At 39.9% G+C, this 144,179-nt stretch overlaps 6 protein-coding genes, 3 long non-coding RNA genes and 1 pseudogene across 19 annotated transcripts; 6 read left to right on the top strand and 4 right to left on the bottom strand.

The window, feature by feature from the left end:
- The first annotated feature begins 1,458 nt into the window (after positions 1-1,458).
- Positions 1,459-7,430, top strand: LOC133559076 (uncharacterized). Its single transcript, XR_009808086.1, has 3 exons — positions 1,459-2,172; positions 5,705-5,827; positions 6,253-7,430. It is a non-coding gene; the product is annotated as an uncharacterized LOC133559076 (long non-coding RNA).
- Positions 7,431-10,123: 2,693 nt separating this feature from the next.
- Positions 10,124-17,330, top strand: LOC133558770 (transcription factor 7-like 2). Of its 2 annotated transcripts, none has more exons than XM_061909931.1 (12): positions 10,124-10,389; positions 10,472-10,537; positions 12,441-12,526; positions 12,659-12,815; positions 13,119-13,223; positions 13,321-13,443; positions 14,769-15,030; positions 15,113-15,178; positions 15,525-15,613; positions 15,748-15,833; positions 16,237-16,445; positions 16,529-17,330. In XM_061909931.1, exons 1-6 carry the CDS (start codon positions 10,138-10,140, stop codon positions 13,396-13,398), a joined length of 744 nt encoding a protein of 247 aa, XP_061765915.1. In that variant the 5' UTR covers positions 10,124-10,137; the 3' UTR covers positions 13,399-13,443; positions 14,769-15,030; positions 15,113-15,178; positions 15,525-15,613; positions 15,748-15,833; positions 16,237-16,445; positions 16,529-17,330. The 2 variants fall into 2 exon arrangements, with proteins under 2 accessions (XP_061765915.1, XP_061765914.1); XM_061909930.1 differs by having other exon boundaries at positions 15,522-15,613.
- Positions 17,331-18,393: 1,063 nt separating this feature from the next.
- Positions 18,394-21,990, bottom strand: LOC133559764 (cysteine-rich protein 2-like; annotated as a pseudogene).
- Positions 21,991-41,252: 19,262 nt separating this feature from the next.
- On the top strand, positions 41,253-41,978 carry LOC133558769 (transcription factor 7-like). Its single transcript, XM_061909929.1, has 3 exons — positions 41,253-41,358; positions 41,662-41,769; positions 41,866-41,978. Exons 1-3 carry the CDS (start codon positions 41,269-41,271, stop codon positions 41,941-41,943), a joined length of 276 nt encoding a protein of 91 aa, XP_061765913.1. The 5' UTR covers positions 41,253-41,268; the 3' UTR covers positions 41,944-41,978.
- An 8,896-nt stretch (positions 41,979-50,874) lies between these two features.
- LOC133558768 (transcription factor 7-like) lies at positions 50,875-51,580 on the top strand. The gene is made up of 3 exons (XM_061909927.1): positions 50,875-50,980; positions 51,282-51,389; positions 51,487-51,580. The coding sequence occupies exons 1-3, from the start codon at positions 50,891-50,893 to the stop codon at positions 51,562-51,564; spliced, it is 276 nt and encodes a 91-aa protein (XP_061765911.1). The 5' UTR covers positions 50,875-50,890; the 3' UTR covers positions 51,565-51,580.
- Positions 51,581-60,838: 9,258 nt separating this feature from the next.
- On the top strand, positions 60,839-70,687 carry LOC133559073 (uncharacterized). 3 transcript variants are annotated; one of them, XR_009808083.1, is made up of 7 exons: positions 60,839-61,194; positions 65,732-65,966; positions 66,049-66,114; positions 66,464-66,544; positions 69,253-69,458; positions 69,572-69,658; positions 69,789-70,687. It is a non-coding gene; the product is annotated as an uncharacterized LOC133559073 (long non-coding RNA). The 3 variants fall into 3 exon arrangements; XR_009808084.1 differs by having other exon boundaries at positions 66,461-66,544; positions 69,575-69,658; XR_009808082.1 differs by having other exon boundaries at positions 66,461-66,544.
- Positions 61,392-62,602, bottom strand: LOC133559072 (cysteine-rich protein 2-like). Its single transcript, XM_061910421.1, has one exon. The coding sequence runs from the start codon at positions 62,347-62,349 to the stop codon at positions 61,753-61,755; it is 597 nt and encodes a 198-aa protein (XP_061766405.1). The 5' UTR covers positions 62,350-62,602; the 3' UTR covers positions 61,392-61,752.
- Positions 64,449-71,428, bottom strand: LOC133559074 (uncharacterized). The gene is made up of 3 exons (XR_009808085.1): positions 71,292-71,428; positions 71,012-71,216; positions 64,449-64,551 (listed from the first exon to the last, which is right to left on the bottom strand). It is a non-coding gene; the product is annotated as an uncharacterized LOC133559074 (long non-coding RNA).
- On the top strand, positions 71,041-83,359 carry LOC133559070 (transcription factor 7-like 2). Of its 6 annotated transcripts, none has more exons than XM_061910418.1 (7): positions 71,041-71,111; positions 75,265-75,361; positions 76,287-76,536; positions 76,626-76,735; positions 77,995-78,151; positions 80,311-80,418; positions 80,637-83,359. In XM_061910418.1, the coding sequence occupies exons 3-7, from the start codon at positions 76,288-76,290 to the stop codon at positions 80,697-80,699; spliced, it is 687 nt and encodes a 228-aa protein (XP_061766402.1). In that variant the 5' UTR covers positions 71,041-71,111; positions 75,265-75,361; position 76,287; the 3' UTR covers positions 80,700-83,359. The 6 variants fall into 6 exon arrangements, with proteins under 6 accessions (XP_061766402.1, XP_061766401.1, XP_061766403.1 ...); XM_061910417.1 differs by lacking the exon at positions 71,041-71,111 and adding an exon at positions 71,444-71,945; XM_061910419.1 differs by lacking the exons at positions 71,041-71,111; positions 75,265-75,361 and adding an exon at positions 71,444-71,945.
- map3k4 (mitogen-activated protein kinase kinase kinase 4) lies at positions 82,487-136,233 on the bottom strand. 3 transcript variants are annotated; one of them, XM_061910412.1, is made up of 27 exons: positions 135,956-136,233; positions 122,620-122,813; positions 121,108-122,528; positions 120,208-120,468; positions 118,468-118,620; positions 118,236-118,393; positions 118,034-118,150; positions 114,513-114,612; positions 114,312-114,395; positions 113,965-114,234; positions 112,802-112,951; positions 111,154-111,315; positions 110,837-110,970; positions 108,055-108,133; positions 107,882-107,960; positions 106,162-106,255; positions 105,806-105,928; positions 102,380-102,462; positions 102,233-102,313; positions 101,975-102,166; positions 101,825-101,895; positions 98,755-98,871; positions 93,355-93,514; positions 93,163-93,285; positions 90,404-90,510; positions 90,135-90,314; positions 82,487-83,217 (listed from the first exon to the last, which is right to left on the bottom strand). In XM_061910412.1, exons 1-27 carry the CDS (start codon positions 135,985-135,987, stop codon positions 83,197-83,199), a joined length of 4,746 nt encoding a protein of 1,581 aa, XP_061766396.1. In that variant the 5' UTR covers positions 135,988-136,233; the 3' UTR covers positions 82,487-83,196. The 3 variants fall into 3 exon arrangements, with proteins under 3 accessions (XP_061766396.1, XP_061766397.1, XP_061766398.1); XM_061910413.1 differs by lacking the exon at positions 135,956-136,233 and adding an exon at positions 135,689-135,842; XM_061910414.1 differs by lacking the exon at positions 105,806-105,928.
- Positions 136,234-144,179: the final 7,946 nt, after the last annotated feature.

Below are 144,179 nucleotides of genomic sequence, written 5' to 3'. Positions count from 1 at the left end.
TAAATATATCGAAAAATACCAAAGAAAATAAAAATATATTGACTGTGCTTGTAATATTAATGACCACTGGTTAGGAGTTGATGATGTAAATCCGTAACCATAGAAACTTTACTCAAAGACTTGGTGACATTTGATTGATTGATTGATTTATTGATTGGAACTTTTATTAGTAGATAGTACAGTACAGTACAATTGCCATTAAATGGTCACACCCGAATAAGTTTTTCGACTTGTTCAAGTTGGGGTCCACGTATATCAATTCATGGTAATGAATTCATGGTAAGAGCTTCACAGTGGAAGAGGGGTTAGTGTGTCTGCCTCACAATACAAAGGTCCTGAGTAGTCGGGGTTCAATCCCAGGCTCGGGATCTTTCTGTGTGGAGTTTGCATGTCCTCCCCGTGAATGTGTGGGTTCCCTCCGGGTTCTCCGGCTTCCTCCCACTTCCAAAGACATGCACCTGGGGATAGGTTGATTGGCAACACTAAATTGGCCCTAGTGTGTGAATGTGAGTGTGAATGTTGTCTGTCTATCTGTGTTGGCCCTGCGATGAGGTGGCGACTTGTCCAGGGTGCCCCCTGCCTTCCGCCCGGTTGTAGCTGAGATAGGCACCAGCGACCCCAAAGGGGAATAATCGGTAGAAAATGGATGGAATTCATGGTAATTGACACGTGATCTGTCCTGGACAGTATAAATCCCACCCATCAGGAAATTTTGGTTAATTGAGTTACTATTTTGTGGTCCAAGCATGTCACCTCTGAAGCAGAACTAAACCTTACCTTGATTCCCAGACATTTGTATACATTTGTTGGTGAGCTTGTTTTATCATTTTGGCTGTTCAAATGTTTAAAAAAGTTACCTTAGTCACTGAGATACAGATGACTCAAATTACTCAACGAACGTTATTAAAACATTTGAAAAACTGACTGATTGTGTTATTTGTAATTGTATGAACTGTTACGATGGTTACACGTTGATGTACTTTTGTGTCTATGACAGCAATCTCCATCTTTGCATCAGCATGGAGCTGACACCAAAAGAGGTTACTGGGGAGGAGGCAGATTGGTCCGAGCTCCTGATGTCGCTGCTCGAACCCATGGTGGAGATGGGCGTCCTGGACAATGATTCACCACCGCCTCCTCTGGTTGACCCAGACGACCTACCCATGTTAACAATGTTAACAGAAAATGATATTGGTTACCTTGGTGACCAGTTAACTTACTCCAGTTGCATGCAGCCATCTTAGCTGGACATGAACCCACTAGGTGATGTTACCAAGCAGGTAAGGGTGGGGAAACCAAACATTAAATTAAAAAAGAAAACTCTTTTTGAGGGAATGTATCAAATTCTTCCTTCTTCTCCACAGTACATGACCCATCAGCACCCAGTCTCTGCGTGGCCTGTTCATCACCTGCATGCTCCCACAGCACCGGTAAGAACTTTCACACACACACCTACTTGATACTCTGCAAATAATTGAATAGGGGATTTAATTGGAGTGTTCATTAAGAAGTACATAGTATATCAGATTTGAGTATGTTTTACTTACAAAAAGCAAATTAACTAGCATGGTAAGTGTCTGACAATAAAAAAATATATTGTTAAGCATGTTTCATGGTGGAAATTCAAGTTCACTCAGATCGGTTCACCCACAAAATTGACCAGAAGTTCTCAGGTTTAAGGATACTATTTTTATTTTGGGTCTTTTCTAGCGATTGTCACGCTTATGGTTCATGTTTTGTTTTGGTCATGCTATGTTTAGTGTTTTGGACATTTAGTTCTGTTTTGCATTTCCTTGTTTGTCTTGTTACCATGCCAACTGATTTAGTTTTCATCTGTCATGTCTGATCATGAGTTTTGATTGGCCATACTAACCTGAATATCCCCATCTCATCTGTTCTCAAAACTAAGCAGTGTCTGGCCTGGTTAGTACTTGGATGGGAGACTGCCTAGGAATACCAGGTGCTTTGGACTCCAAGTTCCTTTTTTTTTTTTCACTCCCTGTTGTGTTACCATGACGACCAATCAGTTCACCTGTCTTGTCTCACACCTGTTTTCACTTATCATGTTGATTATTTAAGCCACAGTTACCAAGTAGTCAGTCTGGCAACTTCACCTCCTTCACAACCTCGATTATCTGCTTCATGCCTTGCTATGCTGTTCATTTTGTCCACGTAAGTTTTTGTCATTCATGCCATAGCACAAGTGTTTTGTTTCATGTTTATAGTTTATAGCCTTTGTGGTAGTATTTTGTTTCATAGCCCAAGTTTTGTACTTCCATTGTGAGCGCTTTTTGTTTGTTCCTGTTTTTAGTTTATGAGTAAATAAATTAAATATGTACCTACCTTCACGCCGTTTCCACTCCATTCGCTTCGCACCTCGGGAAAACAACCCTAGACCAAGTCCAAGTCGACAGCGATCAAGTATAGGCTGACCATATTCTTAAATCCCAAAAAGAGGAGACATATATGCGTGCCAAGGCCGGGACTAGGTAAAAATTTGCCAATGACATTTGAACTTGCTTTATAAATACATTTATTTAAATAAAGCATTTTTTTCTCCCCTGTTGACAGCAGTGTTGGCGCTAGGAATTTTGTAGATGGGGTCCCATCAAGTCATATAAATGGGGTGCCACAATAAATTTTTGGGGTCACACTTTTTTGTAAGCGTTTTGAAAACAAATGATAAACGTGCAATGTCCTGTATACTGTGTTTTTGAAAAAGGTTGTCATAAACGTTACTTAATTCATTAAAAGAAATAATATAAAATGAAGACAAATTTGTATGCATATTCAAATGTATTCAGTTATAAACATTTATTCACTTTCTTCTTTCCTCCATGGATCTAAAATTTACCGCTGCTGGTATTTTTTTCTGTTTTTATTTAATAAGTTCAGTGTTAAAGTGTAAAAAGTGTTTTGCTTCGGTCATGAAATGATAATGGTGAAGTGAAGTTTAGTGAATTATATTTATATAGCGCTTTTCTCAAGTGACTCCAAGCACTTTACATTGTGAAACCCAATATCTAAGTTACATTTAAAACCAGTGTGGGTTGCACTGGGAGCAGGTGGGTAAAGTGTCTTGCCCAAGGACACAACGGCAGTGACCAGGATGGTGCAAGCGGGGATCGAACCTGCAACCTTCAAGTTGCTGGCACAGCCGCTCTACCAACCGAGCTATATTTAATGCTTAAATCTCTGGAGTCTACATCAACTTCAGATCTATTCCTCATTTCACAATGTTTTATTTATTTTTTTTGATTAGTTTTTTTGTGTTTGTTTTCCACCCTTTTTTGTCAAACAAAACGGTTTTTTATGGCAAACACACAAAATATGCAAAATATTCCACCAAGAATATTTTTTTTAAGTGGAATATTTGATGTGAGGTAGGGGGGGGTAGAAGGGGGGTGTATATTTTGGCATTCCGAAAGAGTCAGTGTTGCAAAGGGTTCTGGGTATTTGTTCTATTGTTTTTATGTTGTGTTACGCTTCATTTCACTTCTTGGAGATGTTTACAGTTAAGGTGGACGTGTGGAGAGTTTTTTTTTAACCATTCAATGATTTATCCTTCATTCTTTTGTTTGTTTGTTTTTGTAAAAAGAGGAAACGTGACGTCCTGGAGGGTGGAGAGAAGGCCTATATGAAAAAAACACAAAACGCCTTCATGATCTTCAGGAAGGAGGAAATGTCCAAAGTCAAAGCTCAGCTCAAATGGTTGGCGGAATAAAACCATCTTTTCAGAGGTTACACCCATTGAGGAGTTACATGGACGACGTCACCAGCCTCCTCCAGACAGCAGCATGCACATCTCGGCCGCCAACACCAAGGTTTTCACTGGCCGAAGGTGGAACGCCCAAGCTGAGGTGAACCAAGCCGTCAGCAGGCTGCAACATCGAGAGATCATGGGCAGAGTCCAGGCAGGAAGAGCAGGGCTAGGATGGGGAGAAGAGCCGCGGTACTGGTCCATGGCTAACCACAAGTATAGGAAGGAGATGGTGGTGGCAGAGGTGTCGAGAATAGAGGAAGAGCGCTACAAGATCAAGGCTGTGTCGCAGTGCCGACAAGTAAGTTGGACAACCGGGGAGGGAGTTCTCAACTCCAAGATCAGTTGGTCTGACCTGTGAAAGAACCCACAGGCAAGGATCCGTTTCCTCATATGTGTTACACTTACGACACGCTTCCCTGTCATCGTAACCTTCATCAATGGTTTGGGAATGAGGAAAACTGTGCACTCTGCAATGCTCCCAACACAATCCTCCAGCATATCTTGTCAGGCTGCAAGATCGTACTCTCCTAGGGCGCTATAGAAGGCGTCACGACCAGTTCCTGGAAAAACTGGCTGAGGTGCTGGAGTGGTGTTGACTGGACAGCTAAGAACCAGCAGAGAACCACACAATCTTTGTCATGGAAGGGGGTGGACAAAGACACACCAGGCCAAGAGAGACATCAAGGCCCTTCTCCCCCGACCAGGAGTGGGACATGAAGGTTGATCTCAACAAGCAGCTCCGGTTCCCCATGGAGATCACAGCAACATCTCTCCATCCTGACATCGGAGTGTTGTCCAACAGGGCAAGAGCGGTGCACCTCATTGAGCTGACACTGCCAGCAGGAGAGGGGATTGAAGCCGCCTTTGAGCCCAAGAAGGTCAAGTATGCAGAGCTCACTGCAGAGTGCTGGAAGGCTGGCTGGAAGGCTACAATCTACCCAGTGGAGGCTGTCAGCCACACGGCTTTTGAGGGATGCAGGACTGACTGGAGGGAAGTTGAGGAAAGCCATAAAAGATTTGGCAGAGGAGGCCGAGAAAGGCAGCTTTTGGGTCTGGCTGAGGAGAAAGGACAGAAGCTGGGGAAAGAAAAACAAACTCAGACAGCGGCCGCAGGGGGTAACATTTATCAGCTGCAGGGAGTGACGAGAAGACGTCTCTGTCACTGTTTCGCCACCAGGAGACATTCTAGTGATTTAAAGGAGCGAAACGTCGAGGAATGGTGGTTCCAAGCTGATGACCCTGCAGCTGACCCGTGGATACCAGAGGAGGTGCAACATGCAGCAATGCCAAGCAGGAAAGACCTCCTATCTGTACATCAACATGAACAATGCTGAGGCCAATAAAGTTGTGGGTCACATGGTTCGTGTTCACACTATGAATGTGTATGTGTACACCAAGTAAACTAATGTATTCCCTCATATACAGTAGTTTCTAGAGGTGTTTTGTTTACTTAAGTATCTGGCATTCATTTCAAGAACAGTCAACCTTTATTTGTCCAAATGCTTGTGGAACTAGACTCTGCTGTATGTTGATTGTTGAGTAGAAAATTGTTACTTTCTTGTTAAGATAGGAATGTAATGTGTATTTTCCTCACATTAGCAGTAGTTTGTATTTAATAATATAGTAAAGTTGGAGGCAGGACTAATTTGACTGGCTTGCCAGTCATAAAGCAGACAAGAGTTATTGCTCTGTTTAAGTGCCATCTATTGAAGTTTCCACTTGCTGCTCGGCCGTAAGAACATGCTGATGTTGTCTTCTCTTTGGTTGAATTCACTGGCAAGTTATGCCAGTATGTTGTCACAGCAGCTTCAACCAAGTAGTAGTGATGTTTTTTTTCATCTGAGTTTAGTGGTAATCCACCTTTGTGTGACCCAATCTCACAAAACAGCCCCATGTAAAATTCTGCAGACAAATACAAATTTAAATATTTTTCTTTTGTAGACACCGGAGCAGGTGGGAGAGCATGAGTTAAGAAGAAATGACACGGGAGGCTGCAGTCAAAAGTCTTGGCACATCAAAGGAGGAGGAGATTGGTGGACAGCATATAATAGAATCCCTACAAAGGTACGTTCGTCAATCTGTGATGTCACAAATGGTCCACTGTTAACAAAATACTACAAAACATTGTTCAGAGGCATCCAAAACTGTGTGCAAGCTTACGCCCAAATGCATGAACCTCATGAGTTTACGCTTTGACATTGTTTAGCCCGAGTATCTAACATTGTAACATTTATAAGTCAGTAAAGAGAAAAATCATCACAGATAGCTTTAACATTCTGATAATGTGTCACAATGAAAGTGCAACACTGAAAACTAATTTCCTCTTTATTGGGCCCGCGCTTCTGACCTGATCCTGATCTTTGAAAATAAATTATATTTAAATAAATATAAAGAAGTAATTTCACTTCATATACAGCAGTGAATACAAAATTAGATACAGCATTAAGACATAAATACTGTAAACTTACGATGACAATGAATGTTCACAGTTGTCTTGAGAGTTTGTTGGATGATTGGCCAGACTGAGAACAACAGAGCGTCAAACAAGCAAGGTGACGAATCAACACAACTAAAGAAGCCAGATGTGCTTGGAGATGAGTCTTTGCACAGCTGCTAGTTCCCAGCTTTGTGACTGCACTGCTGCTGCTGCAACATGTGCAACCTGAAGACCCAAAGCACAATGCTGGGAGTTTGCTTTCCAAAATAAAGTGGACCTTGCATTAAACAATAACATTGTCAGATCTGGACAAGCAGACATAAAATATAAGTCATGCCTCGCAATTACTGTTTTGTATGTAACACAAAAATAATACTTAAACGTGTGAATGTGAGTGTGAATGTTGTCTATCTGTGTTGGCCCTTCGATGAGGTGGCGACTTGTCCAGGGTGTACCCCGCCTTCCGCCCGAATGCAGCTGAGATAGGCTCCAGCACCACCTCGAGACCCCAAGAGGGACAAGGGGTAGAATATGGATGTATGGATAGTGTCTTTTATTGACAATTTCATAAAATACATGAAATGTTTTATACTATTGCACAATACTGTTTATATATATATATATATGGCCTTTTACAGTTAACTCTATTGATTTCATTTTTAAAACAGTTTATGTTTAACACCCTCACAATTTCAATAAATGCCTGATGTATGGAAAAGGTGAACAGTTTTTAGTCACACCTGTTTTTTAACAGAGAAGGTGCATACTACCACCTTGTGGAAAATGATCTAAATTACATTTGCTAACCAGTTGTCCACACCAAAGGTTCTCAAACTGGAGTCATGGAAGCCCCAGTAGTGTTTGAACCATAGGTTAAAGTTAAAGTACCCATGATTATCACACACACACACTAGGTGGGGCGAAATTATTCTCTGCATTTGACCCATCACCCTTGATTGTTGGAGGTCTAAATGTTTTTACAATAATTGAAAGTATGACATAATTGTTAAAGTGTGTTAATATTTATAGGAAGCACTTGTCCAATAAAGCAAATATTGTGGGCCAATTACTTACTTGAAATTGCGGTCAATGAATTTAAAAGTGATGTTAATGTAATGCAGCAGAGAAATCACTATTTGCTCCAAACTCAATAAGTGTGTAACTGCTGCGGAATGAAAAACACATGAGATAAATAATTTAAGCTATCCATTTCAATAAGGGATGCAAAGACAAACTGGCTGAATTTATAAAATATGACAAGTTTGGTTTTATTGACCATAATGACAGAAGGTCAGAATGTTTTGTGTCTCTTTGTTATTATATAGTGTTGACCCTGCGATGAGGTGGCGACTTGTCCAGGGTGTACCCCGCCTTCCGCCCAATTTTAGCTGAGATAGGCGCCAGCGCCCCCCGCGACCCCAAAAGGGAATAAGCGGTAGAAAATGGATGGTTTTATATATATATATATATATATATATATATATATATATATATATATATATATATATATATATATAATGTTTGCATGTTCTCCACTTGAATTTGTGGGTTCCCTCCGGGTACTCCGGCATGCACCTGGGGATAGGTTGATTGGCAACACTAAATTGGCCCTAGTGTGTGAATGTGAGTGTGAATGTTGTCTGTCTATCTGTGTTGGCCCTGCGATGAGGTGGCGACTTGTCCAGGGTGTACCCCGCCTTCCGCCCCATTGTAGCTGAGATAGGCACAAGCGCCCCCCGCGGCCCCAAAAGGAATAAGTGGTAGAAATGGATGGATGGATGTTTGTATTTAAGAGGTGAACAAAGGTGTTCGCAATTGCTAATTAATGGAAAAAGGCTAGGATTAAATCAACTCTGCTTCTTCCCACTCCTTTTCGAACATGTTGAAAAGAGAAAAGAGAAAATTATCTAAATTACATTTGTTAACCAGTTGTCCAGGGCTTCACGGTGGCAGAGGGGTTAGTGCGTCTACCTCACAATACGAAGGTCCTGAGTAGTCAGGGTTCAATCCCGGGCTCGGGATTGAAGGAAATTTACACCCTGGACAAGTCGCCACTCATTGCAGGGCCAACACTATATAATAACAAAAAGACACACAACACATCTTTCTGTGTGGAGTTTGCATGTTCTCCCCGTGAATGCGTGGGTTCCCTCCGGGTACTGCGGCTTCCTCCCACTTCCAAAGACATGCACCTGGGGATAGGTTGATTGGCAACACTAAATTGGCCCCAGTGTGTGAATGTGAGTGTGAATGTTGTCTGTCTGTGTTGGAACTGCGATTAAGTAGCGACTTGTCCAGGGTGTACTCCGCCTTCTGCCCGATTGTAGCTGAGATAGGCACCAGCGCCCCCCGCGACCCCAAAGGGAATAAGCGGTTTATAAAATATGACAAGTTTGGTTTTATTGACCATAATGACAGAAGGTCAAAATGTTTTGTGTGTCTTTTTGTTATTATATAGTGTTTGCCCTGCAATGAGGTGGCGACTTGTCCAGGGTGTACACCGCCTTCCGCCCAATTGTAACTGAGATAGGCACCAGCGACCCCAAAGGGAATAATCAATAGAAAATGTATATGTATATATATATATATATATGTATGTATGTATGTATATGTATGTTTGGATTTAATTTTGTATGGAGTAAAATGTGAGCAAATCGAGAACAAGAGGTGAACAAAGGGGTTACTAATTGCTAATTAATGGGAAAAGGCTAGGATTAAATCAACTCTGCTTCTTCCTACTCCTTTTCGAACATGTTGAAAAGAGAAAATGGAAATTGTGATGTATCATGTTTTAATTGTATGCATGTTCAAAATAAACGCAGACCATAACCACGTGCTTGTCAATAAAACCAAGGCCTAACACCCTTTTTAATGTTTTCTATAGGTAGGTAATACAAATATTATTGCTCTTTACCAGTTCCAGTCTTGTTATTGTTTAATTTGTCAGTTTTAAGATGTGTACTTGAATGAATTTGATGTTGTTTTTTTAATCAGCATGTGTAATAAGGTTTTTGGAAAAAGTTTTTTCTCCTATAGGATTCCCTGGTGGTCTTGAAAAGCTTGAGAGACCTGTCAACTCTACTAAATCACTTTATATTTTCTACTAAGTGTAACGTATTTTTTTAATACTATTAACTTTTCCGAGTGTGTAGTTGGTTTTATTCTGTTTGTACGTGAAGTCATTTTGGACAATACACTCAGTGTTCATTATACTTTTGTGACACTTAACTGCTCATTAATGTGGATATTACTGCTTCTATATCGGGTTCCCGACGTCCTGGAGGCCAATATGAACCCAAGAGATTTAGAGGTAAGTTTATGTAAGCTTAAAAGCAATTTAGTTCGATGAATAAAGTTTACTTTTGCTAACATGAGCAGCTAAAGCTAGCGCGCTAGCTATAGGTCTGTGTAAGTTGCTATGAACAAATACTATTTATTTCTTTTAAATACATCTACGTTTACTTTTAAATACATCGGATTAAAGCGTCTATCGTTTTTTTGTAATCGAAAAATTGGAATAATACAATATTACTGTAAATGTATCATTAATGACCGTTGGTTAGGAGATGATGATGCAATTTTTTTTATATCAACTTGACCGTTGATCAAAGATGTGTTTGGTGACACGTGACCTGTCCTGGACAGTATAAATCACACCCATCATAAGTTTTTGGTTCATTTAGTCACTGTTTTGTGGTCAGAACATCTCACCTCTGAAGCAGAACTAAACATTAGCTTGATTTCCAGACATTTGGATACACTTCTTGGTGAGTATTTTTAATCATTTGGGTTTTCAAAACATTTGAAATCTTAGTTGATTGTGTTATTTGTAATTGTAAGAACAGTGAAGATGGTTGGACATTTTATGAACTTTTGGAGGTTTATATTTAGGAAGGTTTTTTGTGTCTGTGACAGCAATCTCCATCTTTGCACCGGCATGGCGCTGACACCAAGAGAGGTTAATGGAGAGGAGGCAGATTGGTACGAGCTCCTGATGCCACTGCTCGAACCCATGGTGGAGATGGGCGTCCTGGACAATGATTCACCACCGCCTCCACTGGTTGACCCAGACGACCTACCCATGTTAACAGAAAATGATATAGGTTACCTGGGTGACCAGTTAACTTACTCCAGTTGCATGCAGCCATCTTACCTGGACATGAACCCACTAGGTGATGTTACCAAGCAGGTAAGGGTGGGAAAACCAAACATTAAATTAAAAAAGAAAACTATCTGACGGAATATATCAAATTCCTCTTTCTTCTCCACAGTACATGAACCATCAGTACCCGGTGTCTGATTGGCCTGTTCATCACCTGTATGCTCCCACACCACCGGTAAGAACTTTCACACATGCACACACGTGTGCTTTACACTTGGCAGTTAAGTGAACAGAGGATTTAATTGGAGTGTTCATTAAGAAGTAAAAAGTCTATCAGATTTTAGTATCATCAATCCATTTTCTACCGCTTATCCATACAATGAATTGATTAACGTGGACCCTAACTTAAACAAGTTGAAAAAATTATTTGGGTGTTACCATTTAGTGGTTAACTGTACGGAATATGTACTGTACTGTGCAATCTACTAATAAATGTTTCAATCAATTCGGGGTCGCGGGGGGTGCTGGAGCCTATCTCAGCTGCATTGACCCTGGACAAGTTGCTACTTACAATAAACAAATTGGTTGGGCATAGAAAGTGGTTGATAATATGGGGTTCTGGGTATTTTTTCTGTTGTGTTTATGTTGTGTTACGGTGCGGATGTTCTCCTGATGTGTTTGTCATTCTTGTTTGGTGTGGGTTCACAGTGTGGCACATACTTGTGACAGTGTCAAAGGCCTACTGAAACCCACTACTACCGACCACGCAGTCTGGTAGTTTATATATCAATGATGAAATATTAACATTGCAACATATGCCAATATGTCCTTTTTTGTCTACTATATTGCAATTTTAAATTTTGCGCGAAGTATCCTGTTGAAAACGTTGCGCTATGATGACGCGTGTAGCGGACATTTCGTTCCAGCCCCGATCCCAGCTACAAGTCGTCTGCTTTAATCGCATAATTACACAGTATTCTGGACATCTGTGTTGCTGAATCTTTTGCAATTTGTTCAATTAATAATGGAGACGTCAAAGAAGAAAGATGTAGGGGGGAAGGGGTGTATTGCGGCTGCCTTTAGCAACACAAACACAGCCGGTGTTTCCTTGTTTGCATTCCCGAAAGATGACGGTGAAGCTTTACTATGAAACAGAGTGGTCAAGCGAACATGGTTCCCTACCACATGTCAACCGGCAGGTTTCGGTGAGAAAATTGTGGTAATAAGTCGGCTCTTACCGTAGACATGAGCGAACAGCTTGCGTCGTTCCTCGTGCACCTGTCAAAGATGCAGCTGCGGACTCTGTTGCCTCCTCCGACCGGCCGCCCCCGAACGTGGGATGCTTCCACCGTGGAGGAGGGTGAAAAAAAATCTCAGCCCGGCCCCAACGGCTGCTTTCGCTTCGCCTTGTCGAGAAACGTGGCTTTCCAGGATTATACTAGTAAATGTGTTTAATAACATCTGAATCGCTCCCTCTGCCGTCTTTTTTTTTTCATCCTCGCTCAAATTAATGGGGAAATCGTCGCTTTCTCGGTCCGAATGGCTCTTGCTGCTGGTGGCCATGATTGTAAACAATGTGAGGAGTTCCACAACCCGTGACGTCACGCGCACATCTTCTGCTACTTCCGGTACAGGCAAGGCCTTTTTATTAGCGACCAAAAGTTGCGAAGTTTATCGTCGATGTTCTCTAATAAATCCTTTCAGCAAAAATATGGCAATATCGCAAGTATGACACATAGAATGGACCTGCTATCCCCGTTTAAATTAGTAAATCTCATTTCAGTAGGCCTTTAAAGCTGTTTAAACGGCCACCCTCAGTGTGACCTGTTTGGCTGTTGACCAAGTATGCCTTGCTTGTCAATCAGTCCACTACCTCGCTCTCTCTGTCTCTGTCCCTCCCTCAAGAATGTTGCTGCGTACACACACCTTCACAATTTATGTTTTAATCCTCTTTTAAACCTGTACATACATTGAAAATACACGCAACCTTGACACAAAACGCCGGACATTTGAGGCATTTAAGAAACCCTGTCTGGACAGTCCCGCAAAAGAGGACATTTCCTTACTTGGACATGAACCCACTAGTATGTCTCATCAATGGACACAGTTTGACTCCATACATGTTTTTGTGTGCTCAGCAGTGTCTTGAAGTACCCCCAAAGTTTCTGCCGGAGCATGCAACTCAAAAGGACATTCCTACCGCCATAAAAGTCTCTGCATCAAAGTAAGAGTTTGATATTAAATATTTTTCATTTCACTTTTAATAGATATATACAGTTTAGGTGGATATTTGGAGGTTTTTTTCTTAACCATTCAATTATTTATACATCTTTCTTTTTTTGGTTTGTTTATGTAGAAAAAGGAAATGTGAGCTCCTGGAGGGTGGAGAGAAGGCCTATATTAAAAAGCCGCCAAATGCCTTCATGATCTTCAGGAAAGAGCAAATGTCAACAGTCAAAGCTCAGCTGAATATCAGTAACAATGCTGAGGCTAATAAAGTCCTGGGTAACATGGTTAGTATATTCAAACTATGAACTTGCATGTATATGTGTTCAGAAAGTAAATTGCTGTATTTCCTCCTATTATACTGTAGTTTATATGGCTTGCAGACAAGAGGTATTGCTCTGTCAAAGTTTCACCTATTGAAGTTTGCACTTGCTGCTCAGCCGTAAGAACAGGCTCATGTTGTTCTCTATTTTGTTGAATCCACTGGCAAATTATGGCAGTATGATGTCACAGCAGCTTCATATTTATTCAAGGTGAAAAATACTGAAACTGTAGTTGTGTGTGAAAAATGTATGTTTATGTGTCCCCAGTGGAAGTCGCTCTCAGCGTCGCAGCAGGAAAATTATCGGCTTGCTGACGTAGAGAACAGAATCCACCGGGAGTTGTACCCAAACTGGTCCTGCACAGACAACTACGTAAGTCCACCATAGTCATGTTCATCAATGAACATGCTTTCTATCAGTTCATGTGAAGTGTTCTTCATATAAATGTGTGTGTGTGTGCCTGTTACAGGGCAAAAGAAAGAGGAAGCAGAGAGCAACAGTCTCAACAAGGATCAATCAATGTGTTTGTCACTGTGTGACAGAATAAAATGCAGACCTGCAAACATGAATGCACTTTGATGCTCCCTAGTAGGTATGCATTTTTACATTCAGGAATACCTTTTCCTCCAATTGAGCCTTAACATTTGACTTTTGTCATGTATTGACTAGGACCAGCTACATAACTATTCCCCTTCACTCTTTAATTACCATCATTAGCTCGAGACAAACAAAAACTAACAAGCTAATTAGTCGATGAGAATGGAGTTTGCTCTCAGACGTCATGTCACGCAGTTAACGCTGACAAAAAGCCATGAAAGCAGGGTTTTTCAAAGGGCGGTATAGCAGCCGATTTGTAGAAATAAAATTAAACTGCAAACTTTGGAAAATAAAGCTAAAGTCTTAATGTAACGAGAAAACAGACAGACTTCATATTTTGTTGGATCTTCCGGGGTAAGACATCATCAACCATACAACTTAATGCATATAAATATATAAATATATTTAGCCCTCATTAATGCATAAAGACATTAATCACAGCTGGGATCTCGCCTTGCCCCACTCAGATATAAACACTTTAAACGTTATTTTATAGCTGATGGTTGTTATCTTGTGAGATAGGATAAGATAAAATACAAATGTGTTGACAAAAGGTTGAGCACGTTACTGTGTACCACATTCTTGTTTACGCGACAAATATCCTTGAGTGGTTTTTATGGTAGTTAAACTAATAACAAATGTGTGCCTGCCAGGATTAGACTAAAATAATAATTATTCATCCCACCTTTTCTTGTGGTCCCTCAAACCAAGTAGTACTGATTTGTTTTATGTCTGAGTTTAGTGGTAATCAACTTTGTGTGACCCAATTTGACAAATTAGTAAAATGTTGCAGACAAATAAAAACGTAAATATTTTTCTCTTGTTGACATCAGAACAGGTGGGAAGGCATGAGACGAGCATATATTAAAATCCCTACAAAGGTGCGTTTGTCAATCAGTGATGTCACAAATAGTCCACTGTTAACTAAATACTATCAAACAACATTCAGAGGGAAAATAACTGTAAATGTATCATTAATGACCACTGGTTAGCAGAGGATGATTTAAATTTGTAACCGTATCAACTTGACCGTTACTCAAATAGGTATTTGGTGACATGTGACCTGTCCTGGACAGTATAAATCACACCTATCATAAGTTTTTGGTTAATTGTTTTGTGTTCAGAAAATCTCACCTCTGAAGCAGAACTAAACGTTAGCTTGATTTCCAGACATTTCTTGGTGAATATTTTAATCATTTTGGTTTTCAAAACATTTAAAATGTTAGGTGATTGTGCTTATAAGAACTGTGAAGACGGATAGACATTTTATGAACTTATGGAGTTCTATACTTAAGGATGTTTTTTTTGTGTCTGTTACAGCAATCTGGGGATTGCTGTAACTATTTACTGGAGAGGAGGCAGATTGGTACGAGCTCCTGATGTCGCTGCTTGAACTCATGGTGGAGATGGGCGTCCTGGACAAGATTCACCACCGCCTGCAGTGATTGACACAGACGAACTACCCATGTTAACGCTGTTAACAGAAAATTACATAGGTTATCTGGGTGACTAGTTAACTAATTCCAGTTGCATGCAGCCATCTTACCTAAACATGAACCCACTAGGTGATGTTACCAAGCAGGTAAGGGTGGGAAAACCAAACATTCAATTGAAAAAGAAAACTATTTGAGAGAATATATGAAATTCCTCCTTCTTGTCCACAGTACATGAACCATCAGTACCCAGTCTCTGAGTGGCCTGTTCATCACCTGCATGTTCCCACACCACCGGTAAAAATTTTGACACAAACACATACACACTTTACACTCAGCAGTTATATGAATAGAGGATTTAATTGAAATGTTTAGTATGAACTACATAGCATATCAGATTTTAGAATGTATTAGTTACGAGAAGCAAATTGGCCTAGCATAGAATGTGTCTGACAATAAAAAAATAGATTGTCAACCAAGTTTCATGGTGGAAATTCAAGTTTACTAAGATCAGTTTACCCACAAAATTGACCAGAAGTTCTCAGGTTAGATTACAATGTTTTTTCGGGGTCTTTTTTGTGATCAAGTACATCTCACCAATGGACACAGTTTGATTCCATACATGTTTGTATGTCCTCAGCAGTGTCTTGAAGTACCCCCAAAGAGGTTGCCGTAGTGTGCAACTATAACTCATGAACACATTCCTGCCTCCACAAAGGTCTCTACATCCAAGTAAGAGCTGGGTATTAAATGTTTTAAATTTCACTTTTAGTAAATGTTTACAATTTAAGTGGATTTTTGTAGGGTGCTTTCTTAATCATTCAATGATTTATACTTCTTTATTTTGTTTGTTTGTGTCAAAATAGGAAATATGATGTCCAGGAAGGCATGCTTAATCATCTTCAGGAAAGCACAAATGTCCAAAGTCAAAGCTCAGCTGAATATCCGCAAGGTGACGAATCAACACAACAACTAAACAAGTCAGGTGTGATTGGAGATGAGTCTTTGCACAGCTGCTAGTTCCCAGCTTTGTGAATGCACTGCTGCTGCTGCAACATGTGCTACCTGAAGACTCAATGGACAATGCTGGGAGTTTGATTTCCACAATAAAGTGGACTTTGCTTAGAAGATGGCATTTCACTATAACATTATCACATTTGGACAAGCAAACATGAAACATGACTCTCAAGTCATGCCTCGCAATTACTGTTTCATATGTAACATGTAAACATGTTGTCTTTTAATGACAATTTCATAGAATACATTTAATTTTGTATACAATTGCATAATGATGTTTATTTATATCTATGTCCTGTTACAGTTAATACTCTTAACACTTTTATGTTTTCTATTAGTGCCAGTCATCTAAACAAGAGGCCCCATCTCTCCTACTCCCGCACACTCAGCATTGGCTCTCCACAGGGCTGTGTGCTGAGCCCTTTGCTGTCTTCTCTCTACACCCATGACTGTAGTCCAGCCCATCCGGAGAACACCATCATCTGCCGATGACACAACTGTGGTTGGACCCATTACAGGGGTGGATGAGTCTGCATATAGAGATGAGGTACTGAAACTATCAGCGTGATATTCAGTGAATAACCTGGCACTGAACACCACAAATACCAAGGAACTCATCTTTGACTTCAGGAAAATCACTGCAGAACCCGCACCCCTCTACATCAACGGCAATGAGGTGAAGAGAGTAAGCTCTTTTAAGTTCCGCGACACCCTCATATCTGCTGACCTCTCCTGGACCCCAAATACAACTATGGTCATCCGGAAGGCCCAGCGGACACTCAACTTCCTGAGGGGTGCTGAGGAAGAACAGACTGGAGATGCAGCTGATGGTGACCTTCTATCGCTCGTCTTTCTAGAGCCTGCTGACGTACTGCATAACAGTGTGGTACGCCAGCTGCACTGAAGCAGACAAAAAGGCGATTCAGAGGGTCATAAACTCTGCACAAAAAAATCATCTGCTGCCCCCTCCCCTTCCTGAAAGATTCACACAACTCCCGTTGCCTCAACAGAGCAAAAAACATCACCAAGGACAGCACACACCCTGGCTTCCACCTGTTCGACCTGCTACCATTGGTCAGGTGCAGCTTTTTTCCCAAGCCGTCACCATCTTGAACTCAGACTTATAAGTATGTCACCCCTATACAATATCCTATTCTAATACCCTACTGTGCAATATTACCCTTCAAGTACAATACATCCGACAATGATTGTAATTACTCCGGTACTCTTGTCTTGTTCTTTATATCGTACAGTATTTTGTATATTGTACAAGATTGCTTATTTTTATTGGCTCATAGTCTGTTTTTTTCAATACTTATTTTTTTATCTTTATTACTTTTGTGTAATTTATTTTTATCCCATATTTGTTTCCATTACCGCACCTTAAGTTGGAGTCTTTTTTATCCCGTTATATGCAAACATAATGACAATAAAGTCCATTCTACTCTATTCTTCTATTCAATAGGTAATACAAATATTATTGCTTGTTATTGTTTAATTTATACCAGTTTTAAGATGTGTACTTGAATTATTTTGAAGTTAGTTATTTTCAAAACAGTTGTATTGTGTTTACGTTGAAATGTTTCAAATACAAAAAACTTCTGTGGCAGAATTTGTATTTATTTATTTTAATCAACATGTGTATTACTATGAGGGTTTTTTGGGGGGGAAAAAATTCTCCTATAGGATTCCTAAAAAGTTTGGGCCACCTGTAGTTCAACTCTACTAAATAATCTTATATGATCTACTATGTGGGCTTCACGGTGGGAAAGGGGACAGTGCGTCTGCCTCACAATACAAAGTCCTGGGTTCAATCCCGGGCTCGGGATTTTTCTGTGTGCTTCCTCCCACCTCCGAAGACATGCACCTGGGGATAGGTTGATTGGCAACACTAAATTGACCCTAGTGTGTGAATGTGAGCGTGAAAGTTGTCTATCTCTGTTGGCCCTGCGATTAGGTGGCAACTTGTACAGGGTGTACCCGCCTTCCGCCCAATTGTAGCTGAGATAGGCGCCAGCTCCCCCCGCGACCCCAAAAGGGAATAAGCGGTAGAAAATGGAGGGATGTTCTACTAAGTGTAACACATTTTATTTTAGTACTATTAACTTTTCGGAGTGTGTAGTTGGTTTTAGTCTGTACGTGACGCCATTTTGGACAGCATACTTAGTTTTCATTACATTTTTGTGACCCTTACTGCTCATTAATGTGGTTTTTACTGCTTTTATATCGAGTTCCCGACATCCTGGAGGCCAATATGAACCCAAGAGATTTAGAGGTAAGTTTATGTAAACTTAGAATCAATTTTAGTTCGATGAATCAAGTTTACTTTTGCTAACATTATAGCAGCTATTGCTAACGCGCTAGCTAGGTCTGTGTAACTTGCTTTGAACAAATATTTCTTTTAAATACATCGAGAATTTAAAGCGTCAGTCGTTTTTATGTCATTGAAAAATTGGACAAATGCAGTATAACTAAATGTATCATTTTTTGTGGATTTATTGTTAATACAAGATATCAATCTGTTGAGAAAATATACACTTTAAAATGAATATTTATATGAGTTACAATGTGTCTTAAGATAAAGCAACAGATAATGATAATAAACAAAAGACAGTAAAAGTCGTTAGCAGCTAACGGAACACAAACGAGATTGTTACGATCAATAACAAGAGAAAAATGTTACAGCTTATTTTCAAGGTGTTGAAATGACAGGAATCATAAATGACGTTGCAGTTATACACAACACACCACAGCTAATACTCTCCACATTTTGGGACGTAAAACAAGCACTTTAGTCTTTGCTCGCCAAAAATAGCGCGGGCAATTACTGCGCAGGCTCGTAGATGTAGCTGCCCTCGCCGCCCGTGTTGACGCCTTTGGGCCCGAAGAGCACGGCGTAGCACGGCTTGTGGCAGTACGGCTGGCCATCATGCTGTGCATGGCTGCCGGCGGACAAAGTCTTGCCGCACCTCTCACAGCGCAGGCAGGGGCGATGCCAGTCTTTGCCCAGTGATGCCACCTTCTCAGCAAAGTACACTTTCTTGTTACATCTGGCACATAGGTTGGAGAAGGTGGTGATGCTGCCAGGCTTAGAGAGAGGCTTGCCTGAAAAGGTCTTCTCCTCCGCTCTGGAGGACGAGGAGTCCCCGCCAGTTGTTGGGATGTTGTTGTTGTTGGCCGGGGTGTCGTACACGTAGGAGCCGGCGCCGCCGATGTTCACGCCTTTTGGCCCGAAGAGGGCAGCGTAGCACGGCTTGTGGCAGTAAGGCGTTCAGATGCTGGTTGCAGCGGTCGCACTTGAGACACAATTTGTGCCAGTCTTTGCCTAGCGATGACACTTTCTCAGCAAAGTAGACCACCTTGTCACACTTGGGGCATTTCGAGTGTTTCAGCTTGATCTGACTTAAATGACTATACAAACTGGACGGTTGAGCTTTACCCTACTCACTGGGAACTTTATTCAACAGTTGCCATTCAACATACACGGCACACTTCTCCCGGTGCATCACTCTAAAACCTCTGAGTAGGAACAACACACGTACAAGCAATTCCTATTGCTACATCCCTTTTCTTTAAAAAAAAAAAAAAAGAAAGTGTTATTTTCAAATTTTAAATCCAACAAAATTAACTTTTAAGTTGCTACTATAGAAACTCAAAATAGTATGCATTTTCAAATTGCTACTTAATTGAAACATTCTTAGTGCAAAACAAATTTTACATTCAGTTTCGCAGTGCATAACTTTTCTATTTTTCTTTTCCTTTTAGTTACCACACAATGTATCTTAGCTTTAGCTTATTTTTAGAACATAACCATAACAGCCTTTACTCATCATACATCAACCTCAGTTCACATTTCTTTCTTTTTTTTTCTCTGAAGGTAAATACTCACAAAGTCATTCAAAAGTCTTGGACGCTGTACCACACGTCCTGACCGTGTAGTGGTTTGTAAGCTCTCAGTGTTTTGAGACACTGGGTCGAATCTTGTCTCAGTTTGTGATTGTTCTGACCTGTCCGGTTGCGTATCCACAGCTTTTCTCAAATGGCGACGATTTCTTCTGAGAACACTGCCTGTGTCCAGCTCCACTGCATCGGATTTGTTACCAAGTGGAGTGCCCACTGTAGCCTTTCTCCATAAGGTGTTCGTATCAAAAGGCTGCACTCTCACAACATCACCTGGTTTCAAAGAGTCCATGTCCTTGGCAGTTTGGTTGTAGTATTTTGATTGTCTCTGTCGGTTCTTCACGACTCCTGACCCATTGTTGGTCACTTTTGGCTCTAGTAGGCTGTCTCTAATCGGCAGAAGGGTCCTTGTTCTTCTGCTTAAGAGTCTTTGTGCAGGGCTTGTATCCAAACCTTGAGTTGGGGTGTTGCGATGGTCCAAAATTGCTAGATATGGGTCCTGTCCAGCTAGTTTTGCCTTCCTCATCAGTCGTTTGGCAGTTTTAACAGCTGATTCCGCTTTGCCATTACTTTGCTGATAGCCAAGAGAGGAAGTTTTGTGCATAAATTCCCATTTGCGACTGAAATTTGCAAACTCTGCAGAACTAAATTGGGGTCCGTTGTCTGAAAAAATAACGTCCGGAATGCCTTGTCGTGCCAAGTGAGCTTTCAGCTTTTGAATGACTGTGCTTTACTCTGTATCTGGCAAGTAGTCCACCTCCCAGAAATTGGAGTAGTAGTCTACAGTCACTAGATACTCTTTGTTGTCAAAAGTGAACAAGTCTGTTCCCACTTTAGCCCATGGTCTGGTAGTGATCTCATGGGGCTGTAGTGTCTCTCTTTGTTGTTTTGTGTCCATAGATCGACATGTGTCACATTTAGCAACATGCTTTTTGATATGGTCGTTCATACACGCAGTCTCTTGCCCTCCTGAGGCATCCCTCTGTTCCCAGGTGAGAAGAGTGAATCCTCTGAGTGATGTCCTTTTGGAGCGAGTATAGAATCACGACTCTCTGTCCCCTGAAAACCAGTCCATTTTGGGTGCTCAGTTCATCCTGTAACGAGTAAAAGTTAGTTATTTCAACAGGTACACCTTTTTTATCTTCTGGCCACCTTTGTTGGATAGTGTTGATTAATTTTTGTAGTTCTGGATCTGATCCTGTCGCTGTGCGTATATTGTCCATTCTTTCAGCTTAGATCTGCACATAATCAACCATGTTGACACATTCGACCTCCAACTCAGTCTGACTTTTGTTGGCGTTTTGCAGGTATGCCCTACTCAAAGTGTCAGCGAGTAGCATGTCACGTCCAGGCATATACATGATGTTCAGATCATACTTATGTAGTCTGAGAAGCAGTTGCAGTCTTATAGGAGCGTTTAACAGTGTTTTTTTGATGATAGTCTCTAGAAGCTTGTGGTCCGATTGCACTCTGACTAGACGACCATATGTGTATTGGTGAAACTTTTCCATGCCGAACACGATAGCCAAACATTCTTTTTTAATTTGTGCATAGCCTCTTTCTGTCATCGTCAAAGCAGGACTTGCATATGCCACTGGTTTATCTCCTTGTGTTGCGCTGCTCCTAGTCCTGTTTCACTTGCATCGCACTGTAACATCAACTCTTGTTCCGGGCTGTAGTATTTCAATACTGGAACTTGTGTTATCTTGTCTTTGATTCTTCTGAATGCATTTTCCTGCACGTCTGTCCATTCCCATAGACACTCTGTGTGTGAGTTGTCTTAGTATTTCACAATCGTCTGACAGACGCTCATAAAACTTGGATAAAGAGTTGACGTTTCTTACCAGTCTCTGAACACCTTTCACATTTGTCGGTGCAGGCATTTCAGTGAGGGCGCGCACTTTTTCTGGGTCAACTTTGAGTCCTTCCGCCGTGAGCAGATGACCAATATAGGAGACTTCCTGTTTCCTGAGCTTGAATTTGTCCGTGTTCAGCTTGATGTTTCTTTCTGTGCACCTTTCTAGAAAAAGTCTCAAGTTCTTGTCATGGTTCTTTACTGCATCCTCTTTTGTGTCTCCTTCTCCTGTAATCAGGATGTCATCTACGATGATGTAGTTGCCTGGCAAATTCTCTAACGCCTGTGTTACTTTACGTTGAAACACTTCAGGCGCTGGACTGATGCCCATTGGCATTCTCAGCCACCGAAATCGACCAAAAGGAGTTGCAAATGTCGTCAGATAGGTCGACTCTCCATCTAGATTCACGTGCCAAAAACCGTGCTTCACATCACACACAGTGAAAACGTTTGCTTTTGCTAGGTCTGGTAAAATGTCATCTATTGTTGGAAGTGGAAAATGGCTTCTCTTCAGAGCTTTGTTGAGTGGTCTTGGGTCGATACAAATTTTGGGCCTGCCATTGGGTTTCTGTACCGACACCATGCCACTGATCCATTCGGTGTTTCTTTCTGTCTACAAGACTTGTGATTTCCTCTTTAAGTGGTTTCATCATTGCCACTGGAACTCTTCGTTTTGGAAGTTTGACGGGCTGCACAATTGTGTCAATTTCCAGTTTATATTCACCTTGTAAGCAGCCGTCACCTGTAAACACGTCGTGAAACTCAGTCTTTATGTCGTCCAGCTGCCAAGTGTCTCCTGTCACTGGCTGTTTTGTCACAATACTATCCAGTGCATAAATGTTGTCGTATTGGATCTGAATGAGTTTCATTGCTTCACTTGCGCTGTGGCCAAGAAGTGCAGTTTTACAGTCTGCTCCAACAACTTGAAACTCAACTTTGTACTTCTTTCTTGGATTTGTCATCTTAACTTTGCATTTTCCTAACGGACACAACTTAGACTTATTGTACATTACCAACACCTTGTCAGTGTGCTCCAATCCACATCTGGATTCAGCAGTTTGATTGGAATGACGTTGCAAGTTGCCCCGCAGTCAATCTGGAAATTCACAGTGTTTTCCTTAATCTTCATCCCAGCAAACATTTGCTCTGTTTTGCCGTTTTGTTTCTCTATTTGGTTCACTTCTGCTGCTTTTGTTGTTACTACTGTGACTGTCATTATCTCTTCACATGAATCTGAATCAGTCTCTGCTATTGTGTGAACTTTTTTCTTGTAGTATTCTTTCATACCTGTACAACTTCTGCATGCCACTGCAAATTGATTGTCCTTGCCACATTTCTTACATTTTTTTCCAAAAGCTGGGCACTTTTTGCATGAGCCTTTCATGTGTTTTTCCACAGTATTTGCAAGATATTTAATTAATCTTGACTTTTCTTGTTGCATGTTTCACTACATGTACCGGTACATCCTCTGCACCATGTCCTTCTATTGCTTTGCTTTACTCACCTGAAATATCCAGTAGCTTGCAAATTAGTAAACATTTGTCCAAATCTAACTTGTCCTCTCTGAGTAGTCTTTCTCTCCAACTTGAGCTGTGCATGTCGCAAACAATCCCGTCTCTTACTAGTGAATCTTTTAATTGCCCAAAGTTGCAGGAACTTGCCAGCGATCTCAAGTCGGTCACATACGTGTCCATTGCTTCTCCCGCAGCTTGGTTACGTGCAAAAAATCTGTATCTTTCCACGGTTTCATTCATTTTGGGGTTGCAATGTCCATCTAGCTTAGTGATCAAACTGGAAACAGTCACTCTTATGTCTGAGCCCATTAACGTTCCACATAGCTCTCTGCCACGTTCTCCAATGAGGTAGTAAAAAAGTTTTACCAGCGCTGTTTCTTCTGCATCCGGCATTGCTACCTCGATATACAGCATAGATATTTTTTTCCAGGTCTTCCATGACTTGCCAATATTTACAGAGTCCATACACCATTGTTGAGGGGTTTTTAATCCATCCATCCTTGTACCTCTTGAGCTTGTATTTATTTCCTGTTCAGTGGTCATGTCACGGAGCTCACTGTTATGCTAACAGCACTTAGCTTCCTTTAGCTTCGTTCGAAATAAAAATCTCCGTTTTCCGGTTCATGCGCTGTCCTCACCGTTCAAAACGCTCCGCTGCCACCATGTTTCAACTTGGTCTGTCGTCAATGACTATACAAACTGGACGGTTGAGCTTTACCCTACTCACAGGGAACTTTATTCAACAGTTGCCATTCAACATAAACGGCACACTTCTCCCGGTGCATCACTCTAAAACCTCCAGGTAGAAACAACACACGTACAAGCAATTCCTATAGCTACATCGAGGACATGTTCGGTGCAGGTTGATGGAGCTAAAAGTGGATGTTTGGTGTTTTTTTGAGCGTCAAATACGTGCACCTTGTGCCCAATGAGTGCTATGTAAATGTATCATTAATGACCGTTGGTTTGGAGATGATGACGTAATTCTGTAACCGTATTAAACTCGACCGTTACTCAAAGAGGTATTTCGTGACACGTGACCTTTTTCTTTCTTCTTTTGTTTAATGGTGGTTGGCAAGCAACCTTCTGGTGTGCATTACCGCCACCTACTGAATTGGAGTGTGAACGGAGGTGGATCCCTACTCTATTTAGCCCAGTGTTTTTTAAATATGTGTACAATGCTTTATAACCTATGTGTTCCGAGTGCAAACCTAAAATATCTTCCACCGCTACCCTAATCTTCCTTTTTGCTAACTTACTATGCGGTATTTCTCTTTGTATTTCCTAAATTGTATTAAAACATGTCCTACACTTTCTATCTGATGGCAACAGTCACACAGCCCTGTATTATGTTTCCCTATCAATTTCAATGAAGTATTTAAATATGTATGTCCTAATCTCATTCTAGTAATTCTTCCTTCCTATTTCTACCCCCTACTCTCATTACACCTACTCTCCTTTGGACATTGTAATACTCCCTACCTTTTTCTTTATTTCAATTATCCTGCCACTTTTTATTGTGTTCTATCTTAATTATGTTCTTCATTTCTTCTTTACTGTGCTTAATATCCATGTTCACTTTTCTTTTAGTGGTTGCTTGTTTTGCGTATCTAACTGATCATTAATTCCTCACAACTCCTACATGAGCAGTAACCCAAAGAAATGTTACCACACCTCCCGCTTTATTTATTCTGTAGGTTGCCTGAACTATTTCATTAACTAAATCTTGTCTTGTTTCTGATCCTGTTTTTTTCTGCTAATCAATGCACAGTCCAAGCACACGACTGCTTTCCTTGCTTTACTTTCCTCTATCCAGTTAACTGCCATATAAATTGCAACCAATTCCCCTGTACAAACAGATAACTTATCACTGATTGTTTTATTTAATACTATGTTTCCTTGTGGGATAACTGCTGCAGCTCATACTTTATTATTTATAGTTTTTGATGCATCTGTGTATACCATGATGTTGTCTAAAATGTTTCCTTAATCCATTGTTTTACCTGGTAAATATTTGAATTTCTATTTTTTAATAATTGCATGTTTACCTTTGGGTTTTCATACATCCACGGTGGAATTGCAGGGATGGGTACTGTAGGGCTAACTGTAATATTTTAAATTTGAGCTTTATTACATATATCTCCTATTATCCACCCGAAACTATTAATTTTTTTTCTTCTCTTTTTCTTGGCAGTTTAGTAGCACTTGATGAGTTGGATGTCCTTGCTGGACCCTTTAAAATTTGCCCAATAAACTGCTGACAGTTTCTCTCTCCTCATGTCTAACAGTTTTACATTAATTTCTATTTGTAATGCTGCAACTGGGGTTGATTTTGTAGCTCCACAACATAACCTTAAAGCCTGTGATTTGTCAAAGTCATGTGTTACACACCGCAACTTGGTATTGAATTCCATCATTTTATGTAACAAAGCTACTTTAAAAGGCTTTCCTTGTCATCCTTTCTTATGTGCAATCCAAAGTGTACCAGCAATCTTAATTAATAAAGGTGGGATGGTCTAAGATAGCGTATTGATATTATGTTGTTATTTTTATCCTATTGCAACTTGTGATGTTTATGCTGATTACACTTTTCAAGACAAATTCTGAAGAAAAATTGAAATTCATTCCTATTGGGTGAAATTGGCACCTTGTGTACACTGTAAATAAAAACAGAATACAATGATTTGCAAATCCTTTTCAACCTATATTCAATTGAATATACTGCAAAGACAAGATACATAAAGTTAGAACAAAGAAACTTTATTTTTTGCAAATACTACCTCATTAGGAATTTGATGCCTGCAACATATTTCAAAAAAGCTGGCACAAGTGTCAAAAAAGATTGAGAAAGTTGAGGAATGCTCATCAAACACTTATTTAGAACATCCCAGAGGTGAACAGGCCAATTGGGAAGAGGTGGGTGCCATGCTTGGGTATAATAGCAGTTTCCATGAAATGCTCAGTCATTCACAAACAAGGATGGAGCACGGGTCACCACTTTGTGTGCAAATGTGTGAGCAAATCGTCGGAACACTTTAAGAACATTTCTCAACAAACTAGTTGTTGCAAGGAATTTAGGGATTTCACCATCTACTTCGTAGGATCATCAAAAGTTTCAGACAATCTAGAGAAATCACTGCACGTAAGCGGCAAGCCCGTGATTTTCAATCCCTCAGACGGCACTGCATCAAAAATCAACATCAGTGGGTAAAGGATATCACCACATGGGCTGAGGAACATTTCAGAAAAAAACTGTCAGTAACTACAGTTTGTTGATAAATCTGTAAGTGCAAGCTAAAACTCTACTATGTAAAGCGAAAGCCATTTATCAACAACACCCAGAAATGCCGACCCGAGCTCATCTAAGATGGATTGATGCAAAGTTGAAAAGTGTTCTGTGGTTTGACGAGTCCACATTTCACACTTTTTTGGGTAACGGTAGCAGTTGTGTCCTCTGGACCAAAGATGTAAAGAACCATCCGGATTGCTCCAGGCGCAAAGTTCAAAAGCCAGCATCTGTGATGGTATGGGAGTGTATTAGTGCCCAAGGCATGGGTAGCTTACACATCCATGAAGGCACCATTAATGCTGAAAGTTACATACAGGTTTTGGAGCTACACATATGTTGCCATCCAAGCAACGTCTTTTTCATGGATGCTCCTGCTTATTTCAGCAAGACAAGACGTTCTGCACGTGTTAAAACAGCGTGGCTTTGTGGTATAAGAGTGCGGCTACTAGACTGGCCTGCCTGTAGTCCAGACCTTTCTCCTATTGAAAATGTGTGGCGCATATTGAAGCGTCAAATACCACAACGGAGACCCCGGACCGTTGAGCAACTTAAGCTGTACATTAAGCAAGAATGGGAAATAATTCCAACTGAAAAGCTTCAAAATTTGGACGAGTACAATTTTCATCACATTTTGGTCAATACAGCTGCTCCTTAATGTGGATATTACAACTTCCAAAGTCGGATCATCAACTTCCTGAAGACCAGGGATGAACCCAAGGGATTCAGAGGTAAGTTATTTGTTTTGTTTTTTAATTTAAAAGCAATTTTAGTTTGATTTACTTTTAGCTAACATGAGCAGCTCTTGCTAACAAGCTAGCAAGGACGACTTGTCAAGTGTATAATTAAACTTCATCTCTTTTTTGGTCACTTTACCTGCTCATTAATGTGGATATTACAGCTTTCAATATTGAATTATCGACCTCCCGAACAACAGAGATGAACTTAAGGGATTCAGAGGTAAGTTGTATGTTTTTTAACTTAAACACAATTTTAGTATGATTTACTTTTTGGTAACATGAGCACGCTAGCAAGGGTGACTTGTAAAGTTTATGATTGAACTAGCTAACTAAAAAAGTACTTTAACACTTTTAAATATATCGAAATATACTTTTAACACTTTTAAATATATCGAAAAATACCAAAGAAAATAAAAATATGTTGACTGTGCTTGTAATATTAATGCCCACTGGTTAGGAGTTGTTTACGTAAATCCGTAACCATAGAAACATGTACTTTACTCAAAGACTTTGTGACATTTGATTGATTGATTGATTGATTGATTGATTGATTGGAACTTTTATTAGTAGATTGTACAGTACAGTACAATTGCCACTAAATGGTAACGCCAAAATAAGTTTTTCAACTTGTTTAAGTTGGGGTCCACATAAATCAATTCATGGTAATCAAGACGTGACCTGTCCTGGACAGTATAAATCAAGCTCATCAGGAATTTTTGGTTAATTTAGTTACTATTTTGGTGGTCCAAGCATGTCACCTCTGAAGCAGAACTAAACCTTACCTTGATTCCCAGACATTTGTATACATTTGTTAGTGAGCTTGTTTTAACATTTCGGCTGTTCAAATGTTTAAAAAAGTTACCTTAGTCACTGGGATACAGATGACTCAAATTACTCAACAAACGGTTATTAAAACATTTGAAAAACTGACTGATTGTGTTATTTATAGTTGTATGAACTGTTACGATGGTTAGACGTTGATGTACGTTTGTGTCTATGACAACAATCTCCATCTTTGCATCAGCATGGAGCTGACACCAAGAGAGGTTAATGGGGAGGAGGCAGATTGGTCCGAGCTCCTGATGTCGCTGCTCGAACTCATGGTGGAGATGGGCGTCCTGGACAATGATTCACCACCACCTCCACTTGTTGACCTAGACGACCTACCCATGTTAACAATGTTAACAGAAAATTATATAGGTTACCTTGGTGACCAGTTAACTTACTCCAGTTGCATGCAGCCATCTTACCTGGACATGAACCCACTAGGTGATGTTACCAAGCAGGTAAGGGTGGGGAAACCAAACATTAAATACAATTTTAAAAAACTCTTTTTGAGGGAATATATCAAATTCCTCCTTCTTGTCCACAGTACATGAACCATCAGCACCCAGTCTCTGAGTGGCCTGTTCATCACCTGCATGTTCCCACACCACCGGTAAGAACTTCCACACACACACCTACTTGATATTCTGCAAATAATTGAATAGGGGATTTAATTGGAGTGTTCATTAAGAAGTACACAGTATATCAGAGTTTAGTATGTATTACTTACAAAAAACAAATTAACTAGCATAGTAAGTGTCTTGACAATAAAACATATATTGTTAAGCATGTTTCATAGTGGAAGTTCAAGTTCACTCAGATCAATTTACCCACAAAATTGACCAGAATTTTTCAGGTTTAATGACACTATTTTTATTTCGGGTCATTTCTTGCGATCAAGTATAGGCTGACCATATTCTGAAATCCCCAAAAGAGGACACATACATGCGTGCCGAGGCGGGCAGCACGCCAAGGGACTAGGTGAAAATTGCCAATGAGACTTGAACTTGCTTTATAAATAATATTGTATATTTATTTGGTGACAGCAGTGTTGGCGCTAGGAATTTTCAAAATGGGGTCCCATCAAGTCATAAAAATGGGGTCCCACAATATATTCTTGGGGTCCCACTTTTTTGTAAGCGTTTTGAAAACAAATGATAAACGTACATTGTCCTACAATATCTCACATTGTATACTGTGTTTTGGAAAAACGTTGTCATAAATGTTACTTAATTCATTAAAACAAATAATATAAAAAGACGACAAATTCGTATGCATATTCAAATGTATTCAGTTTTAAACTTTCATTTACTTTCTTCTTTCCTTCATGGATCTAAAATTTACCGCTGCTGGTAGTTTTTTCTGTTTTTATTTAATAAGTTGTAGGTGTATTTATTTCAGTATTAAAGTGTAAAAAGTGTTTTTGAATGTTGCTGCGTATGCACACCTTCACAATTTGTTTTGTGTTTGACCCCTCTTAAACCTGTACATACATTGAAAATACACGCAACCTTGACACCCCGCCCGGACACCCCGGACAGTCCCGCAAAAGAGGACGTATGGTCAGTGTAATCAAGTATGTCTCACCAATGGACACAGTTTGACTCCATACATGTATGTGTGTCCTCAGCAGTGTCTTGAAGTACCCCCAAAGATGCTGCCGGAGCGTGCAACTCTAACTCATAAACACATTAATGCCTCTACAAAAGACTCTACATCAACGTAAATTTTTGTAAAAACTGCATAAAAACAAATGTGAACCATAAATTGAAAAATGTATTTAATTTCACTTCTTGGAGATGTTTACAATTAAGGTGGACGTTTGGAGAGTTTTTTTTAACCATTCAATGATTTATCCTTCATTCTTTTGTTTGTTTGTTTTTGTAAAAAGAGGAAACGTGACGTCCTGGAGGGTGGAGAGACGGCCTATATGAAAAAAACACAAAATGCCTTAATATCTTCAGGAAGGAAGAAATGTCCAAAGTTAAAGCTCAGCTCAAATGGTTGGCGGAATAAAACTACCATCTTTTCAGAGGTTACACCCATTGAGGAGTTAAATGGACGACGTCACCAGCCTCCTCCAGACAGAAGCATGCACATCTCGGCCGCTGAGAAGGATGAATGAGATAATGTCATTGGCCAGAATGAAGATCAAACCCTCCAAATCTCGTAGACTGTCACTCAGAAGGGGAGTCAGAAACGACGACACCACCTTTGTCGTCAGAGAAGGGAAAATCTCCTTCCTGTCGGAGCAACCTGTCGAAAGCATCGGGAGACGCTACACCGCCAAACTGTCTGACAAACAGATGCCAAGGACAGTCATGAAACAGCTCGCGGATGGCCTGGCAATGATTGACCAAAGCCAAGGTAAGGTCTGTTGCTACCAGCACATACTCTACAGGAGAGTGATGTGGCCCCTGAAAATGAGTGAGATCCCGTCCTCCGTTGTAAGTTAGATGGATGGAAAAGCCAAGGCATTCATTAGCGAGTGGCTGGGACTGCCACGGTACTTTTCTGAAACAGGCCTCTTTGGGACGAATGTACTACATCTTCTATTGCAGTCCGTCAGGCAGGGGCTCCAGCTAAGGGAGTCCACAGACCAGTCAGTGCGGAACGCCAACACCAAGGTTCCCACTGGCCGAAGGTGGAACGCCCAAGCTCAGGTTGACCAAGCCGTCAGCAGGCTGCAACATCGAGAGATCATGGGCAGAGTCCAGGCAGGACGAGCAGGGCTAGGATGGGGAGAAGAGCCGCGGTTCTGGTGCAAGGCTAACCGCAAGGAGAGGAAGGAGATGGTGGTGGCAGAGGTGTCAAGGATAGAGGAAGATCGCTATAAGATCAAGGCTGTGTCGCAGTGCCGACAAGGAAGTTGGACAACCTGGGAGGGAGTTCTCAACACCAAGATCAGTTGATCTGACCTGTGGAAGATCCCACATCCTCATATGTGCTACTTACGACATGCTTCCCTTTCATCGTAACCTTCATCAATGGTTTGGGAATGAGGAAAACTACACACTCTGCAATGCTCCCAACACAAGCCTCCAGCATATCTTGTCAGGCTGCAAGATCGTACTCTTCTAGGGCGCTATAGATGGCGTCACGACCAGTTCCTGGAGAAACTGTCTGAGGTGCTGGAGTGGTGTTGACTGGACAGCTAAGAACCAGCAGAGAACCACACCATCTTTGTCATGGAAGGGGGTGGACAAAGACACACCAGGCCAAGAGAGACATCAAGGCCCTTCTCCCCCGACCAGGAGTGGGACATGAAGGTTGATCTCAACAAGCAGCTCCGGTTCCCCATGCAGATCACAGCTACATCTCTCTGTCCTGACCTCGTGGTGTTGTCCAGCAGGGCAAGAGCGGTGCACCTCATTGAGCTGACACTGCCAGCAGGAGAGGGGATTGAAGCCGCCTTTGAGCCCAAGAAGGTCAAGTATGCAGAGCTGGCTGCAGAGTGCTGGAAGGCTGGCTGGAAGGCTACGATCTACCCAGTGGAGGTTGGCCGCCGAGGCTACGTGGGGCTGTCAGTCACACGGCTTTTGAGGGATGCAGGACTGACTAGAGTGAAGCTGAGGAAAGCCATAAAAGATTTGGCAGAGGAGGCCGAGACAAGCAGCTTTTGGGTCTGGCTGAGGAGGAAGGACAGAAGCTGGGGAAAGAATAACAAACTCCGACAGCAGCCGCAGGGGGTAACATCTATCAACTGCAGGGGGTGACAAGGAGACGTCTCTGTCACTGTTTCACCACCGGGAGACATTCTATTGATTAATGGAGCGAAACATCAAGGAATGGTGGTTCCAAGCTGATGACCCTGCAGCTGACCCGTGGATACCAGAGGAGGTGCGACATGCAGCAATGCCAAGCAGGAAAGACCACCTATCTGTACATCAACACAAACAATGCTGAGGCCAATAAAGTTGTGGGTCACATGGTTTGTGTTCACACTATGAATGTGTACGTATATGTGTACACCAAGTAAACTAATGTATTCCCTCATATACAGTAGTTTCTAGAGGTGTTTTGTTTACTTAAGTATCTGGCATTCATTTCAAGAACAGTCAACCTTTATTTTTTCAAATGCTTGTGGAACTAGACTCTGCTGTATGTTGATTGTTGAGTAGAAAATTGTTACTTTCTTGTTAAGATAGGAGTGTAATGTGTATTTTCCTCACATTAGCAGTAGTTTGTATTTAATAATTTAATAATTTGACTGGCTTGCCAGTCATAAAGCAGACAAGAGTTATTACTCTGTTAAAGTGCCATCTATTGAAGTTTCCACTTTCTGCTCGGCCGTAAGACCATGCTATTGTTGTCCTCTCTTTGGTTGAACTCACTGGCAAGTTATGCCAGTATGTTGTCACAGCAGCTTCATATAAAAGGCTGACAGTGGTATTGTGTTGTGGTGTGACAAACATTTATGTTTATGTGTCCACAGTGGAGGTCTCTCTGAGCATCGCAGCAAGAAAATTATTATCAGCTTGCCAACATTGAAAACAGAATTCACTAGGGGTTGTACCCAAACTGGTCCTACACAGACAACTATGTAAGTCCACCATAGTCATGTTCATCAGTGAACATGCTTCTGTCAGTTCCTGTGAAAAAGTCTTCCTCATATAAATGAACTTTCAGAAGTAGCGGAGAAAGTTCGCCACTGGCTCTGGCTGAAACGACGCGACAAGTCTTGGGGAGCAACATCCAAGTAGGTTTGCTGCAGGGGGTGTCAGGGAGACGTCCCTGTTCACTGTCCCGCCACTAGGAGATGTTCTGGTCTAAGGGGCGAAACATCAATGAGAAGTGGTCCCCAGCTAAAGACCCTGCAGCAAAACCTTTTCTGGTATGCGGTCAGGTTTAGGCATGCCGCAGGGAAGAGGACGTCCCTGCCATGCACAGTCCACCACAGGCACCGGTGGAGGTGCGACAGGCCTAAGGCCCAGCGGCAAGACCACCTTGCTGTAATTAAAATGTGTGTGTGTGTGTGTGTGTGTGTGTGTGTGTGTGTGTGTGTGTGCCTGTTACAGGGCAAAAGAAACAGGAAGCAGAGAGCAACAGTCTCAACAAGGATCAACCAATGTGTTTGTCACTGTGTTACAGACTAAAATGCAGACATGCCAACATGAATGCACTTTGCTGCTCCCTAGTAGGTATGCATTTTTACATTCAGGAGTGCCTTTTCCTCCAATTTGGGCTCAACATTTGACTGTTGTAATGTATTGACTAGGACCAAGTACATAACTACTCCCCTTCACTCTTTGATAACCATCATTAGCTTGGGACAAAAATAGCTAACAAGTTAAATAGTCGATGAGGAATGAGTTTGCTCTCTTACGTCACATCCCACACTCAATGCTGACAAATAGCCATACAAGCAAGGGCGTTCAAAGTTATGTACAGGAGCCATTTGCGGACCGTAACTCGTTCTTTATTGGTTCACGGCAAATTGTAGGAATGAAATTAAACTGCGATACTTTGAAAAATAAAGCTAAAGTCTTTCTGTAACGAGAAAAAAACCGACGGACTTCATATTTTGTTGGATCTTCTGGGGTAAGACATCATCGACCATACAACCAAATGCATACAGTAGATTTAGCCTTTTAGCCTTCATTATTGCATAAATACATTAATCACAGCTGGGATCTCGTCCTTGCCCCACTCAGATATAAACACTTTAAATGTTATTTTATAGTTGTTTGTTGTCATTGTGTGAGATTAGATAAGATACAAATTTGTTGACAAAAGGTTGAGGATGTTACTGTGTACCACATTTTTGTTTACATGACAAATATCCTGTAGTGTTGTATGTTATTTAATCTAATAACAAAAGTGTGCATGCCAGGATTAGACTAAAATAATAAATATTTGTCCCACCTTTTCTTGTGGTACTCAAACCAAGTAGTAGTGATGTGTTTTTCATCTGAGTTTAGTGTAATCCACCTTTGTGTGACCCAATCTCACAAAACAGCCCCATGTAAAATTCTGCGGACAAATACAAATTTAAATATTTTTCTTTTGTAGACACCAGAGCAGGTGGGAGAGCATGAGTTAAGAAGAAATGACATGGGAGGCTGCAGTCAAATGTCTTGGCACATCAAAGGAGGAGGAGATTGGTGGACAGCATATAATAGAATCCCTACAAAGGTACGTTCGTCAATCTGTGATGTCACAAATGGTCCACTGTTAACAAAATACTACAAAACATTGTTCAGAGGCATCCAAAACTGTGCGCAAGCTTACGCCCAAATGCATGAACCTCATGAGTTTAAGCTTTGACATTATTTAGCCCGAGTATCTAACATTGTAACAACATTTATAAGTCAGTAAAGAGGAAAATCATCACAGATAGCTTTTACATTCTGATAATGTGTCACAGTGGAAGTGCAACACTGAAAACTAATTTCCTCTTTATTGGGCCCGCTCATCTGACCTGATCCTGATCTTTGAAAATAAATCATTTATTTTAATAAATACAAAGAAGTGATTTCACTTCATATACAGCAGTGAATACAAATATAGATTCAGCATTAAGACATACATACTGTAAACTTACGATGACAATGAATGTTCACAGTTGTCTTGAGAGTTTGTTGGATGATTGGCCAGACTGAGAACCACAGAGCCTCAAACAAGCAAGGTGACGAATCAACACAACAACTAAAGAAGCCAGATGTGCTTGGAGATGAGTTTTTGCACAGCTGCTCGTTCCCAGCTTTGTGATTGCACTGCTGCTGCTGCAACCTGAAGACCCAAAGCACAATGCTGGGAGTTTGCTTTCCAAAATAAAGTGGACCTTGCATTAAACTATAACATTGTCAGATATGGACAAGCAGACATAAAATATAAGTCATGCCTCGCAATTACTGTTTTGTATGTAACACAAAAATCATACTTAAACATGTGTGAATGTGAGTGTGAATGTTGTCTATCTGTGTTGGCCCTTTGATGAGGTGGCGACTTGTCCAGGGTGTACCCCGCCTTCCGCCCGAATGCAGCTGAGATAGGCTCCAGCACCACCTCGCGACCCCAAGAGGGACAAGGGGTAGAATATGGATGTATGGATAGTGTCTTTTATTGACAATTTCATAAAATACATGAAATGTTTTATACTATTGCACAATACTGTTTATATATATATATATATATATATATATATATATATATATGGCCTGTTACAGTTAACTCTATTGATTTCATTTTTAAAACAGTTTATGTTTAACACCCTCACAATTTCAATAAATGCCTGATGTATGGAAAAGGTGAACAGTTTTTAGTCACACCTGTTTTTTAACTGAGAAGGTGCATACTACCACCTTGTGGAAAATGATCTAAATTACATTTGTTAACCAGTTGTCCACACCAAAGGTTCTCAAACTGGAGTCATGGAAGCCCCAGTAGTGTTTGAACCATATGTTAAAGTTAAAGTACCCATGATTATCACACACACACTAGGTGGGGCGAAATTATTCTCTGCATTTGACCCATCACCCTTGATTGTTGGAGGTCTAAATGTTTTTACAATAATTGAAAGTATGACATAATTGTTAAAAAAGTGTGTTAATATGTATAGGAAGCACTTGTCCAATAAAGCAAATATTGTGGGCCAATTATTTACTTGAAATTGCGGTCAATGAATTTAAAAGTGATGTTAATGTAATGCAGCAGAGAAATCACTATTTGCTCCAAACTCAATAAGTGTGTAACTGCTGCGGAATGAAAAACACATGAGATAAATAATTTAAGCCATCCATTTCAATAAGGGATGCAAAGACAAACTGGCTGAATTTATAAAATATGACAAGTTTGGTTTTATTGACCATAATGACAGAAGGTCAGAATGTTTTGTGTCTCTTTGTTATTATATAGTGTTGACCCTGCGATGAGGTGGCGACTTGTCCAGGGTGTACCCCGCCTTCCGCCCAATTGTAGCTGAGATAGGCGCCAGCGCCCCCCGCGACCCCAAAAGGGAATAAGCGGTAGAAAATGGATGGTTTGATGGATATATATATATATATATGTTTGCATGTTCTCCACTTGAATTTGTGGGTTCCCTCCGGGTACTCCGGCATGCACCTGGGGATAGGTTGATTGGCAACACTAAATTGGCCCTAGTGTGTGAATGTGAGTGTGAATGTTGTCTGTCTATCTGTGTTGGCCCTGCGATGAGGTGGCGACTTGTCCAGGGTGTACCCCGCCTTCCGCCCCATTGTAGCTGAGATAGGCACAAGCGCCCCCCGCGGCCCCAAAAGGAATAAGTGGTAGAAAATGGATGGATGGATGTTTGTATTTAAGAGGTGAACAAAGGTGTTCGCAATTGCTAATTAATGGAAAAAGGCTAGGATTAAATCAACTCTGCTTCTTCCCACTCCTTTTCGAACATGTTGAAAAGAGAAAAGAGAAAATTATCTAAATTACATTTGTTAACCAGTTGTCCAGGGCTTCACGGGGGCAGAGGGGTTAGTGCGTCTACCTCACAATACGAAGGTCCTGAGTAGTCAGGGTTCAATCCCGGGCTCGGGATTGAAGGCAATTTACACCCTGGACAAGTCGCCACCTCATTGCAGGGCCAACACTATATAATAACAAAAAGACACAAAACATCTTTCTGTGTGGAGTTTGCATGTTCTCCCCGTGAATGCGTGGGTTCCCTCCGGGTACTTCGGCTTCCTCCCACTTCCAAAGACATGCACCTGGGGATAGGTTGATTGGTGACACTAAATTGGCCCTAGTGTGTGAATGTGAGTGTGAATGTTGTCTATCTGTGTTGGCCCTGCGATTAAGTGGCGTCTTGTCCAGGGTGTACGCCGCCTTCTGCCCGATTGTAGCTGAGATAGGCACCAGCGCCCCCCCCCCCCCCTCCCGCGACCCCAAAGGGAATAAGCGGTTTATAAAATATGACAAGTTTGGTTTTATTGACCATAATGACAGAAGGTCAAAATGTTTTGTGTGTCTTTTTGTTATTATATAGCGTTGGCCCTGCGATGAGGTGGCGACTTGTCCAGGGTGTACACCGCCTTCCGCCCAATTGTAACTGAGATAGGCACCAGCGACCCCAAAGGGAATAAGCAGTAGAAAATGGATATATATATTTATATATAATATATATATATATGTATATATATATATATGTTTGTGTGTATATGTATGTATGTATGTATGTATATATGTATGTGTGTGTGTTTGGATTTAATTTTGTATGGAGAATAATGTGAGCAAATCGAGAACAAGAGGTGAACAAAGGGGTTACTAATTGCTAATTAATGGAAAAAAGCTAGGATTAAATCAACTCTGCTTCTTCCTACTCCTTTTCGAACATGTTGAAAAGAGAAAATGGAAATTGTGATGTATCATGTTTTAATTGTATGCATGTTCAAAATAAACGCAGACCAGAACCATAACCATGTGCTTGTCAATAAAACAAGCCTAAGTAACACCCTTTTAATGTTTTCTATAGGTAGGTAATACAAATATTACTGCTATTTACCTGTTCCAGTCTTGTTATTGTTTAATTTATGTCAGTTTTAAGATGTGTACTTGAATTTATTTGATGTTGTTTTTTTAATCAGCATTTGTAATAAGGTTTTTGGAAAATGCTTTTTCTCCTATAGGATTCCCTGGTGGTCCTGAAAAGCTTGAGAGACCTGTCAACTCTACTAAATCACTTTATATTTTCTACTAAGTGTAACATATATTTTTTAATACTATTAACATTTCGGAGTGTGTAGTTTGGTTTTATTCTGTTTGTACATGAAGTCATTTTGGACAGCATACTCAGTTTTCATTATACTTTTGTGACCCTTAACTGCTCATTAATGTGGATATTACTGCTTCTATATCGGGTTCCCGACGTCCTGGAGGCCATTATGAACCCAACAGATTTAGAGGTAAGTTTATGTAAACTTAAAAGCAATTTAGTTCGATGAATAAAGTTTACTTTTGCTAACATGAGCAGCTAATGCTAGCGCGCTAGCTATTGGTCTGTGTAAGTTGCTATGAACAAATACTATTTATTACTTTTAAATACATCGACGTTTACTTTTAAATACATCGACGGATTAAAGCGTCTATCGTTTTTTTGTAATCGAAAAATTGGAATAATACAATATTACTGTAAATGTATCATTAATGACCGTTGGTTAGGAGATGATGATGCAATTTTTTTTATATCAACTTGACCGTTGATCAAAGATGTGTTTGGTGACACGTGACCTGTCCTGGACAGTATAAATCACACCCATCATAAGTTTTTGGTTCATTTAGTCACTGTTTTGTGGTCAGAAAATCTCACCTCTGAAGCAGAACTAAACATTAGCTTGATTTCCAGACATTTGGATACACTTCTTGGTGAGTATTTTTAATAATTTTGGTTTTCAAAACATTGTAAATCTTAGTTGATTGTGTTATTTTTAATTGTAAGAACAGTGAAGATGGTTGGACATTTTATGAACTTTTGGAGGTTTATATTTAGGAATGTTTTTTTGTGTCTGTGACAGCAATCTCCATCTTTGCACCGGCATGGAGCTGACACCGAGAGAGGTTACTGGAGAGGAGGCAGATTGGTACGAGCTCCTGATGCCACTGCTCGAACCCATGGTGGAGATGGGCGTCCTGGACAATGATTCACCACCGCCTCCTCTGGTTGACCCAGACGACCTACCCATGTTAACAATGTTAACAGAAAATGATATAGGTTACCTGGGTGACCAGTTAACTTACTCCAGTTGCATGCAGCCATCTTACCTGGACATGAACCCACTAGGTGATGTTACCAAGCAGGTAAGGGTGGGAAAACCAAACATTAAATTAAAAAAGAAAACTATCTGAGGGAATATATCAAATTCCTCTTTCTTCTCCACAGTACATGAACCATCAGTACCCGGTGTCTGAGTGGCCTGTTCATCACCTGCATGCTCCCACACCACTGGTAAGAACTTTCACACATGCACACACGTGTGCTCTACACTTGGCAGTTAAGTGAACAGAGGATTTAATTGGAGTGTTCATTAAGAAGTAAAAAGTATATCAGATTTTAGTATGTATTACTATCATCAATCCATTTTCTACCGCTTATCCCTACCATGAATTGATTAACGTGGACCCAACTTAAACAAGTTGAAAAAATTATTTGGGTGTTACCATTTAGTGGTTAACTGTACGGAATATGTACTGTACTGTGCAATCTACTAATAAATGTTTCAATCAATTCGGGGTCGCGGGGGGTGCTGGAGCCTATCTCAGCTGCATTGACCCTGGACAAGTTGCTACTTACAATAAACAAATTGGTTGGGCATAGAAAGTGGTTGATAATATGGGGTTCTGGGTATTTTTTCTGTTGTGTTTATGTTGTGTTACGGTGCGGATGTTCTCCTGAAATGTGTTTGTCATTTTTGTTTGGTGTGGGTTCACAGTGTGGCACATACTTGTGACAGTGTCAAAGGCCTACTGAAACCCACTACTACCGACCACGCAGTCTGGTAGTTTATATATCAATGATGAAATATTAACATTGCAACACATGCCAATACGTCCTTTTTTGTCTACTACATTGCAATTTTAAATTTCGCGCGAAGTATCCTGTTGAAAACGTTGCGCTATGATGACGCGTGTAGCGGACATTTTGTTCCAGCCCCGATCCCAGCTACAAGTCGTCTGCTTTAATCGCATAATTACACAGTATTCTGGACATCTGTGTTGCTGAATCTTTTGCAATTTGTTCAATTAATAATGGAGACGTCAAAGAAGAAAGATGTAGGGGGGAAGCGGTGTATTGCGGCTGCCTTTAGCAACACAAACACAGCCGGTGTTTCCTTGTTTACATTCCCAAAAGATGACGGTGAAGCTTTACTATGAAACAGAGTGGTCAAGCGAACATGGTTCCCTACCACATGTCAACCGGCAGGTTTCGGTGAGAAAATTGTGGTAATAAGTCGGCTCTTACCGTAGACATGAGCGGACAGCTTGCGTCGTTCCTAGTGCACCAGTCAAAGAAGCAGCTGCGGACTCTGTTGCCGCCCCCGAACGTGGGGTGCTTCCACCGTGGAGGAGGGGGAAAAAAAATCCCAGCCCGGCCCCAACGGCTGCTTTCGCTTCGCCTCGTCAAGAAACGTGGCTTTCCTCAGAGACACTGGCGGTCACCACACCCGTGGCCACACTCCTCCGACTTTCAGGTACAACCATATCCTCTCACTAAAACACTAGTAACACAATAAGCAGATAAGGGATTTTCCAGAATTATACTAGTAAATGTGTTTAATAACATCTGAATCGCTCCCACTGCCGTCTTTTTTTTTTTTTCTAGTCCTTCACTCTCACTTTCCACATCCACGAATCTTTCATCCTCGCTCAAATTAATGGGGAAATCGTCACTTTCTCGGTCCGAATGGCTCTTGCTGCTGGTGGCCATGATTGTAAACAATGTGAGGAGTTCCACAACCCGTGACGTCACGCGCACATCTTCTGCTACTTCCGGTACAGGCAAAGCTTTTTTATTAGCGACCAAAAGTTGCGAACTTTATCGTCGATGTTCTCTAATAAATCCTTTCAGCAAAAGTATGGCAATATCGCAAGTATGACACATAGAATGGACCTGCTATCCCCGTTTAAATTAGTAAATCTCATTTCAGTAGGCCTTTAAAGCTGTTTAAACGGCCACCCTCAGTGTGACCTGTTTGGCTGTTGACCAAGTATGCCTTGATTGTCAATCAGTCCACTACCTCGCTCTCTGTCTCTGTCCCTCCCTCAAGAATGTTGCTGCGTACACACACCTTCACAATTTATGTTTTTATCCCCTTTTAAACCTGTACATACATTGAAAATACACGCAACCTTGACACAAAACGCCGGACATTTGAGGCATTTAAGAAACCCTGTCTGGACAGTCCCGCAAAAGAGGACATTTCCTTACTTGGACATGAACCCACTAGTACGTCTCACCAATGGACAGTTTGACTCCATACATGTTTTTGTGTGCTCCGCAGTGTTTTGAAGTACCCCCAAAGTTTCTGCCGGAGCATGCAACTCAAAAGGACATTCCTACCGCCATAAAAGTCTCTGCATCAACGTAAGAGTTGGATATTAAATATTTTTCATTTCACTTTTAGTAGATGTATACAGTTTAGGTGGATATTTGGAGGTTTTTTTCTTAACCATTCAATTATTTATACATCTTTCTTTTGTTTGTTTGTTTATGTAGAAAAAGGAAATGTGAGCTCCTGGAGGGTGGAGAGAAGGCCTATATTAAAAAGCCGCCAAATGCCTTCATGATCTTCAGGAAAGAGCAAATGTCAACAGTCAAAGCTCAGCTGAATATCAGTAACAATGCTGAGGCTAATAAAGTCCTGGGTAACATGGTTAGTATATTCACACTATGAACTTGCATGTATATGTGTACAGAAAGTAAATTGCTGTATTTCCCCCTCATATACTGTAGTTTATATGGCTTGCAGACAAGAGGTATTGCTCTGTCAAAGTTTCACCTATTGAAGTTTGCACTTGCTGCTCGGCCGTAAGAACAGGCTCATGTTGTTCTCTATTTTGTTGAATCCACTGGCAAGTTATGGCAGTATGATGTCACAGCAGCTTCATATTTATTCGAAGTGAAAAATACTGAAACTGTAGTTGTGTGTGAAAAATCTATGTTTATGTGTCCCCAGTGGAAGTCGCTCTCAGCGTCGCAGCAGGAAAATTATTATCGGCTTGCTGACGTAGAGAACAGAATCCACCGGGAGTTGTACCCAAACTGGTCCTGCACAGACAACTATGTAAGTCCACCATAGTCATGTTCAGCAATGAACATGCTTTTATCAGTTCATGTGAAGTGTTCTTCATATAAATGTGTGTGTGTGTGCCTGTTACAGGGCAAAAGAAAGAGGAAGCAGAGAGCAACAGTCTCAACAAGGATCAATCAATGTGTTTGTCACTGTGTGACAGAATAAAATGCAGACCTGCCAACATGAATGCACTTTGATGCTCACTAGTAGGTATGCATTTTTACATTCAGGAATACCTTTTCCTCCAATTGAGCCTTAACATTTGACTTTTGTCATGTATTGACTAGGACCAGCTACATAACTATTCCCCTTCACACTTTAATTACCATCATTAGCTCGGGACAAAACAAACTAACAAGCTAAATAGTCTGAGGATGGAGTTTGCTCTCAGACGTCATGTCACGCAGTCAACGCTGACAAAAAGCCATGAAAGCAGGGTTTTTCACAGGGCGGTACGGCAGCCGATTTGTAGAGATAAAATTAAACTGCAAACTTTGGAAAATAAAGCTAAAGTCTTAATGTAACGAGAAAACAGACAGACTTCATATTTTGTTGGATCTTCCGGGGTAAGACGTCATCAACCATACAACTTAATGCATATAAATATATTTAGCCCTCATTAATGCAGAAAGACATTAATCACAGCTGGGATCTCGCCTTGCCCCACTCAGATATAAACACTTTAAATGTTATTTTATAGCTGATGGTTGTTATCTTGTGAGATAGGATAAGATAAAATACAAATTTGTTGACAAAAGGTTGAGCACGTTACTGTGTACCACATTCTTGTTTACATGACAAATATCCTTGAGTGTTTTTTATGGTAGTTAAACTAATAACAAATGTGTGCCTGCCAGGATTAGACTAAAATAATAATTATTCATCCCACCTTTTCTTGTGGTCCCTCAAACCAAGTAGTACTGATTTGTTTTACGTCTGAGTTTAGTGGTAATCAACTTTGTGTGACCCAATTTGACAAATTAGTCCCATGTAAAATGTTGCGGGCAAATGAAAACGTAAATATTTTTCTCTTGTTGACATCAGAACAGGTGTGAGAGCATGAGACGAGTATATATTAAAATCCCTACACAGGAATTGCGTTTGTCAATCAGTGATGTCACAAATAGTCCACTGTTAACTAAATACTATAAAACAACATTCAGAGGGAAAATAACTGTAAATGTATCATTAATGACCGCTGGTTAGGAGAGGATGATTTAAATTTGTAACCGTATCAAATTGACCGTTACTCAAATAGGTATTTGGTGACACGTGACCTGTCCTGGACAGTATAAATCACACCCATCATAAGTTTTTGGTTAATTGTTTTGTGGTCAGAAAATCTCACCTCTGAAGCAGAACTAAACGTTAGCTTGATTTCCAGACATTTAGATACACTTCTTGGTGAATATTTTAATCATTTTGGTTTTCAAAACATTTAAAATGTTAGGTGATTGTGCTTATAAGAACTGTGAAGACGGATAGACATTTTATGAACTTATGGAGTTCTATACTTAAGGATGTTTTTTTTGTGTCTGTTACAGCAATCTGGGGATTGCTGTAACTATTTACTGGAGAGGAGGTGGATTGGTACGAACTCCTGATGTCACTGCTTGAACTCATGGTGGAGATGGGCGTCCTGGACAAGGATTCACCACCGCCTGCAGTGATTGACACAGACGAACTACCCATGTTAACGCTGTTAACAGAAAATTACATAGGTTATCTGGGTGACCAGTTAACTAATTCCAGTTGCATGCAGCCATCTTACCTGGACATGAACCCACTAGGTGATGTTGCCAAGCAGGTAAGGGTGGGAAAACCAAACATTCAATTGAAAAAGAAAACTATTTGAGAGAATATATGAAATTCCTCCTTCTTGTGCACAGTACATGAACCATCAGTACCCAGTCTCTGAGTGGCCTGTTCATCACCTGCATGTTCCCACACCACCGGTAAGAACTTTGACATACACACTTTACACTCAGCAGTTAAGTGAATAGAGGATTTAATTGAAGTGTTTAGTATGAACTACATAGCATATCAGATTTTAGTATGTATTGGTTACGAAAAGCATATTGGCCTAGTATAGAATGTGTCTGACAATAAAAAAAAATAGATTGTCAACCAAGTTTCATGGTGGAAATTCAAGTTTACTAAGATCAGATTACCCACAAAATTGACCAGAAGTTCTCAGGTTAGATGACAATGTTTTTTCGGGGTCTTTTTTGTGATCAAGTACATCTCACCAATGGACACAGTTTGATTCCATACATATTTGTATGTCCTCAGCAGTGTCTTGAAGTAACCCCAAAGAGGAGTGTGCAACTATAACTCATAAACACATTCTTGCCTCCACAAAGGTCTCTACGTCCAAGTAAGAGCTGGGTATTAAATATTTTTAATTTCTCTTTTAGTAAATGTTTACAATTGAAGTGGATTTTTGTAGGGTGTTTTCTTAATCATTCAATGATTTATACTTCTTTATTTTGTTTGTTTGTTTATTTGTTTCGAAATAGGAAATATGATGTCCAGGAAGGCAGAGAGAAGGCCTATATTAAAAAAACACTAAATGCTTCATCATCTTCAGAAAAGAACAAATGTCCAAAGTCAAAGCTCAGCTGAATATCAGCAAGGTGACGAATCAACACAACAACTAAACAAGTCAGATGTGCTTGGAGATGAGTCTTTGCACAGCTGCTAGTTCCCAGCTTTGTGAATGCACTGCTGCTGCTGCAATATGTGCTACCTGAAGACTCAATGGACAATGCTGGGAGTTTGATTTCCACAATAAAGTGGACTTTGCTTAGAAGATGGCATTTCACTATAACATTATCACATTTGGACAAGCAAACATGAAACATGACTCTCAAATAAGTCATGCCTCGCAATTACTGTTTCATATGTAACATGTAAACGTGTCTTTTAATGACAATTTCATAGAATACATTTAATTTTGTATACAATTGCATAATGATGTTTATTTATATCTATAGCCTGTTACAGTTAATACTCTCAATTAACACTTATGTTTTCTATTCCTGCCAGTCATCTAAACAAGAGGCCCCATCTCTCCTACTCCCGCACACTCAGCCTTGGCTCTCCACAGGGCTGTGTGCTGAGCCCTTTGCTGTCTTCTCTCTACACCCATGACTGTAGTCCAGCCCATCCGGAGAACACCATCATCAAATTTGCCGATGACACAACTGTGGTTGGACCCATTACAGGGGTGGATGAGTCTGCATACAGAGATGAGGTACTGAAACTATCAGCGTGATATTCATTGAATAACCTGGCACTGAACACCACAAATACCAAGGAACTCATCTTTGACTTCAGGAAAATCACTGCAGAACCCGCAAACCTCTACATCAACGGCAAGGAGGTGAAGAGAGTAAGCTCTTTTAAGTTCCGCGACACCCTCATATCTGCTGACCTCTCCTGGACCCCAAATACAACTGTGGTCATCCGGAAGGCCCAGCGGACACTCCACTTCCTGAGGGGTGCTGAGGAAGAACAGACTGGAGATGCAGCTGATGGTGACCTTCTATCGCTCGGCTTTCCAGAGCCTGCTGACGTTCTGCATAACAGTGTGGTACGCCAGCTGCACTGAAGGAGACAAAAAGGGGATTCAGAGGGTCATAAACTCTGCACAAAAAATCATCTGCTGCCCCCTCCCCTTCCTGAAAGATTCACACAACTCCCGTTGCCTCAACAGAGCAAAAAACATCACCAAGGACAGCACACACCCTGGCTTCCACCTGTTCGACCTGCTACCATTGGGCAGGTGCATCAGAGCCAGAACAAACAGGCTCAGAGACAGCTTTTTTCCCAAGCCGTCACCATCTTGAACTCAGACTTATAAGTAGTTCACCCCTATATAATATCCTACCCTAATACCCTACTGTGCAATATTACCCTTCAAGTACAATACATTCGACAATGATTGTAATTACTCCGGTACTCTTGTCTTGTTCTTTATATTGTACAGTATTTTGTATATTGTACAAGATTGCTTATTTTTATTGGCTCATAGTCTGTTTTTTTCAATACTTATTTTTTTATCTTTATTACTTCATGTGTAATTTATTTTTATCCCATATTTGTTTCCATTACCGCACCTTAAGTTGGAGTCTTTTTTTATCCCGTTATATGCAAATATAATGACAATAAAGTCCATTCTACTCTATTCTTCTATTCAAAAGGTAATACAAATATTATTGCTTGTTATTGTTTAATTTATACCAGTTTTAAGATGTGTACTTGAATTATTTTGAAGTTAGTTATTTTCAAAACAGTTGTATTGTGTTTACGTTGAAATGTTTCAAATACAAAAAACTTCTGTGGCAGAGTTTGTAATTATTTATTTTAATCAACATGTGTAGTACTATGGGGTTTTTTTGGGGGGGGGGGTGAATTCTATAGGATTCATAAAAAGCTTGGGCCACATGTTGGTCAATTCTACTATATAATCTTATATGTTCTACTAAGTGGGCTTCACGGTGGAGAGGGGACAGTGCGTCTGCCTCACAATACAAAGTCCTGGGTTCAATCCCGGGCTCGGGATTTTTCTGTGTGCTTCCTCCCACCTCCAAAGACATGCACCTGGGGATAGGTTGATTGGCAACACTAAATTGACCCTAGTGTGTGAATGTGAGTGTGAACGTTGTCTATCTGTGTTGGCCCTGCGATGAGGTGGCGACTTGTACAGGGTGTACGCCGCCTTCCGCCCGATTGTAGCTGATATAGGCACCAGCGACCCCAAAGGGAATAAGCGGTTTATAAAATATGACAAGTTTAGTTTTATTGACCATAATGACAGAAGGTCAAAATGTTTTGTGTCTTTTTGTTATTATATAGTGTTGGCCCTGCGATGAGGTGGTGACTTGTCCAGGGTGTACACTGCCTTGCCGCCCAATTGTAACTGAATGGAGTATAATGTGAGCAAATCGAGAACAAGAGGTGAACAAAGGTGTTAGTAATTGTAATTAATGGAAAAAGGGTAGGATTAAATCAACTCTGCTTCTTCCTACTCCTTTTCGAACATGTTGAAAAGAGAAAATGGAAATTGTGATGTATCATGTTTTAATTGTATGCATGCTCAAAATAAACGCAGACTATAACCATGTGCTTGTCAATAAAACAAGCCTAACTAACACCCTTTTAATGTTTTCTATAGGTAGGTAACACAAATATTATTGCTCTTTACCTGTTCCAGTCTTGTTATTGTTTAATTTATGTCAGTTTTAAGATGTGTACTTGAATTAATTTGATGTTGCTTTTTTAATCAGCATTTGTAATAATATTAAGAAGATTTTTGGAAAATGCTTTTTCTCCTATAGGATTCGCTGGTGGTCCTGAAAAGCTTAAGAGACCTGACAACTCTACTAAATCACTTTATATTTTCTACTAAGTGTAACGTATATATTTTTTTATACTATTAACATTTCGGAGTGTGTAGTTGGTTTAATTCTGTTTGTACGTGAAGTCATTTTGGACAGCATACTTTTGTGACCCTTAACTGCTCATTAATGTGGATATTATTGCTTCTATATCGGGTTCCCGACGTCCTGGAGGCCAATATGAACCCAAGAGATTTAGAGGTAAGTTTATGTAAACTTAAAAGCAATTTAGTTCGATGAATCAAGTTTACTTTTGCTAACATGAGCAGCTAATGCTAGCGCGCTAGCTATTGGTCTGTGTAAGTTGCTATGAACAAATACTATGTATTACTTTTAAATACATCAACGTTTACTTTGAAATACATCGACAGATTAAAGCGTCTATCGTTTTTTTGTAATCGAAAAATTGGAATAATACAATATTACTGTAAATGTATCATTAATGTCCGTTGGTTAGGAGATGATGATGCAATTTTTTTTATATCAACTTGACCGTTGATCAAAGATGTGTTTGGTGACACGTGACCTGTCCTGGACAGTATAAATCACACCCATCATAAGTTTTTGGTTCATTTAGTCACTGTTTTGTGGTCAGAAAATCTCACCTCTGAAGCAGAACTAAACATTAGCTTGATTTCCAGACATTTGGATACACTTCTTGGTGAGTATTTTTAATCATTTTGGTTTTCAAAACATTTGAAATCTTAGTTGATTCTGTTATTTGTAATTGTAAGAACAGTGAAGATGGTTGGACATTTTATGAACTTTTGGAGGTTTATATTTAGGAATGTTTTTTTGTTCCTGTGACAGCAATCTCCATCTTTGCACCAGCATGGAGCTGACACCGAGAGAGGTTACTGGAGAGGAGGCAGATTGGTACGAGCTCCTGATGCCACTGCTCGAACCCATGGTGGAGATGGGCGTCCTGGACAATGATTCACCACCGCCTCCACTGGTTGACCCAGACGACCTACCCATGTTAACAATGTTAACAGAAAATGACATAGGTTACCTGGGTGACTAGTTAACTTACTCCAGTTGCATGCAGCCATCTTACCTGGACATCAACCGACTAGGTGATGTTGCCAAGCAGGTAAGGGTGGGAAAACCAAACATTAAATTAAAAAAGAAAACTATCTGAGGGAATATATCAAATTCCTCTTTCTTCTCCACAGTACATGAACCATCAGTACCCGGTGTCTGAGTGGCCTGTTCATCACCTGCATGCTCCCACACCTCTGGTAAGAACCTTCACACACGCACACACGTGTGCTTTACACTTGGCAGTTAAGAGAACAGAGGATTTAATTGGAGTGTTCATTAAGAAGTACAAAGTATATCAGATTTTAGTATGTATTACTACCATCAATCCATTTTCTACCGCTTATCCGTACCATGAATTGATTGAAGTTGAAAAAATTATTTGGGTGTTACCATTTAGTGGTTAACTGTACGGAATATGTACTGTACTGTGAAATCTACTAATAAATGTTTCAATCAATCAATTCGGGGTCGTGGGGGGTGCTGGAGCCTATCTCAGCTGCACTGACCCTGGACAAGTCGCTACTTACAATAAACAAATTGGTTGGGCATAGAAAGTGTTTGACATTATGGGGTTCTGGGTAATTTTTCTGTTGTGTTTATGTTGTGTTACGGTGCGGATGTTCTCCTGAAATATGTTTGTCATTCTTGTTTGGTGTGGGTTCACAGTGTGGCACATACTTGTGACAGTGTTAAAGGCCTACTGAAACCCACTACTACCGACCACGCAGTCTGGTAGTTTATATATCAATGATGAACTATTAACATTGCAACACATGCCAATACGTCCTTTTTTGTCTACTATATTGCAATTTTAATTTTCTCGCGAAGTATCCTGTTGAAAATGTTGCGCTATGATGACGCGTGCAGCGGACATTTTGTTCCAGCCCCGATCCCAGCTACAAGTCGTCTGCTTTAATCGCATAATTACACAGTATTCTGGACATCTGTGTTGCTGAATCTTTTGCAATTTGTTCAATTAATAATGGAGATGTCAAAGAAGAAAGATGTAGGTGGGAAGCGGTGTATTGCGGCTGCCTTTAGCAACACAAACACAGCCGGTGTTTCCTTGTTTACATTCCCGAAAGATGACGGTGAAGCTTTACTATGAAACAGAGTGGTCAAGCGAACATGGTTCCCTACCACATGTCAACCGGCAGGTTTCGGTGAGAAAATTGTGGTAATAAGTCGGCTCTTACCGTAGACTTGAGTGGACAGCTTGCGTCGTTCCTCGTGCACCTGTCAAAGAAGCAGCTGCAGACTCTGTTGCCTCCTCCGACCGGCCGCCCCCGAACGTGGGATGCTTCCACCGTGGAGGAGGGGGGAAAAAAAATCTCAGCCCGGCCCCAACGGCTGCTTTCGCTTCACCTCGTCGAGAAACATGGCTTTCCTTAGAGACACTGGCGGTCACCACACCCGTGGCCACACCCCTCCGACTTTCAGGTACGACCATATAATCTCACTAAAACACTAGTAACACAATAAGCAGATAAGGGATTTTCCAGAATTATACTAGTAAATGTGTTTAATAACATCTGAATCGCTCCCACTGCCGTCTTTTTTTTTTTTTTTCTAGTCCTTCACTCTCACTTTCCACATCCACGAATATTTCATCCTCGCTCAAATTAATGGGGAAATCGTCGCTTTCTCGGTCCGAATGGCTCTTGCTGCTGGTGGCCATGATTGTAAACAATGTGAGGATGTGAGGAGTTCCACAACCCGTGACGTCACGCGCACATCTTCTGCTACTTCCGGTACAGGCAAAGCTTTTTTATTAGCGACCAAAAGTTGCGAACGTTATCGTCGATGTTCTCTAATAAATCCTTTCAGAAAAATATGGCAATATCGCAAGTATGACACATAGAATGGACCTGCTATCCCCGTTTAAATTAGTAAATCTAATTTCAGTAGGCCTTTAAACATCTGGAGAGAAGATGGAAAGAACCATGACTGACTTATCATTAAGCCTCTCTTTTGTCACCCTTTCGAGGGTGCACAGAAAACCTTTTATTCAGAGACTCATTTCAGTAGGCCTTTAAAGCTGTTTAAACGGCCACCCTCAGTGTGATCTGTTTGGCTGTTGACCAAGTATGCCTTGATTGTCAATCAGTCCACTACCTCGCTCGCTCTGTCTCTGTCCCTCCCTCAAGAATGTTGCTTCGTACACACACCTTCACAATTTATGTTTTTAACCCTTTTTAAACCTGTACATACATTGAAAATACATGCAACCTTGACACAAAACGCCGGAAATTTGAGACATTTAAGAAACCCTGTCTGGACAGTCCCGCAAAAGAGGACATTTCCTTACTTGGACATGAACCCACTAGTACGTCTCAACAATGACGACAGTTTGACTCCATACATGTTTTTGTGTGCTCAGCAGTGTCTTGAAGTACCCCCAAAGTTTTTGCCGGAGCATGCAACTCAAAAGGACATTCCTACCGCCATAAAAGTCTCTGCATCAAAGTAAGAGTTGGATATTAAATATTTTTCATTTCACTTTTAGTAGATATATACAGTTTAGGTGGATATTTGGAGTTTTTTATCTTAACCATTCAATTATTTATAGTTCTTTCTTTTGTTTGTTTGTTTATGTAGAAAAAGGAAATGTGACCTCCTGGAGGCTGGAGAGAAGGCCCTATATTAAAAAGCCGCCAAATGCCTTCATGATCTTCAGGAAAGAGCAAATGTCAACAGTCAAAGCTCAGCTGAATATCAGTAACAATGCTGAGGCTAATAAAGTCCTGGGTAACATGGTTAGTATATTCACACTATGAACTTGCATGTATATGTGTACAGAAAGTAAATTGCTGTATTTCCTCCTCATATACTGTAGTTTATATGGCTTGCAGACAAGAGGTATTGCTCTGTCAAAGTTTCACCTATTGAAGTTTGCACTTGCTGCTCGGCCGTAAGAACAGGCTCATGTTGTTCTCTATTTTGTTAAATCCACTGGCAAGTTATGGCAGTATGATGTCACAGCAGCTTCATATTTATTCAAGGTGAAAAATACTGAAACTAGTTGTGTGTGAAAAATGTATGTTTATGTGTCCCCAGTGGAAGTCGCTCTCAGCGTCGCAGCAGGAAAATTATTATCGGCTTGCTGACGTAGAGAACAGAATCCACCGGGAGTTGTACCCAAACTGGTCCTGCACAGACAACTATGTAAGTCCACCATAGTCATGTTCATCAATGAACATGCTTTCTATCAGTTCATGTGAAGTGTTCTTCATATAAATGTGTGTGTGTGTGCCTGTTACAGGGCAAAAGAAAGAGGAAGCAGAGAGCAACAGTCTCAACAAGGATCAATCAATGTGTTTGTCACTGTGTGACAGAATAAAATGCAGACCTGCCAACATGAATGCACTTTGATGCTCCCTAGTAGGTATGCATTTTTACATTCAGGAATACCTTTTCCTCCAATTGAGCCTTAACATTTGACTTTTGTCATGTATTGACTAGGACCAGCTACATAACTATTCCCCTTCACTCTTTAATTACCATCATTAGCTCGGGACAAAACAAACTAACAAGCTAAATAGTCTGAGGATGGAGTTTGCTCTCAGACGTCATGTCACGCAGTCAACGCTGACAAAAAGCCATGAAAGCAGGGTTTTTCAAAGGGTGGTACACCAGCCGAATTGTAGAGATAAAATTAAACTGCAAACCTTTGGAAAATAAAGCTAAAGTCTTAATGTAACGAGAAAACAGACAGACTTCATATTTTGTTGGATCTTCCGGGGTAAGACATCATCAACCATACAACTTAATGCATATAAATATAAATATATTTAGCCCTCATTAATGCATAAAGACATTAATCACAGCTGTGATCTCGCCTTGCCCCACTAAGATATAAACACTTTAAACGTTATTTTATAGTTGATGGTTGTTATCTTGTGAGATAGGATAAGATAAAATACAAATTTGTTGACAAAAGGTTGAGCACGTTACTGTGTACCACATTCTTGTTTACGTGACAAATATCCTTGAGTGTTTTTTATGGTAGTTAAACTAATAACAAAGGTGTGCCTGCCAGGATTAGACTAAAATAATAATTATTCATCCCACCTTTTCTTGTGGTCCCTCAAACCAAGTAGTAGTGATTTGTTTTTCGTCTGAGTTTCAATCAATCAATCAATGTTTATTTATATAGCCCCAAATCACAAATGTCTCAAAGGACTGCACAAATCATTACGACTACAACATCCTCGGAAGAACCCACAAAAGGGCAAGGAAAACTCACACCCAGTGGGCAGGGAGAATTCACATTCAGTGGGACGCCAGCGACAATGCTGACTATGAGAAACCTTGGAGAGGACCTCAGATGTGGGCAACCCCCCCCCTCTAGGGGACCGAAGCAATGGATGTCGAGCGGGTCCAACATGATACTGTGAAAGTTCAATCCATAGTGGCTCCAAGACAGCAGCGAGAGTCCCGTCCACAGGAAACCATCTGAAGCGGATCAGCAGCGTAGAGATGTCCCCAACCGATACAGGCGAGCGGTCCATCCTGGGTCCCGACGAGCGGTCCATCCTGGGTCTCGACTCTGGACAGTCAGTACTTCACCCATGGTCATCGGACCGGACCCCCTCCACAAGGGAGGGGGGGACATAGGAGAAAGAAAAGAAGCGGCAGATCAACTGGTCTAAAAAGGAGGTCTATTTAAAGGCTAGAGTATACAAATGAGTTTTAAGATGAGACTTAAATGCTTCTACTGAGGTAGCATCTCGAACTGTTACCGGGAGGGCATTCCAGAGTACTGGAGCCCGAACGGAAAACGCTCTATAGCCCGCAGACTTTTTTTGAGCTCTAGGAATCACTAATAAGCCGGAGTCTTTTGAACGCAGATTTCTTGCCGGGACATACGGTACAATACAATCGGCAAGATAGGCTGGAGCTAGACCGTGTAGTATTTTATACGTAAGTAATAAAACCTTAAAGTCACATCTTAAGTGCACAGGAAGCCAGTGCAGGTGAGCCAGTACAGGCGTAATATGATCAAACTTTCTTGTTCTTGTCAAAAGTCTAGCAGCCGCATTTTGTACCAACTGCAATCTTTTAATGCTAGACATGGGGAGACCCGAAAATAATACGTTACAGTAATCGAGACGAGACGTAACAAACGCATGGATAATGATCTCGGCGTCTTTAGTGGACAAAATGGAGCGAATTTTAGCGATATTACGGAGATGAAAGAAGGCCGTTTTAGTAACGCTTTTAATGTGTGACTCAAAGGAGAGAGTTGGGTCGAAGATAATACCCAGATTTTTTACAGAGTCACCTTGTTTTATTATTTGGTTGTCAAATGTTAAAGTTGTATTATTAAATAGAGGTCGGTGTCTAGCAGGACCGATAATCAGCATTTCCGTTTTTTTGGCATTAAGTTGCAAAAAGTTAGCGGACATCCATTGTTTAATTTCATTAAGACACGCTTCCAACTGACTACAGTCCGGCATGTTGGTCAGCTTTAGGGGCATGTAGAGTTGGGTGTCATCAGCATAACAGTGAAAGCTAATACCGTATTTGCGTATGACGTCACCTAGCGGCAGCATGTAGATGCTGAAGAGTACAGGGCCAAGGACCGAACCCTGGGGAACTCCACACGTTACCTTAACATAGTCCGAGGTCACACTGTTATAGGAGACGCACTGCATCCTATCAGTAAGATAAGAGTTAAACCATGACAGGGCTGAGTCTGACATACCAATTCGTATTTTGATACGCTCTAATAAAATATTATGATCGACGGTATCGAAAGCAGCGCTAAGATCGAGGAGCAGCAACATAGATGACGCATCAGAGTCCATCGTTAGCAATAGATCATTAGTCAATTTTGCGAGGGCTGTCTCAGTCGAGTGATTTGCCCTGAAACCGGATTGAAAGGTTTCACATAGATTGTTAAACGCTAAGTGCTCATTTAGCTGCTCCGCAACAATTTTTTCGAGGATTTTCGAAATAAAGGGAAGGTGAGACACCGGTCGGTAGTTTACCATGAGGTCAGGATCGAGGTTAGGTCTTTTAAGGAGAGGATGAATAACCGCTTTTTTGAATGCAACGGGAACAGTGCCCGAGGAAAGTGATAAGTTTATAATATTTAGCACTGATGGACCTAATAATACAAAAAGCTCCTTGATAAGTTTCCCAGGAAGTGGGTCAAGTAAACATGTTGTTTGTTTTATTCCATTTACACGTTGTAACAATCCTTCTAATGTTATTTCATCAAAACGAGAGAAACTATTTTGGATATTTGCAGTATCCGCCGTATATACAATCGTATCTGTGTTACTATAACCCCGTTGTAGCTGGGACGCATTGTCTTTAATCTCCTTTCTAATAAGTTCAATTTTCTTATTAAAGAACTTCATAAAGTCATCTGCCGAATGGGTGGAGCTACTGGAAGGAGTCCCTTGTTGGGTTAGCGATGCTACAGTACTAAACAAAAATTTTGGATCGTTTTTATTAATGCGGATGAGATTTGAGTAATAATTAGTTTTAGCTAAGGTAAGCATGCGTTTATAAGTTATTAAACTATCACTCCATGCTTGATGGTGCACCTCAAGTTTAGTCGTGCGCCATTTGCGTTCCAGCTTTCTACATAATAATTTCTGAGCTCTAGTTTCTTCAGTAAACCATGGCGTACGCCTATTTGGAGCCTTTTTTAACTTCAGCGGTGCTATACTATCAATGGTTTCGCGCAGGGCGTTGTTAAAGTTGTTAGTGAGGTTATCAATAGAGCCCACATACTTTGGGAACGGTGCCATTACCGAGGGCAGTAGGTCCGCAAGAGTCGTCGTTGTGGCAGCATTAATGTTGCGGCTGCTATAGCAGTTATTATTCTTATTAGCTTGCCGAACATGAGTCTGAACTTCGAATTTTATAAGGTAATGATCGGACATTACTTTAGTATACGGGAGTATCATAACTTTGGAGACGGTGATACCTCTGACAAGCACTAGGTCTATCGTATTGCCGCTGCGATGCGTCGGTTCATTTATTATTTGTGTAAGACCACAGCTATCAATTATAGTCTGGAGCGCCACGCACGGTGGGTCCAATGGGGTATTCATATGGATATTAAAGTCCCCCATTATAATTATATTATCGGCGTGCGTCACTAGATCAGCAACAAACTCTGAGAATTCACTAATAAAGTCCGAATAGGGCCCTGGGGGGCGGTAGATAACGGCCAGGCACAGAGGCAGAGGTGTGGCAGACTTCATAGAAAGCACCTCAAACGATTTATATTTATTATTTAAGTTAGGACTAAAGTTAAAGTTTTCGTTGTATATTAGTGCGACACCCCCTCCCCTTTTGAGGTGACGGGCAATATGCGCATTCGTATAGTTAGGAGGGGATGCCTCATTTATCGCAAAAAACTCGTCCGGTTTAAGCCAGGTTTCGCTAAGACCGATGACGTTAAGGTTGTTGTCTCTAATGACCTCATTGACTAATAACGTTTTGGGAGACAAAGATCTGATGTTTAGAAAGCCCATATTATAGGTAGTGGGCTGTTTTAAGGAGTTGTTGATGAAATTATCCGTCGTAGCAATATTAATAATGTTACGTTTATTATGCGCAGTGTACTTAAAATAATTACGACCATATCTAGGAATTGATATGACGGGAATTTTCAGATTGTCTACTTGGCGCTGCGATAAACTGAACGCATCATAATTTGCCACCTCAGTAGAGCGCATGTCTAACTCTGACGTAGTCATAGACACAGTAGAAAAAACATTTTGTGAGTTGTGTATTATTCTACGAAAATTGCTATGTGTACAGGGATCATCCAGCCTGGCGCTGGCTAGTTCTAACTTAACTGACTCCATACCCAGGCTAGCAGGCTCTGTAATTGCCTGTGACCGGGCTTGCTCTAGTGCAGTTAGTCAAATGTGGCTCAATGCGAAGTCTATGTTCCGAGACAAGAGGATAGCGCCTTCCTGGTTAGGGTGAAGGCCGTCTCTCCTCAGCAAGCCAGGTTTGCCCCAGAAAGAGGGCCAATTATCAATAAACGTAAATCCCTGTTGTCTGCAGAAGCTATCCAGCCACCTGTTAAGAGAGACTAATCTGCTATATCTCTCATCATTGCCTCTCCCAGGCAGGGGGCCAGAGACAATTACTCGATGCCTGGACATCTTTCTGGCGAGATTACAAGCCCTGGCTATGTTTCTCTTTGTAATCTCTGATTGTCTCATCCTAACGTCATTGGAGCCAACGTGTATTACTATATTCGCATAACTAGTGGTGCGGTTAGCCTGCCGTACGTGTTTACTAGACCTGTTGCGAGTTAGCTCCCTAAGATTAGCTTCAATGTCAGGTGCTCTGCCCCCGGGAATACACTTAATTGTGGCTGGTTTGCTAAGCTTTATGTTTCGGGTGATGGAGTCCCCTATGACTAAAGTGTGGTGCCCGGTAGACTGGGGTGTAGGACTAGCTAAAGGGCTAAATCTATTATGCGTCTCAACCGGTACACCGTAGCTTGTAGGCCGCTTAGGGCTGCTACAAGCTGGGCTAGTTAGCTCGCTACAGCTAACGCTAGCAGATGTGTCCGCAACATCTAAAGTTACGAAATTACACTGCTCTAACTGGCGGACACGGCTCTCTAGCAAAGCCAACCTATCCATGAGTAAAGTGCACGAAGCGCAGGAAGCCATACTCACAGAAACTTTCCGTCGCCGAGTGGGGTGCCAGCTGTCTTCGGGAAGTGATGGTCACGGTGGCGGGGGAGTAGCTTCCTTCAGACCGGCGCTGCCTTTCTCCGCTAGCCTCGTTAGCTTAGCAGCTAGCTAGCTGAGGGCGGAGTGGTGAGACAGAGATCGGGTGATTTGCAAGTTAAATGGAACTATTAAATATGTTCGATAAGTTGTAAATAAAGCTGCAAAACAGTTAAAATCACACAGATAGAACGATACTTAGCTTTTTTGCAACAAGAGCAGTCGGCGAGCAGTCATTCACGTTGACGTCATTCACGTTTAGTGGTAATCAACTTTGTGTGACCCAATTTGACAAAATAGTCCCATGTAAAATGTTGCAGACAAATAAAAACGTAAATATTTTTCTCTTGTTGACATCAGAACAGGTGGGACAGCATGAGACGAGCATATATTAAAATCCCTACAAAGGTGCGTTTGTCAATCAGTGATGTCACAAATAGTCCACTGTTAACTAAATACTATAAAACAACATTCAGAGGGAAAATAACTGTAAATGTATCATTAATGACCACTGGTTAGGAGAGGATGATTTAAATTTGTAACCGTATCAACTTGACCGTTACTCAAATAGGTATTTGGTGACATGTGACCTGTCCTGGACAGTATAAATCACACCTATCATAAGTTTTTGGTTAATTGTTTTGTGTTCAGAAAATCTCAGCTCTGAAGCAGAACTAAACGTTAGCTTGATTTCCAGACATTTCTTGGTGAATATTTTAATCATTTTGGTTTTCAAAACATTTAAAATGTTAGGTGATTGTGCTTATAAGAACTGTGAAGACGGATAGACATTTTATGAACTTATGGAGTTTTATACTTAAGGATGTTTTTTTGTGTCTGTTACAGCAATCTGGGGATTGCTGTAACTATTTACTGGAGAGGAGGCAGATTGGTACGAGCTCCTGATGTTGCTGCTTGAACTCATGGTGGAGATGGGCGTCCTGGACAAGGATTCACCACCGATTGACACGGACGAACTACCCATGTTAACGCTGTTAACAGAAAATTACATAGGTTATCTGGGTGACCAGTTAACTAATTCCAGTTGCATGCAGCCATCTTACCTGGCCATGAACCCACTAGGTGATGTTACCAAGCAGGTAAGGGTGGGAAAACCAAACATTCAATTGAAAAAGAAAACTATTTGAGAGAATATATGAAATTCCTCCTTCTTGTCCACAGTACATGAACCATCAGTACCCAGTCTCTGAGTGGCCTTTTCATCACCTATATGTTCCCACACCACCGGTAAAAAATTTGACACAAACACACACACTTTACACTCAGCAGTTAAATGAATAGAGGATTTAATTGAAATGTTTAGTATGAACTACATAGCATATCAGATTTTAGAATGTATTAGTTACGAGAAGCAAATTGGCCTAGCATAGAATGTCTGACAATAAAAAAATAGATTGTCAACCATGTTTCATGGTGGAAATTCAAGTGTACTAAGATCAGTTTACCCACAAAATTGACCAGAAGTTCTCAGGTTAGATTACAATGTTTTTTCGGGGTCTTTTTTGTGATCAAGTACATCTCACCAATGGACACAGTTTGATTCCATACATGTTTGTATGTCCTCAGCAGTGTCTTGAAGTACCCCCAAAGAGGTTGCCGGAGTGTGCAACTATAACTCATGAACACATTCCTGCCTCCACAAAGGTCTCTACATCCAAGTAAGAGCTGGGTATTAAATATTTTTAATTTCACTTTTAGTAAATGTTTACAATTTAAGTGCATTTTTTTAGGGTGCTTTCTTAATCATTCAATGATTTATACTTCTTTATTTTGTTTGTTTGTGTCAAAATAGGAAATATGATGTCCAGGAAGGCATGCTTAATCATCTTCAGGAAAGAACAAATGTCCAAAGTCAAAGCTCAGCTGAATATCTGCAAGGTGACAAATCAACACAACACCTAAACAAGTCAGATGTGCTTGGAGATGAGTCTTTGCACAGCTGCTAGTTCCCAGCTTTGTGAATTCACTGCTGCTGCTGCAATATGTGCTACCTGAAGACTCAATGGACAATGCTAGGAGTTTGATTTCCACAATAAAGTGGACTTTGCTTAGAAGATGGCATTTCACTATAACATTATCACATTTGGACAAGCAAACATGAAACATGACTCAAATAAGTCATGCCTCGCAATTACTGTTTCATATGTAACATGTAAACATGTTGTGTCTTTTAATGACAATTTCATAGAATACATTTAATTTTGTATACAATTGCATAATTATGTTTATTTATATCTATGGCCTGTTACAGTTAATACTCTTAATTAACACTTTTATGTTTTCTATTCCTGCCAGTCATCTAAACAAGAGGCCCCATCTCTCCTACTCCCGCACACTCAGCCTTGGCTCTCCACAGGGCTGTGTGCTGAGCCCTTTGCTGTCTTCTCTCTACACCCATGACTGTAGTCCAGCCCATCCGGAGAACACCATCATCAAATTTGCCGTTGACACAACTGTGGTTGGACCCATTACAGGGATAGATGAGTCTGCATACAGAGATAAGGTACTGAAACTATCAGCGTGATATTCAGTGAATAACCTGGGACTGAACACCACAAATACCAAGGAACTCATCTTTGACTTCAGGAAAATCACTGCAGAACCCGCAAACCTCTACATCAACGGCAAGGAGGTGAAGAGAGTAAGCTCTTTTAAGTTCCGCGACACCCTCATATCTGCTGACCTCTCCTGGACCCCAAATACAACTATGGTCATCCGGAAGGCCCAGCGGACACTCCACTTCCTGAGGGTGCTGAGGAAGAACAGACTGGAGATGCAGCTGATGGTGACCTTCTATCGCTCGGCTTTCTAGAGCCTGCTGACGTGCTGTATAACAGTGTGGTACGCCAGCTGCACTGAAGCAGACAAAAATGCGATTCAGAGGGCCATAAATTCTGCACAAAAAATCATTTGCTGCCCCCTCCCCTTCCTGAAAGATTCACACAACTCCCGTTGCCTCAACAGAGCAAAAAACATCACCAAGGACAGCACACACCCTGGCTTCCACCTGTTCGACCTGCTGCCATTGGGCAGGCGCTACAGGTGCATCAGAGCCAGAACAAAGACAGCTTTTTTCCCAAGCCGTCACCATCTTGAACTCAGACTTATAAGTATGTCACCCCTATACAATATCCTACCCTAATACCCTACTGTGCAATATTACCCTTCAAGTACAATACATTCGACAATGATTGTAATTACTCCGGTACTTTTGTCTTGTTCTTTATATTGTACAGTATTTTGTATATTGTACAACATTGCTTATTTTTATTGGCTCATAGTCTGTTTTTTTCAATACTTATTTTTTTATCTCTATTACTTATTGTGTAATTTATTTTTATCCCATATTTGTTTCCATTACCGCACCTTAAGTTGGAGTCTTTTTTTATCCCTTTATATGCAAATATAATGACAATAAAGTCCATTCTACTCTATTCTTCTATTCAATAGGTAATACAAATATTATTGCTTGTTATTAATTTATACCAGTTTTAAGATGTGTACTTGAATTATTTTGAAGTTAGTTATTTTCAAAACAGTTGTATTGTGTTTACGTTGAAATGTTTCAAATACAAAAAACTTCTGTAGCAGAGTTTGTAATTATTTATTTTAATCAACATGTGTATTACTATGGGTTTGGGGGGGGGGGTTCTCCTATAGGATTCCTAAAAAGCTTGGGCCACATGTTGGTCAATTCTACTATATAATCTTATATATTCTACTAACTGGGGTTCACGGTGGATAGGGGACAGTGCGTCTGCCTCACAATACAAAGTCCTGTGTTCAACCCTGGGCTCGGGATCTTTCTGTGTGCTTTCTCCCACCTCCAAAGACATGCACCTGGGGATAGGTTGATTGGCAACACTAAATTGACCCTAGTGTGTGAATGTGAATGTGAACGTTGTCTATCTCTGTTGGCGACTTGTACAGGGTGTACGCCGCCTTCCGCCCGATTGTAGCTGAGATAGGCGCCAGCTCCCCCCGCGATCCCAAAAGGGAATAAGCGGTAGAAATGGATGGATGTTTTACTAGGTGTAACACATTTTAATTTTGTACTATTAACTTTTCGGAGTGTGTAGTTGGTTTTAGTCTGTACGTGACGCCATTTTGGACAGCATACTTCGTTTTCATTACATTTTTGTGACCCTTACTGCTCATTAATGTGGGGTTTACTGCTTTTATATCGAGTTCCCGACATCGTAGAGGCCAATATGAACCCAAGAGATATAGAGGTAAGTTTATGTAAACTTAGAATCAATTTTAGTTCGATGAATCAAGTTTACTTTTGCTAACATTATAGCAGCTATTGCTAGCGCGCTAGCTAGGTCTGTGTAACTTGCTTTGAACAAATATTATTTCTTTTAAATACATCGAGAATTTAAAGCGTCAGTCGTTTTTATGTCATTGAAAAATGGGAAAAATGCAGTATAACTAAATGTATCATTTTTTGTGGATTTATTGTTTATACAAGATATCAATCTGTCGAGTACAGAAACACATTAAAATGAATATTTAGATGAGTTACAAGGTGTCTTAAGATGAAACAACAGATAATGATAATAATAAACAAAATACAGTAAAAGTCGTTAGCAGCTAACGGAATACAAACAACGAGATTGTTACGATCAATAACAAGAGAAAAATGTTACAGCTTATTTTCAAGGTGTTGAAATGACAGGAATCATAAATGAGGGTGCAGTTATACACAACACACCACGGCTAATACTCTCCACATTTTGGGACGTAAAACAAGCACTTTAGTCTTTGCTCGTCAAAAATAGCGCGGGCAATCACTGCGCAGGCTCGTAGATGTAGCTGCCCACGCCGCCCGTGTTGACGCCTTTGGGCCCGAAGAGCACGGCGTAGCACGGCTTGTGGCAGTACGGCTGGCCGTCATGCTGTGCATGGCTGCCGGCGGACAAAGTCTTGCCGCACCTCTCACAGCGCAGGCAGGGGCGATGCCAGTCTTTGCCCAGTGATGTCACCTTCTCGGCAAAGTACACTTTCTTGTTACATCTGGCACACAGGTCGGAGAAGGTGGTGATGCTGCCAGCCTTAGAGAGAGGCTTGCCTGAAAAGGTCTTCTCCTCCGCTCTGGAGGACGAGGAGTCCCCGCCAGTTGTTGGGATGTTGTTGATGTTGTTGGCCGGGGTGTCGTACACGTAGGAGCCGGCGCCGCCGATGTTCACGCCTTTTGGCCCGAAGAGGGCAGCGTAGCACGGCTTGTGGCAGTAAGGCCTCCCGTCATGCTCTGCGTGTCCGCCGGCGTTAAGATGCTGGTTGCAGCGGTCGCACTTGAGACACAACTTGTGCCAGTCTTTGCCTAGCGATGACACTTTCTCAGCAAAGTAGACCACCTTGTCACACTTGGGGCATTTCGAGGACATGTTCGGTGCAGGTTGATGGAGCTAAAAGTGGATGTTTGGCGGTTTGTTTGAGCGTCAAATACGTGCACCTTGTGTCCTGTGAGTGCTATGTAAATGTATCATTAATGACTGTTGGTTTGGAGATGATGACGTAATTCTGTAACCGTATTAAACTCGACCGTTACTCAAAGACGTATTTCGTGACGCGTGACCTTCTTTCTTCTTTTGTTTAATGGCGGTTGGCAAGCAACCCTCTGGTGTGCATTACCGCCACCTACTGAAATGGAGTGTGAATCGAGGTGGATCCCTACTTCAGTGGTTCTCAAATAGGGGTACGCGTACCCCAGGGGGTACTTGAAAGTATGCCAAGGGGTACGTGAGATTTTTTTTAAATATTCTAAAAATAATTCAAAAACCATTTATAAATATATTTATTGAATAATACAAAATATGAGTGCAAGTAAATAAACTGTGAAAAAAAAAATGCGACAATGTAATATTCAGTGTTGACAGCTAGATTTTTTGTGGACATATTCCATAAATATTGATGTTAAAGATTTTATTTTTTGTGAAGAAATGTTTAGAATTAAGTTTATGAATCCAGATGGATCTCTATTACAATCCCAGAAGAGGGCACTTTAAGTTCATGATTACTTCTTTGTGTGGAAATATTTATTTATAATTGAAATCACTTGTTTATTTTTCAACAAGCTTTTAGTTAGTTTTATATCCTTTTTTTCCAAATAGTTGAAGAAAGACCACTACAAATAAGGAATATTTTGCACTGTTATACAATTTAATAAATCAGAAACTGATGACATAGTGCTGTATTTTACTTTTTTATCCCTTTTTTTTCCAACCAAAAATGCTTTGCTCTGATTAGGATTTTTTCTTGGTGCAATCGTGCAACATAAAACAGATATAACACAGAATAGGTAATAAAATTAGTTGTAACTGAGCTATCGAATCTTGTTATTGTTCATGTGCCTGATGGCCGAGGGAAAAAAACTGTTCAGGTGGCGGGAGGTGTGTGTCTGGATGGACCCTAGTCTCCTGCCTGAGGGGAGAATAGTTTGTGTCCAGGGTGAGAAGAGTCAGCTGTGATCCGACCCACACGCCTCCTGGTCTTGAAGGAGAACAGGTCCTGCAGCCAATAACCTTCTCAGCAGCACGTACGATGCGCCACAGTCGATGCTTATCCTGGATTGTGGTGCCGGGCAACCACGCGATGATGGAGGAGGTGAGGATGGACTCGATGATGGCTGAGTAATACTCCACCAGCATCTCGGTCGGCACCTTAAGTTTCCCCCAATATCCCCCCTCTTCCCCAGTTACATTAAGACCCTTATAACAAGAATACAACTCCTGACATCTCCTGACATCTTCTACCTAAGTGAGAAGAAGGCTGGCTTCTCCTTCCACATATTGTATCCCTAGTGATGACCACCAAAATGTGTTGTCCTCTATACAGTTAGCCATGGAATGAGGTGCACTTTTTTTGCGAAGATTCTCCTTTTGATAATGATGGTCCTTTCTTGAGGCATTCGTGGGTCAGCCAGGAATCAAAGCACGCCTCCCCCCCGAGTGCTGCATTTTTTCTGGCAATCGCTGGTGATTGTACGTAGATGTTTAGCTTTGAACTGTGGAACCTTACCAAAACAATGCAAAGCTGATACGATGGAGCTTTCATTAATTTTATTGTAGGTTTTCAGAAAGGCACGAAGTGGTGCTGTGAAGATTTGGGGGTCATCCTTCTGCTTCTTCATGATACTGATGGTGAACAACTGCAAACTCGCCTCAAAGTCCTCTCCTCATGATGTGCCTTTAGGAAAAACAAAAAAATAAAATCTAATCATATAATGTTGGTGATTATAACAAAAACACATTTAATACAGTCACTGACCAGAGGTGCTAGATCTGCCAGTTGAAGGGTCCTCGTTCATGCCCTCATGTATACAGAGGAAAAGAATATTGTCGACTCACGTGGCACATAAAGTATAATGTGTAAAATTAATAAATAAATGATAAATAAATGGGTTGTACTTGTATAGCGCTTTTCTAATCAATTCTTAATATGACTGGTAGTCTGATACCTCCAGTAATCTTTAAAACTCACTCACGCGGGATTGGTGCAGATGCAGCAGTTGCTTGCAGACACACTGCTGCTTGCAGAGGCAGCCCCAAGTTCCAGCGTCTCGAACCAGTCATTTTGAATGACCTTTCCTAAAAATCTGAGAAATATTAATAGAAAATGTATCAAATGGTTGTGACAAACTGCATCCATGCAATCATTGGGTAACCATTTTGAATTTGATTAAATAAATGTAATCTGGCAAGCATCGACTGCAGCGCATGGTACGTGCTGCTGAGAAGGTGATTGGCTGCAAACTCCCACCCTTCCAGGACCTGGTCTCCTCCAAGACCAGGAGGCATGGCTGTCGGATCACAGCTGACTCTTCTCACCCTGGAAACAAAATATTCTCCCCTCTTCCCTCAGGCAGGAGACTACGGTCCATCAAGACCCACACCTCCCGCCACCTGAACAGTTTTTTCCCCTCGGCCATCAGACACGTGAACAATACCAAGATCTGATAGCTCAATTACAGCTCATGTTATTCTATTCTGTATTATATTTATTTTATGTTGCACGATTGCGCCAGGTAAAATTCCTAGTTTGTGAACCCGTTCTCAAACAATGGCAATAAAACCTTTTCTGATTCTGATTCTATAGAATATACTGGCACATCATTAGGGGCTCCTTTGGAAGGGACATAAGAAACAACAGCTCTGTAATACATTTTACAGTTACTATACGTGTTCAGTCAGTCTATCTACAGCCGCCTGGTTCTCATTGAGAATACAACAATAAGAGAAGAGGCAAGATAACGTACCAGTTGCATTGTCAACGTAACTCTCAGTCACAGCAGCTGATAGACGCTGTATTAGGAAAATAAAAGCAACATCAAATAGTTTTTCAACTTCGCTGTATACTTTTAGTGTTGGGACAAGTGTGTTTGTTTCCAATATTGTCCACACCTGTCGCCATCCAACAGCAGTGCGCTCTTAAACACACGTCAGGAAGCGGGGGGAAAATGACGTTAAAGCAAGCGCTTGGCTCCTTTTACTCAGAGGGGAAATCTCCGGAGCAAAGTCTGTGTAGTTGTACGCCATGATTGTCAAGCCAAACGATGCTAGTGCACATGCGCCTGACTGTTTGTTTCCTAAAATGCATGAATAAATAAAGTTTTTTCGGAAATTAAAAAATTAAACGGCATTACTAACCATCTGTAATTTTTATCCCAAATTATCATTATACCATTTACTGTTACATCGCTAGTCCATTAACAAGTAAAAAGTGAAGGGCGGTCAATATAACGGTCACCATGCTGGTCAATTTTTTTAGGGAATTACGGCAAACGACGAGGGCGGTCGCAACAGTTGCCTTGGTTAAATTTGGGCCCTGCCATAGTGGAAATGGGCTTCCTGGACAACGATTCACCACCGCCTCCACTGGTTGACCGAGACAACCTACCCATGTTAACCCTGTTAACAGAAAATGACATGGGTTACCTGGATGACCAGTTAACTTACTCCAGTTGCATGCACCTATCTTACCTGAACATGATGTTACCAAGCAGGTAAGAGTATAAAAAACAAACATTCAATTAAAAAATAAAACTATTTGAGGGAATATATCAAATTCCTCCTTCTTTTCCACAGTACATGAACCATCAGTACACGGTCTCTGAGTTGCCTGTCCTTTACCTGCATGCTCCCACACCACCGGTAAGAACTTTGACACACACACTCACTCACTTTACACTCGGCAGTTAAGTGAACAGAGGATTTAATTGGAGTGTTCATTAAGAAGTACAAAATATGTCAGATTTTATTATGTATTACTTACAATAAGCAAATTGGTCTAGCGTAGAAAGTGTTTGATAATAAAAACACATCTTGTTAAGCAAGTTTCATGGTGGAAATTTAAGTTCACTAAGATCAGTTAACCCACAAAATAGACCAGAAGTTCTCAGGTCGGATGACAATGTTTTTATTTTGCGTCTTTTTTTGTGATCAAGAACGTCTCACCAATGGACACAGTTTGATTCCATACATGTTTTTGTGTCCTCAGCAGTGTCTTGAAGTGTACCCCCAAGAAGTGTGCAACTATAACTCATAAATACATTCCTGTCTCCACAAAGGTCTCTAATTTAAAGTAAGTGTTGGATATTAAATCATTTTCATTTCACTTAAAGTAGATATTTGAAATATAGGTGCATGTTTGGAAGGTTTTTTCTTAACCATTCAATGATTTATATGTTTGTTTGTTTTTGTAAAAAGAGGAAACATGACATCTTGGAAGGGTGGAGAGAAGGCCTATATTAAAAAGCCACCAAATGCCTTCATGACCTTCAGGAAGGAGCAAAGTCAAAAGTCAAAGCTCAGCTGAATATCAGTAACAACGCCGAGGCCAATAATGTCCTAGGTCACATGGTTATTATATTCACACTGTGAATGTGTATGTACAAAGTAAACTGCTGTATTACCTCATATACAAAACCATCTATTCCATTCAAGGCGGAGGAACCAAGCTGGCAGGAAGTCAACAGCTTCCTCAAGAAGGCCAGAGGAAAATCAGCCCCGGGGCCGAACGGCATCTCGTACAATGTTTACAAGTATTGCGAAAGGTTTAGGAAACGACTCTGGAAGCTACTGACGGTGGCATGGAGGAAGAAACTTCCTTGCTGATGAATGGCTGGTGGCTGAGGGGTGCTTCATCCGTAATGAAGAACATTTTTCAGGGATTAAGCAATTCCGTACCATCTCCCTCCTCAATGTGGAGGTTAAGCTCTTCTTTGGGATTTTGGTGAAGAGGTTGACCACCTTTATGTTGGACAACGGTTACATGGATACTTCTGTGATAATTCTTTGTAATTTTCCTGAAGGAACTCTCCTGACGGAATAAATAAAGTACTGTTCAGAAAGGTGGCATTCCAGGGGTATCTGGCTGTCTCAAACACGCCAGCGTAATCTCCAAGATCATTGAGGATGTGAAGAGGAACCGCGAAGACCTAGCAGTCATGTGGCCTGATTTATCAAACGCCTATGGAAGGATACACCACAAGTTAGCGGAGCTGACTTTGAAGACATACCACATACCAGAGGAATTCCAGAAACTCTTGCGTCAGTACTTTGACGGATTCAACATGCGATTCACCTGCGGAGAATTCACCACCAACTGGCACAGACTAGAAGTAGGCATTGTCACTGGCTGCACAATTTTAGTGATTAAATTTTCTGCAGTGATGAATCCTTTTTTCAAGTCGGCAGAGAAGCTATGTCGAGGTGCAGTCTTTGCAAGCGGAATCCAGATGCTGCCCATTAGAGCGTTCATGGACAACCTTACCATCAGTGCCAGAAGAAAGATGAGTTTTGGAGGACCTGATTGAGCTCACCAATTGGGCAAGGATGGAGTTCAAATCGGCAAAATCCAAAAGCCTAGTTCTGAAGAAAGGGCGTGATCAGGACTGGTTTCGCTTCAAGATCAGGGAGAACATCATCCCAACTGTTCAAGAGAAACCTGTGAAGTGCTTGGGGAAGTGGTACAGGGAAGACCTTAATGACCGACAGTGTGTGAAGGAAATGCTTAGCCAAGCAGAACCCTGGATGACATAGCGAGAAAAAAACAGATAAACTTCATATTTTGTTGGATCTTCCGTGGTAAGACATCACCGACTATACAACTTAATGCATACAATATATTTAGCCTTCATTATTGCATAAAGACAATAATCAGAGCTGCGATCTCCCCTTTGCCCCACTCGGATATAAACACTGTAAATGTTTTTTTATACTTGTTTATTGTTATCTTGTGAGATAAGATAAAATATAAATTTGTTAACAAAAGGTTGAGGAAGTTCCACATTCTTGTTTACATGACAAATATCCTGTCGTGTTTTATGTTATTTAAACTAAGAACAAAAGTGTGCATGCCAGGATTAGACTAAAATAATAATTATTCTTCCCACCTTTTCTTGTGGTCCCTCAAACCACCTAGTAGTGATTTGTTTTTCATCTGAGTTTAGTGGTAATCTAACTTTGTATTATCTAATTTGACAAAACAGTCCCATCTGAAATGTTGTGGACAAATAAAAACGTAAATACTTTTATTTTGGCGACATCAAAGCAGGTGAGAGAACATGAGACGAGCATCAATATTTAAAAATCCCTACAAAGTTACGTTTGTCTATCTGTGATGTCACAAATAATCCACTGTTAACTAAATACTGCAAAACAACATTCAGAGGCAAAATAACTGTAAATGTATCAATAACGACCGCTGGTTAGAAGATAATGAAGATGTAAATTTGTAACTGTATAAACATGACCGTTACTCAAATAGGTATTTGGTGACAGGTGAGATGGCGTGGCGCGGTTGGGAGAGTGTCCGGGCAGGCAAACGGAGGGTTCCTAGTTGATTCCCTCCCTATTACCAAACTCGTCACGTCCGTTGTGTCTTTGAGAAAGACATTTCACCCTTGCTCCTGATGGGTCGTGGTTAGGGCCTTGTATGACAGCTCCCGCCATCAGTGTGTGAATGGGTGAGTGTGGAAATAGTTTCAAAGCGCTTTGAGTACCTTGAAGGTAGAAAAGCGCTATGATCTGTCCTAGACAGTATAAATCACACCCATCATAAAGTTTTTGGTTCATTTAGTCACTGTTTTGTGGTCATAAAATCTCACCTCTGAAGGTGAACGAAATTTTAGCTTGATGTCCAGACATTTAGTTAGACTTCTTGGTGAGTATTGTGATGATTTTGGTTTTCAAAACATTTGGAATGTTAGTTTATTGTGTTATCTGTAATTATAAGAACTGTGAATATGGTTAGAAATTTTATAAAGATGTTGTTTGTGTCTGTTACAGCAATTTCCATATTTGCACCAGCATGGAGCTGACACCAAGAGAGGTTACTGGAGAGGAGGCAGATTGGTACGAGCTCCTGATGCCACTGCTTGGACACATGGTGGAGATGGGCGCCCCGGACAATGATTCACCACCGTCTCCTCTGGTTAACCCAGACGACCTACCCATGTTAACAATGTTAACAGAAAATTATATAGGCTACCTGGGTGACGAGTTAACTTATTCCAGTTGCATGCAGCCATCTTACCTGGACATGAACCCACTAATACGTCTCACCAATGGACACAGTTTGACTCCATACCTGTTTTTGTGTCCTCAGCAGTGTCTTGAAGTACCCCCAAAGATGTCGGAGTGCAACTCTAACCCACACATATATTCCTACCTCCACAAAGGTCTATATATCAAAGTAAGAGCTGGGTATTAAATAGTTTTCATTTCACTTTTAGTAGATGTTTACAATTTATGTGGATTTTTGTAGGGTGCTTTCTTAACCATTCAATGATTTATACTTCTTTCTTTTGTTTGTGTCAAAATAGGAAACGTGATGTCCAGGAAAGCAGAGAGAAGACCTGTATTAAAAAGCCACCAAATACCTTCATGATCTTCAGGAAGGAGCAAATGTCCAAAATCAAAGGTCAGCTGAATATCAGCAAGGGGACAATCAACACAACAACTAAGGAAGCCAGTCTTTGCACAGCTGCTAGTTCCCAGCTTTGTGAATGCACTGCTGCTGCTGCAACGTGTGCTACCTGAAGACCCAAAGCAAAATGCTGGGAGTTTGCTTTCCAAAATAAAGTGGACCTTCCTTAGAAGATGGCATTTAACTATAACATTGCCACATTTGGACAAACAAACATAAAATATGACTTTCAAATAAGTCATGCCTATCAATTACTGTTTCATATGTAACATGTTGTGTGTCTTTTAATGACTATTTCATAGAATACATGTAATTTTGTATACAATTGTATAATGATGTTTATTTATATACAGTACATGGCCTGTTACAGTTAATACTCTTATTTAACACTTTTATAATGTTTTCTTCCCTGCCAGTCATCTGAATAAGAGTCAATAGGTAATATAAATATTATGGCTCTTTAGCTGCTCCAGTCATGTTATTGTTTAATTTAGGTCAGTTTTAAGATTTGTACTTGAATTGATTTGAAGTTATTTGTTTTCAAAACAGGTTTACAGTGTTTTAAGTTGAAATGCTTAAAATTTAAATAACATCTGTGACAGAATTTGGGTTTATATATTTTAATCAGCATGTGTATTATTAAAGGCCTACTGAAATGAGATTTTCCTATTTAAACGGGGATAGCAGGTCCATTCTATGTGTCATACTTGATCATTTTGCGATATTGCCATATTTTTGCTGAAAGGATTTAGTAGAGAACATGGACGATTAAGTTCGCAACTTTTGGTCGCTAATAAAAAAGCCTTACCTGTACCGGAAGTAGCAGACGATGTGCGCGTGACGTCACTGGTTGTATAGCTCCTCACATCCTCACATTGTTTACAATCATAGCCACCAGCAGCTACAGCGATTCGGACCGAGAAAGCGACAATTTCCCCATTGATTTGAGCGAGAATGAAAGATTTGTGGATGGGGATAATGAGAGTGAAGGAATAGAAGAAAAAAAAAGGCGAGGGCAGTGAGAGCGATTCAGATATTAGACACATTTACTAGGATAATTCTGGAAAATCCCTTATTTACCTATTGTGTTAGTAGTCTTTTAGTGAGATTATATGGTACCTGAAAGTCGGAGGGGTGTGGCCATCGGTGTGGTGACAGCCAGTTTCTCTGAGGGAAGCCACACAGCTGCAGCAGGACGCAAGCTCCGCTCATGTCTACGGTAAGAGCTGACTTATTACCACAATTTTCTCACCGAAACCTGCTGGTTGACATGTGGTCGGGCTCCATGTTCGCTTGACCGCTCTGTTCCATAGTAAAGCTTCACCTTCGGAAATATTAAACAAGTAAACACCGGCTATGTTTGTGATGCTAAATGCAGCTGCAGTGCACCGCTTCCCACCTGCATCTTTCTACTTTGGGTTCTCCATTATTAATTGAACAAATTGTAAAAGATTCAGCCACACAGATGTCCAGAAATACTGTGTAATCATGCGATTAAAGCAGACTACTTATAGCTTGGTTTGGGCTGGAAAAAAATGTCCGCTACAACCCGAGACGTCTAGCGCACGTGTCAACATATGCGTCATCATTCCGCGACGTTTTCAACAAGAAACTGCGGGAAATTTTAAATTGTAATTTAGTAAACTAAAAAGGCCGTATCGGCATGTGTTGAAGTGTTAATATTTCATCATTGATTTATAAACTATCAGACTGCGTGGTCGGTAGTAGTGGGTTTCAGTAGGCCTTTAAGAGGGTTTTTGGGAAATGTGTTTCTCCTATAGGATTCGCTGGTGGTCCTGGAATGCTTGAAAGACCTGTTGATGAACTCTACTAAATCACTTTATATTTTCTAACATTTTATTTTTGTACTATTATCTATTCGGAGTTCGTAGTTGGTTTTAGTCTGTACTCTGTACGTGACGCCATTTTGGACAGAATACTTAGTTTTCATTACAATGTTGTCACCTTTAACTGCTCAATAATGTGGATATTACTGCTTCTATATCGACTTCCAGACGTCCTGGAGGCCAATATGAACCCAAGAGATTTAGAGGTAAGTTTAAGTTCTTAACTTAAAAACAATTTAGTTCGATGAATCATGTCTACTTTTGCTAACATTAGCAGCTATTGCTAGCGCGCTAGCTAGGTATGTGTAAGTTGCTTTTGAGAAATACTTTTTATTACTTTTAAATACGTCGACGAATTAAAGCGTCTATGTTTTTTTTGTAATTGATAAATGCATAGTACCTGTAAACCTATTATTTTTCTGTGGATTTATAAATCTGTTGAGCACAGAAACACTAAAACCACAATTTTTATGAACAATAACAATATGTGTTCCAGGATGTCCTAAGTAGCAACAACAGATGACAACTAAAAGAGCGTGTGAATGCTCCAATGCTGAAGTTGAACTAAAATGCTGACAGAATGTAGTATAAATGTAAGAATGGTTTGAAAGTCAGCATGGTTTGAATGTTGAAGAGCTGATGCTGAACTGAAATTCTAATGGAATGTTGGGTACATGTAGTAATAGCTTAAATGTTGAAATTGTTTAAATGCTGGAATGGTTTAAATGTTGCAATGGTGTCAGTGTTGAAGAGTTTGAATTTCCAGGGAAACCGGAATTTGGTTTGGAATTTGGGAAAGTGTAAGTTTGAATGTCAAGGTTGAGTCGGCATTTTAAAGGCCTACTGAAATTAGATGTTCTTATTTAAACGGGGATAGCAGGTCCATTCTATGTGTCATACTTGATCATTTTGCGATATTGCCATATTTTTGCTGAAATGATTTAGTAGAGAACATCGATGATAAAGTCCACAACTTTTGGTCGCTAATAAAAAAAGCCTTGCCTGTACCGGAAGTAGCAGACAATGTGCGTGTGACGTCTCTGGTTGTAGAGCTCCTCACATCCTCACATTGTTTACAATCGTAGCCACCAGCAGCTAGAGCGATTCGGACCGAGAAAGCGAGAGTTTCCCCATTAATTTGAGCGAGGATGAAAGATTTGTGGATGAGGATAGTGAGAGTGAAGGACTAGAAGAAGAAAAAAAAGACGGGGGCAGTGCGAGTGATTCAGATGTTATTAGACACATTTACTAGGATAATTCTGGAAAATCCCTTATCTGCTTATTGTGTTACTAGTGTTTTAGTGAGATTATATGGTCGTACCTGAAAGTCGGAGGGGTGTGGTGACCGCCAGTGTCTCTGAGGGAAGAGCCGACTTATTACCACGATTTTCTCACCGAAAATTGTGGTAGAGAACCATGTTCGCTCGACCGCTCTGTTCCTTGGTAAAGCTTCACAACAAACAAATAAACACCGGCTGTGTTTGTGTTGCTACAGCCGACTGGCTGCAATACACCGCTTTCCACCAACATCTTTCTACTTTGAGTTCTCCATTATTAATTGAACAAATTGTAAAAGATTCAGCAACACAGTTTGCCAGAATACTGTGTAATTATGCGATAAAAGCAGACTACTTTTAGCCGTGATCGGTGCTAAGAGAACATGTCCGCTACCACCGGTGACGTCACGCGTCATCATTCCGCGACGTATTCAACAGGAAACATCGCGGGAAATTTAAAATTGCAATTTAGTAAACTATACCGGCCGTATTGGCATGTGTTGCAATGTTAAGATTTCATCATTGATATATAAACTATCAGACTGCGTGGTCGGTAGTAGTGGGTTTCAGTAGGCCTTTAACATGAATTGATTAACGTGGACCCCGACTTGAACAAGTTGAAAAACTTATTCGGGTGTTACCATTTAGTGTTCAATTGTACGGAATATGTACTGTACTTTGCAATCTACTAACAAAAGTTTCAATCAATCAAAGTGGAACGTGTTAATGTTGGAATGGTTTGAATAGGTTGAAAAATGTGGGAATTGTGCAACTGGGAAAAATGTCCCATTCATTTCAATGGGAACTATCTAGAAAATTGGAAATTTTGGGAAAAGCGGGGTTTAAAAAAAATTATTAGGAGCATGAATGTCCTGAATGAGCTGCATTGGTTAGTGTTAGAATTGTTTAAATCTGGCAAGAAATGTTGAAGTAGTAAATGGTATTGGGGAATTTCAGGAAAATAGGGAATTTGTTTGAACTTTGTAAAATGGTAGTTTGAAGTTCCCCAATGGTGGAATGGGTTGAAGAATGTGGGAAATGTGGAAGTTAGAAAAATGGCCAATTCATTTTGGATGGGAAAGATTTAAAAAAAAAAATGGAATCGTGTGTGTGTGTGTGTGTGTGTGTGTGTGTGTGTGTGTGTGTGTGTGCCTGCCTGTTACAAGGCAAACGAAAAGGGAAGCAGAAAGCAACAGTCTTGACAAGGATTTTCAATCAATGTGTTTGTCACTGTGTGACAGAATAAATACGCAGACCTGCCAACATGAATACACGTTGCTGCTCCCTAGTAGGTATGCATTTTTACACTCAGGAATGCTTTTTCCTCTAATTTGGGCTCAACATTTTTGACTGTTGTAATATATTGACTAGGACCAACTACAAACTGTAACTACTCCCCTTCACTCCTTAATTACCATCATTAGCTTGGGACAAAAAATGCTAACAAGTAGTCGACGAGGATAAAGTTTGCTCTCAAACGTCACGCCACACACTCAACGCTGACAAAGAGCCATAAAAGCAGAGGTGTTCAAAGTGTGATACAGGAGCCATTTTCAGGCCGTAGCTCGTTATTTATTGGTTCACGGTAAATTGTAGAAAATACGTTTAACTGCAAAGCTTTGCAAAATAAAGCTAAAGTCTTAATTTAACGAGAAAAAAACAGACAAACTTCATATTTTCTTGGATCTTCTGGGGTAAGACATACAACTTAGTGCCCACAATATATTGAACTCTCCTGAAGGAATCAATAAAGTACTATCTATCTATCTATCTATCTATCTATCTATCTATCTATCTATCTATCTATCTATCTATCTATCTATCTATCTATCTATCTATCTATCTATCTATCTATATTCAACCTTCATTAATGCATAAAGACATTAATCACAGCTGGGATCTCCCCTTTGTCCCACTCAAGATATAAACACTTTATATATTATTGTGTTGGTATTTGTTGTTAACTTGTGAGATAAGATAAGATAAAATACGAATTTGTTGACAAAAGGTTGAAGAAGTTACCGTGTACCACATTCGTGTTTACGTGACAAATATCCTATGCCAGGATTAGACTAAAATAAATATTTTTCTGACGTTTTCTTGTAGTCCCTCAAACCAAGTAGTAGTGATTTTTTTTCCGCCTGGCTTTAATGGTAATCCACCTTTGTGTGACAGTTTGACAAAATAGTCCCGTGTAAAATGTTGTAGACAAATAAAAACGTAAATATTTTTATTTTGTCGACATCAGAACAGGTGGGAAAGCCCGAGAGGAGAAGGAATGACACGGGAGGCTTCAGCTAACAGGAGGAGATATGCGGACATCATATATTAAAATCCCTACAAAGGTACGTTTGTCAATCTGTGATGTCACAAATGGTCCACTATTAACTAAATAGTGCAAAACAACATTCAGAGTTATCCAATCACTGTAAATGTATCGTTAATGACCGCTTTTTGCGTGATGATGACGTAAATCCATAACTGTATAAACTTTAGCGTTACTCAAAGAGATAATTATGAAGGCTGAAAATATGTGCAATCATTATCAAGAGATGACAAAGCCTGTAACCATGGCAACCATTGAACAGTTACAAAGACATCTTTGAAAACATGTGACATGTATACAAGTCACCACCCACCAAAAATGTGTTATTTTAGTCAACAATCTGGTTTTCAGAGCAACTGAAGTGAATAGCTGTCAAAGTGAGCTAACTAAACATTTAGTTATTACAACTGGTGAGTATTTCAATGATGCTGTTTGTTTTGAGTTGACTCAACGCAACTTATCAAAGTGGATGATGTGAGTACTGTGATGTCATTAACTGTGATTCAAGTTGTAGATACTATAGTTAATGTAGATTCTGAAATGATGTACATTACAGTGAGGTCAATTATTTTTCCTGCCTATTTTGTAAGTTTACTCCCTCATAAAGACACGGACACTCCTGTTTTACCAAAAGGGAAAGAATACTAACAAAAATCCAAAGAAAACATTACAGGTTGTAAATTAAGTTGTATTTAATTTCTTGAAATAATATGTCAATCAACAAGAGAACTCTGAATGAAACATGGGTGAGCTGGTTAATGATGTCAATGGAGTTAGGACCACAGCAGAAAACCATTAGGGTCCTTCTCAACAAGACACACAATGAAGTTCTGGAAAAACGTTATGTGCTCAGATGAGACAAGATTTAGCTGACTCAACGTGTTTGTGGCCAATGAAATGCTGACTGTGAACCAATTTGTACAAATTTGTGTGCTCCCAAACAGCATGGAGCTGATGCCAAGTGAGGCTTCCGTGGAGGAGATGAAGTGGTACGAGCTCTTAATGCCGCTCTACGAGCCTGAAGATGAGATGGGCTATTTGGGAGACCGTCAACCTCATCCACCACAACCCACACCTATTGACCCTGAGGACCCGCCATTGTCCACTTTGTTGGCAGGAAGTGAGGAGCACGGCCCCTCGGGCGACTTCTACAACCAGGGAAACACTATGGAGCGGTCTGACATGTCGTACCAAGTATGAACAAGAACCTTGTCGTTGGCCAAAAATGGAGACCCGCTGACTCAATTCTGTTTGTATGAGTGCTGCTACTTTTTGTGTTCCAGCAGTGCCTTGAAGAACCTCCGATGACCCTGCCAACGTGTACAACATGGCCTTTTGTTGAAATGCAGCTAAATGATCATCCTTCTCCCCCAACAAAGGTCTTCACATCAAAGTATGTTTAAGAAAAAAGCACAAATGTGAACCATATTCTTGACCATTTACATCAGGGGTGTCCAAAGCGCCCCACAGTTAATTGTTTAACGGCCCATGGCACATTATTAAAATACTAGTAAAAAGAATAAATACAACAATATTAAAGTGCAATTAAAAATGTTACAAGACAATTTTGCAATGTTGACTCTGATACTTGCAGGCTGTTTTTAAATAATAAGTCAAAATCAATGTTTTTGTGAATGTTTGACATATGCAGAGCTCCAATTACTTAACATTAAACATTCCATCCATCCATTTTCTACTGCTTATTCCCTATTGGGATCGCGGGGGGCGCTGGCACCTATCTCAGCTACAATCGGGCGGAAGGCGGGGTACACCCTGGAAAAGTCGCACCTCATCGCAGGGCCAACACAGATAGACAGACAACATTCACACTCACATTCACTCACTAGGGCCTATTTAGTGTTGCCAATCAACCTAACCGCAGGTGCATGTCTTTGGAATAAACATTCCACTTTCAATTATGTTTGGGGGGAAATATTGTATATTTTTTGTGTTTGCCATATAAAAAATAAAGGTAAACAAAAAGGGCATAAAAAAACCAAAAGGGTGACAAAATAATATTAAAAACTTATAATAGACAAATTTAGATTTGGTCTTAAGTGTCAAAAGTAAAAAGACTTAACAAATGTGTGACCTTTTTTAATGCTTTTTTGAGTTGGGCCCTTTTGGATCCTCAAGAATTGTATTTATTAATTTTTGTAAACTGTCATTGTTCAAAATCAATAATCAATTAAAATCAATAGTGTTAGGAATTATTGACCTGTTCAAGTCTCTAAATTCTTCACAAAATCGTTGAATTTTTTTTTAGATAATGTGTATTTTTGCCATTCAACAATTTATTTTCTTTTACAAAAAGGGCATAAACCAGGAATAAAATGTTTTCTTTATATCAAGAGAGCAACCTGGAGTTTATCCAGAGATATTAGCATTAAATAATAAAAGTATCAATATATGAATTTTTTGTAAAATTTTTATGACTTTAACCCTTTCAGGTCCTTGGGACCAAGGAGAGCACTAAAGATTGAAAAAAAAAAAAAATCTATAAATTGTATTGGTTTCGAAAAAAAAATACATATAAAAATTTTCAGTTTGCGGCCCTCAGTGAGAAAAGGTTGGAAACTAGGTTTTATATTTTAACTGTGTCTGAAAGATCTTTTCTTCATTTATACTTAAACATTTTTTTCCGTGTCTTAGTCGAAGGAGGAAACGCGACGTTCAGGACGGCAACAAGGCCTACATTAAAAAGCCCCCAAATGCCTTCATGATCTTCAGGCAAGAGCAGAGGCTAAAGGTCATGGCTCAGTTTGATATCCGTGACAGCGCTGTGGCTAATAAGGTGCTGGGTCACATGGTGAGTGTTTACATTGTGAGAAATATATACAGTTGGTCTATACTCATTATAGGACAATTGGTAGTTTCATAAATATAACGTTTGTTACTAACTTATTACCAGAAGAGAAGCCGTCGTGTGGAGCTAAATTAGGGTGAAAAGTTCCATCATGTTGCCACACCCCTCAGTTGATGGCACACGCCCCATTCAAAATGTGGGCAAAAAGTCTATATCTGAAAAAAATATCAGAAATCAGAATCAGATTCATGGGCCAAATTTGTTTAAAAGGAGCCACAAGTACTAATCTGGCCAGAAATGGTACTGCAATCTTAATCAACAATTCTGTAGTCCCCTCCCACTCTCCATGATTGAGATTGCCAGATGCGCACCAAAATCCGAACCCTACTCTAAAGTACTTCAAATGGCAATCAACAAGGTTTCTCTTGTTTATGATTCTCGCAATATGGTTTACTAAGTAAATATGTCACATTTTACTGATGTCTATTAGCCAAATGTGTTTGTAAAGTTACACAGTAATATTTTAGTAGGGACTGATTGTTGGTATTATTCTGCAAAAATGTGGAGTTTGACCACACGGATCACCATCGAAATGTATTATATATATAGTTATATATGATATGTATTGCATAAGCCTACTTTGATGGCAAGCCAAGGCCAACACTAAAATTGCCGCAACATTTCTTTTAGGATAACTCCATGTTGCATCCAACCTGTATTCTCTTCCATGTACGCACATAACCTTCTTTCAGTGCAGAGTGCAATTCTATGAGCCAACTCATGTTACGTATAAACCACGTTATAGCCTACTACCCTGTCAATACACAAAGTAGAAAATCATTACATGTAGTGCATTATATTTTGCCAAGCAAATATCACCCCATATGTGCCTGATGCACATACAGTACCAGAAACCACAATTAGCCGTGCTAATGTTGGAACCCATTTCCTCGGCATATCAGCATATTGATAACAAAATAGGCACTGACACTACCCATATATACATGGGTTTTATTTGTGGAAAATATAGTTTGCCCTGTCAGTTGGATGAAAACATCGACATACATGTTAACGGGCATATATTTCTCCGTTAGCCTATATGTTAGACAAGATCATAGACTGTATTGGACAATATAGTTTACATACAAAATGTCAATTTCTATTTATTACAAGTAATAAGAAAACGTAAATGCCTTACTTACTTATCATGGAGGAAATTAGCAAGTTTGGCGTTTGATGAAAAAATGTTTTCTGACTTTGTCATGAATAAGTTGAGGAGCGTAACTAGGCTTTTTAGATTTACTGAGGTCTGACGTGTTTACTCATTTTACCAGTGGCAGTGGTTTGATGAAGAGGGTGGTGCGTAACTGGCAACCTGGATGTGACACACTCACAGACTTTCTAATTGGTCAAACGGTGGCGTTATAAAAGTATTGAAAATAACAAGATTTTGTTTGTTCAATACAAGAAACAAAAGGAAAAAAAATGTAACAACTCCACCGTGGCAGCCATTCAAAATCTGAAACAAGAAAAAACCCTGTGAAAAATAAGTTTTGAATCTAAAAAACTAAGATTTGAAACTATAAAAAAAATTGTAATTGTAAAAAAAAAAAAGATTTGAGTAAAAAAAAAAACCTGAAACCGGAAAAAAAATTGGGAATTTGGATATCGTGTGCCCTACTTCAACAATTTAAAAACATATCCAGGATTGCAGTTCAACTTCAGCATTGGAGTATTCACACGCAATTCCTTCATGAATTGCTTCATCTAGTTTAGCATGATTATCTCTTTGAGGCATCACATCATATGTTTGATTTGTTTGTTTTTGCAAGTTGAAATGAAAGGGAGCTACTTCAAAGGCAACGACACAGGAAACGACAAATTTCTATTTTGTGGAAATACAGCTTATCATTAATCCCTCAAAGATTACCAATAGTCTTCAGTTAGTTTACTTTGTGCTTTCAACAAACTCCTGTGAATTACATAAAGATGTGCACTCTGGCCACTGGTGTTTGGCAAGTTAAAGAAATTTGGGTTCGGATTGAATCATTGTTACGTCCATCTTGGATAGATAACTAGGTGAATGAAAATGACACCCACATGTGGCGCTGTTAACAAACATAGACAGTAACCATGAACTAAAGTGTGTGATGTGTCCACAGTGGAAGTCTCTGTCAGAGCCCGAGCAGGAAAAATATTACCAGCAAGCAGATGTGGAAAAACGGCTTCACAGCCAGATGCACCCAAACTGGTCCTGCACAGACAACTATGTGAGTCCATGGTTTTTGATTAATTACAACTTTTATTAGTAGATTGCACAGTATATTACATATTCCGTACAATTGACCACTAAATGGTAACACCCGAATAAGTCTTCCATGTTGTTTAAATCGGGGTCCGCGTTAATCAATTCATGGTCATGTTTTCAACTTTGAAGATGCTTCTGTTAACTCATTAGAGGTGTGTGTTTTGTGTGTGCGTGTGACAGGGCAGAAAGAGAAGGAAGCAGATGGAGGAGTTGCCAATAGGGAATCCATCAATGAAAGTGTGACTAAACCAATCAATGAACAAAACGTCACCTTCATCGACTCAAAATTATAACTATGAAATCATACAAATCCGTGTCAAATATTCCTCCCTTATTATGATCGTAGTGTACAATAACATACACAGCAGACCAAAATCACACGATTATTATGTTTGTTGTGTACTGGAGCTATAAACTTTGTCACGTTGCTCCAACATTGTCACGTCAAATGCCACTGTGTGACTCAATAACACTGACTAATAAAACATATCTGACAAAGCTTAGAAAAAAAAACACTTTTCAAGCAATATTTCTAAAATGTCATTTTGTTTGTTTGAATAATTTACTAACTTGGATAGATTTTCAGCCCATGAAGGTCATCACATTTGGTTTGTTTGGGCCCCTCTTAGTGGACATTTGATAGTACAGCGGGTCAAAAAACTAGGGGACAATAATTTGAGGTAGTGTTCCCTCCATTATCGCGGGGGTTACATTCCAGACCCTAGGTACCGTATTTTTCAGACTATAAGTTGCAGTTTTTTGTCATAGTTTGGCCGAGGTTGCGACTTATACTCCAGAGCGACTTATGTGTGAAATTATTAACACATTACCATAAAATATCAAATAATATTATTTAGCTCATTCACGTAAGAGACTAGACGTATAAGATTTCATGGGAATTAGCAATTATGAGTGACAGATTGTTAGGTAAACGTATCGCATATTCTATATGTTATAGTTATCTGAATGACTCTTACCATAATATGTTACGTTAACATAGCAGGCACCTTGTCAATTGGTTATTTATGCGTCATATAACGTACACTTATTCAGCCTGTTGTTCACTATTCTTTATTTATTTTAAATTGTCTGTTCTTGGTGTTGGGTTTTATCAAATAAATTTCCCCCAAAAATGCGACTTATACTCCAGTGCGACTTAAATATGTTTTGTTTTTTTCTTTATTATGCATTTTCGGCAGGTGCGACTTATACTCCGAAACATACGATAGGTGCATTTTGTAGGAACATTATTTAGTATTTTATTGGTTTTTACATACGCTCTCCACACAGCTTTCACACAAAGGACTCTTTAGTGCGATAAACGCGTAAAATGTATCTTAAAATATTGATAAACTGAAATACTGTTGCTAAAAGGTACTATTATATTTCACCAAATTTCAAGGCCAGTGTCATTAAGCGCAATAAATATTGTTCTCCAACACTCGCCAGTTTGCCACATTCGTGAACTGTTGGCCTTTAAACACCGGCTGTGTTTGTGTGGCTAAAGGGGGCTGCAATACACCGCTTCCCACCTCCATCTTTCTACTTTGACTTCTCTATTATTAATCAAACAAATTGCAAAAGATTCAGCAATAGTGACGTCCAGAATACTGTGTAATTATGCGATTAAAGCAGGCTACTTATAGCTCGGATCGGGCTGGAAAAAAATGTCCACTACAACCCGAGACGCACGGGTCATCATACCGCGACGTTTTCAACTGGACACTTTGCGGGGAATTTAAAATTGCAATTTAGTCAACTAAAAAGGCCGTATTGGCATGTGTTGCAATGTTAATATTTCATCATTGATATATAAACTATCAGACTGCTTTGTGGGTAGTAGTGGGTTTCAGTAGGCCTTTAAGGCGTCTCACTTTGCTGCCATCTCGTGGGCTCTTGGTGTAACCACAAAAGTGTCCAATTTTCTCAGATTTCAGGTGCCAGACAGAACATTTTCAGGCAAAAATCAAAGTTACTTCATTGGTGTGATATGTCTAATACGTAGGACTACAAAATGATAAGCAAGCCCATTTTATTTTAATAAAAAACAAATGTTTTATTAATATTGTTTGTACATAGCAAACACTAAGAGCAGCAGAGGACCACGTGTTGAGTGTGTACAGTAAGTTGTGTGTAGAGCAGCAGTGAGCGGAGGCAGGCCTTCTTCCTCATCTTCATCAGGGCTGCACCGCGGTCACTTGAACGACTTGACTTTTACTCCTCGGCAAAAATTAAGAAATAAAGAATAGAAACAAATCCTTCCTGGAACACTTGACAAAGAAATAAATTCATTTGAATATTTGGATGGTGTTCATTTCATAAAAAGGACAAAGCGGCGATCCTTCCATTTGATCAGCAAAGTTTTTCAGCCCCTTAAAAAATTCCACTGAAATAAAATTCTTCCTTCCTCCACTCAACTAACTGCCACCTTGGGTAAACAGTTTAAAAGTGCCATACGGTTTGGTACCACCCCCAATCCCACCCCACCCATTAGTTAAAAAAAACAACAAAACAGTAAAGTTCAATGCCATTTCACAGGTCGGTGACAACAACAACGTTGTCAATAATTACTTTACAATATTGTTTATACAAGCATGAATGTAGATGCTATTCTTACAATATATACATAAAGTCCATAGATACACAAAGAAAGAACCGCTCAATGGACACTGAAAATAAGAGTCTTCAGCCCAGACGTCTACTTGTCCACACTCGCAAATTCCAAAGGTGACAAGGGTTGTCACTCCTCATCCGTACACACCTACAACAGAAATAAATGAGCATAAAGACAAAATTAATGCATTTACTTAAGGAGTAAAATCAATTCCAAAACTCCAAACACACAAGGTTTTTACTCACGCAGACAATTGGCAAGTAAAGATAATTTCTGAAGTAAAAAAACATGAGCAAGTATAAAAACTATTTTCTTCAAAAACTTTTGGCTGTAGTATTCCACACACTTGCCCTCGGCACACCCATAAATTGCACGACAGGTGGTGTTGCTGAGTCAATTTAGGGCCATTAGAGCTACACTTAATTGCGCATGGTGCCGTCCACCAAAAACAAAAAAAAAGAAGCAGGGTGGGGAGTAAAATGGCGGTCAAAAGAGAGGGTAAACAATCTCAACCTGTAAGTTAACCTGTACAATACAGGTAGGGTGGAATATTACTACTAAAAGTTTAATTTGCAGAAAAGTGTTTTTTTTACTTGCTAATCGTGCATGTAAGTGTGTAGTTATTGACTTTTCTGATTCGGACTCTGTAGTTACATGTTTGCTTTTCTTACGGCCAGTGTTTCAGCTGCTTATTAAATGGTTCCACCTCAGTTTGTGTTTCTATTTCATATGGCAAATCATTTGAAACCTAGTCCCTGTCGCTGGCCTCGTTTACACTGCACACCAAATCTGATTTTTTTATGCCCTCAAGTGACACACTTCTGATTATTTAATTTTTTTGTCGGTCTAAACGCTCCAAAGTGCTTCAAATGTGATCTTCTGGCATCAGATTCAGGCCACATCAGGAAGTAGTTCGAATCAGATTGGCATCTGATCTTTTCAAATAAACGCAATGCAACCCGAATGTGACTTTTTCGTTCGCTTTAGGCAAGCTTCGTCATTCAGCGGAAGTGGCCACTTTCATCACAACATCAAGTCTATGTAAGACCACCAAATTGTTGGTGCATCACTTTCAATAGTGCGCAAATAATAGGTTATATGAAATACATAAATACATATTTTGATTTCAAGAAATAGCGAATGTTGATGCTGCGGCGTATTTGCTTACACATGAGTTGGAAAAAAAAGCTCACAAAGATCCACGCTGATGTCCGTATCTACCATTAGGATTAAGGCCCTCCCAAATATATTATACTATATACATACATTATATTACTTTGATTTATTTTTATGAAAAAAAAACACTCATTTTTTAGGGTGTTGCAACTTTTATTTTATTTTGTAGTAGCAGCGACTTCCCTGTTTTCACTTTATTGAAGTGTGCATGCAAGTGACATGGCGGCCACATTGGGGCGCGTGCACGTTAACACAGGAGTCTGAGAAAAATCACATTTTACCAGCAGTGTAAACAGTCAGTTGGAAGAAATCAGATTACAAACAAATCTGATTTTAGCCACTTTTGCCTGCAGTGTAAACGGAGTCACTTTGAAACTTGACTGGCCAGATGTGTTTTACCTGCAATACATTTACCACCCGCCACCCGCCTTGTGACCACTCTCCTTGTATTCATTTTGTCACGAATGCTTCAAGTACTGCAGGAGCAAAACGATGTGCACATTTTCAAATATGAATTTAAGAAAGGACAACTTAACTTAATGTGTATTTCTGTACAATCATACAGTTGTGACACATTTTTGGTCTCTGATGATGTAAGTCAAAGCAATGGCTTGGACTTGATTTCTTGTGACAGTCACACAGGAGGATAAGTGAAAGTATCATGGCATGAACAAAATAATACAAGTAAAATACATATTTCACTCCATAAATACTGTACAGGCTGTTTTTTGTAAACAAAGCATGTATTTATTATTACCTAAACTACAACATAGATGGGACAAAATGGTTTAGTAAAAGTAAACACAAATCATTGTGTCGAGGCTGTGCATTTAAGCCCTAAGTGAGGAAGTAATTTCCGAAATTTAAAAACTCATCATATAATAACTGAATTTGAGGACGTTATGAATGATTTGGAGTACATGAGAAAGGGCCCAAACTGTAGCTAGTGACTACATTTGTTGTGCGTCATTTTTTTGAAAAATATTATATACAGTAAATATGTCTCATTACCTGCTCATTAAGACCGTCATTAAGGTAGCAACACTGATCCCTCTTGCTATGTATTCTTATTCTCTGGCAGACCAGGTACGTATGAGCTGTTAACAAGCAGTTACCATGCACTCTGCCAGCTGTTTGTGTGTTTTGGGCCCCCCACCCTTTTTTTTTTTTATTGTACTTATTATTAATAATATTAGACTCCCCCACCCCACCTAAACCTAGCATTACCATCCGACATACAAACTAAGTATGTTTACATGGACTAATAAACATAATTTGGTTGAATCTAGCTTTTTAAAACACATGTAGAAACATAATCAATGTTATGTCTCCAATAATTTGTACGGTAAAAAAATTAAAAGTGTCTTCCTTTTAAAGATGGGATTAGCATATCTTGATAATAAACAAGTTTTCTCTTGCATGTTTCCACTGTTCTACACACGTCAGTCTTCCTGACATGATAACCCGATCAGAAAACCCGCAATAGTAACATGTTTATGCCTCAGTTCATCACATTGTGTAGATAATAATCATAATAATACCTTATTAATTGAATAATAAATTAATACATTATGGAATGTATTAGGCAAAGACATCAAACAATTCACCGATCTGATTCTGTTAACAAAGAAGAACAATTATGATGAACATCTCAAACCTTTTTATTTTTTTAGATGATTATTACTTTGGAACTATCTCCCTCACCATGTGAGACAAACCCTTCGTAAAATCCATTTTTACTCACTGTCTTTCAACTCAGCTTGAGACTTTGAACTCTTTTTAACTTTTTTAACTGCCTTTTATCTAACAAATTGCTCTCAAGATATGTTTTGTATTTGCTCTTTTTATGTGTGTATTTATATATATATATATATATATATATATACTAAACGACTCTGAAACCAATAAGGAATGTAACTGTCGCAAGAAACCTGATTGCCCTCTCAACGGAGGGTGCTTACAGACATCTGTCGTTTACCAAGCAAAGGTAACACGCAAGGACATTAACACATTTAGTACATAGGATTAACCGAAGGAGCGTTCAAAACAAGATGGAATAATCACAACGCCTCCTTTAGAAACCAGACTTTGCGGAATTCTACAGAACTCAACAAACACATTTGGAACCTCAAAGACAATAATGTTGAATATTCAATAACATGGCAAATTCTTGCATCCAGCACACCTTACAACAGTGGTAATAAAAGATGCAACCTATGCTTAAAAGAGAAACTGTTTATTATATATCATCCAGATCTATCATCCCTCAAAAAGCGCAGTGAAATCATTTCAACATGCCGCCACAGACGGAAACACCTCCTAGGTAACACATGAGCCAATCACCATGCCCCTACGCCTGCCTGTACCCACCCACTCTGTGCTCTATATAAACCATTGGATGTGAATGCTTCCATTAAAATCTCCTGATGATTGAGGGGACCCCTCATGAAACAGTTCTGTAGAGACGAAGTAGGCTTGTGATTTTTCCCTCACCTAAATATATATATATATATATATATATATATATATATATATATATATATATATATGTGTGTGTGTATTTTACCTCTGTTTTAAATGATATATTTTAGTCTGTCCTTTGCCTGTATTTCTCTGCTTGTTGTGTGTTTACTTGTTTGTGGTGTACAGCCTTTTCTTTTTCAACTGTGGTTTTTATAAATAAAGTTGATATGTATTTAACACTTGTTTACTTACTTATGGTATACTTGTTATTTATCCACTGTTCTGTTATAAACAGAGAAAAAGGAAATGGGATAAAACTGCTATGATATGATAATGGGTAGGATTAAATAAATTCTGCTTCTTCCTACTCTTTTTCGGACGTGCTGTAATGAAACAACTGGAAATATGTGATGCATTACATTGTATTGTACGCATGTTCCAAATAAACTGAACGTGAACTGAATGATATTATGAGTGCATACTGTGTTGAGTGAACTATTGAACTTTGAAAGCAAAAGTGACTTCATGACGTAGTTTCTTAACTGACGGTATTAAATTAAATAATTTTTTTTTCTGCAAAAGCCTCACGTGTCAGACTCCTGGCCTGCCACATCAATTTATTTGGCCCTTGAAAGCCTGGGAATAATAATATGTATCAATAAAGTACTGTAACTTTTCTTACTAAATGTATTCTTTCTTTCTATTTTGGGAGAGAAAAAAATATATACTCCATATAATCGCAAATTATGTTGACTTAAATATTGTCCAATTATGCAAAAATATATTATCAAACGTTCAAACATTTTTTAAAATAGAAATAAATAATTATGATTTCAAAGAAAGTTATCCATCAAATTGTGCAATGTAAAATTAGCAATAGATTTAATTGTAAAATTGTGATATTTGCTGTTTTTACAGCGTTTTTCTCTAAATGAAAAAAAAAACAACTTTTTTTTTTTTACTGTAATAAATTGTGGCGCCATTTTGGCTTTAATAATAATACACAGAAAAGCCTACAGTTGTTGATTTGCAAACTAGCAGCTCAGGTGCCACAATTTTACAGTTTTTTTATTTGCAGTAAAAAAACAAATGTACATTTTAACAGTAAAATTTTGGCAACTGAGCGGCATTTTTTTAATACCATAAAAAGAGCAATAATGTTTTTCAATTTACAATAAAATACACTAAATTGTGAGGTGAAATTATTGCAATTTACAATACTTTTATTTACATTTAAATTTTTTAAAAACCTACTAATAAAATGCATTAAAATGTGTGTAGTAATAGTGTTCATTGTTAGATGCGGCCCTCTGGAGCAAAACATAACTTTGATGTGGCCCTCAGTGAAAACGACTTTGACACCTCTGGCCTAGGCCAGGATCGTGGGGCCCCCTTGTGGTCGTGGCCTTAAACAACAGTTTAGTGCAGGGATGTCAAACTCATTATAGATGGGGGGCCACATGGAGAAAAATCTACTCCCAAATGGGCCGAAATGGTAAAATCACAGCACGATAACGTTGAAATAAAGACAACTTTAGATTGTTTTCTTTGTTTAAAAATAGAACAAGCACATTCTGAAATTGTACAAATCACAATGTTGTTTTTTTACATTTACCTGTTGCGATTAATAGCATATACCGTATTTCCTTGAATTGCAACCGGGGCGCTAATTAATTTAAAACCTCTTCTCACTCCTGCGCTTACCAAAAGCATGTGGTAAAAGTAAGCATGCGCTAATTATTTTAAACATCTCACTCCGGCACTTACCAAAGGTATGCAGTAAAAATTTGAGTGTGATGTAAGCTTGGACCTTAAATCCTACTGAGTAGCTCTTAATCTTCTTCCCTTTATGCGATTTCAAATTACCGGTATTGAAATCAGCCTCCTCCATTTTGAAAATGATGACAGGGGAAGTGTCATTTGTGACGTCACGAGTTTGACCAGGCGGTAATACTAAGCATGCGCTAATTATTTTGGGAAGCGAGTTTGACCCGGCAGTAATTCAAGGCAGGCGCATACTATATGTCCTGCGGCAATTCAAGGAAATACAGTATACTTCATTTGTTGTTATTCTGGTTTTCTGAATAAATTATGTGATAATGTTCATCAGTCAACTCCATTCATCCATCCATTTTCTACCGCTAGTCCCTTTTTGGGGTAGCGGCGGGTGCTGGAGCCTATCTCAGCTGCATTCGAGCGGAAGGCGGTGTACACCCTGGACAAGTCGCCACCTCATCACAGGGCCAACACAGATAGACAACTCATTGGTGTTCATTTTCATTGCATCAATATAAAACAAATTGTACCAAAAACAAATAACAGGATGTTATTTATGTAGTTTGATCATTTTCATCGACCGCTGTACTAATAACATTGTGTGGTTTATTTTGTACATATGTAGCATCATCTACAAAAATACAAAGAATTTCTATTGCGACATCCAGTGGACACATTTAGAACAGCAGTTTCTTTCTTTAAAAAAATTTCAATCAATCAATGTTTATTTATATAGCCCCAAATCACAAATGTCTCAAAGGACTCCACAAATCATTACGACTACAACATCCTCGGAAGAACCCACAAAAGGGCAAGGAAAACTCACACGTGGCGCAGTGGGAGAGTGGCCGTGCGCTACCCGAGGGTCCCTGGTTCAAATCCCACCTAGTACCAACCTCGTCACGTCCGTTGTGTCCTGAGCAAGAGACTTCACCCTTGCTCCTGATGGGTGCTGGTTGGCGCCTTGCATGGCAGCTCCCTCCATCAGTGTGTGAATGTGTGTGTGAATGGGTAAATGTGGAAGTAGTGTCAAAGCGCTTTGAGTACCTTGAAGGTAGAAAAGCGCTATACAAGTACAACCCATTTATCATTTACCCAGTGGGCAGGGAGAATTCACATCCAGTGGGACGCCAGTGACAATGCTGACTATGAGAAACCTTGGAGAGGACCTCAGATGTGGGCAACCCCCCCCCTCTAGGGGACCGAAAGCAATGGATGTCGAGCGGGTCTAACATGATACTGTGAAAGTTCAATCCATAGTGGCTCCAACACAGCCGCGAGAGTTCAGTTCAAGCGGATCCAAGACAGCAGCGAGAGTCCCGTCCACAGGAAACCATCTCAAGCGGAGATGGTTTTAGGTTAATTTTTATACTTAGCAAACTCATATCGCGGGCCGGATAAAACTTGCTCGCGAGCCTCATCCGGCCCTCGGGCCATAGGTTTGATAGCCTTGGTTTAAAGTGTTTATGCGATAGGCAGGTCCTGCCAGGATTTCCTGTAAGGAGTTGTAATGACAAGCTATTATCATAATAATAAAGCATTGGATTTCCATAGTGCTTAGAGTCGCACACAGTCCCGTTATAATGTGTTTGAAATTGAGCTACGGTGAAGGTAGTTCCAAAAGTACAAGAAGGTAAGGGAGCGAGCACCTTGACAAAGGGATGATCAAGCAGCATACTCGCAGTCCAGCGTCGTTTAGGTTCGCTCTCCAGACAGTGGCCCAAGAAGTCCTTGCCCTCTGTGCTCAGCTTCTCCGGGATGGGGGGCTTATGGCCCATGCCCACTTTGTACATGATCTGAAAGTTGTGCTCGTACTCATGCCAGGGTCTCTGCACATGGAAACAAAATAGTGCACATGCACTTTGAGATCAAACGTGCGACATGTTGCAGTTGGAAGTGTGTGCAGGAAAGACCTTACCTTTCCTGTCACCATCTCGATGAGGACGCAGCCTAAACTCCAGATGTCGGCTGCTCTGCCATGGCCTTCACCTTTTGCTCTCGTGATGACTTCAGGTGCCATGTAGGCTGATCAGGGGAGGACCACAGGAATATACATTTTACTAAATAGGAATTGTAGGCCACAACATGAGCAAACATATGGGGGATTAAAATGTAAAACATTGTTGATTGCCATCAAAGAGGTCGTCATTAACAATGTTTATTGTTGTTTGCACCACAAGTGAGATGTTTTATAATATTTTGTCTCGAGTAGAGTTACGAGGGAGAATAAAAAGATGACAGTTAAACCAGACTACCTCCGCAAGGTGGCTCAAGTGCACGTGAAATGTATTGCTAAAATACTGTTGCTGTGCAATGTGAATAGTTCTCCAAAATGTAAACAAAGTGGTACCTCGGTAGTCTTGGTTTTAGTACGTTTAAACACACATTTGTGACAAGGTCTTCGTGCTCGTTTCACGACTGCAAGACAAACCACCATATAAAGTTACAGCATACAGTAATCAGCCGTTCAAAGGAAGAGCACTGAAATTCAGCACCTCTCCCGAAAACCTCCCAAGACAAATTTTATCCCGAAAATCTCCCCAAATTCAGGCAGAGCTGGAGGCCACGCCCCCTCCATCTCCATCTCCATGCGGACCTGAGTGACGTGTCGACAGCCTGTTTTCACGTCCGCTTTCTCACAATATAAACAGAGCGCCTGCCCAATGACGTTATAACTGTAGAATTCTTATGTGGGTTTATTGTTAGGCAGTCTCATTAACGTCCTCCCAGGGCGGCAAAAACACACAACAACAGCAGTCACGTTTTCGCCTACCGTAAAGCAGTTCGTCTGCCGTAAACATCATTGTTGTGACACTCTTAAACGGGACAATACTGCCATCTACTGTGCATGCATATGTGACAATAACATCCACGGCTTTTAGAGCAGTGGTTCTCAACCTTTTTTCGGAGATGTACCCCCTGTGAACGTTTTTTTAATTCAAATACCCCCTAATCAGAGCAAAGCATTTTTAGTTGGAAAAAAAAAAAGATAAAGAAGTAAAATACAGCACTATGTCATCAGTTTCTGATTTATTCATTTGTATAACAGTGCAAAATATTGCTCATTTGTAGCGGTCTTTCTTGAACTATTTGGAAAAAAATATATAAAAATAACTTAAAACTTGTTGAAAAATAAACAAGTGATTCAATTATAAATAAAGATTTCTACACATACTGCGATGAGGTGGCGACCTGTCCAGGGTGTATCCCGCCTTCCGCCCGATTGTAGCTGAGATAGGCACCAGTGCGCCCCGCGACCCCAAAGGGAATAAGCGGTAGAAAATGGATGGATGGATAGCTGTAAATATACTCGTCCCCTCTTAACCACGCCCCACCCCCTACCCCCCACTTCCCGAAATCGGAGGTCTCAAGGTTGGCAAGTATGTTCCAGTGGGTGACTGATTGCAACACACTGCTAATACAAGTCTAGCCGAGGAACATGGCGCTGGATAGCAGAGATGGAAGTGCAGATTCCTAATGAAGCCTTAGCTCGACACTCTACTTTCTCCTGCGGCAACAACAAACAAAACTCCAGACGCTCCTCTTCGTTTTGTATCGTTTACTTGTGAACTAAATCATTCAACAACGTAAAACAATAACGATGTGGGAACAAATGAATGGCAAAATAAAGAGAGTTTGTTACAGTTAGAAAGAGTTAGAAAAAGGTAAAAAAAACTGTGTTGCTCCATTCCCCCATACCTGAATGCCATTACCCACAATGCACTGTGTCCAAAACCATCTCACCACACATTTCCTTCTGCCATATATGCAATTAAACAGTTACGTCATCAAATTATTTAGACAAATGTAATAATTACAAATAAAGTGTACCTTCTAATTATCCTAAGCATGCAAATAAAGAAAATATTGGCTGAATAAAAATAAAGCCCATCCATCCATTTTCTACCGCTTATTCCCTTTTTCGGGTTGCGGGGGGCGCTGGCGCCTATCTCAGCTACAATCGGGCGGAAGGCGGAGTACACCCTGGACAAGTCGCCACCTCATCTAAACATAAAAAACCTTCCATAAAATGTAAATGAACTAAAACAGCATTTCTACAGGAGGTCTCTCGTGTTAAGAGTGCTGCTTGCCAACCGTCCTTTAAATCTACCCGGCGTGCTCGGATGGCCTCGAGTTCCACCTTGCATTGCCACAAATGTTAAAGCGAGGGGACGGACGACCAGACAGTTTAAAGGCCTACTGAAATGAGATTTTCTTATTTAAACGGGGATAGCAGGTCCATTCTATGTGTCATACTTGATCATTTCACGATATTGCCATATTTTTGCTGAAAGGATTTAGCAGAAAACATCGACGATAAAGTATTCAACTTTTGGTCGCTACCAGAAAAGTTTTGCCTTTACCGGAAGTCGCAGACGATGACATCACCCGTCGAGGGCTCCTCACATCCTCACATTGTTTTTAATGGGAGCCTCCAACAAAAAGTCTTTACTCCTTATTTTCCATGTTTTATGCACTTAATGCATCAAATATAAAAATTGCAAGTTGAATCGCATTCTCAATTTTGGAGAGAAAAATCGCAATTGGGTTTTTTCTCAGAACATTTTTTTTAGCCTTTTAAACCAAAAACATTGCCAATTATGCAAATCACACGATAAGGACACACTGACACGCCCCCGGCCACGCCCCCGGCCACGCCCCCACCACTGGTCTTACCGGCTGTCCCCAGAGTGCTGTTGACCTCGCCCGGCATGGTGTGGGTGTTGTTTCTTAACTTGACCGAGCAGCCAAAGTCGCCCAGTTTAATGAGGCCAGAAGACGTCAGAAAGATGTTGGCTCCTGATGAGAGAGCGCTGATGTTAGGAGAAGGGGGGAGGGGAGAAGAGGTGTGGCGCAGAGGTCGCTGACCTTTAATGTCCCTGTGGACGATGCCGTGCTCATGGAGGACGTTGATGGCGGTGGTGATCTGCTTACTGTACAGCCTGATGACGTGCTCCTGCAGGCCCAGCCTGGACACCTCCTCCAGGGTGCCCTCGTCACAGTACTCCATGAAGATGTACATCTCCTCCTGAAGGGTGTACGCCGCAGAGGGGGTGAGTGGTGGGAAGCAAAATAAAATCCAACAATCCAAAATTAAACAAGATAAACACAAAATATATTTTGCAGAATTTTTTTTTAAGGCAACTCTGAGCTACAGGTGGAAACACTGTCCAATTTGTGTAACGTCTGTCAAGGCGCTGTGTGGATGAGAGGTCCATCGAACACTTTATGGAGCAATACTTTTTAGAAACACGTTAAAAAAAATGTGCAAAAAAAACAAAAATAGATCAAGCAAAGCTGGTAATTTTCTGACGTACAAACCACGCCAAAACCAACCCTGCGTCATACCGACATATAACTTGCGCTAACAAACTCATTAAACTCAGCCACTGATGCGTTTAAGGCCACACAAAAAGTGGGACAACACCACACAAACTGCAAATTCCAGCTCGACTCACACGCAGCTAGTCATCTGTTTTGCTAGTTTGCTTAAAGGAGAAGTGCATTTTTATTTTTATTTTTTAAATGTTGCCTATAATTCCCAACAAGAACTCGTTTTTATTTTCTAATGCTTTCTGACTAGTAAATAAATGCACTCAAAAGTCAGCTTAATCCTGCCTATAAAGCGCTTAAAACATCCTAACACCTCCATTAAGGTTTTATATACATGCAGTAAGTATATATGTAATGTAGTAACAGCTACATTTATAATAACATTTAATATGTATTTTGATCATTTTAAACATAAGTGGCGCATTAATTTCCAAAACGCTTCACGGCTTTCGCTTTTCCTTCGACAATACCACTTATATTACTCACTGCAGTATTCATGAGCGCCAACATACATAATAAAACATCACTTACTGTACAATGTCTGCTGTCATTCGGATGCCGATTGATAGAATTGTGTTATATTCCCCTTTACATGAAGAAATTACTCATAATCTTTGCGAAGAAAAGGGGGGTTAAACGAAGCCGTTATCAGATCTAAATTGGCTGTCAAAGTGTACCAACTTGGTGGATTATGTCCTCATTCTTCTACTATCCAGGCGAGAGGCAAGATTTATGAACTACAATAAACTTTGACACGCATCGAGGCGAGGAAGCAGCTCACCAGCCGATGATGTCAACAGAGCTGGTGATCGCGGTGGTGCTATAAAAAACTTTGTGTGCGTTAGCACTTATAATAACAATATCACTAATACTTGGTTAATACTAGGGATGCACCGATTAATCGGTAACCGAATATATTCGGCCGAATATGGCAAAAAAAGCCACATTCAGCCTTCGGTGGAATGAGTTAAATGCAAGGCCAAGTAGTGGCGTGTGATGCAATGACGGAATTTTTTGACGCGGTGACGCAATCAACCAACGTGCAGTGACGTTGGAACCAGGCGCCTTCGGAAAAATGTCAGCAGTGTGGAGATATTTTAAAGTGTCGGAAAGTGACAAAAGTATTGCAGTTTGCAACGAATGTTCAGCCAAACTGTCTCGAGGAGGTGCCTCGTGGCCGACGTCTTTGAGAGGACGAAAATGTTTGCGACTGACGATGCCAAAGCAAACGGAATTACAAAGAAGGTAATGGAGTTTATGGCTTTGGATGATCAACCGTTTAGTGTTGTGGAGGACATTGGCTTTCGGAGACTCATGGAGCACATTGAGCCCCGTTACACGATACCGAGCAGACGGTATTTCTCTGATGTGTGCTCTTTACATTGTGTGTGTGTGTGCTGTTTACATTATTAGCCTGTTGTGTAGGCCACCTGTATAAGTGTATGAGGTTACAAGCACACACTTAATTGAGATTTACTTGAGCCTTCTGTTTACATTATTAGTCTATCTACTGTGACTAAGCAGACTTTTGGCAAAAGGACAATAATTCATTTGTTGTGGGTTTATCCACTTTAATGCACTTTTTTTTTTTTGGAGTGCATGTTTTTTTTTAAGGCCTAATATAAATTAAAAACTTTGTGCTTTTTTGAAAAGCAAAGGCTACTGGAATATTAAAAAAATGTCAATATTCAATAAAAATTTACTTTATTTAAAAAAACATGTCTAAAAATTTATTGTACGCTGTTTATGCAATATAACATTTTTTTGGGAAAAACTGCATTCATTATTCGGTATTCAGTATTCGGCCTTCGGCCAAGCTTTTAAATTTTATTCGGCTTCGGCCACAAATTTTCATTTCGGTGCATCCCTAGTTAATACTCAAGTCGCGAAATGTAAATGGAGTATTTTTGGTGCTTTTTGGATGGTTATTTATTGGATTTTATGTGTGGAATAGGGGTCCTCCCAGTTGCTCCATTGTAATTGGATTTTTATTTCTGTTTATTAAGGAGTTAGAATGCATTACAAATACATCTGTCGTCTTGTCTTTCATAAATATTGTGAACAACGGGCAAAATTCAAAAAAGTGCAGAAGAGTCAAGACAGGTAGATGCTTTTAACTCTTATTATGGTGAAATAAACAAGTACTTGGAACTAGGGATCCACAGATTGTCGGCGCCGATATTTCTCATTTTGACATATCGATATCGGCCTTCTTTTATCGGTATCAGCTGATATTCATAATGTTTTTAAAATTACAACATAAATACATCAGCAGATACAATACATACCCAAATGATACCAGTATTTAGTATTTACAACTTCTGATAAGTGGAGAGGAATACCAACCAGTGCTCCATTCTGACGTGGACTGACGTGCTCAGACGACCACTTTAGTTTTATTGAAATGTTTGCCATATTTAGAAACCATATATTCCATATCAATCATTTTACATTGAAAAATCATTGATGTAAATTGTGTTCCAAATTGAGAACGGGAAATGAACATAATTGTTATGACGTGGAAAAGGCGTAGGATTAAATAAGCTTTTCTTCCTGTTACTCCTTTTCGGACATGTTGTTAAGAGAAATTTAAATATGTAAAATATGTGAAGTATCGGCTTCACGGTGGGAGAGGGGTTAGTGCGTCTGCCTCACAATACGGAGGTCCTGAGTAGTCTGGGGTTCAATCCCGGGCTCGGAATCTTTCTGTGTGGAGTTTGCATGTTCTCCCCGTGAATACGTGGGTTCCCTCCGGGTACTCCGGCTTCCTCCCACTTCCAAAGACATGCACCTGGGGATAGGTTGATTGGCAACACTAAATTGGCCCCTAGTGTGTGAATGTCAACATTTTATTTTTTTTATTCCTTTCATGAAAATGCATATTTACAAGCCACGTACAATTGACACTGTCATTGTTTTTTTTGTTTTTCTTTCTTATACATTTCCATGATCAGAAAGGAGCAGATGGAAGAATTATATTCTTATATTTATCTGCCCCTTTTTTTTAACACAAATTACAGTATTTTAGATGAATTATAACTGTTCCCTCCAACAACACCCAAACTCCAACATACTTTTCCATTTTCCTTTAAGCACTTTCACAATGACACGTCCAATCTAAATCAAAACTCAGTTTGATATAATTTCAGTTTTCTCTTTTTATAACTTTTTTTAAATACAAAGATATTCTTACAGCTTTTTAAGTCTTTGTTTAGAGAATTCCATGCTTTCACACCAACAACAGACAAGCACATTTGTTTCAAATTTGTTCGCACTCTTGGATGTTTAAAGTCATACGGCCTTCTGTGGTTCTCATCTTCAGATGTGAACACAAATAACTTTTGTATGTCCTTCGGAAGAACTTTATTTCTCGCTTTGAACATCATTAATAGTGTATTCAATTCTACGATGTATTTTAGTTTTAGTAATCCTGACCTAATGAAGAGTGGATTTGTATGGTCTCTATATCCTACTTTAAAAATGATTCGAATTGCTCTTTTCTGTGAAAGAAATAAAGGCATTATGTTGCTATGATATGTATTTCCCCATATTTCTGCACAATAATTGAAATAAGGTAGAATAATTGAGCAATATAACATTCTCATTGTGTTGTATGGAAAACTATATTTAACCTTGTTCAAAATAAATAAGCTTTTAGATACCTTATTTTTCACATGCATTATATGAGCTTTCCATGTCAACTTTTCATCTAAGATGACCCCAAGAAATCTGATTTCAGACACCTTCTCAATTTTCACATTGTTTATGGATAAACTAACTTCTATCTTTCTTTTATTACCGAATACCATATACTTAGTCTTTTCCAAATTTAAAGATAATTTATTTATAATGTGAGTGTGAATGTTGTCTGTCTATCTGTGTTGGCCCTGTGATGAGGTAGCAACTTGTCCAGGGTGTACGCCGCCTTCCGCCCGATTGTAGCTGAGAGAGGCACAAACGCCCCCCGCGACCCCAAAGGGAATAAGCGGTAGAAAATGGATGGATGGATGTAATGTATCATATAGAAACTGTATAAATGTTTAAAATAAACTTCAATCTACCAACCAATATTTTAGGTTTTCCCACAGAAATCTTAATATTAAAATCCATAATCTGCTGTAAAATTGATTAGCTTGCAATTTATTGTGATGTAGAAAAATCTCATATTTTTACCGATTTTGAGCAGATCTCCCATATTTTGAAATACAAATGTTGATGCTCCTCTTAGACACACGTAATAAAGGTGTGTGAATTCCCCTGATGTGGTTTGGTGCTAAAATCACCACAACATTAGCGGCCCATACAGAATTACTTCACTGCTGGCCTAATGTTACAGAAAAATAATGATTAAAAAACGATTTAAAGCCTTTTCCAGCTGTTTACTCACGTATACTATTCATGTTCAGCTACATTTTACCACAAATATCGGGTATCGACCTTGAAAAAAACATATCCATGTCCAACATGTCCATCTCTACTCACACTCCCCATTCAGATGTGTGCTTAGTCTACTGTCATGTTTTAAGAATGTTCATTTCTGGATAATAATCATGCAATTCTGTTATTATACTTATGCTAACATAAACTGGAATTATATATCTTACAGAAAGAAAGTTACAAGGATGTAAAATGTACATTGTGCAACATGGGAATATTTTAAGGGGAACACATTATTTTCCTAGCAGGACCCCCACTCTGACATACAATACTAGTACACAGCTCATGAAAAGCGAGATATTTTTGTTATAAATGACTCTTGTCATTTGATTATAATAATAAGACATTTAGCTTGTTAATATGTCAGGATTGGGACAGGTGTGCTGCTGATGTTGCCCACATGTGTTTCACTGACTGCTCAGGGAGTTTGTGCGTTTGGTCAGACACATGAAAAATTTGAGGAGCATTGGTGGAGAGTGTCGGCTGTGTGCGTCTTACCCTGTGGAGCTCCACTCCGAAGTAGCGCACCAAGTTTGGGTGCTTGATGCCTTCAAAGATTTTCAGCTCGTCTGCCGTCTCCTTAATGGTTTTGTGGTCGTTTGGTTGGAATCTGATCTAATGATGCAGAAAGTAAACACTTGGGATTAGTTTGATCCATCCTGGAAAAAAACTTGAACCCTCAGAGGACAAAGGCAATTTTTTTTTAGCTTTCAGTAAATTTTTGCTGTATTTGGGCCATGAATTTTCCTAAGAAGGTATGTTCTGTTATATTTTAGAATTTCAATGTCAAATTTTTCACAGGTGTACGATACACTGGCAAGTATTCCACTATGCCCCAAAGACCAACTGGACATAAAAGTCTTTCCTCCAATCTCTCAATCAACTTCAGCCCCAAAGAAAAATATCAAACAGAAAGTGTTTTTATTTTTCATTTGAACACTTTGAAGGCTTTTTGGTCAAATGATCATCGTAATTTTTTTGTTGGTTTTCTTAAGCATATTCTACAACATTGTTGCCCTAAACTGAACAATTTCAGCAGCGCAGCTAATCACATAGTTCGCTTTGCCCTGAAGTAACAATAAAAATAATGAATGAATGAATGCTTTATTTCAAACTAACATGTGAATACTGTGTTATACTTGAAACACTCGATGATAAAAAAAAAAACCCTTTGTATGTTTGAAAAGGAGTAGCAATAACATTTAGCTTATTAATTCCTATCCGTACTCCTTTTATTACCTAGTGCCATCTTACTTCTTGTGTTCTTTTTTTTCTTCTTCGTTTTTTAATACCACACTATGACTGATTTTCTCGGTAAATTCACCAGAACGTCACAGTGGAGTTACTGAGTCTGTTTAGCTGATTGGAGTGTTAGTTTCCGCAGTTAGTGAGTCCAAAACAAAACTTCTGTTTTGTTTGATCAGCAGTTTTACTGCCATGTTACAGGCACTGTTTGGAAACAATGTTAATGTAAATTAACATTTTAAAATGTTTTCTGTGTAAATATCTTATTTCATAACATACATGTCTGCGTCTTAAAGTTCGGTGCGGCTAATATAGGGGGAAAAAAGTTTTTCTTCTAACGCTGAGAGGGTGCGGCCTGTACACCGCATCTTATCCATAGTCCGAAAAATACAGTGCTTCTTTGTATAAACAACTGTTGTGTTTTTACACTGCAAAATACTTCAATTAAGGACACTTATAACGTATGTGTAGCTTGTGTGCTTAGCTGCTGTGTAGCTGCAAGCTCTTAATAGCCTATAGCGTACCATGTTTACCTTTTGTAAATGATTTGAAATGACCAACCATGTGTGTTTAATGGAGGAAATTCACTATAGACGTTAACTGGCTGTCCAGCTTTGGACAAGAAAAACACACCGAGAGACTGCTTGCATCAGAGTTTATATCAGAGATGTTAGATGCAAGCCGATATCCACCCATACTTGGTTTTTACCTACTCAGTGGCCTAGTGGTTAGAGTGTCCGCCTTGAGATCCGTAGGTTGGGAGTTCAAACCCCGGCCGAGTCATACCAAAGAGTATAAATTTCGCCACACCTAGTGTTGTGTGTACTTTAACTTTTTTGATTATATCAATTTTAGATCAGAACACCCTAAATTTTTACGCCCTTCAAAAATTTAAAGGACGGATATGTCCTCTTTTGCTTTGAAAATCATTAAAATCCAGTGGTGTGACCTCAGGGCCAGCAAGGCCTTCTCACATAACCGGAAATTGTGATCATAATTAAAGATTCAAGTATTTTTTTATTTACTTTCCCTAAATATTTAAAAGTGTATCTCATATTGTGCTCCTTCCAGCGTTGTTGTTTTTAGTATATAGAGTTTTTATGTCCAGGGTGTACCCCGCCCTCTGCCCGAATGCAGCTGAGATAGGCTGCAGCGCCCCCCGCGACCCCAAACGGGACAAGCGGTAGAAAATGGATGGATGGAGTTTTTATCCAATCAGAATTCAGCGAGCTTATGTTGCCATGCTGTAACAAATCTGCCAGAAGCCTTCAGATTCAGCAATGCGGACACAAACATTTGACAGACAGTTGCGACAGCCAATCAGATCACGCGGTGTTGTCAGTAAGGCCTTGTAGATGGCCTAAGGCAGATATATATGGGACCCATTACCTCCCTGCTTGGCAGTCAGCATTAAGGGTTGGAATTGGGGTTAAATCCCCAAAAATGATTCCCGGGGGCGGCCACTGCTGCTGCTCACTACTCCCCTCACCGCCCAGGGGGTGATCAAGGGTGATGGGTCAAATACAGAGAATGATTTCGCTACACCTAGTGTGTGTGTGACAATAATTGGTACTTTAACTTTAATATATAGTGATGTTATGAGCCAGGTAACATAAGAACTCCGTTACCCAGCATACCACAGTAGTGAGGAACATGCAGTAGCCCTGTTCAGGTTTAATGTAGACATGTTTTTGATGAGTAGGTTATAGAGTAAACTTTAAGAACTCAGCCAACACGCCTCGTCTACATCTTTCATGATTAGACAAGACATATTTGCAAGGCCATTTTCAAGAAGGATATTTAAAGCGAAACTAAATCTTGGGAGACGATGTCGGCCAACCCTAAAAGCTAGCTCAGCTGTCGATGAAATGCGAGTTTAGATATTTGATTTCTTTATTTTTTTCACGTTTAAAATGTTTTTTGCCATTTTAATTTTGACGGTACCACATAAGATATGTTTTAATTTCTGATGCGGGTTTATTGATTTTTAAATGCGCCAGAAAATAACTTGTTTTGTACAATGCCCAGTAGTGCGTAAATGTGTTTCTGTATAGAATTTCTCCAGAAATGGTCATGTGGTGACATAAATGATAGTATTTTGAAAGGTAATCATTGAAGTCAGAGATCACTGAAGGTCTAGGTGGGAAAGGCACGGCCCACCACTGGTAAAATCCAATGTCCCCAGGGGCTTAAACTAGGTTAGAAGATACATTTAGCAACCATTTTTGTAACAGTAAATCCTTTCAAAGTACAATAATATATAAACTCGGATATACTTAAGAGTAGTCAGTGTACAGCTTGTATAGATTTACTGCCCACTAACCTCCTTCATGGCCATCAGCTCTCCAGTGTCCACATTGATGCAGGTGTACACTTTCCCATACTGGCCCTCACCTGGCAAACCAACACATCACAACTTGTTAGTACCTTCAGAACATTGACATTGGACGTAAAAAAAAAAACAAAGTCGTACCGATTTTGTTACCCCTCTGCCACTTGAAGGTGACCTTCCTGAGGCCCACATGCATCACGTTGTCATAAGACTTGGGCGTGTGGCAGACCTGGCCGATGATGTTGCGTTGCTTCATCACAGCATAGCGCTTGTCTTCAAACTTACGGATGGAATGACGGACTGCCTCCAGCGGGCTGTGGCGAGCTACTGAGTCTGAACACAGGAAGTGGCGATGGAAAGGTGCACTCAAATGTCGCTTTGGTGACCGGTTGGTCTCACCTTTGGATTGACTGATGAAGGTGCGGAGTTCCCAGCTTCTGCGTGTGCTGCTGTTGGAGTCACCCTTGGGATACGAAGGTTCTGAAATTGGGATGAGAAGAGATTTAGGAAAGGGAGCATGAAGGAAGTGGATTAAAGTAAGCTCACCTTCTCGGTCGTCTGTAGGGCTTGAATGCCGACTCAGCGACTTGAAACTGGACAGACGGTCGTTCTCGTGGAAACTGGATCCCCTTTGAGGACACAGTGACCTATTAAACTTGCCATTAAATTAAGTAGTTGCACACAATCTAAGGAATAATGCAGTGTGGAGGTAAATAAGTGCTTGAAGCTTTTAAAGCGGATGCATTCCCACTAATGCAGTCAGAAGGTTAGAGCTGGGCAAAAGTCTGACATGATGCAAAAGTGGCGTCAAGAGCAAGAGGTTCACGTTCTAAAGCGCTAGAGAGCAGAATGTCACAGGCCCGCTCTTTCAAAGGATTCCATTTTCACACAAAAGCACAACAATCACTTCCATTGACACAGGGTGGTTTATGTAAGGTTTTTTTTTTTTCTTTTTCATTTGAACACATGCTGAAAGTGGCAGAAAAAAACAATTGACATAAAAGGTTGACTGAGAAGTGCCTTTTTTTTCACTTCATTTAGTTTTGTTTTAAACGTTTTTTTTTGTTCATATTAACTCATTGTATACAATATTTCGTTTTTTTATCTTAATATAAAGTTAATATTCAATCTCATGCATTTATTTTGTATTTTAAGACTTCAGGAGTACAGCTTTCTCAACTGTTCATTTGTGTTTAAAAATGGAAATGTACTTATTAGAAAATAAATTAAATGGTCTAATGTCAAGAATATGTACAGTGTTTTAGGCAATAAATAGCAGCACTTCCAATATGACTTTCTACAGGTACCAGCAAGTCTAATTTAATATTCTAATCACTTTTTAATGCCACTTAAAATAAATATATTACCCATGTCCTACTGCAGATAGTTACGATAAATAGTCAATTGATTGATTGATTGATTGATACTTTTATTAGTAGATTGCACAGTACAGTACATAATCCGTACAATTGACCACTAAATGGTAACACCCGAATAAGTTTTTCAACTTGTTTAAGTCGGGGTCCACGTTAATCAATTCATGGTAATTCAAAAGCTTACAATTGTCTGTATGCACAGAATTGTACGATTTTGACAAAATGTTATTCGCTGCAGACTTTACATTAACTGTTACTCTCGAGCAAGTTTGAAATTGGCAATTTATTTTATACGGCAGAAGTTGTTTTGTTGGTCACGCCAAAGAAATTTTGCACAGTTAACTGCTGCCTGCATTTAATTACGGACTTGTGATTTGCTCGTAGCATGTGTGATTTCACCGCGTTGATGCCCATTGAGCAAAGTTAGGAGGTTGTTTTGCACGACTGCAAAACACCTTTCTGGGTTTACCACTGACAGACCTTACCAGCGTTCACTAATGATGAGGAAGAAAACAAAAGGGTAATGAACATTTCTACCATAGACAAAATTTGAAAAAATATAATATGATGCTTTTGTTTTATTGTTGTTCTACTTTCTTTTGTTGTAACCTGAGCACATGTTTCATATCTATTGTGTTTATTTATTCCTTATGGTAGTTTTGCTTCAATTTCTTAAGTACTGTTTGAAAATTATATAGAAAAATAATTTCTATGTACATATTTGGAAAAAGTATATAGGGACATGTTTACTTGTATGTACTGATTGTTTGAATATTATGTCCCATATTGCTGTTGAAATAAAGTTAGAAAAAAGAGCTGTGATTGGTCAGCTTGTTACAACATCATCTTCAAAGTTCACAAAGTCTAACTTCACGAAAGTCTTCTCTTTTGGTTTCAATGATTAGTTCCAGCTCCAACATTAAAGTGAATGTGGCTACCACTACAACACACTGGAAAACGTGTGGAAAAGAATTGCAAGTTGGTACCGCCTGCTCATACTGAAGCAAAGATTGTGGATTGTGTGACAAGAGGTTTACTCTGTTCATGTAATTCCACTGTGAAACATGCTCGAGCGCTCAGAGCGTATCTGTATCCATTTTGAAAGCCATAGATGAAGTAAGAAACACACCGACACAGCAATTTATTGATGACGGCAAAGTTGTTAAGTTAATTTCCGTTTATCGTACCATGAATCGACTTATTGACTATAGGTCCTGGCCTACAATTGGATGCATTTTTTCTAAAAAGCTTTACATTTGTTTCTCTTTTATGCCATTTAAGTTCTTATTTTTTGGCAAAATCCATTCAGTGACTTTTAATTATTTTTAATGACATGCAGAAGCCCTGTATTTAATGTATGTGTAAAAGCTTAAGCAAATACACAATATACAATTTTGAGAAAAAGTGTCCATGAAATGAAAACAATAGAACATGCAATATTTCCCCAAATGCAAACAAAGGGATTAATTTAGATTAGGCTCACAAATGCTATTAATTATTGCATATTATTTCAAGAATGGCTTTGCTATCAATGGGGATGTATACCATTTACCGATGCTGATATTACTTACTGATACCAATATTTATCAGCACAACTATCGCTACTACATTTAATTTGGTGTAATTAAAAATATTAAAAGACGCATTTTTATTAACACGAGTAACAGTCTTTTTTCTAACAACTGCCTTTTCAGCTTTCAGCGCATCCACTAGGTTTGCAGTACAACCGAAGGAGCAGCACATATGCATACGTTCATTTCGATGACGTGTCTTAAAAGGGAACTAAACCTACAATATTTATAAGTGCTTCCTCGAAGTTAAAAAAAAAAAAAAAATAAGAACGATGATAATCATTTGCCTTCATAAACGCTAGTGATACTGTAGGTCAAATGGTCCTGAAGCATTGACACATTATGAAACAAGGAAAGATACTGTGTGTCAAAAAACAAGTGACTGATACAAATGCTGTGTCATTTGACTGTGTGATGTAATTCTGATTTTATAGTACCAAATAATATAAATATTATTCTCCTATTTACAATTTGGTTCATTGACTAGGGTCGCATGTTTTATACTCCTGTCTGTCCAGCTATTTGTTAAAAAAATACCATTTTCCTCACTATTAATTTCATCTGCAAGTCAAACGTATTGACTTTTTTTTTTTTTTTAATCAAGAGAATGACAGTATTATTAAACAGAAACACAACATTGAAGCGGTGTCAATACAGCCAATGAGTGTGCCAGATGCTCACTGAGGCGTCATACCTATTGCTAGTAAACAGAGATTCCAACAATTGCGAACCTGTTGGGGACTAGCTAATTTTCCAATCAAGTTACCGTGATTATATCATGATTATGGGATGGTTAGCTTGATAAAAAAAATACAGATAGCTGTATCATTTGTCTAGAATCTTAATGGTCCTCCTGTAATAATTGGTACTCAAAAATACTGGCTCTCAGTGTACGTCAGTTCTCAAAGAGTGCAGTACTAATTAGTGTGTTTGCATGTACAGTAGTATCTTATATTGTATTTTGTCTGTGGGGATTTGGGCCTTTTATTTTATTTTCAGCAGGTGATTTAGGGCTTGGGGGCTACCTGACATCATTGGGGGCGCTGCCTGGCGCTTTCTGGTTGCCGTGTTCCCCCTGGCCCTGCGGGATGGGCCGAGGGCCATTTGGGAAAAGCTGATTCCGCAGGTCGCAGGGGAGACTTCGAGAGCTGCGTGGTAAAAACAAACAAACTGAGGAGCTCTGCCTTGGAAATGAGGATCGTCTTTGGACGAATGGTTATGTGTGTGTGTATGTGGTTCACTTAATCACACGCACACACTTACATGAGCACACACAGACTCTGCCAGCACAGCAGTAGAGGTCAAGAGGTGCAAAAGCAGCGAAAAAAGCAGCACAGCTTTGTCAAAAAAAGACTAGAAAGTCTTTTTAGTAATCACTAACCTGAACCCTTCAGCATTGGGGATGAAAAGGTTTGGATTTGGTGGGTCACTGTGACAGCGAGGGACTTTGCCAGGCCGAGGACTACTTCTGGGGGCTTGGAAAGAAAGAGAAAGGCTTTACTAGGAAACACAATTCATGTCCTAGGTAAAAACTCTTAAAAGAAAATTCCCTTCATTTACAATTTTGTTTACACAAAAGCTTTAACTAAATTGTAAACGACTTAAAATTAAAACTAAAGAAAAATATATTAACTACACATTTAGTGACTTTTTATATTTTTATGATAAATAAATTGGAATTAAAAATAAATAAATTGAAAGTATATCAAGTGGTAGAAAATGGATGGATGGATATATTCCCCACAGCCGTTTCTTTTGAGCATAACTCCCGCCCTCTGATCAATCACAGCCAATCACATTACACATAGTTGACATTTCCGACTGACCAGTAAGATAAGACGTAAAAAAAGATGCCTTTACTGTCGGTAGTAAATAATAATTTAGAGCAATGTCGCTAACTTTAAGGCATATTTTAATATTAACAGGTCACGTTTGACACTTTAGTATTGCAAAACTATTACTGTGTGTACAGCCTGAAATATTTCATTGTACATCTAACAATTAAAGTAAATACTACTTGGACACTATGTCTTGTATTAAGACAAAGCTGTAATGTACATGTAAACATTCTAAAATAGTATAGTCATCCTTTGTTTGTCACACTGCGCTTAAAATATGGCAGTTTAGTTTGGGATATTATTTCATTCTTTTAAAGTATATTCTCCAATTTTTTGGGTCCCAAATTTAGCACTTTCAAGCATAAAAATTGCTAAATAGACTGAAAATATCAGTCCTACAGTAGTATTAACCACAAGATGAGACTGAACCAATCAAAATGCGCCGTTCAGCATCATGGCCACTGATTGGCTCAGCCACAGATAGCATTACTATATTGGATTAAAAGAGTGTAAAGGTGACTATAGGGTGTAATTTTATGTCTACAGGGCTCTAATAATGTGGAAAAACATATTTACAAGTTTGCTTATAGATTTTGGTCCATGAAAATATTTAATTTATAATTAATAACTTCTATTATTGCAGTCATGTTCGAAACCAATTATTAATAATAAAAGCGGGTTGACTTTACACAGTATAATAATTAGGTCTCATTTTTTGAAAATGTAACATCAAATTGTACGTGGTGGCAAACAACAAAACATTTAACCGCCACTATGCTTTAAATAATGTGTTTACTTTTTATTTAAATAAGCTGTACACAAAGATGTTCTCTATACTATGCAGATAGATGTGTAGTAAAGAACATTTCGGTATTTCAAGAATTGTATATTTTCTACCCGTAATATTTTCTTTTTTTTATGGGCATAATTACTTGCCTTATTTTTTTTAAAAAGCATATTTATGTCTTATTTTATAATTGTTACACAAAATTAAGGGTGTACATGTTATATATGTAGAATGAAGTTTAGGTTATATTTAATTTTCCATTTCAATAAATATGTGTATTGTTTCATCATGGGTGAATGCAGAAGTTGTACCTTGCAACCTAATCTTTGACATCAGCAAAAAAGAATGGGAACAAATCTGATTTAAATCATATCGTCAGTGGAAAATTTGCAACGATTTAGAGGCCATGGAGTCTATTTTGTGTTCCAGCAAACTAGAAAAAAAAAAAAGATACAGAAAAGTAAGCAGCATCTCACCAATGTATAAGCCTGTGACCGGGCTGTGAGGTTTCCCAATCACGTGACCGATGCATTCATTCATCAGCGCTTGTAAATTCTAAAAACAAAATAACAAAAAAGAAAGAAGACAATGTATGTCAGTCAAACATTACATTTCAAGCATAATTACAAGATGAGCCGCATGGCTTTACCAGGAAGTCGTCTTCTGGTAAAGCTGATATGAAGGCAGGTTCAATAGCCTGAAGGAAGTCAAAACCTTGAGTCGCCCACCTGTTGAAACAAGAAGCACAATTCTTTTTCATTCACATTCAAATAGATTCCAACAAAGGAAGTGTTCTGCTGTTGACATTTAAGGATTTATAACAGTTAAAATCAAGGTCTTGGTTGTACAAGAATGCCATTTGTGCAACTTATTATTGTTGCACCATTATTGTTGTGCAGTGTTGCCATGGCAGCGTGTTATAGCAAAAACAACCCCCAAACCTCTCCAAAGCGGGCTCCAAAATGTGGAATTTCAATTAAATTTGAATTTGCTCCATCCCCACAGGATGTTGAATTGGAATTCATAGGAAGTGGAATTCAAGACATTGCAATTCAAAACACATTTTTAAAGGTTTTAGCTTAAATACTACAAAATACTTGACAAACACCAAAATTGAACACAAATTCCCTCCATTTAAAATATATGGATAAATTAAAATATATTTTCCCATAATTTAAATGTATGGTAGCACTTTTCTGTACTTTTGTGTATGTTCAAATGTCTGAATAAATGTTCATTGTTAAGTCAAAGGTTTTATCAACACTGAGCTGTGCTGTTCAGTTTTTTTGTTGTCTTCCATTTATGTGCCTGATTAGCAAGTACTGTATTATATGCAGTTCAAAGACATAGACGGCAGTGGTGTATAGGCTACAGTGTGTTCCCAAGACAGCAAGCAGTCTTTGCCATGAAGTTGAAAGTGCCAGTATTTCCTGTTGACTCCTACAAAGTGTTTAAACACTAAGTATTGTATTCACTCCACGTCAGCTGTTTGACTGGAACATGCTTTGATTACCAAATTTAGAGGGGTTAAAATCCCCATGGAAAATAATAATGCTAATGCTCGTCATTACCGCATGTATGGCAAATCCAATGTAAATTAACATCGAGCAAGCACATTTTTAACAGTGGAGCCTTACTCTACTGTGAAGCGCCTTCTTTTTGGTTTGTAGGAATTACGTCTATCTGAGTCCACTCTGAGTGTATGACTGCTTGTTTTCCGGTGAAGTGCTTGAGCCGGTTTCAGAGTTTTCAACGGATCATAACTTCACAAAAAAGGTATCAAAATATGGCTGGCACCCTTTGAAATTACGTGAATCAGTACCGGCGAACTTTGATCGGTACGAATGAAAGTAAATACTGTTTGAAATTTTTTAGCAAAGCAAGACATTTTAGCTACTTAAAGGGGACTGTACTTTTTTTGGAATGTTGCCTATTGTTCACAATCCTTATGAAGGGCAAGACAACAGAGGTATTTTTTTAATGTATTCTAACTCATAAATGAAAGTAATCTTAAACTTAAAAATATTTTTAAGTTATTACGCTCATAAATCCCTGTAAATATACAAAAACTTACAAAAAGCGCCAACAATACAACATTTGTATTTTCTGACTTGAATATTTACCAAGTATTAGCGATATTGCTATTATAAGCGATAACACAAGCAAAATATTTTTAGCGGTGCCGTGACCAGAGGGAGCTAACAGCTTGTGCTGGCTATATTGACATCAGCGGCTGCGGGGAGCTGTTTTCATGCCTTGGAGCGCAAAAGTTTATTTTAGACCATAAATAATGTGTCTCACTTGGATAGCAGAAGGATGGAGACATAATCTGATGAGTTGGTCAACTTCAGTGTCTAATTTAGACCCATTAATTGGGAGAAAGACTATTTGTTCCACCCCCCCGCTTTTTTAAAATTATGAGTCATTCTTCATTGAAACCAGGGATGTCCAAACTATGGCTCGCAGGCCTATTGTGACCCGCCGAAGTCTTGTGCCCTCTCTATGCCCCGTGAGACGGCACAAGTTCAATAAACAATTTGACCCGGAGCGGTGTTATCCATATCATATACAAATATTCAGTGGTCTAATTGCTGCCATTTTACCACCATCTGTTGGCCAACGAAGATACGCTGCCGATAGTTGTACTTTCATAGTTTCAAAGTAGAGTATTTTCCCTATATGACCCAATCCAAACAACCTTATCTAGTCATGGTGCAGAAAACCAATCAACCAGTACAACAAGTCAACAAACATGGCCACACTTAACCTACTCATTGTACTTTGTGGATGTGATAAAAAAAATGACCAATTAACATTGCACCCAATTAAATCCATTACAAGGGACAAAACACTCCCCCTACACTAATCCATGTTTATCGCATTTTAGCTGCTTTGATATTTCTGATTAAATAACAAACATTGAGGAGGTTGTAACGGAAGTAAATTAGGTAGGAGTTGAACTTTCACATATTTTTAATAAACAATTAAAATAATTGTTAATTTTATATCCATTATATTATATACTCATATATATATATATATATATATATATATAAACACAAAAAAATATATATACATATATATATGTATACATACATACATAAACAAACACATACACACACAATATATATACACATCTATGTGTGTATATATATTGTGTACACACACTATATATATATATATATATGTATGTATATATATATATATATATATATATATATATATATATATATGTATATATACACACACACATGTATATGTGAATATTTACACCTAAATGTGTATATATATAGTAAATATTCATGTTTTTATGTATATCTACAAAAAAAAAGTGCAGTTCCCCTTTAAAAGCTGGACCTCACACAGTAAAACCAAAAAGGGTTTTAAATTAAGCATGTTAAATGACATCGGACAGTCGGCGGTTACAGTACCTCGGCTTGGTGCCCCGGCCACTCTCGCACTTAGTTAGGACGTACGTCATCCATTTGCGGGCGAAGGCTATGTAGCGTTCGCCTATTCTCTGCCTGTACTGCCCTGACATGAGGCGTACCACCTCCTTGTGGTACTGTAGACGACACAAGGCAAATGTTACACAGAAAGTACATGGATGCAAATAAACATTCATAGATTCTAAGTACTACTTTGTTTGTTATTAGCTCCCAGCTGTGGAGTTGCTATCATTATTAAAGCATTAAGTCATAAATCCTGCTTCTACACTCTTCAGCCCTTTGACACTTCATCTTTTTACCTCAAAGGCAAAGTTATATCCCTGGATCATCGCCTCTCTGTAGTACTGCTGCAGAGTGGCCGACTCGGACTCCTCCACCTCAGCCTTAAACTCGGTCGTGAACATGTACTCCACTCGATCGATGGCCGAGCTGATCTTTATGCAAAGCTGCAGGGCTTCGTCCTGTGTTGGGCAACATTGGGAGCAGAGAGACAAGATGGTGAGCGTGCACAAAACGACAAGTCGCATCGATGGTAAATGGATTTTACTTGTATTGCGCTTTTCTACCTTTAAGTACTCAAAGCACTTTGACACTATAACAACATTCACCTACTGATGACGCAGCATCAGGAGCATCTGGGGGTTCAGCATCTTGCTCAAACGTACTTCGACATGGTCACACGGGGACTAAGTATCAAAACCAAAAATAGTTTTTCTTTCATTTATCCGTAAGTTATAAAGATGACATCATAAGTTTGGATAAAATCCATTTTACGGTAAGCATTTAATGATAAGGTTGTTTAAATAAAATTAGGAAAGGGACCTACACCCCCTTGCAAAAAAATCGGTTAATTCAGTGTAATATACACGACTGGTAACTCAACACAGACGTCATAACAACATCAAAAGCTCACATTATTGCATTCACACACTGTTAAACAAGTTAAAACTCTACTATGCAAAGCCAACGCCGTTTATCAAAAACACCCAGAAAAACATCGCCGGCTTCGCTGGGCACGAGTTCATCTAAGATGGACTGATGCAAAGTGGAAAAGTGTTCTGACGAGTCCAACCATCCATCCATTTTCTACCGCGGGTCCACATTTCAAATTGTTTTTGGAAACTGGGGGCGTTGTGTCCTCCAGAAAAAAAGAGGAAAAGAACCATTCGGATTGTTATTGGCGCAATGTTGAAAAGCCAGCATCTGTGATGGTATGGAGGTGTATTTGTGCCCAAGGCATGGGTAACTTACACATCTGTGAAGGAACCATTTATGCTGAAACGTACATACAGGTTTTGGAGCAACATATGTTGCCATCCAAGCAACATTATCATGGACGCCCCTGCTTATTTCAGCAAGACAATGCCAAGCCACGTGTTACAACAGCGTGGCTTCGTAGTAAAAGAGTGCGGGTACTAGACTGGCCTGCTTGAAGTCCAGACCTGTCTCCCATTGAAAATGTGTGGCCCATTCTGAAGCCTAAAATACCACATCGGAGACCCCGGACTTAAGCTTTACATCAAGCAAGAACGGGAAATAATTCCACCTGAAAATCTTCAAAAATTGGTCTCTTCAGTTCCCGAACATTTACTGAGTTTTTTTAAAAGGAAAGGCCATGTAACACAGTGGTAAAAAATCCCTTGTGCCAACTTTTTGGCCATGTGTTGCTGCCATTAAATTCTAAGTTGATGATTTGCAAAACGTTTCTTAGTTCGAACATTAAATATCTTGTCTTGGCAGTCCATTCAATTGAATATAAGTTAAAAAGGATTTGCAAATCATTGTATTGTTTTTATTTACAAATTACACTATGTGCCAACTTCACTGGTTTTGGGTTTTGTTTATGAGATAAGGTGAGGGCATTGCTACAAACAACAGATATGAGTAGAGCAGATAAGTGTGTGTGTTTCAAAGGTTGCGAATCGCAGATTGTGGTTATGTAAGCACCTTGAGCTCCTCCAGAGCGCCGGCGATAAGAGGCTGACTGGATGTTTGCTCGCGGCTAAGAGTGAGCACATCCTCCATGGACTGCTGGACGGCCTTTCGCTGAGCCACCAGATGAGCCGACTGCATCACGATGATGAGCACGTTCTCCACCTGTGATCACAGTGACAGGTGGTGAGGAAAGTGCAAGAAGGTTGTTAGGGGAGAGAGTAAAGCTACTGCATGTCACAAATTGGTGTCTGTCTCGAGGGCGCTAGAATTTTGAAATTAGTAAAGACATTAATGTGTCGTATTTAGGGATGTAATTATGTTAAAGTTCAAAATCAGAGTTATAGTGACCAAAATGATCACTTTACCATTGTTATCGTGGTATTGTTGAATGTGCTCGAAAAGTACTTATACACACAATGAAATGTTTAGATTTTTTTAAATAACTAAAATAGACCCACTGTAAGAAAGCCCACTATTTTGCATGTTTTATGTTTTTTATGCTTAACTGATAAGAGTGTTCTGGCAAGCGCTGTATTGACCTGTTATGTTCAGCGGTCATTGAACGCATCTTAAAAACACCACTGTTTCATGTTCCTTTGAGTAAGTTATATTGTGCTAAGACAGCACAGCTTGTAAGTTCAATGTGCACGATTAAATAGCTTAGTTTCTCAGACAGAAAAGTGTTTCAATAAGTTCAGATTGGGTTGTGATGTTTTTAATGGGGGGGGAAATAAATAAGTAAAAAATGAAATCAATAAAAAAAATACAAATGAATGGAGAAAGACGTTATTGTCTCTTCTATTCATGTTGTCATTTAAGATAGCAAGTGGGTTTATCAAAGTGCAGCTATCAATCAATGTTTTTTGATCATCTTTATTTTAAAACTGTTATACCAACCATTGAGAGTTTCACTGCGGTTATCATTACACATCTTCTTGTATTCATGTTAGGATTTAAGATAGCTAGCAAACAGCCAGCTTCCCCAGTGCATGAGCGGTATCACTGGTGTGTGGGTTCATCAAGGTCCTGTTATCAATAACGGTTTTTCTATCATTTTCATGTTAACCGTTGAGAGTTTTACAGCAAATTTATCAATAATACATGTGGTCATGACATCCGTAGTTTAGATAAAAATGTAACTTTCATTCTGTGACACACTAATAAGTGGCTGATACCTTCATGGCCCTCAGAGTGTCCACTGTTTCCATTTGTGGGACCAGTTTGAGCAGCTCTCCATCCCACTGAGCCCAGTCAGAATCAGCCGTCAAATCCCCGCTGCGGTGCTTGCTCATCAACAGGTAAGCCTCATCCTCGGCCAATTCATCATGCTCTTTAGAGCAATCTTTACCAGCAGCAGCATTGAGGAGCTGCAGGATGAGCGGCCTCTGAGTCAACAAGCCGCAGGGAACAAACACCTGCAGCTCCTCCAAGCCGGGAATCTGAACCTGAGGGTGGATAAAAGTGTGCTTTTACTTGAACGTGTCACCCCACAGAAAGATGAGAAGTGACAACCGAAACACACCTTGACATAGCTCCTTTTCTTCAGAGCCTCCAGGAGGGACGCCACCCCGTTAGTGATGTTGAAATCTGCAGCAACCTCCAAGTCCTGCCGGCAAAAAGGAGGCAAGTAGGCAGTGAGAAGACAAAGTCTCAAGATGGCAGATTATGCATAGTCACTGTCGTGGAAACTTTATTGCTGGACAACAGCACTGCAGACTCTCACCTTGCGAAGCATTTTGGCAAAACCCAGAGCCTTGGATGCACGTTCTCTGGCCTCGTGGAACAGCTCCTTAAGGGACCGACTCGTCTCTATCACCGACCGCCTTGGAGAAACACAGAAATATTCACACCAAAAACATTGACCAGCAACACAATCACATGAGCTAAAATAAAAGTCTTTGCAGACACAATGTGTATAATTGTTGTGATTTCCATATCACGCACACACTGCAAATTATTTGCCACTTGCCAAGAATTAAAAGTGTATTTCAAAAATGTTCCCTAGTTTTAAGAGTTTATTTTTAGTCATTGACTTGATGCATCATAATCTTAACTTTAGCATGAATAATTATATTTTGTCTATTATCGTAAAATTCAAAAAGTAATTATTCAAATATGATATTTTGGTTTTCCCAACAAAGAAAATCTCTTTTATGACCCCGAGGACGCTACACTTAAAAATTGCCAGTTGAACAATGCTTGTTTTCAGAATAGAAAAAATATTTTTTATCTTAAAAGTCCTGCAGGTTTCAACAAGTCACATTAAAAACTAAGGCTTTTCAGAACCATACTGAAAATTATTTAAGACCATTTCACATTTACACGGACAAAAAAGTAGAGACAAAAAGGAAATTCACAGGGCCAGAATGAATTGTAAGTATACGAATTCATTCACTGCTCTTTTTTACTTTGGAAAACAAAATGATTTAATACACCAGAAGCTTCTCTACTGTAAACTAACATCACAGCCATTTTTTACATTTGCACCTTTTGCAAGAAAACACTTCTATGGCAGAACGTCAGCAAGAGTAGAGAAAAGCACAATGTATTATCTGTGAAAGGGACTGTTAGCGTCTCTGCTAAAGCTAAATGGTTAACTTTTGCAGTGTTTTTGCCGCTGTCAGAATTCAGAAAATAGATTAAAACATTAACAGTACTACTGCTGTATCTGCACAAAGTTGTGAAAATAGAGAGTGCAGACCGAACGATTGTCAAAGAAGAAATAAGTTTAAAGCCTCAAACAAAATTTGGATGGGAATAATGTGGATAACATTAAATTTTCTCAGCTCATCTTTTATCTGGTATGTATGAATACACTTTTTTTACCTGTTGCGACTATTTTTAAAACATGGTGCTAATAAACAGAACTAGTTTTTATTTAAGCATGACAAAAGTTCATTTGCAAATCTCTCTTGCTTTCCTCCGCTTTTGTCTGTTAAATGTAAAAACTAAACAGACAACCTTTATAGCTTAAAATGTCAGTTGCTGTATAAACTTGTAGAAAAGATTAGAGAGGAGAAGCTGACCTGAAGATATTGGAATAAATAATACAAATAATATATGAGGATTATGTTTTTTTTTATAGTTTTACTGCTGTGAGTACACTACGACCACAGAGAAATGTGCAGTGTGTGCTTACTGTATGTGATAGTATGATTTCACTAGTAAAAACCTCATATTGATCTCCTTTAGCAATTGGTGCCACTTTACCCACATAACACTTCTTTGGGGGGGTTAGGTTGATCCTTGTATAGTTGTGTAAGTGTTTGTGGCGTTTCACCATCTTTTGACACGGATTTATGCAGGATTTCTGCCTTTTACATTATTATTTCATTCGCTTTCACCAATTTATGCAAGAAATTCGGCTCTGCTGCAGGCTTTCATCACGTTTACTACGCAGCTATTCCAAGCTTTGACAACGGACTACTGCACGCGCACAGCACACTCCTCGATGGTGCGCGATAAATCTCGACCAGGGCAGCTGGTTTATGTTATTGCAGGGGTGCACAATACGACAATCGAAGGTAGTGTGAGTAGATCACATGGCATTAAAAAAAAAATAGACTTCAGCATCAGCCCTGACGGCACACCACTGACTGCGCAGGCGCAAACAACTACGGCAATTGCGGCAAAACTATCAAGCAAGCTAGCCAGTTATCAAGTTAGCCTCCATTTTATAGCCTCTGTTTTTTCTCTAAACCATAGAAAGGATATAAAAATGAATGAAGGAGCTGGACTAAGCTTGCCAAAAACGTATCACTTTTATACGGAATGGGAAAAGGACTTTTTTTTCACAATATAATTTTTTAAGTGTATATGCCTCATTTGTCACACTATCGTTGCACTACCATCCATCCATCCATTTTCTACCGCTTGTCCTGTTCAGGATCGCGGGGGGTGCTGGAGCCTATCTCAGCTGCATTTGGGTAGAAGGCGGTGTACACCCTGGACAAGTCACCACCTCATCACAGGGCCAACACAAATAGACAGACAAAATTCACACTTACATTCACACACTAGGGCCAATTTAGAGTTGCCAATCAAATTATCCCCAGGTGCATGTTTTTGGCGGTGGGAGGAAGCCGGAGTACCTGGAGGGAACCTACGCAGTCACAGAGAGAACATGCAAACTCCACACAGAAAGATTGAACCCAGGACTACTCAGGACCTTCGTATTGTGAGGCAAAGAAGGGAAATGTGGAGCGGCATTTTTGGACTGTTCATAAAAACTACGACACCGACTTCCCACCAACAAGCGAGCTGAAAAGGAGAAAAGTGTTGGAACTAAATGCCAGTTGTCCGGATAGCAGTCTTTTTTCTCTTAGCTAACTTTGAAAGCGAAAGCCGCCACCAAAGCATCGTTCCGCGTGAGTCATCTCATTCCATCCAGTGCAAGTCATCAGAGTAAGGTAAAGACAAAAAATGTGTGTTGTGCAATATGGACTCATTTGGTTTTGCAAGGAACATTAACACACATTGTACATAAAAATAATTCTCAATATATTCATAACAAAATATACAGTGGGGCAAAAAGTATTTAGTCAGCCACCGATTGTGCAAGTTCTCCCACTTAAAATGATGACAGAGGTCTGTAATTTTCATCATAGGTACACTTCAACTGTGAGAGACAGAATGTGAAAAAAAATCTGGGAATTCACCTTCTAGAAATTAAAAAAATATATATTTGTAAATTATAGTGGAAAATAAGTATTTGGTCAACCATTTAAAGCTTTCACTGATGGATGGAGGTTTTGGCTCAAAATCTCACGATACATGGCCCCATTCATTCTTTCCTTAACACGGATCAATCATCCTGTCCTCTTAGCAGGAAAACAGCCCCAAAGCATGATGTTTCCACCCCCATGCTTCACAGTAGGTGTGGTGTTCTTGGGATGCAACTCAGTATTCTTCTTCCTCCAAACATGACGAGTTGAGTTTATACCAAAATGGATACATGGATGATACAGCAGAGGATTGGGAGAATGTCATGTGGTCAGATAAAACCAAAATAGAAATTTTTGGTATACAAATCTTAATGTAGGACATCTTATCAGGTAAAATAACTCGCTGCATAGACAGACAATTTCACTAGTTTTGTAGTATTTTTTTTCCTAAAATATAGTCTTTTTATCTAATATTTTTGTCAGCTCTTTTTGGCAGTGCATAAATGACATCATCAAACTATCTTTTTGCATTTTTTCAAGGCTTATATTGGTGGACCCAATGTTGTGGCTGCCGCCTTACCTGATCTCATCTGATGCGGTGCTGTCGTCGGCACTTTCCCAAAACTCAGTGCCGCTCTTTTGTAGCCCAGCGTCAAGGAACTCACCAGTGGATTTAAGCAGCATCCCAGCAATGTCGCTGCAGAGCAAAACAAAATACAGTTGGTTTGTACCGTATGAACGATGTCGAGACCTTCAATTGGTGCAGCTGCACACAGGCTAACCAGAAAAGCTTTCCAGACTGGGCTTCACCCCCGCGGATGTAGGGGGTGATGTCCTTGGTGAAGTGCCACTCTTCCTCCAGTAGGTTCTTCAAGCTGTGAGAGGCCTGTGGCAGCTGCTGTAACATCTGGATCCAGCTGTGCATGTAGTCAAAGTAAACCTGGAACACAAACGTTACTGTTCTCAAAGCGCTCAGGCTACTGGCGGACAACGGTGGTAGTGACGGCATCTTACCACCAGCATCTTGTGCAAATCCTCCTCGAACTCGTCGATGTTGGCGTTGGTCTGCAGGCCCCGAGCATCAGTGACCACACCGCGCAGCATGAATTGATAGTACTGCTTCATGAGGAGGCCGCCTTTCAGAACCTCTTTGCACTCACGCACCAACTGCAAGACAAGTGAAACGTGAAGATGTTAGCATGAATGATAGAGTGATTGAATAGATGATTATGTACCCTAAGATCAGGTTTTTATGCGGTCAATTCCCAGATACCAATAACAGTCACATATATAACCTGTAAATTTTTCAATGTTTTTATGGGGAGTGCTAACAATAACTAGTTCCTTACTTTTTCTTGTTACATACAATTGTTTGAACAAAACAAAGCCAATAGATAGAGGCGGGAATCTTTGGGCACCTCACGATTTGATTACGATTACGTATCAGGAGCTACGATCCGATTCTTGATGCATTTATAATTTATATATATTGATGCAATTTTACATTTCTTTTAGTTTAACTGAATAAGCATTTATCACTTGCAACTTTAAAAAACAGTGCATTTGTAAACACAGGAACCCAAGTGCCCTAAAATAAAGGAACTGGTAAGATCTCTCGGTGAAGTGGCTTGTTGCAGTCATCCAAATGTTTAGAACTGTCTGCATTACTTTATTTACAATAAATAAATCAATTAGTGACGCTTACTAATCGATTTTATAATCGTCGATGTCCGAAATGCAATGCACATAAAAATTGATTACATACTCCACCTCTATCAATGGTAACTAAACAAAACCAAAAACTACTATAAACTACTAATTTAAATCCGTTTTTGCTCTCCTGTGTCTGGAGGATTATTCAGTTTGGAAACATAAACAATTTTTTGTTTGAAAACATAAAAATATCCATTTATTCACACTTGCATAGATCCTACACAGATACTACCAGTTTATGACTGGTACGGACGGGACGGCGTGGCGCAGTGGGAGAGTGGCCGTGTGCAACCCGGGGGGCCCTGGTTCAAATCCCACCTAGTACCAACCTCGTCATGTCCGTTGTGTCCTGAGCAAGACACTTCACCCTTGCTCCTGATGGGTGCTGGTTGGCGCCTTGCATGGCAGCTCCCTCCATCAGTGTGTGAATGTGTGTGTGAATGGGTAAATGTGGAAGTAGTGTCAAAAGCGCTTTGAGTACCTTAAAGGAAGAAAAGCGCTATACAAGTACAACCCATTTATTTATTTATTTATGGATTGATCTGCACTCCTCTTTGGTGTTGTGTACTGGCTGCAACAATGTTGTTGGCACACCAGAGTTGTCTTCTCTCTGGACTCTTATTAATCTACTTATTATTTTCCTGTTAATTGCTTACTTTCTGCTGCAAGTTTGTTCTATCAACACAACTCTCGAGGTGTAACATGTTTAGTCTTGTTCTCCAGTGATAATGCTAGATAAGATACTAAGAAATGCAGTTAATTTTCCATGATGGAAGTGATTATTATAATCTTGGGGGAGCGGCTCCACACTCAGTATGGAGACATACAACTAGCTGTGAGTCGCTTGTCAGCTGAGGGACTTATCAAGTACATATACCGTCAGCCACAAGGGATTTGTGATTGTGAGATTGACATTAAAAGGCATTAATCGTCAATGACATACTTTTCACGAAAAACATCCGATACTGATCGGTGGTCGATCAATGGGCACATCCCTACAGGTAAAGGCTCAAGGGGAGAGACTCTGGAAAATCTACATGCCTGTTTTATACTGAGTAGTGAAGGTTCTCCAGCAGGCCTCTGCTCCAGTCGAAGCTTGAGGCACTCATGGATGACGTTGAGGAGAACTCTGCAAAGCACAAGGAATGCAGGCCGGAAGGACGGGAGATCCATGTCCAGCAAATCTTCCCAGGACACTTGGTCCGCCCCGAGTTCGGGGTCGGCCGAGCCGGCGCAGGAGCCTTGGTGCGACAGCTCCGGCAGGTAGTCGTTGTACAGCATGGGGTCTGGGAAGTCTGCGAACTGCAGGGGGAGGAAAGCCACAAACATATTTAAGATAAGTGTGAGCTTAAGGCTTGCCAAGCTTGCAAGCAAAAACATTTTAGTGCTGATCAATTTTGGGATTGTTCAAGCTTAGCCTTTTACAGGAAAATGTCTTCAATGCAACCTGCTTCCCATATTCATCACTTTTGTGTTGCACAACACTGAAAATTAGGTTTTGACCAAAGCAACAACTGCACAAAGATAACTAATAGTAATCTTGCTGAGTCATAGATGTGGAACAGACTGAAAAGAATTCTCAACCTTTTCACAGCGCCTTATATTGTAGTATTGCATTCAACAAAGTAGTAGTTGATAACTGTTCACAGCAATAACTGCAAGCCTTACAAATACTCTTTTACACTTGCCAACTATTAAAACTCAACAAATACTTACTATTATTAGCCCTAATTCTGGCATATAAAAACTGAAGTTAGATTGTACCTGAAAAATTCAAGTTGACAAAAAACACTCGTTAGATGTATACATTTTGAAAAAAATAAATAATTATAAGGTTATAAATGCTGCTTTAGGGTGTGAGTTGTCGCATAAACATACCGTATTAATTTAAATTTCATGTGCTGCCTAATCATTTTGAAGGAATCAATCAAAAAGTCTCACCTCCAGTGCAGGTGTGTGGCAGAGCAGGGCCGCCCTGGACCTTTGAAGGGAGCGGTCCATCAGTTTGTGCAGTCTGAGGATGAGTTTGCGCAGTCCCATCTGCTTCAGTGCTTTATCCACAAAGGGTCTGTAGATGGCGGTGGGGCAGGACACGCCCCCTCCTGCATGTGCTGTCGGGAGAAACTCTTCCTCCGACAACAATCGGGCAAATTTGGGAGTCAGAGTCGGAGACAGCTCTCTCTCGTGTAGGATACATCCCGTTGTCTCCTCCTCCTCATCCTCCTCCACCACATCCTCGCCGTCACTTTCAGCAGTGAAAGTGGCGGTTGAGTTGTTCTCCTCGTCCTCCTCGTTCTCATCTTCTTCGTTGCAACGCGAGCAGCGGGGGGAAGGGATCTCAAAGACGGGCCAACCGATGCGAGAGAGGTCCCGTAGGCCCAGGACAGTGGCCATGACGCGCAGCTTCTGGTTGAGGTCCTGAGTGATGTTGAGCCACAGACAGAGCGCCTGCACTCTGCCCTGGAAGTCTCGCGCGGCATACTTCTCATAGTCCCTTTGCAAGGCTTGCAACGAGGGGTACAGCGCCTCCACGTACTCCAGCAGCTCCATGACGCGCTTGACCTGCTCAAAGGCCAACCGCTGCCTTTGAAGGTGCTCTTTGCAGTCGCCGCCTGACCCCAGGGGCTCGGCTGCATTCATCCCAGTGGAGGGGCATGCACTAAAGCCCCAAGAATCTACCCCGCAGTGGTTGGTTTCCGCTACAGCTGGCTTACCTTTCTCTTGACAGTCTAAGTTCGGAACAGTCCTAACAGTCTGGCAGTCCACGTGAACGCCTTGGGACTCCGAACACAGAGCCTGTCTCAGGCTGTCGTACTTGACCTTGAAATGCAGCACATCGTTGATGAGGTCGGGGATGGCCTGGCGCGCCGTGAAGAGGAAGAAATCCTGGTCGCTGATGGAGCGCCGTGCATGCCACGCCTGCAGCTCTAGCCAAATGACTTCATTGTTGTGTCCCATGAAGGCCATGTTCTCCAGGCCCCGCTGTTCCTTCTCCTTGCGCTTGGACGACATAGAAGTGAGCTTGAGCAGCAGCCGCAGCGTCTCAAAGAACTTGAGGCGGTCCGCCGGACAGTCCGTCCTGGAGGTCTGGCGGTGTGTGCGGGACATGTGGGGCATGGACACGGGGAGTTTGCAACTGCTGCATCCCAAGCTCAGGTAGTGCTTCCGGGGGTCCATGTTGAGGGCGCCAAACGGGCCTGATTTGGACAGCGGGTCCAGCATGAAGGTCTCAAAGGTCTTTTTGTGGTCTCTCTCTGTGGAACGCAAGGTGGCCCTCTGCTTTTTGCCCTGCTTGTAGCTGTGCTCCTCAGGCATCTCCGCAGTCCGGGGGCTCTCTTTCAGGACAGACGGGCTGTGGTCGGCTGAAACACACACACAGAACTGCTGGCTCAGCAAAAGCAGACCGACCATAGAACACAAATATTGTCTATGATCACATCTGATTTATCTCACTCTTGCAGGGAGAACGTCCACCACTCCTTGTCTGGCTGTTTTTCTGATGATGTTTGCCAGACATACGCTTCATCTGACGGTGGGTGTAAGGAGGCGATGTAGCATACATATGTTCCTCTTCCTCGCTGGGCGAGTCCCAGGATTCCTCCTCCTGAGAGTTCTGTCTGGATTCATCTTCCAGCGGGTTGCCCTGCCTGTTAACATTTACGATGCAATTTAGAAGCAAAAAATAGCCAAACTGTTCACAACGAGCTATTCATGCTGACATTTTTATAATAAGCAGAGCTGCCCGAAGGCCGGAATTAACAACAAAGACGCTCTTTGGCTTCGTTTTTTCCCTCTGAGTGATTTTAACGATGTCAAACCAGGAGAACCACAGAAGCATGTACAAGGTCAGAAAGTGCTTGAATGTTTGCAGCCATATCAGAGCGCACGGCAAATCTCTTGCAATGCCACAGTTGCAAAAAGTGAGGCAATGAATGTGCGGTGCTTGCCCCAGCAGACTGACGATGGACTGGTGATGTCTCCCATGGAGCCTGACTGGCTGCCTCTCTCTGCACAAGACGACCACAGCGCTTTAGACACATGCCATCAAAGTGCTTAACTTCCTTTTACACTTCAATGATAATTAACGCTTACTCGCTCACAGTCTATGTTTCCAACATAAAAAAAAAAAAAAAAACAATGCTCGAAACGTGCAAAGTGCTTAAGGTTGTCTAAGTGTTTTATGGCTAGGTAACCAGTGTTGAGAGTACTCAAGATTTTTTTTGTTGGAAGTAGCAACGCAACATGTTGCTTACTCTTATAAAGTAATTAGTTAGCTGATACTCTGTCCAAGCAATTTTCATAAATTTTTTGCATGAACGTTAGGTTTCATCAAAAGATACCGGTACGGCTGTATCGTCTCAAATATATACCTCTTTCTATATTGGTATTTGCTATGATAATAATAGTATTATTGGTAATACCGGTACACTGCCCAGCCCTAATATACACGGTACCACACTTGACAATGCATGGCAGAGCACAAACCAAGAATGAAGTCGAAGGAAGGAACTACAAGACGTGATTGTCTCGAGGCACAAATCTGGGGAAGAGTAAATAAAAATATCTGCTGCTTTGAAGGTCCCAATTAACACAGTGGCCTCGATCATTTGTAAGTGGAAGAAGTTTGGAACCACCAGGGTTTTTCCTAGAGCTGGCCGGCCGTCTAAACTGAGCAATTGGGGGAAAAGGGTCCTAGTCAGGAAGGTGACCAAGAACCCGATGATGACTCTGTCAGAGCTACAGCATTCCTCTGTGGAAAGAGGAGAACTTTCCAGAAGGACAACCATCTCTGCAGCAAACCAATTAGTTCTAGATGGCATAGTGTCCAGACGGATGCCATTTCTTAGTAAAGATTTGCCAAAACGCACCTATAAGACTCAAAAGGAATTGCTTCAAGTGGCCCAGCCAGAACAAACACTTCAATCCGATCTCTGGAGAGATCTGAAAATGTCTGTCCACTGATGTTTCCCATCCAACCTGATAAAGCATGAGAGCAAAGAGTAATGGGCGAAACTGCCCAAAGATAAGTGTGCCAAGCTTGTGGCTTTGTATTCAAAAAGACGTGAGGCTGCAAATGCTGCCAAATGTGCATCAACAAAGTGTTGCACAAAGGCTGTAAATACTTATGTACATGCAATTTCTTAGTTTTTTATTTCTAATAAATTTGCAAACATTTCTTAAAAAAACACAACATTTTCCACATTAATTTTGAGGACAAAAATACATTTATTCCAAAATGGAATAAGGTCCGCTGTAACATAATATGTGAAAAAAGTAAAGGGGTGTGAACGCTTTCCGGATGCACTGTAGACCCCAAGGAAGTGTTTTAAAAGTTGAAAAATATTTTTTATAACATGACTCCTTTAAATCAGAGTCAAAAGTACAAAATAGTTTCAATATTTAATTGATACACATCACTGTCCTAATAATAATTAGAGTGAAAAATGTAATAATTCAATGATCTTGAAAATTTGAAGTGTCAGCATTGGTATGACCAATACTGCCTCTGTAACTAAATGGTGTTGGATCGATACCCAAATGTGTGGTATCGCCCAAAACTAATGTAAACTATTGAAACAGGAGAATAAGGGCTTATTACATGTTAATGGAGGTGTAAATATAACCATGTTACATTAGAGAGAAACAAGATATTGACATTAAATTAACAAGTATGTTAATAATAGTTTGGAGAAAATACATCCGGAAATTATGTCAGCAGCCAAATTAAGAGCTCATTTGAAAATGGTTCTATTATCATTTATATACCAAATAATATATCGCAGGAGGCTGCAATAGATATTGCGATATAGATTTTAGGCCATAATAACGATTCCTATTGTCTGAAACAGATTTGTTGGATTTGATTCCAATGGGAAAAATTGTTTTGATTTACAACGGAACCTTAGGAACGGATTAATAAACACTGAGGTACCGCTGTATACAGTTACATTGTTTTAATTAGCCCGAGCCCGGGATATAACGCTTGCAGCACGCTTGAAAGTTAGCGCCACTTTGCAAACAATCACTGTTTTACGGTGGGACACTTTGATCCTGGAATGGACAAATAAAAGCTCCATTATTTCTTATGAGGGGAAAATGTTTCTATGTGAAATCAAATATGGCATCTGTGGACAGATTGTATTCAACCTTCCACGTTGCACTGGAATCTGAGTCATATATCGAGCATGAGTCAGTTCTTTCGCAACCGAGGCGCGTTCAAGCTCATGTATACGCATTGTTGGCATTCAAGATGCTTGTTTTCATGTAATTAGGGTATCAATACTTTGCTGTCAAATGTTCAGACACAGAGCTATCCTGACAACATAGTTGCAGTGCAGGGAAAGCATAGCAATCACTTGAAACCCTTCTATCTTAGGAAGGGGGGGGGGGGGGGGGGGGGGTCAGGCGGCACGCCTTGAGGCAACAATGTCAAACCTTTGTTACCTGATGCCTTTTTGAGGGTGTTTTAATAGGATTAGATGGAAAGGTTGGATCGTGTGACCCCAGCCAGAGGAGACAAAAAGAGAAGGAAGGGGAGGGTGGTGAGGGGTGGGGTATGCAACCTGGTGGCTCTGCATGCTGGTCACCATGTGTCCCTTCATCCATCATCGGACTCAGCGGCATTCACACAACACGTGCCTGTTTCTGTGGACACAGTGCAAAGGGGTGGGGTTGTATCACATTCGCTGTGTGAGTGTTTAAGAGAGGGCGCAGGAGGGCATTCATCTGGAAATCACTTGCTTAAACTGAAAGGGGCGAGTGCAGGTTTCTTTAGGGCTCCATCTGCCCTGCATCACAATCCGCGCCCTTTGGGAGCCCCCTGGGGGCTGCCGTGGAACTAGACTAGACACCTGCTGTGAATCCTGCAGCAAATACTGCAACAAGTAATCCAACTGCCAGCACTGTAGCCCCTGAAATGACCTAAGAGCGACTCTCGCATAGAAGAAGAAGAACAACAACAGTGGGGCCTTTCATGAGTGCATTGTATGAGAAACTGTGGAGGGGCTTGTTCTGCAGAAGCAGGAAATGACTGCACAAGAAGGCACAGTAAGCAATCTCTGGAGTCACAATAAAGGCATTTAGCACGTCCACACCGCACATCGGTGCAAAGGCAGGGCGCAGGAACGTGCATGAAGAAAGAAGGTGCCCGACAGAAATGATGATGATTCAACCAAGAAAACTTTTGTTTTGCAAAGTGCAAGAGATCAAGGACAGGAATAGCCTGTGCATGTGAGAGGGGAGGGGACTGATCACTTTTTTTTTTTTAAAGACACACAGCATGACTTAATCGTTCAGGAATGACAGCAACACCAAATGACGCCTTTGCTGTTAGCTCGCTTGCCTTCATGCACAGAAATTCCTCTTTCGGATACTTTTGGGTTAGGGAAGCCACTCGCAAGGTCAGAGGCTCGCGTGCCCTACTGTCTGCAAGCTGTCTCTGACTGGCCGCCCCAAGTAAATGATCACTGCAGATGGCGTCTGGCTACTCTCAATAGCTCATCTGATGGCTCATTGGGCACCCCCATAAAGGCCGGCGGAATGCTGCACCCTTTATGCAGGAACACTGCGTGCATAATAAAAAGCACCAAAACCCAGCCTTTTCTGCAAAGCGACTGAAGCACAGATACCAAGGGCTGCCAGATTCAGCTGAAGGGAGGGGCATGGGGGTGACCTTTGACACCCAACCATCCACACTATTGTACCAGGAAGGGGCACTCTATTGTATAGGACTGACACGTGGCCCATGAGGCCCAGCACTGAATAGCACACAGCTGTTTAGTGAGCACGCTTGCTCACAATGACAAAACTAAAAGGGACTCTTTTTTTTTTTAAGCGAAAGAGATACGGGGGGAGGAAAGGAGGGAGAGGTTGGTCTGATTTGAAAGAGCACACTTTCTCCTAATTAGGACTGGCATAACTGACCCTCAGCAGGCTAAAGACTTTAACACCTGTCCACACTGCAAAAGAGATGAAATAGTTCCCGAAGTTGTCAAGCGAACTAATCACACAATCCGCTCAGTGATGTCTGTTCCAGAGTTAAAACTGTTGAAGCACCATGACACTTTATTAATGGAAAAGGCATAGATTTTAGTAACATTCCTAACCGTCATACAAGTGTAAAAAGAAGTTAAACTTTACATATAGTGGTGCTTTAAAATGTGATTGTCCCAAATGCATACAACCCTAAAACAAATCATCCATCCATCCATTTCTACTGCTTATTCCCTTTTGGGGTCGCTGGCGCCTATCTCAGCTACAATCGGGCGGTAGGCGGCGTACACCCTGGACAAGTCGCCACCTCATCGCAGGGCCAACACAGATAGACAGACCACATTCACACTCACACACTAGGGCCAATTTAGTGTTGCCAATCAACCTATCCCCATTTTTATGTATTTATATATACAGTACAGGCCCAAAGTTCGGACACACTTTCTCATTTCAATGTGTTTTCTTTGTTTTCATGACGATTTATATTGTAGATTGTCACTGAAAGCATCAAAACTATGACACCTGTGAAGTGAAAACCATTTCTTGAAGCTTACCGAGAAAATGCCAAGAGTGTGCAAAGCAGTAATCAGAGCAAAGGGTGGCTATTTTGAAGAAACTAGAATACAAAACATGTTTTCAGTTATATACCTTTTATGTTAAGTGACGATTGCTACTGCCAGCAATGTGTGGAGCTTCAATATTTTATATTAGGGCTAAACTTTTTTTTTTTTACACTTGTAAGGCAGTATCGTCTTATGACTCAGACAAATAAAGTTTGCCTTTTTTTGTATCAAATATTAATATTGAGTGAAAAATATATTAATAATAGTTTTTTAGTCAAAAATGTTTGTTCTAAAAATGTGCCGATTGATCGGCCACCAGTTTCTCTAGAAAAAGTACACGATCGCCATTGCTAATGAACGCATTTTATTGCTGATCACAAATGTCGATCCCCTCTGGCTGAAACTATTTCTTTTTAGTCCCCCGGTTGAAAAGCGGCGAGCAACTAATTATGTGTTTCCATACACAGTGTGGAGTGGCTCCTTGAATAAAAGTCTCCCCCATTATGGGAAAAAAATGTTTCTTTATAGTATTATCATCACTGGAGGCTGAACATGCAACGCACAGAAGGGAATAAGAAACTTGCTGAAATATTGTGCTGAAATTGTTAAACTGTTAATCGCACTCACCATAAATACATTGAAATAATCTTACTTAACAGATGTCATTGGTATCGTAATGGTATCGGCTGACCTCACGGATGGATGATCAGTATCGGCAGCATAAAAGCCTAATCGGAACACCCCTAGTTTATTGTTATGCAGTGTCCTTTGCAGTGGAAACCACTATTCTATTCTATATATTCATATTGGTTACTCATGCATTTGTGTATATTTGTGACACATTTGCTGCATCAATTCGCTTCATGATTTTTAATTTAAAAAATTCACAGAGGACATTCAAAAAATGTGTTGATTTCAGTATCTCAAAAATAACGGTGTATTACCAAAACCAACAATTAGACTAGGGGTGTCAAACTCATTTTAGATGGGGGACCACATGGAGAAAAAACTACTCCCAAGTGGGCCGGACTGGTAAAATCAAGGCACGATAACTTAAAAATAAAGACAACTTCAGATTGGTTTGTTTAAAAATAGAACAAGCACATTCTGAAAATGTACAAATCATAATGTTGTAAACTTACATGTTGCGGTTAATAGTATTCTACCTTTATTTGTCCTTATTTACACTTTCTGAATAAATTATGTGATAATGTTCATTAAGATAATAAAATCATATCAAAATCAAATTACAGGATGTTATTTATGTAGTTTGCTCCTTTTCGTCCACTGATGTACTAACCTCATGTGGTTTATTTTTTTTTGCATATGTAGCATCATCTACATAGACACAAAGAATTGCAATTGCAACATCTAATGCAGTGGTTCTCAAATAGGGGTACGCGCACCCCTGGGGGTACTTGAAGGTATGCCAAGGGGAACGTGAGATTTTTTTACAAATATTCTAAAAATAGCAACAATTTAAAAATCCTTTATAAATATAGTTATTGAATAACACTTCAACAAAATATGAATTTAAGTCCATAAACTGTGAAAAGAAATGCAACAATGCAATATTCGTGTTGACAGCTAGATTTTTTGTGGACATGTTCCATAAATATTGATGTGAAAGATTTCTTTTTTTTGTGAAGAATTGTTTAGAATTATGTTCATGAATCCAGATGGATCTCTATTACAATCTCCAAAGAGGGCACTTTAAGTTGATGATTACTTCTATGTGTAGAAATCTTTATTTATAATTGATCCAATTGTTAATTTTTTAACAAGTTTTTAATTATTTGTATATCTTATTTTTCCAAATAGTTCAGGACAGACCTCTACAAATGAGCAATATTTTGCACTGTTATGCAATTTAATAAATCAGAAACTGATGACATAGTGCTGCATTTTTACTTCTTTATATCCTTTTTTCAACCAAAAATGCTTTGCTCTGATTTGGGGGTACTTGAATTAAAAAAATGTTCACAGGGGGTACATCACTGAAAAAAGGTTGAGAACCACTGATCTAATGGACACATTTCAAAAGCAGTTTCTTTCTTTAAAAAATTTCGGCTCATTTTTATACTTAGCAAACTCATCCGCGGGCCATACGTTGGACGCTCCTAAATTAGACACTTGTGCTTTAAAACACACTAAAGTTCTACCTTTCATCACACAATAACTGGATAAATGTAAAAACCAATGACAGATTTGATTAATCTCGCAGGGTTTTGCATGTGAGATAGTAATGCTGTTAAGTGTTTGACCCTGGAACAGATTAATTCACTTTACCTTCTAAAAATAGTTCAACATTTGCACACATTCACAGTGCATAAATTAGTAAATATGCATCTTGGAAGGGTTGCCACCCCTTGCAGCTCACGATGCAAACATTCAACCATCACATTTTCATACAGTAAGCTGGCGGTGTTAGGGGGCGAATACAACAAACACAAAGGGAACTCGACCCCACCCTTATGTGGAATAGCTCCACGCAGCCAGGAGTGGACCTCCCAGACTCTCCCCAATGCAAAACGCAAAAAGCTAACAAAGCATGCACGACACAACACAAGTTTGCAGTCAACAGTAAACGTGCTCAAGAGGTCACATGATGACACATAAAAAAATGTAGACACTGCGTGTTGATGTACTGTACAATACATAATGTCAAATACATGCAAGTTGCCTCTGACTTGAAAGACTATCTCGCCATCAGGAGTGGAACCTTCAAGCTAATAATAAATATGTTGTACGGCGCATGGCGATCCTTTCGTCTTGTTCATGATCTGAAACACCAAGTCGTGCTGGCAGAAAAGATCAATTGTTTCGAAGGAAACGGCAGATGAGAGCGACAGCCTGCACACGTTTCTTGCAAGCAGGTGTAGGCAGAGAACGGATGCAGTTAGGAAATAGGAAGAGGAGGCTCCATCTGCACTCCACGCACCGCCTGTGCTCCCAGCAAACGCAGCCTTTTAATGAGCTGTAGCCACCAGCGTCTGCAGTGCTGCCGGCAGCTACACCACATCCTGTGATCCCAGGAATGCTACGAGTGACCGTGTCCACTTTGAGACACGAGACATTACGCCTCACCTCCTCCGTTCGTGCAACGCAAGCAAATTAAGGAATATATGGGTACCCTCCCTTTAAGGCCTGTCATGTCTGCCTTCATTGCTATTTAATACAGAGCAATGCAAGCACACACACACACACACACACTCAGTTCCTGCAAACTTTCCAAACCGTGGCTGCTTCAATGCATTTGAGGACACCAAGGACACCGTTTAGTCTTCCTCAAAGCCATGAAAACACTATGAAGTGTGTGGGCATACTGTAGATTTGTGCTCATTATAGTAAGTGTTACCCTCCACCCACACACTAAACAAACATGGGGGAAGGGAGGGGGGGGGGGGGTAAATGTTTTCATGTCAACTTCCAGTAAGAACATGCACCATAGTCACATCAAGTTGTGCATTGTCCTTATGCAACCACATTAATAGGGCCAGTGTTGCACAACCATTGAGCTGTTTTGTTCACTTTAGACAGCAAGTGGCAGTAACACAATCCATATCAAAGACCAAAACAACTTGCACATGAGCCATGATTTTTTTTTTTTTTTGCAAGAGACAAGGGGTGGAAAACAAGCATAGAGAAGACATAACAGAAGATTCCTGGCGCTCTGTCGCCTGCAGTCAGGGGCAAACTACACCATTTGGATTACATTCAGCAATAACATCACCATTTTTTATTTCTTTTTTTACTCATGTGCATTCTATTGCTTCAGTGACACTGGGGCATTTGTTTCTGCACATTTTAAAGTCCTACTGAAACCCACTACTACCGACCACGCAGTCTGATAGTTTATATATCAATGATGAAATATTAACATTGCAACACATGCCAATACGGCCAGATTAGTTTACTAAATTGCCATTTTAAATTTCCCGCGAGGTATCCTGTAGAAAACGTTGTGGAATGATGACGCGTGCGTTTGACGTCTCGGGTTGTAGCGGACATTATTTTCCAGCCCGATCCAAGCTATAAGTAGTCTGCTTTAATCGCATAATTACACAGTATTCTGGACATCTGTGTTGCTGAATCTTTTGCAATTTGTTCAATTAATAATGAAGAAGTCAAAGTAGAAAGATGGAAGAGGGAAGCTTTTAGCCACACAAACACAGCCGGTGTTTCCCTGTATAAAATTCCCGAAGGTGAAGCTTTACTATGGATCAGAGCGGTCGAGCGAACATGGATCCCGACTACATGTCAACTGGCAGTTTTCGGTGAGAAAATTGTGGTAATAAGTCAGCTCTTACCGGAGACATCAGCGGAGCTTCTGTCCTGCTGCAGCTGCGTGACTTCCCTCAGAGACACTCGCGGTCACTACACCCGTGGCCACACTCCTCCGACTTTCAGGTACTATTTAATCTCACTACAACACTAGCAACACAATAGGCAGATAAGGGATTTTCCAGAATTATCCTAGTAAATGTGTCTAATAACATCTGAATCGCTCTCACTGCACTCGCCTTTTTTTTTCTTTTCTAGTCCCTCACTCTCATTATCCTCATCCACGAATCTTTCATCCTCGCTCAAATTAATGGGGAAATTGTTGCTTTCTCGGTCCGAATCACTCTAGCTGCTAGTGGCTATGATTGTAAACAATGTGAGGAGCCCTACAACCCGTGACGTCATGCCTACATCGTCTGCTACTTCCAGTAAAGGCAAGGCTTTTTTATTAGCGACCAAAAGTTGCAAACTTTATCGTCGATGTTCTCTACTTAATCCTTTCAGCGAAAATATGGCAATATCGCAAAATGATCAAGTATGACACATAGAATGGTCCTGCTATCCCCGTTTAAATGAGAAAATCTCATTTCAGTAGGCCTTTAAAGTTAAAGACGAAGCACAAACAAATGAATCAAATGCATCCATCCATCCATCCATTTTCCACCGCTTGTCCCGTTTTTGGGGTCGCTGGAGCCTATCTCAGCTGTATTTGGGCGGAAGGCAGGATACACCCTGGACAAGTCACCACCTCATCACAGGGCCAACACAGATAGACAGACAACATTCACACTCACATTTTTCAGTCTTGCCAATCAACCTATCCCCAGGTGCATGTCTTTGGAAGTGGGAGGAAGCCGGTGTCAAGCGAAATAGGTGCCCAGCAAAATAAGTGCTCAGGGGGGGTGTGCGCAGTTTTCTGGCAGGGCGGCGTCATTGACAAACCAACGTGTGTGTAGTGAGAGAGAGACCATCATAGTAGTGATTTAGCAAGACTCTGGTTAGGGATAGGGTTTCTCCATATTTAATAGCCTAAGACAATATATATCACAGTAACTTTGGTATGATACGTTTTTTCTCCTCGTATGCACTCTCACTGAGGCCACAGGGGCAATTATTTGGCAAGCCTATGCCCCGACACGCTTGGGCACTTATTTCGCAGCGAGCACTTATTCCGCTTGACACCGGTGTACCCGGAGGGGAGCCACGCGGTCACGGGGAGGACATGCAAACTCCACACAGAAAGATCCCGAGATTGAACCCAGGACTACTCAGGACCTTTGTATTGTGAGGCAGACGCACTAACCCCTCTTCCACCGTGCTGCCCGTCATGTAAAAGCGTCAAGTAAAAAGATGCACGGATTAGATTAGATTACCGTATTTCCTTGAATAGCCGCCGGACATGTAATATGCGCCTGCCTTGAATTACTGCCGGGTCAAACTCGCTCCCCAAATTTATAAGCGCATGCTTACTTATAACGCTGGGTCAAATTTGTGACGTCACGAGTGACGCTTCCCCTGTCGTCATTTTCAAAATGGCGGAGGAGTTTATTTTTACTTTTACTATGTGTAAACCAGGGGTCTTGTTCCACAGCCATACAGATCACACTGATGGCTGTGATATAAAACAACTTTAACACTCTTGCTAATCTGCGCCACACACTGTGAACCCACACCAAACAAGAATAACAAACACATTTCGGTAGAACATCGGCTCTGTAACACATTATAAACGCAACATAACAATTACCCAGAATACCAGGCATCCATGACTCATGGCTAAATTATACACCCCGCTAGCACCAACCCTCCCCCATTTCCTTGCGTTGGTTGAGGTGGGCGGGGTTGGGGGCGCGTGTATAATATAGCTAAAAGTCATGGCATTCTGGGTAATTCTTATGTTGCGTTTATAATGTGTTACAGAGCCTATGTTCTCCCGAAATGGGTTTGTTATTCTTGTTTGGTGTGGGTTCACCGAGTGTGGCGCATATTAGTAAGAGTGTTAAAGATGTTTATATCACAACCTTCAGTGTAAACGGTACGGCTGTTGACCAAGTATGCGTTGCAATCTCGTATGAAAGGCCGCAAAATGCATGCGTCCGGCACGCAGATAGCGTGGTGCAAAGACAGACGCGATGACATGTTGTAGAGCAGTGATACCCAACCACCGGGCCACGGCCGCAGAATAATTAAAAATTTTTTATTTTTTTTAATCACACTCAATTTTTTAATGCATGCCATTGGTAAGTGCAGGTGTGAGAAGAGGTTTTAAAATGATTATTGCCTGATTACTTTTACCGCAAGCCTTGAATAAGCGCAGGAGTGAGAAGAGGTTTTAAATTAATTAGCGCCCCGGCGGCTATTCAAGGAAATACGGTAGGTAGATTAGATCAGTGGTTCTCAACCTTTTTTCAGTGATGTACCCCCTGTGAACATTTTTTTAAGTCAAGTACCCCCTAATCAGAGCAAAGCATTTTTGGTTGAAAAAAAGAGATAAAGAAGTAAAAATACAGCACCATGACATCAGTTTCTGATTCATTAAATTAGATAAAAGTGCAAAATATTGCTAATTTTCAGTGGTCTTTCTTGAACTATTTGGAAAAAAAGATATAAAAATAACAAAAAATCTGTTTCTGATTTATTAAATTGCATAAAAGTGCAAAATATTGCTCATTTGCAGTGGTCTTTCTTGAACTATCTCGAAAAAAGATATAAAAATGACAAAAAATGTGTTGAAAAATAAACAAGTGATTCAATTATAAATAAAGATTTCTACACATAGAAGTAATCATCAACTTAAAGTGCCCTCTTTGGGGATTGTAATAGAGATCCATCTGGATTCATCAACTTCATTCTAAGATGAGGTGGCTCGGGCATCTGGTCAGGATGCCACCCGAACGCCTCCCTAGGGAGGTGTTTAGGGCATGTCCAAACGGTAGGAGGCCACGGGGAAGACCCAGGACACGTTGGGAAGACTGGGAACGCCTCGGAATTCCCTGGGAAGAGCTAGACGAAGTGGCTGGGGAGAGGGAAGTCTGGGCTTCCCTGCTTAGGCTGCTTCCCCCGCGACCCGACCTCGGAAAAGCGGAAGATGATGGATGGATGGCATTCTAAACATTTCTTCACAAAAAAATCAATCCTTAACATCAATATTTATGGAACATGTCCACAAAAAATCTACCTCTCAACACTGGATATTGCATTGTTGTATTTTCTCACAGTTTATGAACTTACATTCATATTTTGTTGAAGTATTATTCAATAAATATATTTCTAAATGATTTTTGAATTGTTGCTATTTTTAGAATATTTTTTTAAAAAACTCACGTACCCCTTGGCATACCTTCAGGTACCCCATTTGAGAACCACTGGATTAGATAGTACTTTATTTATTCCTTCAGGAAAATTTAAATTTTCAGCACAATCCCATTCAAGATCAGACAAACGTTACAGAAGAGGACCACAACACAGGCGCTAAAGGATTAACAATGCATAACAGTGGGATGAACGCTAGCTCACGCTAAAGTTGGTGTTTAAATGCAGGCCGTGTTAACAACACCGCGTGATACAACCTAACTACTTTGTCAGAGTTTGTTAAGTAAACTTGTGAATCTTTAAATGACAAGCTAACGCTGGTGGTTAGCTTGCTTGGTTCTCTAACATGTTGCAGTCGTTGGAACAACTACCTTCTCAGCCGGCATGCATGTTGCTTCCTTTATCTCTTCACCCCCCCAAAAAATCTAATACTTCCTGGAAAACGCATTTATAGAACGTTGCAAAAAAAAAAAAAAAAAAGTTTGCACCAGTAAAGCCGAGACTGGACTGCACGGGTCTCACAATTTGACAGGAAGTGGCTTTCTAGGAGATGCGAGCAGGCTAAGCGGTGTCTTCAACCCTCGGCTCACAATCTGGCAAGCACGGAGCCCTGCTGGTGTGGAACACATTCGGCGTACCTGCTGGGCTTGGAGAGATCCGGGGGCTCCATGGCGGGAACGCGGCGTCCTATTCTCCGCCGTGCATGGACCAGACCATGTCTAGGCGACAGCCGACGGACTTTGCACCGTGAATTTTTTGCACAGAGGACGATTTTCAGTCTCTTGGAAGCACTTTCGATCCGCCGGCACAGGGCACTCTCGCTTGTGCATCCGCCGCCGCCATCTTTCCAACGTTCAATTGACGAGAGGAGTGCCAGAGAGGGCTGTTGCTGGGCTACGGCAAGTCGGATGGTCCATTCTCACACGCGCATTCAAGCAAGACTTCACTAAGTCATTTACAATTAAAAAAAACATATCCAATAAACATATTTACATTAGTTTAGTTTATACCGGACCATATTTTATTATTATATAATGCCTGAACATAAATATTAATTAATGCTGTTTTTTTTTCATGAAGTGTGAAACAATGCACGCACACACGCGCGCACACACACATATATATAAATAAATAAATGGGTTGTACTTGTATAGCGCTTTTCTACCTTCAAGGTACTCAAAGCGCTTTGACACCACTTCCACATTTATCCATTCACACACTGATGGAGGGAGCTGCCATGCAAGGCACTAACCAGCACCCATCAGGAGCAAAGGTGAAATGTCTTGCTCAGGACACAACGGTTGTGACGAGGTTGGTACTAGGTGGGGATTGAACCAGGAACCCTTGGGTTGCGCGGGCCACTTTTCTCCACCGCGCCACGCCGTCCCCGTTGTTGTAGAATCCTAAACAAGATTTTATATGCGGGGAGAACTGAAACGTTTTATTTGAGTTGGTATTTTTCTCAATTTTCCACCGGTTTTAAACTACAATATACAAAATATTATCATTCATGCTAAAAATTAAGATTATAATGTAAATTCAGTGACTCAAAATAAGTAAATACTATAGCTTTAGAACGTAGGGAAGTTTCTAGATTTTTTTTTTTTTTATCTTGGCAAGTGCCAAATAATTTTCAGTGTTAATGATGAATTTTTTTGTCTAGTTAAGTAATCCATGAGCATACCAACAAAAACAAAAAACTCTGAGAGGAACAATATCCTGAGATAGTTCAACAGGATAACTTCTTGACACATGAACGTCCAAACAACTGAAAATTGCTATCTTTATCATATATATATATATATATATATATATATATATATATATATACAGTATATATATATATATATATATATATATATATATATATATATATATATACGGGGAGAACATGCACACTCCACACAGAAAGATCCCGAGCCTGGGATTGAACCCAGGCTCACAATACGAAGGTCCTGCAGTCCTGGGTTCAATCCCAGGCTCGGGATCTTTCTGTGTGGAGTTTGCATGTTCTCCCCGTGAATGTGTGGGTTCCCTCCGGGTACTCCGGCTTCCTCCCACTTCCAAAGACATGCACCTGGGGATAGGTTGATCGGCAACACTAAATTGGCCCTAGTGTGTGAATGTGAGTGTGAATGTTGTCTGTCTATCTGTGTTGGCCCTACGATGAGGTAGCGACTTGTCCAGGGTGTACCCGGCCTTCCGCCCGATTGTAGCTGAGATAGGCGCCAGCGCCCCCCGCAACCCCAAAAAGGGAATACGCGTAGAAAATGGATGGATGGATATATATATTTATTTATTTATATATATATATATCCAGTGGGGCAAAGAAGTATTTAGTCAGCCACCGATTGTGCAAGTTCTCCCACTTAAAATGATGACAGAGGTCTGTAATTTTCATCAGAGGTACACTTCAACTGTGAGAGACAGAATGTGAACAAAAAATCCAGTAATTCACATTGTAGGAATTTTAAAGAATTTATTTGTAAATTATGGTGGAAAAGAAGAATGTGGTCAACCATTCAAAGCTCTCACCGATGGAATGAGGTTTTGGCTCAAAATCTCACGATACATGGCCCCATTCATTCTTTCCTCAACACGGATCAATTGTCCTGTCCCCTTGGCAGAAAAACAACCCCAAAGCATGATGTTTCCACCCCCATGCTTCACAGTAGGTGTGGTGTTCTTGGGATGCAACTAAGTATTCTTCTTCCTCTAAACACGACGAGTTGAGTTTATACCAAAATGGATACATGGATGATACAGCAGAGGATTGGGAGAATGTCATGTGGTCAGATGAAACCAAAATAGAACTTTTTTGTATAAACTCAACTCGACGTGTCTGGAGGAAGAAGAATACTGAGTTGCATCCCAAGAACACCATACCAATATAAGATAAAAATTAATAATTATGGGATAAAAAGTTGTAATGATGAAGTAAAACCCCATTATTATTAGATATAAAGTCGTAATTATGAGCTAAACTGTTCACATTGCGATACAATTGAAAATTATGAGATAAAAAGTCATAACTATGAGATAAAAAAAAGTTGAAATTATGAGATAAAAGTCATGATTATGAGATTAAACAGTCGAAATAATACAATTAAAAAAATAAATTATAAGAACAATAATCGAAATTAGGAGATAGAAAGTCACCATAATTAAATAAAAAACTACATATTATGAGATAAAAAGTCATACAAGTCAAAATGTTGAGTCCCACTTCTCTGTGAGCGCTTTGAGTGTTTAGAAAAGCGAGATATAAATCTAAGTTTTTTTTAATTTTTTATTATGAGATAAAAAGTCGAAATGAGGAAGTAAAACCCCATAAAATTACCCATGATTACCCCAATGAGATTATATAGTCGAAATTATGTAATAAAAGGTCTTAATTATGAGATAAAAAAGTCACAATAATGAGATGACAAAGTAGAAAATATAAAATAAAAAGTAATAATTATGAGATAAAAAGTCAAAATGATGAGGTAAAACCCCATTATTATTAGATAAAAAGTCGTAATTACGAGCTAAACTGTTCACATTGAGGTACAAGTCAAAATTATGAGATAAAAAGTCATAACTATGAGATAAGAAAGTCGAAATTATGAGATAAAAAGTCATAACTATGAGATAAGAAAGTCGAAATTATGAGATAAAAAGTCATAACGATGAGATAAGAAAGTCGAAAATCCCATAATTATGAGATTAAACAGTCGAAATAATAACTTTTGAAATAATCGAAGTTATGAGAAGAGAAATCGAAATTATGAGATAGAAAGTCACAATAACGACATAAGAAACTACAAATTATCAAATTAAAAAGGCATAATTATGAGATAAAAAATCGAAATGAGGAAGTAGAATGAGATTAGATAGTCCAAATTATGAGATAAAAAAGTCTTAATTATGAAATAAAAAGTCACAATAATGAGATGAAAAAGTACAAAATATAAGATAAAAAGTCAAAACTACTAGATAAAGACTCGAAATTATGAGATAAAAAGTCATAACTAGGAGATAAAACAGTCGAATAAAAACAATTTTAAAAAGTCAAAGTTATGAGATGAAAAATCGAAATTATAAGATAAAAAGTCATAATAATAAGATAAGAGAGTACAAATTATGAGATAAAAACTCATAATTATGAGGTAAAAAGTCAAAGTAAGAAGGTAAAACCAATTATGAGATTAGTCAAAATCATGAGATAAAAAGTCATAATTATGAAATAAAAAAGTAGAAATTATAAGATAAGAAGTCATAACTGAGATAAGAAAATCGAAATTATGAGATAAAAAGTCATAACTATGAGATTAAACAGTCGAAATAATAATATTTAAAAATAAATCGAAGTTATGAGATGAAAAATCGAAATTATGGGATAGAATAATAAAATAATAAGATAGGACAGTACAAATTATGAGATAAAAAGTCATAATTATGAGATTTAAAAAAAAGTCAAAATGAAGAGGTAAAACCCCATAATTATGAGATTGGATAGTCAAAATTATGAGATAAAAAGTCATAATCATGAGACATTTTATTAAGTCAATTGATGTAAAAAAAAGAAGTTTGTTATAGAATTAAATGTATTCATATTGAAAAATACTTAGTGCAATAATAATAAATTGTCACTTATAAGAAAAACAACTAATTTTGGATTTCTCATTTAAAAAAGCAATAGCTATAATAAAAAAGATGTGAAATTATTCATTGATGGTTTCAAAATGACCTTGGTGCCTCAAACCAAATTTTTAGGCTTTATCGTTGATGAAAAAATAACTTGGAAACATACTAAACTTGTCTCTAGCAAAAAGATGAAATCAATAAGTGTTGTGAGTAAAGTTTTTTATTTCATTATTCTACATTGTGTACTATAGTTTAATATAGCCACATATACTGTACTACAATAATATTTGGGGTGCTACTTGTCAATCATACCTTTAAAAAATCTTATGAACTGAAAATGAATTCTTGAAAATAATTATTTTTTTTCCAAAAGACTGTCTTCATCTGCACCTCTTTTATAAAAAGACAACAATTTGACAATATTTAATGTAAACATATATTGTAGATCTATTTTTATGAATAAATATGCACATTTATTTACTGATCTCCCAATAGTTTTTCATATTTTTTTCTATACGTAGTCAACGCCACACTGTGGTGATGTTTATCCACCATTATGTAGAATGTCTGGTAATTAATGTACACTTTGGAATAAACTGCCACCAGCTCTTCAGTCCAAAACTGCATGTCATTCTTTCATAAAACAATTGAAAGCTATGTTGGTCTCGGGTTAACTATGACGAGGATGTTAGTTGAATATGAATTTTATTTGTCTTTTATATTCTTGCCACTGTGATAATTGTGATGTCATTGTGGTATGACAAGACCTTAGGGTTTTTTTTAACTTTTGTGTTTTGATTTACAATCCATATAATTGTGTGTGTGTGTGTGTGTGTGTGTGTGTGTGTGTGTGTGTGTGTGTGTGTGTGTGTGTGTGTGAAAATTGATAAATACAAATTAATCCATCCATCCATCCATCCATCCATTTCCTACTGCTTATTGCCTTTGGGGCTGCGGGGGGCGCTGGTGCCTATCTCAGCTACAATTGGGCGGAAGGCGGGGTACACCCTGGACAAGTCACTACCTCATCGCAGGGCCAACACGGATAGACAGACAACATTCACACTCACATTCACACACTAGGGCCAATTTAGTGTTGCCAATCAACCTATAGTATTTTCCTGACATCTAAATTATTACAAAATCCATTTAAAATTATTTCTAATATACTATATAATAGTACTGTTTCTGGTATTAATTGGTGTACAGAGTCATTTTACTTCAAAGCTTGATTGATTGATTGATTGATACTTTTATTAGTAGATTGCACAGTACAGTACATATTCCGTACAATTGACCACTAAATGGTAACACCCGAATAAGTTTTTCAACTTGTTTAAGTCGGGGTCCACGTTAATCAATTCATGGTAATGTATTTCGTAACACTAAAAATGTATTTAACTGGAAAACGTTGTTAAGCAATATGTGGGGACATATCTATTTACATTATGCTATTGAGTATGTCTAGTAGCTAATCTGAGATATATACAGTCGTCCCTCGTTTATTACTGTTAATTGGTTTCAGACATGGCGGTAATAAATGAATTTCCGCTTTAGGAATCATTATTTATAAATGAAATATTTTACAGTGAGAGCATAACAAATGGCTTTACTACTTTCTAAATACATGTTTTAACATTATCATAGCCTTCTAGACTTGAAATAACATGATTAAGTTACCTTTACAGTCTTTTATCCAATATATTATTGTTACCTGAAGCTGAGCCAATCAGTAGCCAAAACACTGAAAAGTGTGATCTGATTGGTTTTGTTTCATGTAGTGGCCAATACTACTGTAGTATTGATATGCTTGGTTTATTTAGCCATTTTTACGCATGAAAATGCTTAATTTCGCCCAGAAAAGGGTGTAGGGCTATCTCCGGGTTGGGGAGGAGATCTTGCCCCAAGTGGAGTAGGTCAAGTACCTCGGAGTCTTGTTCACCAGTGAGGGAAGAGTGGATCGTGAGATCGACAGGCGGATCGGTGCGGCGTCTTCAGTAAAGCGGGCTCTGTATCGATCCGTTGTGGTGAAGAAGGAGCTGAGCCGGAAGGCGAAGCTCTCAATTAATCAGTCGATCTACGTTCCCATCCTCACCTATGGTGATGAGCTTTGGGTTATGACCGAAAGGACAAGACCACTTGTACTAGCGGCCGAAATTAGTTTCCTCCGCCAAGTGGCGGGGCTCTACCTTAGAGATAGGGTGAGTTGCATGTTCTCCCCGTGAATGCGTGGGTTCCCTACAGGTACACCGTCTTCCTCCCACTTCCAAAGACATGCACCTGGGGATAGATTGATTGGCAACACTAAATTGGCCCTAGTGTGTGAATGTGAGTGTGAATGTTGTGTGTCTATCTGTGTTGGCCCTGCGATGAGGTGGCGACTTGTCCAGGGTGTACCCCGCCTTCCACCCGATTGTAACTGAGATAGGTGGCAGCGTCCCCCGCGACCCCAAAGGGATTAAGCGGTAGGAAATGGATGGATGACAAGGGACGACTGTATAGATAACTGCCCTTCATGTGCATTACGGATGTAACGTATACCAATATTAAAGATGAACCAACTTTAGACTGCTGCCGTTTAAATATGGTCTAATAACCGCGATTGATAACCGCGATTGATAACCGCAATTTGCCAATATTAGTTACCTGGTGATACTGTTCAATTGTTGGAAAAGAACGGCAGCGTCGCTAAATGCTAGCTGGCAACTAGTGTACTAATCACTAGCTAGCTTTGATGCTAACATGAATACAAGACACATTTTGATTGATTGAAACTTAGGCAGCACGTTGAACCCGGGGTTAGTGCGTCTGCCTCACAATACGAAGGTCCTGAGTAGCACGGTGGAAGAGGGGTTAGTGCGTCTGCCTCACAATACGAAGGTCCTGAGTAGCACGGTGGAAGAGGGGTTAGTGCGTCTGCCTCACAATACGAAGGTCCTGAGTAGTCCTGGGTTCAATCCCGGGATCTGGATCTTTCTGTGTGGAGTTTGCATGTTCTCCCCGTGACTGTGTGGGTTCCCTCCGGGTACTCCGGCTTCCTCCCACCTCCAAAGACATGCACCTGGGGATAGGTTGATTGGTAACACTAACATTGGCCCTAGTGTGTGAATGTGAGTGTGAATGTTGTCTGTCTATCTGTGTTGGCCCTGTGATGAGGTGGAGACTTGTCCAGGATGTGCGCCACCTTCTGCCCGAATGCAGCTGAGATAGGCTCCCGCACCCCCCGTGACCCCAAAAGGGATAAACTGTAGAAAAAGGATGGACGAATGGAGTAGTTTCAGGTTAGAATTGGTAAGTGGAAGAACATTTTTTACACTTTTTATGCAGAAAATAGACTACAGGGAGACTTAGGCCAAGAACCAAAACCACCTTTTCAATAAAACCAACCCAATGGACTGAACTTGACTCTAATATAATTTCTATGCCAATCTAAATGTTATTTTAGAGTAGAAAAACATACTCTACAGTACTCCTGGAACATTTGAGCTCCAGGCTGTTGTGGTATATCAAATTAAAGATTATGATGTTGTACAACAGGCCTGTTTAAGCACAGTAGGATTTAAGTTTTATTAAACATTTACGTAAAAAAAGACAGGATTTAGGGTTACATGGACCTTTAGAGCTTTGGTCCAGCCATCTATTTTCTATACATCTGTCCTCTTTAGGGTAGAGGAGCCTTGTATGAGCCTATCCCAGCTGACGTTAGGCACACACAATCAAATAACTATTCACACTTACATTCACAGCTATGGACAATATCTGTCTTCAATTCACCTAACATGCTTGTTTTTGTTAGGCAGGAGCCTCTTGGGGTACTTTGAGAAAACCCATCTATGCACCATCTCTGCAGCAATCCACCAATCAGGCCTGTATGGTAGAAAAGCCAGACGAAAGCAATTTCTTCATAAAAAGTTTGCTAAAATGCACCCAAAAGACTCTCAGACCATGAGAAACAAAATTCTCTGGTCTGATGAGACAAAGATTGATCTTTTTGGCGTGAATGCCAGGCATGTTTGGAGGAAACCAGGCACCGCTCATCACCAGGCCAATACCATACCTACAGTGAAGCATGGTGGCGACAGCATCATGCTGTGGGGATGGTTTTCAGCAGCAGGAACTGGGAGACTAGTCAGGATGGAGGGAAATATGAATGCAGCAATGTACGGAGACATCTTGGATGAAAACCAACGCTTACCATCCAACCTGATGGAGCTTGAGAGATTCTGCAAAAAG

Source organism: Nerophis ophidion, linkage group LG09 (genome assembly GCF_033978795.1).
Source record: "Nerophis ophidion isolate RoL-2023_Sa linkage group LG09, RoL_Noph_v1.0, whole genome shotgun sequence".
NCBI lineage: Eukaryota > Metazoa > Chordata > Actinopteri > Syngnathiformes > Syngnathidae > Nerophis > Nerophis ophidion.
The sequence above is the reverse complement of the archived record's forward strand: the minus strand, read 5'-3'. Positions and strand labels throughout refer to the sequence as shown.

Excerpts from the sequence above, each read along its gene's own strand:
- LOC133558770 (XM_061909931.1), top strand. The coding sequence starts at position 10,138 with ATGGCGCTGACACCAAGAGAGGTTAATGGAGAGGAGGCAGATTGGTAC. Across the intron at positions 10,390-10,471 it reads TAGGTGATGTTACCAAGCAG|TACATGAACCATCAGTACCC; the intron begins GTAAGGGTGGGA and ends TCTTCTCCACAG. Across the intron at positions 10,538-12,440 it reads TGTATGCTCCCACACCACCG|CAGTGTCTTGAAGTACCCCC; the intron begins GTAAGAACTTTC and ends TTGTGTGCTCAG.
- LOC133558769 (XM_061909929.1), top strand. The coding sequence starts at position 41,269 with ATGATCTTCAGGAAAGAGCAAATGTCAACAGTCAAAGCTCAGCTGAAT. Across the intron at positions 41,359-41,661 it reads ATAAAGTCCTGGGTAACATG|TGGAAGTCGCTCTCAGCGTC; the intron begins GTTAGTATATTC and ends ATGTGTCCCCAG. Across the intron at positions 41,770-41,865 it reads GGTCCTGCACAGACAACTAT|GGCAAAAGAAAGAGGAAGCA; the intron begins GTAAGTCCACCA and ends TGCCTGTTACAG.
- LOC133558768 (XM_061909927.1), top strand. The coding sequence starts at position 50,891 with ATGATCTTCAGGAAAGAGCAAATGTCAACAGTCAAAGCTCAGCTGAAT. Across the intron at positions 50,981-51,281 it reads ATAAAGTCCTGGGTAACATG|TGGAAGTCGCTCTCAGCGTC; the intron begins GTTAGTATATTC and ends ATGTGTCCCCAG. Across the intron at positions 51,390-51,486 it reads GGTCCTGCACAGACAACTAT|GGCAAAAGAAAGAGGAAGCA; the intron begins GTAAGTCCACCA and ends TGCCTGTTACAG.
- LOC133559072 (XM_061910421.1), bottom strand. The coding sequence starts at position 62,349 with ATGTCCTCGAAATGCCCCAAGTGTGACAAGGTGGTCTACTTTGCTGAG.
- LOC133559070 (XM_061910415.1), top strand. Across the intron at positions 76,537-76,625 it reads GGTCTGACATGTCGTACCAA|CAGTGCCTTGAAGAACCTCC; the intron begins GTATGAACAAGA and ends TTTGTGTTCCAG. Across the intron at positions 76,736-77,994 it reads ACAAAGGTCTTCACATCAAA|TCGAAGGAGGAAACGCGACG; the intron begins GTATGTTTAAGA and ends TCCGTGTCTTAG.
- map3k4 (XM_061910412.1), bottom strand. The coding sequence starts at position 135,987 with ATGGAGCCCCCGGATCTCTCCAAGCCCAGCAG. Across the intron at positions 118,394-118,467 it reads ATTTGCACAAGATGCTGGTG|GTTTACTTTGACTACATGCA; the intron begins GTAAGATGCCGT and ends TTTGTGTTCCAG. Across the intron at positions 105,929-106,161 it reads CCCAATGCTGAAGGGTTCAG|CTCTCGAAGTCTCCCCTGCG; the intron begins GTTAGTGATTAC and ends TTTACCACGCAG.